Source organism: Ursus maritimus, unplaced genomic scaffold (assembly GCF_017311325.1).
Source record: "Ursus maritimus isolate PB19 unplaced genomic scaffold, ASM1731132v1 scaffold_6, whole genome shotgun sequence".
NCBI classification, from domain to species: domain Eukaryota; kingdom Metazoa; phylum Chordata; class Mammalia; order Carnivora; family Ursidae; genus Ursus; species Ursus maritimus.
In genome coordinates, this window is record NW_024426774.1 from 55,727,149 (window position 1) to 55,871,327 (window position 144,179).

Below are 144,179 nucleotides of genomic sequence, written 5' to 3' on the forward strand. Positions count from 1 at the left end.
CCTTGAGACAAGAAGGGCCTTGTTCAGCGCTCAGCAGCAAAGAACACGTTCTCTTCCTCTGTGTGTCGGTGACCATAGTAACAGTGGGGGCCGACCCTCGCGCGCTCGCTCTCTCTCCATCTCTCTCTCTCTCTCTCTCTCTCTCTCTCTCTCTCTCTCTCTCTCCCCACCCCCCCGAGCATGCGCAGTGCAGAGAGAGCTGTGCAGCATCCTCATCGACGATGTTTCCCTTTTTTCTTCAGTCGGAAAACTACAACTCCCAAGAGACCACTCGGCGTCGCGTCACCGCCCTTCGTGGTGGCCCTGCCCGGTCCCCTCCCTCCTGCCCGCCCTCCTGCTAGTCCCCTCCCCTCCCTCCGAGTGTGTGTCAGTGACCCAGAGGCGGTGTGAGGCGGAGGGACCGTCGGGGGGCGCCGCCGCGGCCGCCGCCTCCACCAGCAGCACCAGCCGCGCCGCGCGTTCGGATTTGCCTCGAGCCCACCGGGAGCGCACCACAAAGCGGGCCCTGCGCCTTTCCCTCCGCCCGAGGCTCCTCAGCACTCGGCTCCGCGGCCAACTTCCCTTGCGGGGCTTGGTCGGCTGGCGAGGAAGGCGGCGGCAGAACGCTGGGCTGTCTTTTCGCGCTCCTCGCGTACGCACACTTCACCCCCTCGCTCCGGATCTCGGGGCCGTGCTAGGATTGCGGCCACCAGCAATTGTCCGGTGAGTGTGGCCGCGGCCCGCCGCGGGAGGGATGGTGACGGGGCCGGCGAGGGGTGCGGGCAAGGCGTGAGCGCAACTTCCTCGGCGTCTGCCCGGGGCGACCGGCCGGCTCTCCCCGCCCTCCTGCGCGCCCCCGCGCTGGAGGCGGCCGGGAGCTGAGTTTGCGGCGCCGGCATCCCGCGCCCTCGCAGGAGGAAGCGCCTTTGTCAGGAGCCGGCCCGACGCGCCCTCCCCCTCCGCCCGGGAGTCCGGCGCGCGGCGGCCAAGTCCGAGCCCCGCGCCCCGCGTCCCGCGCCGGGCCGCATGCTGCGGGAGGGGAGCTCCGCGGGGGCGGGGAGGAAGAGAGAAATGAAAGAGAAACAAAGGGGGTGGTGGGCTTTTCTTTTGTTTGTGCGAATCTGCTAACTTCTTTCTCCTTCCTTACATAACGCAGACTTCCAAGTTAGTCATTCTTTTTATTGTTGTGATTATTGTCATCTTCTCTGCGTGTCTCTCGCATTTCCTTTCATCCCTGGATGTCAGAGCGTTTAAAAACACTTAATTAATTACACCTCTGGGGTCCCTACGAAACAAGTTAATACGCCCGTTTTCGTAAGTGGGTAAACTGAGGTCCGGAAAAGCTCTCTAATTGATGGATACTCTTGATCTTCCGCCGCGCCTAGTGTCTGAGGACCTGAAAGCATTTATGAGTAAGAACTCGTTCTCCAATGCCCCGTGGAAAAGTTAAAGATGCTCATTTTAGTTACAGGTTAAGTGAAGTCTGAAAGAAGTCTGGGTAATAGGTAGTTCAAACAATAATTCTTCTTGAATAGTATTTGAATCTTAAAACCTCAAAGGACTCTTGAAAAATGCTTCGAGTTTGGAAAATGCTGTAAATCATAAACTCATCTCACCATCTACTTTTATTTTTGTACACTCAGGTCTCCTATGAGGCAAGAGAGCAATGATGGGGGGCGGGAGGGCAGAGAATTTTTTTTTTAATGTAGATTTGACAGATATTAATCACTACACACAAATGTGTGGAAATATGTCTTGGTTTTAACAGCATCAACAGCCTTCCCATCGTGTAGTCATCAGACAGTATGTTAACAAATAATTGAGTGAGCATTTTATCCATAGATGCTGGTTGTGCCAAGGACTGAAGCTTTAAGTGTTTGAAAAGGTCATCTGTTTGTTTTGGTTCAAAGGCTGTGTACTTTTCCTCCTCTGCAAAATGTTATTTTGTTTTCCTAGCAGCTGATCTTTTGTTTCAGAACTGGCTTTGTCTTTTTCTACATTGAATATGTATTATAATTGAGGAGAGATGTAAGGTGCTTTTTTTTTTTAATTTGCATTGTAGTGTGAATTCAAATTTTTGAATTGTGGAGAAGGTTCAGTTTCTTCAGTTACTCTGTTTCAGTTTATGATGTTTCCTTTAAAACAGGAAATGTTTTCTCAGAGTGATCAGATTTACATGTCTCAAAACATTGTCCTTATTGTACAAATACATCATATGAATTCCCTTTGTTTTTTTTTATTCACACCAACAACCTCTTCTGGAGGAAAATGCTTAACTCTGAGGACAAGCTTATTTATTTTGGTAGTTGAACCAAACTGGAGGATACCAAAAATTTAAATCAGGCATCATTTTTATTAGTTATTTCCTGAGATGAATAATGATCAGAACTGTAATTACAGTGAATACTTTCACTTATCCTAATTACTCTTGAATTTAACTTTGTGTAATATACTTGCCCCCAGATTTTAGATTCTGGTGGTTCCATCAGAAAAGGAAAGTGAGACATTTGCTATTTTCATATTTCTCTCCAATCCTCTAACCTGTCTCCTTCCTGTAGTATGTTTAAAGAGGTCTTGAGTTTAAAACAAACAATTGGAAATAGAACAGTTAAGTGCATGGAAAGTTGCATATGGTGAAGTGGTTTTAATGCCTCATCTAATAAATGTACACCTTTTAAAGAGAAAACTGTCACCTAGGTTTTCATTAATGTGCTAGAGGTGCTGTAATGCAATAACGGTAGTATTTATTGACTTACAAAAAAGCTGGAAATTGTGTCTTAGTGACAGATTTGGGGTGAAGGGGGAGAATCTGTGCTCTCCTTAAAGTTGTCATTTCAGTGACCTTGCAGTTAGTTGATTATGTTGAACTCTTTCTGTAGCTTTTACAAACTAGATTTGCTAGAGGCATTTGTACTTTAAGGAAGCTACTGACACAACATCTTTGCTCAATCACGGGAGTCCGAAGGCAGAAGTTAGTGTTGACTGGCAAAGCCTGGCACTGCAGGTTTCCTGGTATCATTGGGAACCCTTCAAGAAATGACTGAAAAGCACAGGTCAGGGAAGTGAGTGGGGTACTGCTGAATGCTAGTCAGGCATGTTGAAAGGCGAAGTCTCCATAGGTTGCTATTTGACTTTGTTTCAGCTTTTTGGGTTGTCATAATGTCCCTTGTAGATTCAGAATCTTGTGATTCAGAGTATGCCTTATTGTAGTTGTCCAGTGGGTCAGATGATAAAGACTATACTATAGTAATCCTGCTTTGTGAACAACTGTTTGCAGACAAACTTCTGGGGCTGATAAAGATTTTAAGCCCAGACTTAGAATTGAAAACTATCTTTCTAATATTCTCAAACACCTACATCTTACCACTGTACATCAATATAGACCTATTATTTATAAACCTAATATTTATTAAATTGGAAAGATTTATATGGATTATTTCATTACATATATTTTAACTATACGGTATATAATATATTAAAATTTCAAAATGACAGGTATATGATGGCACTAAGATGGTTTCCAGGAGTTTCTTTGGAAAAATTGTGTTACTCCAAAAGTTACATTTATGTCATTTAATTAAAAAGAATGAAACAAATTTAGGAGCCAGTGGAAAGAAGGAAGAGGAAAATCAATGAAAGAAGGAAACCTGATGAAGATGTTTTTAAAGAGTACAATATAAAAGATTCCTGGCAACATTATATAAGGGACAAAATTCTAGCTAAAATCTATAAACAGTGAATTCCACTTAGCACTTTCCGTTTATAGATTTCTAGCCATCTTTTCCATATTCCCTCTAAATATATTACACAGGAAAAGTAAACAAATCATTCTTTCAAGGGATTTGGGTTGCTGGAGGTTTTTCTTTACACATGTGGTGGTGGGGGAGGGGGGGAGTATTGTTGTTTTTCTTTAAGTTTGACCTCTGCCAGAGAAGATTTTCCCCCACGCTAATGTGTGGGAATCTCAAAACAAGAAATATTGGTCACTGAAACAACTAGATATAATTTCAAGGTATGCCACTAGCTTTTTCTTACCTTATCTTGAAAGACCACTTCTAATTTTCCTTTCAAAGGTTGAAAATAATTGCCTAACATATTACACTTAGTAGGCCCTACATAATTTCTGTTGTTGTTGGTGAATTAATTTGCAAGTAATAAGCAATGATTTCTTGAGGGAATATCAAGGAATTTATGATTTTTTTTCCTTTTAAAATAGAAATGAATAATCGAAACATATGAATATCTGATTGGAGCCTTTCAATTAGCATAGCTTCCTTCAGAAATAAACTTAGAGGCAAAGAGCCTCGTCGGGTAATTTAAGAGAAATGAATTGTAAATGAGTCTAAGAAGATGTGATTATTTTTTCAGAATGTGTAGACAATGTTTTAGATTTTTTCTTTGCTGCAGTAAACTGTTTCAAAAAACTAGAATTCTACATAGTACTCCTTGTATTATCCCTGTAAGACTTTTTTATACACCACAAAATACCATTTACAGAAAAATAGAATATGTTGCTGTTGCCTATAAATGCGAAAATTTGGACATTTGTCATTCCCCAGTTAATCTTGACCATTCATGTAGTTAAAAAAAAAGTTCTAAATTCAATACACATGTAATTTACTTCCTTTTCAAAGTATTTATTACTAATTTTTCTTTTATAATGAACCGTTGGGGTGTTGCTAATTCTAAAAATATGTAGTACCCTAGTTTCCCACCATCTTCTGCAGTTTCTTTTCCTATCATTTTTTTGGCTACAACTTTCTTTCTCCCCTAAATTGTCTAAAATAAGCTAAGAAATGTTTACACATACTTGACAAGAAATACAGTCATTTATTATGCTGAACTTCAGGTAAATTTCATCATACAGGGTGCATTGAATTTGTTTTGGAGATAGAAGTACACTTATTTTGAAAGAGGGGAGGTAAAGCAGGGATAGCAAATAGATTTCACCTTGGGTACCAAATCTAGTTACTTGGTGATGGCTCCCTGCACTATATTTAGAAAACCGGGAGTCCCAGTTCAGACTCAGCGGGACAGAGTGCTGTGATTAGGAGTTTCTGCTTTGGGGTGGGCAATGGACTTTTGACATGAACCCCAAATATTCATTCAGTAAGTATTTATTGATGTCTTTTATGTGACAGGCACTGGTCTAGATGCTGATACCACTCACACAGACTAAAAGTAAAAGCTCTGCCTTACTGTGTTTACATTCTAAACCAAGACACAGGCAATAAAATAAATAAGTAAAATATTTCATGTTTTAAGGATAAATGACCTCATTTCTCTTTTTTTTTTGAAAGATTTTATTTATGTACTTATTTATTTGAGAAAGCGAGCATGAGAGTATGAGAGTATGAGGGGGGAGGGGGTGGTGAAGGGAGAGGGAGAAGCAGACTCCCTGCTGAGCAGGGAGACCTGACACAGGGCTCGATCCCAGGACCTTGGGATCGTGACCTGAGCCGGAGGCAGACACTTAACGGGCTGAGCCACGCAGGCTCCCCAAATGACCTCATTTCTTCAAGAAGTAAATAAAAGAAACAAGAAAGGGAGAGGAAGCTCTAAGTTTAAAAGAGACTTCAGAGGCATATCTACCAAATGCAGTATATTGACCTTAGTTAGATCCTGCTTTGAGCAAACTAATGTAAAAAGATGTTAATGAAAAATTGGGGAAATTTGAATATTAGATATTTGATTAAAAGGAATTGTTAGTTTTTGTAGGCATGACAATGTATTATGGGTTTTAAACAAGAGTCCTTTTAGAGATCTTATGTATTTATGAATTAAAATATCATGTCTGGATTATTGCTCCAAAATAATTTGGAGGGAGGAGGAGCGTAGATGAAACAAGATTGGCCCTATATTGAAAGTTGTTGAAAGTAGATGATGGATACCTGAGATTTCTCATACTCTCTCTACTTTTGTGTATGTTTGAAAATTTCTGTAATGAACAGTTTTATACACACATCCACACATACAGGAGAAAATAAAGCAGACAAGGGGAAGAAGGAACAGGGGGGATGTGATAGGAGGAGGATGCAGAACAGACCTCATTGAGAAGGTGATAGGTATTTGAGTAAAGACCTGAGGAGGTGAGGGAATAAACCTTGCAGATAATCCTGGGGAAGGACACAGGCAAAGAGAACAGCAAGAAGGCCCTGAGGTACAGAATCTTGACTAGAATGCAAGAAACTACAAGACCAGTGTGACTGGGTTAGAGTGATAGAGTAGCAGGAGATTGGTTAGAAAAGTAAAGGGAGGGGTGCCTGGGTGGCGCAGCGGTTAAGCGTTTGCCTTCGGCTCAGGGTGTGATCCCGGCGTTATGGGATCGAGCCCCACATCAGGCTCTTCCACTATGAGCCTGCTCCTTCCTCTCCCACTCCCCCTGCTTGTGTTCCCTCTCTCGCTGGCTGTCTCTCTCTCTGCCGAATAAATAAATAAAATCTTTAAAAAAAAAAAAAAAAAAGTAAAGGGAGGGGCCAGGAGACCAGATTGTATAGGGCCTGGTTGGTTATCCATACTTGCTTTAAAGTAAGGACATTTATTTTATACACTTAACTAAAATAAGTCTACTTTAGTCACCCTGAAAGCTCTACACTTATTTCAAGAATACTAGCATTACTCAAAATATTTTTGGAACTACCTTTCTTTGGTAATTGCCTTCTAAGCCAGTTTAAGAGCCACAAATGAAAATAGCTCCGTACTTTATATTTGCTCCTTGTTTTTAAGGAAAAAGGGGGTCTTAGCCACATGATACCTCATTTCATTTATCAGATATGACTCAGAAAGGATTTTGGACAGAAAATAGGAAATAACTTCAGGCTGTTTCTAAAATTCACATTCACTCTGAGAAAGCAATTACTATTTCTAAAAATCAGATCTACCTATAGACTGAAAAGGAGTTTTAGTAATGTGGACAACTGTAGCATCATTTAGAGTAAGGATCTAACCTCTAAGAGTGACTAATATGCAAGAGACTGTTACACTCACTGAGATACTTAAGTTTTGTCTGATGTGTTAAAAGGCATACACATATACATGCAAGACCATGCGCACTTCTTAATAATTAAGTACTCAAAACAATCGTTGCAGATAAATTTCCATGTTATGTATTCAAGACTGAAGAGATGGCATTTATAATGTAATGAAGTTGTATAACTTCCTTGTTGCCATGGCATACACTTGGGAAATTGAAATACTAGCACACATTTAGTGTTACGAGATTAATCTGGCTCTTAAATCTTAAATTCATGCTTCAGTTCTCAGATTAGTAGTTGCTTCCGGAACATGATTATTTGCCATAATAAAGAACTGTGTTTAAATCTTTTATTATTGTAGAAAAATTGATATCATCCCCCAATTGTTTGAAAGGCTCTCTCAAAAAAAACCCTCCATAGATACGGAGTTTTAAAATCTTAGATTCATAGGACAATATACATGTGGAGATTACTAGTTTTGAATGATTTTACACTAAATGATTAAAATGATAAATGATTTTCATTTTTGTAGGGATGATTTTCCAACCTGAGAAACTAAACTTATTTCAGTGATTTTACTTTGTTGATAATGCTGAATTTAAAAAACCATTTTTTTCTAGTTAATGATGTATAATAGGAGGGCACAATGTTTTCTTTTGTATTTTTAATCAATAATACATAGGATTTAATGGGATTAAGTAGAATTTGTAACTTTTAATATATAATAAATTGCAGAGATCCCTGGCTGGCTCAGTCAGTAGAACATGCACTCTTGATCTCGGGGTTGTGAATTTGAGCCCCATGGTGCGTGTAGAGATTACTTTAAAAAAAATAAAATCTTAAAAAAATAAAAACAAAATAAGTTGCATAAAGTGGCCACTAAGAATATAAATATGTAACAATATAAGGACTACTTTAACAAAAACTCCCTATTTTAAACATTTTTCAGAAAATTCTTTAATTTCTTTAATTCAATCAGAGGTTTTGGTCCTTTTGGTGTGTATATATGTGTAGTGTACATATAGATAGAACCTTTCTTCATATACTGCATATACTATCAGGATTTAGATGCTAGGCTGGATTATTTAATGTATTTTAAACACTAGCCTATTGGCATAGAACACAGAGCCTATGTTTAATTCCTGGGCTTTCCATTAACTCTGAAGGTCTTTTCAAGCTAACTTTGATTCATCTGTAAAATACAATAAAAAGAATAATAGTTTTTCATGAAGGACTTTGAAATTCTATGATGGGACCATTGTGATGTGTGGCTCATTTTAGAAATTGCTTTCAGTCTGTTGATTTGGTGGTAGGGTTATGAATCTGTTTTTCATTTCCATTTTTGTGGAATAAATAAATAACTTATGGTGGAGGAGGAAGAGAAAGTGGGGGAGGGGAAGAGAAGGAAGGAAAGAAAAAATTGGCTCTCACAAAATAGTAAACATGTCCGTGGATAACTTGGATCTACTTAAGTGTCCATGATTTAATGAGCTAAGACTCAAATTTATAAATTAAGTAGAGAATAGTAATAACAATACAGCTTTCATTTCAAAGAAAAAAGTTGCTTTGCAAAAGGGGCATCTTAAATTTCATGTTGGCTTACACTTTGTGACCATGATAAAGCCTGTATTTATTTTGGGAAATAATAACAATAACGAATTGATAATAATGTTAATAATGATGGTGATAATAATTAACAGTAATGAATTATTTGAAAATTAACTCTGTTGGGGCACCTGGGTGGCTCAGTAGGTTAAGCATCTGACTCTTGATTTCATCTCAGGTCATGATTTCAGGGTCGTGAGATCAAGCCCCTAGTTGAATCAGGGGCTCCATGCTCAGCGGGGAGTCTGCTTCTCTTTTGAGTCTCTTTCTCTTTCTCCCCCCCCTTCCTTCTTTTCCCTCCCTCTCTCTGACCCTATCCACCTGTTCACATGTGCACGTGCACTTGCACGCTCTCTCTCTCAAATAAATAAATAAACCTTTTTCAAAAAAAGAAAATTCACTCTATTACTTAAGCTCTGTAGATATTTGCAGCATCAGGTTCCAGGATGTTCTTCTCAACTTGTGCTTTGCAAGGTATTAGTAGTCCACATCTTTGCAGCTCTCACTTCATCTCTCTCTTACTTTCATCTCTTCTTCACTTTGTTACTGGTTCTGTTTACCTTCCTTTGCTTGCTTTAGTGCCCATTGCTCTTCCACCATGTTTTCTACATGTCTGCCATTTTTGTACTTGCAAAGTGGGCTTGGAATGAATGAAGGGTCTTAAAGAAGTAACAGGTAGATGACAGATACAACACCTGTCCTATTTGTGTGCTTCTTATCTTTTCTTACCCCCCTCTTTTTTGCTGTGTGTTCTAGTGGAGAGAGAGTATATCCCCATTAGCTAGGCACTAAGAGATAACTGTGTGACCCAGAGGATACAGTACTTTTTGAACTGAATAATGTAGGAAATAGTAAACTCATTGAATTGAAAGCCTCATGAGTTAATTTCACATCCATCCAGAACCTATACCTAAACTAGCAAAGTTTGATAGAATTAATAGCCTAGTAGAATTTCAAAGACCATTTTCAGCTCTTGGTGTATGTTGTCTTTCCAAAAACATCAATCAGGGACTTCATCATCACTGTAATAGTAAATGGCCTTGGGAAAAAAAACTGTGTCTGGGCTTCTGATAAGGTGCTTTTTGACAATTAAGAGGAAAGGATAGAAAGATCAGTAATGTGGTAAAGAAGTTTATAACTTCTCCATCCTTTCATGGAATAAATTATAAGGTGATTGGCCTTGGTTTTTGCCAGTTAGATGCTCACTGTATTCAACATTATCAGTTGACTTAATCTTTAGAAAGCATCATAAAGTTTAATTTTATTTTTTAACAATAAGTGAAAACAATTGGAGGTGCTTCGTTGGTTCCTCAAAACCTTAGTGTTAGATTCCTGGTTCTTGGCAGATAATATCCACAGTACCTCATGTTCCTCGGGTCTATGCCAGATTTGATGAACTGCATGTACTGGAAGCACTAAAAGCTGATTTTCTTTAATTTAGACTACAGATAACATAATAGATTTTTCTTTGAATTGTTTCTCACTACTGTTCTTTGAATTTAACAAAGGACCAAAACATCCAAATTACAAAATGTTAAATGTGTGTTTGTTTCATAAAGCGGTGGTTGCTTCTAATTAGAAACCACAGTCACATAGACAAACTTCATGTATCTAAAAGCTTTTTAAATCTACTTACAGCTTTACTGTAATTTTCATTTAAAATGGGATGATTCAGCCTCTGAACTAAGTCCTATAGGTTCTCCAAAGGAGCAATGAATTTTGAGTTAGGTCCTTAAACTGTTCAACCTAGATCATGTCTGTGACTTCAGTGACACCAGACCTTTTTTTTAAATTCATCACTGATACTTAGTTAACAAAAAGAAAGTCACATTTTGTTTAAACTTTTTGGTTGTGTCTCTTTTAGAAATGGTAAACCAATGTATTTGTATATAGTTCAGCTCTTAAAGACCAGTCTTTAAAGGCTTTAGCCAGAATTTGCCTCCTGAAGCTGTCTGTAAAATGGCTTCCAAAAAGGATTTGCTAGATTTCAGAACCGAGTAGGTTGTTAATGATTCAATATGCCCCCTCATTCTCCTCCTACTTCTTAAATTGAAAGCTCCTTCATAGCATCTAGGTACCCTGAGTCATCATGGCTAAACTCTTAAGAATTATCACATGGAAAAACTCACCATGAAGTAAAATTGTCAGAAAACAATCTGAGTCAGAGATCATTCACTGATCACAGTGATACAACCTAGAGACTGTGGGGTTCATTAAAATCTTTGAATGTACTTACATGTAAGTCTTTGTTATAGGACTCATAAATTATAAGGACTTGTTTATTCTCAGTTAAATTTTAATTGGCTTGATTTTTGCTATTACATGAAAAGGATTTTCTATTTTTTATTGAATAAATGTATCAGAGAGGAAAAGCAGGAGGATTCTGGATAAAAACCAGTATACCAGAAGGCAAGAGACCTAGAGTTCTGATCCATTTATTTGGTGTGTGAGTCATATATTTCATTTAACTTCCCTAGGCCTTAGTTTCCTTACCTTTATAAGGTTAGCAACTCTGTGGTAGCCCTCTTTGGAACCAACTGGTGGCAGATATACCTAATAGCTGACCCCAACTCAGTCATACTCCCGTTTTGGTACTGCACTGTCAGCAGCTAGATAGTTGGCATTCTAGATGAAATCTGTCACCTCAACCTTATAAGGTCTCTTCTAACTTCATAATTCCATGATTTTAAATGACTTGCTAATACAAAGTCTTTTTTTTAGTCTTTACTGTTTTTTCACGTTGAACAATCAGAGTTGAAACTTATTCTGTGAATTAAGAATTCTTTGTAGTCAGAGATAGCATGTTTGTGTTTCATGTAGTACTGTAGACTGAATGTATCTCCCCAAAATTCATGTGTTGAAACCTAATCCCTAATACGATGGTATTTGGAGTTAGGACATTGGGACAGGATTAGGTCATGAGGGCAGAGCCTTCATGAATGAGATTAATGGTGTTATAAAAGAACTCAGATATCCCTCACTCCTTCTGTCAATGTGAGGACACAGTGAAAAGATGACCGTCTATGAACCAGGAAGTGGGCCTTCCCTAGACACCTAATCTGCCAGTTTTGATCTTGGACTTCCCAGTCTCTGGTACTGTGAGGATAGAATCTCTGTTGTTAATAAGCCATCTATTCTGTAGTATTCTGTTAGAACAGCCCAAATGGTTTAAGATATATTGTGATGTTAAAAACAAATATTGGAGGGGGCACCTGGGTGGCTCAGTCGGTTAAGGGTCTGACTTTTGGTTTCGGCTCAGGTCATGATCTCAGCGTCCTGAGATCTAGCCCCAAGTCAGCTTTGCAATCAGCAGTGAGTCTGCTTCTTTCCCTTTCCCTCTGCCTCTCCCACTGCTCTAGCTCTTTCTCCCTCCCTGTCCTCAAAAATAAATAAATCTTACCAAAAAAAAAATATTGGAGAAAATTCATGGGAACACTTAAAATTCCAGGTGAAGTGGAAACATTCAAAATGGTTAGTGATGACTTGTTTTAAACTCATTTCAACTCCTACATGTTTCGATGGCAAAACTTCAGGTTAGTGAGGTTCAAAGTGATGGGTCTGTTTGAAGGGCACATAGTGAAACAGAATGAATACTAGCCAGAGAGGCAAAAGGCCTGTCTTCTAACTCTGCAAACTCTTTTTTAACCTGGTTAGTGTCTTCATCTATGTAACGGTATCAGACCGTTGCTTCTCAGACATTAATGTATTACACAAATTATCTGGGGGTCATATTAAGATGCGTTTTCTGATTCCATTTGTCTGGATGAGCCTTGAGAGTCTGCATTTTTAACAAGCTCCCAAATGCGTTGCTGCTGTATACCATGGAACATATTTTATAGAAGTATTATGATGGTTTGATGTTCTTCTGGCTGGGTCTTTAAATCTTAACTCTACTTCTTTTTCTCTGACTCCCTCACATGAAATTTTATTAAACTTGTTTTTGAAGTCTCATTTCTCTAGGTTCATTGCCTATTTTCTCAGTCCGATAGCTCCTTTAGTTTGCTGTTTTTCCCTTCCCAGAACCAACTTCATAGGTGGTTATTCAAGTTAGAAGTAAGGTAGTATACAAAAAGAGGCTTTGATATAAAGAAAACTGGATTTAAATCCATCCACCACTGATTAACACTTCTGCTCCCTTCAGCAGTTGACTTAGTCTACTTAACCTCTCAAAGCTTTGATACCTTCTTAGTAGGGTTGTTGAAAGGAATAGAAATAATATATAAAGTGCTCAGAACAATGTCAAGCATAATGTAGGTGATCAAAAATTGGAAGCTGTTTTTGTTCCTCCTGGCATCTTGATTTGTAGAGGTGGAGGAAGAGAGGAAAAGATCTGTTCCCCAACCCAGGACCTCTCTCCTGTGTGGCACATTTAAAATTTCAACTGCCTACTAGACTTATTAATTCAGATTCTTCAAACTTACCATTGTCGAGAAGATCTCTTCATTCTTCTTTCAGTATCTGTTCTGCCTCCTTCAATCCTGATGGAAGTTAAGGTTTCATTGTATACGTGCCTCAGCCAGGAACTTATTAGTTCCACCTTGGTTTCTCAAGTACTGCTTTTTCTCTGTCCTCGTTTCCACATTCCCCTTTGCCTGGGCTCTTTATCCTTTCACCTGGGCTCTTTTTATCTGATCTTGTTGGTTCTAGTCTCTTCATGTTTTTCACATCCTCCTCCTCACACATCCTCCATGGTGCTTTCAAAATGATTTTTCTAAAAAAAATTTTTTTTTCTTCTTACAACCAGTATTTCTTAAACGCTTACTATGTAGAAGGCACCGTGCAGGCATTGAATATATGGTGAGAATAATAGAATGAGACAGTTCCTAATGAAAATCACAGACTAGGAAGGGCAGTAGATATTAAAAACAAGTAAATATATAGTAAATACAGGACACGGTACTGAGAGAGAATAGCAGGAGGGGACCTGTGTTATATTATATATTGGATGGTTAGGGAACACTTTCTAATTAATATTTCAGCTGCTGTCTCAAAAATGAGGAGCCAGCTAGGCAAGGAGCAGGGAATATTGCTCCAGGCTGAGGGTACAGCATGAGCAAAGATGCTGAGTATGTTTTAAAGGTGAAATGGTAGGACATGATGGTAGACAGAATATAGAAAATGAGGGAGAAGGAGTTACTAAGGACTTCCAGATTTCTGGTGTGAGCAATACTGGGTTAATAGTGGTACCATTTACTGAAATAGATTAGGGATAGGATAGGTTAGAATCATGACTCTAGTTTGTCAGGTTTGAGAGTCTGAAAAAAATAAATATAGTTATGTCAGTCCATTCTGGTTCTCCAGTTAAGCATTTGACTCTTGGTTTCGGCTCAGGTCGTGATCTCAGGATGGTGAGATCAAGCCCCATGCTGGGGTGGAGTCTGTTTAAGACTCTCTCTCCCCTTCTCTGTCTACCTGGCCCCTGCCTCCGCCCCCAGTTTGTGTATGCGCATGCACGCACTCCCTCTCTCTCTCAAATAAATAAATAAATCTTAAAAAAAAAAAAAAATCCCCAAATTCTGTCTTGGCTTATAAAGTCCTTAAATTGTTGACCGTCATCTACCTCTAGCTTCTTTCTCACTTCCCTTCATTACTGTGCATAAGTCATAACGAAATTCTCATTGTTCTCAAAACAGTTTTGAATGTCTGCATATGTTATTGTGTAGAATAAACATCTCTGGCTGAGGCCTTTTCATCCTTCAAAACCCATCTTGAATTTTACTCTTCTATAGAATTTTCTCCCAACTTCTCCATGTTTAGGTTAGGGTCTAAGGCTTTTTTACTTTTTATTGTCATTTGGTTAACATTTGGTTAATACCTCTGTTATACCACTGATCACATTGTATTAGAATTTCTCTTTTGACCAATCAGGACACATTTCACTAAATGAGCTATGTGGATCCAGAGATCTAAGCTTACTGTTTTTGTCTACCTGGGATCTAGTGCGTAGGAGTTGCTCAAAATGAATGCATGGATATGCTTCTTATACAAAGCAGTCTGACCTTAATCCCTGAACTGGGATGAGTATTCTTTGCTTCCATGGGGCCCAGACACTACTTTTACCATATTACATTGACATTGAATTGTTTTACATATATTCTTAAGGACCAAGAACTGAGTCTTGGTTTTCCTTGTTTACCTAGTGCCCAGTATTGTGCTTAATGTGCAGTCAGGAAAATTGCAGTAGACTATAGTTTCATTGCAGAATATCTCACCAATATAGCCTTCCTTGGATTGGCATTATGGGAGTTGAAAGTAGGAAGAAGGGAGAACCAATCTAATTATCAACATATCTCAAATGTTTGCTTGCTGTTCTTGATAAAAAGATATATAAATGTGTTTAAAATAAAATGAAATCCTATTATTCCTTTGAAATGGCTATGGAGATCACTTACTATCTCCATATTGCTAAATTCAGTGATACTTTTTTCCGTATTTATCTTACTTGACCTCTCAGCAACTTTTGACAGTGCTGACTACTTCCTACTTCTTGAAGCATTCTTCTTCCCTTCCAAGATGCTATACACCATAGACCAGAACGTTGATGCTGTTGCTTTTTTAAATCTCTTTTAGGAGGTACTACTGTTCTTTCAGATTCCTAAATTTTTGAAGTAATCAAGTCTTAATCTTAGGCTTTCTTCTCATACTGTGTACTCATTCCCTAGGTAATTTCATTTGTACATTGAAGATTTCCAGGCTTATATTTCTAGCCCAAGTTCCAGATCTGTATATATAATTGCTTCTAATGCTCCATGGATATCTCAAAGGTACCTCAAATTCCCATGCTCAAAGTCAAACTTATGGGAGCCTCAGAAGTCCCTGGCTACAAAAGTTGAGGAGTGATTTATTACCCTTCATAAAAATTAATTTCCAGGATTGTCCTTCTCCCCCACCAAATTCTCTTTAGCAAGAAATAGTTTCTATACTAAAGTAATTACTTAATTGACAGTGTAAATATTCTAGTAAATAGAAATTGGCTTTCAAAAGAACTATAACAATAAATCTTTATTGAACTACTACTATGTGCTAAGCCCTCGGTCTAATTCTCAAAACAACCCTTTGAGGTGGATAATATTATATTGTTGAAAGGTAATAGATTGTAGTGTTTATAAGTATTGACTCTTAACCAAGACTTCTCAGGTTCCATCCCAAATGCCAGCCCTACCAATTATTCGTTGTATGACCTCTGGTAATTTACTGATCTGGACCTCAGTTTCCTCATCTGTAGAACAGAGAAGATATTATTTATCCTCCAAGAACATAATTAGGAGTTAAAGAACTAATATGTAAAGCTCTTTCAAAAATACCTGGCACCTATTACAATAAGGACTGCATACATGTTAATATTATTACTATTATCTTGGACTTACAGGTGAGGAGATTGAGTCTCAGTAGGGTTGGTCAAAGACTTATGGCTATTAAATGACAGTGCCAGGAGTCAACATAGACAGTCTGACTCCAGAACTTGCTTTTAACCACTCTATTTTATTTCATTTCAACTAATAATAATGTATCTCCTCCTCTTGCACACAAGACTCCATATTAATGATCTCATTGTGACACGAGTATTGTAATTCATTCTAGTACTCACAGCTGGTGTTTAAAATGTAAAAGATCTAAAATATGCAGTTTAAAAGCTCACTTGAATATGATATGAGAAACACAAGGATATACACCTTAATTCCATTTTATTCTACCTCCATTTTTCTCTTTTTCTTATTAGCAGTTAAGTCACCAAAATCCCTAGAAAGTAGGAGTACTAATTTTATATATTACTCTAAAGTGTCTTTAGTTGTTGTGAATTACTTACTCTTTTAAATCTTCTTTTGCTAAATATTTTCGGAATGACTTGGAAGCGCAGTAGCATGTCATATTCACACAGTATGCTTAAAATCAGTAATTTTTGTGGTTATGATTAACTATTATCTCTTTTGAACTCATGTAGTAATTTGCCTATTTTTAAAGTCATAGACATTTCAATTTCCCAAGGAAAAGTTTTCCTTTTAATTTTTTCAGCTGCTTTTTGAATAGGAACTTTGATTTTAGTATTTTGAGGTCTTTGTATTAGATTCTGTATGTAATTGAATCTGCTTAATTGTATAAGTTTTAGTCCCTGACTCTCATTTAGGCCATTAGTAAGAAAAGTACATCTGGTTATTATTTACAGTTTCTATAGATGATTTACTCCCCCACTTCCCCGTTGCTTATTATTTCTTTTTTCCATTGTTGGTTTTTTATTCTTATTTCTTTGTGGCAAAAAAGAAATTCCTTTGTGCTAAGACAATATAAAGGCAGAAGATAAAAAGTCTTCTATAGCCTTTGAACTTAGCAAGGAGGGGATCTTGAGAAGGAGAGTGGACTATGAAAAAAATAAGAATCATTTATGAAGAAGAATCTGTTTTACCATGTTTTTGGAACTGAATTCTGTGGCCTAGTGTATTTACTCTTGGGGAAACAAACACACTTAAAATAGTCATTATATCAGTTAAGGCTCTATTGTGACAGAAACCTCCACTCAAACTGGCTAAAGAGGGGGAAAAGGGTTACTGGTTTGTGTAAACTGGACCAGGATAGGTGTGGCTTCAGGAGTGGCTCCACCCAAGGCTTTAATAATGTTAGGACTCAATTTCTATGCTTTTCCTGGCACAACTTCCTCCCTGTTGGCTTTATTCTCCAGCCCTACCTGAATAGAAGATAACTTTAATCCCTTCAGCCCCTAAATCCCTGCAGGGTCATCTGTATCTGAAAAGATTGACCCTCTTTTTCCTAGAAGCTCCAGCAAAAGTCTCACTGCATCATATTGGCTCAGACTGGCCCACTCTCTTTGTGGCCACAGGAATGTGAAGCTTGGATCGTCTGGGAGTGAGCCATATGCCCAGCCATCGAGTTTGAGGGCATAGTCAACTCCACCAGATATACATAAACTGTAATTTCCAAAAAAGAAATGAGGATACCATTACATTACAGGAAGGGTGAATGTATGCTGGGCAACAAAAAATAGATGTCCTTAACTCTTATTGTATCTTTTCCATTTTAAGAGTTAGGGCTCAACTAAGGAAGACCAGTTTGATTGTTTTTTTAAAATTTCGTATTCAGTGCTAATTTGCAATTTGTATGACTTCACTTCCAAATTTCTGTTTTAAAGCAATATATAAACAGAAATTGCTAGGACTTTTCAACTTTGAAGAGCTTTGAGAATATCAGAATTTTAAAATTTGGTGCTACTTTAACAACAAATTCCATACTATTAGTTTTCCTGTTAGCTATAGTAATCACATTTGCTGATAACTAGTTCTTGTGATATATAACAGTGTCTTTATGGATTCACATGTTTTTCTAGGTTAATACTTCTTTATTGCCTTAAGCAGACTGGGCTTTTAGACCAAGAAGTTCATAAAGAAGCATGAAATCTAAGGTTCTATCCTCGAACGTTGGGGAGAGAAGAAGTAAGGGGTGTTGGGGGACACTAACAAAGGCTTTATGTATTCATTACTGTAACTGATTTTAGTCTAAAAATGGAAACTCAGTTATTACTGAAAAGGCAAATAAAGTACCTATTGTACTTTACTCTTTTTAACATCAAAAGTATGAAATGAAGTGGAAAATTATATTTACATTTCAGTCTCTAATATAATTATTTAGATCACTCCTTCCGTTTCTTTTTTTTTTTTTTTTTTTTTTAAGATTTTATTTATTTTGTCAGAGAGAGAGCGAACAAGCAGGGGAGCAGCAGGCAGAGGGAGAAGCAGGCTCCCGCTGAGCAGGGAGCCTGATGTGGGACTTGATCCCATGACCCTGGGATCATGACCTGAGCTGAAGGAAGATGCTTAACCAACTGAGCCACCCAGGTGTCTTGCTCCATTTCTTATGTTACATTAATATATATGTGAATGAGTACAAATATCCCAATAAGGCTGGTATTTAGGAAATTTTAGGTTTTTATTTAAAAAAAATTTTTTTTAAGATTTTGTTTATTTTAGAGAGAGGTAGCGTGCAGGGGGAGGGGCAGAGAAAATCCCAAGCAGACTGCACACTGAACACAGAGCCTGACTCGGGGTGATCCCAGGACCCTGAGATCATGACCTGAGACAAAATAAAGAGTTGGACGCTCAAACGACTGAGCCACACAGATGCTCCAAAATTTCTTGACACCATAGAAATATTAATGCTTTACTCACCAAATTACAATGAAGACTTCAGAGGCACTTGGGTGGCTCAGTCGGTTAAGCGTCTGCCTTTGGCTTGGGTCATGATCCCAGGGTCATGGGATTTAGCCCCACATGGGGCTCCCTGCTCAGCTGGGAGCCTGCTTCTCTCCTCCCTCTGACCTTCCCCCCCCCCCCCCTCTCCCCCACTNNNACTTTCTGTCTCAAATAAATAAAATCTTTAAAAATAATAATAAAATAAAATGACTTCATAAGATCTAACTTAAACATATATTTAACATTTTATTTTCCTTTATTATTAAGTTCTGCAAAAGGAGCAAATCAGTTTTTCCCTTAGAGGAGTTTTCAGCTTTAATAGGAGATAGCACAAGGTCCATACCTGCTGTAATGCAAAGCTGGATATAAGGGTAAGTGTTTAGGGGATAAGGAAAGATTTCCTCATTGGAAAAGGAATATCAAATGGGTCTTGAAACATTATCAGAATTTTTTACAAGTAAATAGTGATAATATTAAAACAACTATTGTTTACTGAGTATTTATTATATTCAGCTTCATTTTTTGTAAAAAAAATATGTGATGTATCATTTTTAAATCTGGGAGAAAGTTGGAAGAATTTGAATTATGGTGGATCCTAAAGACACATGGTTTAAAACTTAAAAACCAAAAGTAATGGAGCTTATTGGGACATGTCATATGGGAAGCTTTCTATTTCAGCCACCTTCTGATTTCAGTAACTCTTTGTAGTATAAATAAAAGTTGAAAATCATTTCTAAGAAGAATTACATTGTTTCTCAAGAGGTAACCAATGATTTGAATAAAAAATAGTACATACATTGCTTTAGAAGGTTCTAGATTAATCTTCTAACATTACTCACTAAAGAAATTCCTGTGTATATGGATCAGCAATATTAACAACTATAGTCTGTACTGTACATCTTCTAGAATCAACAATGTATTAATTTGCTTGGTTTTTATATATGTATTAATGTATTTTACAAATATAAGATCATTCATTTAAAGTGGACTTTCCAAAATACAGCGTGACTTTAAATGAGTGGTCTTGGAAAATTTGTAAATACTCTAAATGCTTTCTGAAGAACATTTTCATAATCACAAAGAAGAGAATAATAAATTTCATAGGTTATTAAGAAGTTAAGTCTTTTTTTGAAGTACTAAGGAGTAGACAAAACCTATTCAAATATGATTTTAATTGCATTTTATTGAGTTTCATGAAAAAGAGCCCAAATTAGTTTAAACAAATAAGATTTGAATTTATGGTATTCTGAACCTAGTATTTTTTTCATTGAATGTCAAGGGTATGTTAAAGTTCCTACATTATGTTTCTCTACAAAAGATTGTTCTGACAGTAAGTTTAAGTCATTTTCACAATTTATTGCTGTCTAAAAATTTCCCTTGACTTCACATTTTGTTCTGAATGTCTTGGTTTCTTTCCTCCACCTACACAATGTAGAAGGCAAGTGAAGCAGGAGTTGCAAAGTAACACAGTAAATTTAAGAACCCTGGCTTTTTTCCAAAACAAAATAAACCTTTATTATAAGAATGCTTTTTATTGATACCAAAGGAGGGGGGGAGGTTTTGGCAAGTGTTCAGTAAATGTGTGAATAACCTAATTGATTTAGCTGGAATGAATAGGAAGCTTTGCCATTTGTCCTTGTAGATATTTGTCTCAGTAAACATAGTGATAGACCAAACACTTTATGGTCAAAGATTAAGAAAAAAACAGTCCACCAAAGTTATTGATCCAAATATCAGCAATTTTATGTTTGTGTCAGGTCCTTCAAAGAGAAAGAACAATATGTTAATTAAAATATTTTTTATTTCTATTATGAAAAATAATTGTTAACTTACGTAAAACCCAATTTTTTGCAAATGTTAATATGTGAAAATATTAGTAGGATCCTTGCTGATAATTGTAAGCTATATGGAATTTAAAGATGTGTGTAGAAATTTAAACATATGACCTGCACCCCTGAAACAAATAATACATTATGTTAATAATTTAAAATTTTTTTTAAAAATAAAAAAATAGTTATCAAGTGCCAATCTAAAAAAAGAAGAAGAAATTTAAACATACTGTCATATACTCTGCAAAAAAACTCCAGTAAAAGCAGGAATCATTAGGACAAATAATTAAAGATGATGATAGAAGCAAATTAAGAATTTTTTAAAAATTCATTATAGATGTCACATTGGTTTAGCTCAGTCTGTAACTCTGTTTAAAAATGTAAAATTTTAGGAGATTTTTGAGGTCCTGTAAAAAATTTTTTTTCCTTAGAGGAAGAGAAGAAAGAAATGTTGATGGCAATTAAAATGCATATAGTACTTTTATTTTTATTTACGTATGTATGTGAGAGAGAAAGAGAGAGAGTGCACACAAGCTGGGGGTTGGGGGATGAAGGGGCAGAGGGAGAGAGGGAATCCCAAGCAGATTCCACACTCCGTGTGGAGCAAACACCAAGCTCAATCTCACAACCCTGAAATCATGACCTGAGCCAAAATCAAGAGTCAGATGCCCAATTGACTAAGCCATCCCATGGCCCCTATAATACTTTTGAAAAGTACATTTGTGAGTCTGATCTTTCAGTTTTAAAAAGCATAGAAATATATCATGTATAACTTTATTTGCTTATAAGACTATTATATGATTTAAAAAGGGTATCTCAGAAAAATTCTAGTGGCAAAAAAAAGGTGTTTTTCCTAATTTTAATAGTTCCTTTTGGAGAGAAATATTTCTCATTTAATCTTTGACTCTGCAACTCCTAGCACAGTAGCTGACCCATAGTAGGCACCCTGTAAATATTTACTGAACTAACCTCAATTTTAGAAATTTCAGAATAGGACAGTGTTATCTTTCTGGGCTTTAAAACTACTCCCCTCCCCACATACCCACTTTTGTATCTCAATTTTGGTACAAATAGGTTCTCAGTTTTGAGTGTGAAGAAAACTGGTTGATATTTTCATCTCCCCAATCTTAGCTTGAGCTGCAGTTACTTAAAAGGGAACTAGATTTAACAGCATACCATCTTTTCAGGTATCTAGAGTATAGAATATAGTTTCTTTCTTTTTTTTTTTTTTAAGATTTTATTTATTTATTTGACAGAGAGAGACAGCCAGTGAGAGAGGGAATACAAGCAGGGGGAGTGGGAGAGGAAGAAGCAGGGTCCTAGCAGAGGAGCCTGATGTGGGGCTCGATTCCAGAACGCCGGGATCACGCCCTGAGCTGAAGGCAGACTCTTAACGACTGCGCCACCCAGGCGCCCCTAGAATATAGTTTCTTTCTTTTTTTTTTTTTTAAGATTTATTTATTTATTTGACAGAGAGAGACAGCCAGTGAGAGAGGGAATACAAGCAGGGGGAGTGGGAGAGGAAGAAGCAGGGTCCTAGCAGAGGAGCCTGATGTGGGGCTCGATTCCAGAACGCCGGGATCACGCCCTGAGCTGAAGGCAGACTCTTAACGACTGCGCCACCCAGGCGCCCCTAGAATATAGTTTCTAAATGATATGAATGGGAAGAGTCTGTTTTCATCTGAGATGACTAATGGGAAAAAGTCAATCAACTAATGTAGAGAACCTTTCTGAAAAAAGGATCTACTCCTATCTAGCGGTCAGTCCTAACAAATGTAGTTAGAGGGAAGCTGAATTCTGACTTTCCAATGTTAACTGAGGCAAAAGCCTAGGTTTTCCAGATTAGTTCCAATTTCAGGTACAGTAATCCTCTGACAACAAGGAATAGAACTAATATTAGCAAAGTTGCAGTTGTTTCAGTCAAGGGCTCATTGGAAATAGAGGTGGAGAAAAACAGTTAAAATAGCATTAAATGAATATATTTTTAGCACAACAAAGTTCCAGAAGACATCCACTACCAAGTGAAGCCAATGTTAAAAACCTGACTCACTTAACACTGTGTAGGAAACATTGCTATGGTGTTGTAATCCTCTAAAGCATAGTCTCCCAACAAGTGTATATGGAATCATGGCTCTGAAAAGTTTTCAAATCAACTCTCCCTGTTGAGCAGGGAGCTGGACTAAGGGGCCCCATCCCAGGACCCTGAGATAATGACCTGAGCCAAAGGCAGAGGCCTAATCGACTAAGCCACCCAGGTGCCCCTCAAATCATCTCTTAGTGGCCTGGATTTTGATGGGTTTTATGCTTTTATTCTGCCTTGTTTTGTTTTTGTTTAATAAGCATCAGCAAAAGGGTTGCTAACAACCTGGGCTTTTGCAAATTAATATGTTTTAAGGGATGTTTTTTCTAGTTTTGGTAGTCTGTCTGTTGTTGAAAAAATATGAGGTAAAAAGATTTTCCCTATTGTGAGGCTATAAAGGGGAATCAATAATTGCTGTCATGCTTTTTGTTTGCACTGAACTGAATTTTTTAAAATGAAGTGTTGTTTTTTGGTGTATAATACTAAAAGTCATATTTGGTGATTTCTTTGGTTTTCTTCCAACCTACCACACCCAGCTTCTCATTCCTGTAAGTAAATTCAGACTTAGTCAAATTTGTTGTTGTTCTCTGTACCTAAAAGTGTAAAGACCATGTCCAACATCGAACAGGGATTTCTTTTGATCAGTTTTGACCTGGCTGGTTTCAATAGTTTTATAAGCATCTTCCAGCTGCATATACAGTCTCTTATTCCTTTTACATATTTGCATTGCAGAAGCATCTGTGTAACTCATCTCACTTGAGGAGCCACATTACTGGCCTGTTCTTGATCCATTCACCCTGAGAAAAAAATAAAGATACAAACCCATCCCTCTCTGGTAACCTTCCTTAGGAGAAGAGCCCTCCCTCTGGGAGAAGTTCAGCAATACACAGCAGTACACAAATGCTGAGGGATCCCACACCAGCCCCATGTTCATCAATATAGATTTTCGTAAATAGTAAAAAATTGACAAGGCATGTGAGGAGAATCAGTAACTAGAAAAAAGGGGCCATGCTGCCTGTGCCTTTGGGCTTTCCGTAGCTTACTTCATCCATTTTGTTCTTAATGCATATGGCAGATATTTCCCTCTCTGTACTCAGATTAACTTCTCATGTTGGTTTACTCTATTTTGAAAGATAACTCTTTCTTTGAGATGACTTCCCAAGAATCCCTAAAGTGAATTTTATGTGTGCTCCTGCAGCCTAAATTTTGGGTCACACTATCTCAAAATTCCACCCAAATTTGGCAAAAACCCATTTTTCCATAATGTGGTAATAATCCAGACTAAAAATATGAATTTGACATAATACGTTATTTTTATCATAGACATTTTTGGCAGACAACTTCCAGCCCTGGTTTGATTGATTGACCTTTGCTGTGTAGAATGATGGAAAGGACAGGGGCTTAAATTCAGACCATAACTTTTGCCACTCAGTTTCAAAATGACCTTATGCAAATTATTAACCTACTTTCCTCATCTGTTATAAGACAGTTGTAAAGTTTGAGTTTAATGTATATGAAGTTCTTAATACCTGCTACCCAGTAGATAACACATGTTTGTTTTCTTCCCCTCTCTGAAACCTTGTTTAAAGACTTTTGATCAACTCCAGAATAAGTTTAGTCTCTTTACCCTGACCCTTAAGACCCTACATTGGGCACTTCTTTGCCTTTCAGCTGTATCTCACTCAATTATTAGACATTTATTCAGTGCTTGCTGATAGTGATTGAGCTTACAGAGACGTGCTCCTTGATTTCCACAGACTTACTGTTTATTGGCCTTCTAACCAATCCCTTTACTCCAGGGAACCTACTTATTTATCCTTTCTTGAGCACATACTATAGTTTTTACTCCTTGCCTTTTTTGTCTTGATGCATGTGTTTCCTCCACCTGAACGTCCATTTTTCTGCTTATCAAAATCTAGCCTGTCTCACAAGGCACAACTCAAATACCCCTCCTATGAAGATTTCCCTGGATCCTCTTCCACCGAAGTGGTAACACTTTTCGTTGAGGTCTTACAGTACCTGTGGTCTTTTGCTTTAATATAGTATCTATCCTGTACTGATTTGAGTTGGGCTGATTGAATTATACCCTTTTTCACTAACAATAAGGAAATAAGTGGTGGTTTAGGAAATTACACCTTTTACATTCATCTGAATACTCCCGTAGCTTCTGGTATTATAGTGAATGTTCACTGATAATTTGTTGGATCAGTAATTGCATTATTAGTTATTCTAGATGCACAAAATTTAAAGTAAGGAGAGGGGCACCTGGGTGGCTCAGTAGTTAAGTGTCCAACTCTTGATCTCCGCTCAGGTTTTAATCTCAGGGTTGTGAGTTCAAGCCCTGCATTGGGTTCCACAGTGGACGTGGAGCCTACTTAAAAAAAAAAAAAAAAAGGAGACCACAGCTCTCAATTTGAAAACTACTCAAACATCTAAGTTAATTAAACTGCAAGGGAAGCCTACAATTGCTGTTGTTAGTAGAAAAAAATCACTAATCAGCATTTAATGGAAAATACCAATCTAGAATATTGGAAGAGGGATGTCTCTTTATAATCTTGTTATGTGGAGATATTATCATATGGTAACCTAGAAATAATAGTTTTCAAACTATTTTTAGTCATTTAACCAAATAAGACTGTAAGCTAATATTTGTAGCTAATATTTCCTTATATAATAAGGTGGTAAATGTAAATGAAGTGTATTCCTGAGTTGTGTGAGTCATATTAGTAAATTATGGAACATGTGGAGTGGGGCACAGAAACCCCCGATTTATAGCCTGTTAGTCAGAAGTAGAGATAGCCTGGGATTTACAACTGGCATTGGAAGTGGGATGGTCTTTTGGAACTGAGTTCTTTAACTTGTGGAATCTGAGTTAACTCCAGGTAGGTAACATCAATTGCATTGAGTTGTTGGACACCCACTTGGTGTCAGAAAATTGATGACTCGGGGCGCCTGGGTGGCGCGCAGCCTTTAAGGGTCTCCCTTCAGCTCAGGGCGTGATCCCAGAGTTCTGGGATCAAGCCCCACATCAGGCTCCCCCGCTAGGAGCCTGCTTCTTCCTCTCCCACTCCCCCTGCTTGTGTTCCCTCTCTCTCGCTGGCTGTCTCTCTCTGTCAAATGAATAAATAAAAAATCTTAAAAAAAAAAAAGAAAGAAAATTGATGACTCAATTGGTGTTAGAGGAAACACCATGCTCTGTTGCATTCATTGAAGGTGATGTAAGATGTCAGCAAAACATAAACCAAAAAACTCATGTCTGCAGTTAAAGCTAGATTGAAACAATATGAGGTTAGAAATTCCAGGCCTGATTGTGAATTTTACGATTTCTGGTACAAAAAGCATTTGGCTTGGGAAAGTCTTAAGCTCTGTTTGTGAAAACTTGTAGAATGTTCAAATGATTACTTTCCTCCATTTCTCTGGTTCAACAAGTAATAGGAGTTAAAATACTTGGAATTTTTAAACTTTTGCAAGTTCTAAAGTTGCATGAGTTCTTCTGATCTTTTATTCTTCAAAAGATCAGTAATTGAATTCCAGATGTACGCCAGCATTCAGTAATCTCAAGTTTATGACTGGGTTGGTTTTTTTTTTTATTATGTGGTAATATTTTGTTGATTCGTTATTTATTACAACAGCTTTATTAAGATATAATTTATATACCATACAGTTTACTCACTTTTAAGTGTATACTTCACTGGATTTTCGTATAGTCACAGAATTGTGCAACCATCATCACGATCAATTTTAGAACATTTTTGTCAGCTAAAAAAACACCCCATAGCCTTTGACCATCACTCCTCAAACCCCACTTACCTGCCCTCACCCTAGTCAACCGCCTACCTTACTTTCTGTCTCTGGATTTGCCTGTTTTGGACATTTCATATACATGGAATCATATAATATGTAGTCCTTTGTGAGTGGCTTCTTTCATTTAACATGGTGTTTCCAAAGTTCATCCATGTTGTAGCATATATCAGTAACTGTCAAAAGTTCTTTAAAAAAAAACAGAAGTAAAATCAATCACTGAAGTAGAAATTAGTAAAAGTTTATTGAGCACACACATCAAAAAGATAGTTTGCAAACCAGGAGCACTCAAACCAAAACATGGAATGAGGCTCAGAGGTATATTGTTCTAAAGCAGCTTATATAGTGTGAAGGCAGGAATGTTTATTCTTTACGGTAATTACTTGCAACCTTGGAATTTTCTTAAGGGAAAGAGAATTGGTTACTGCTCACCCCTTATCAATTTGGGGGAACTATATTGCTTATGATTTTTAAAAGTCAAGTTAACTTCACTTATCTTGCTTAATAAGCTAAATTAAACTTTGCTTGTATGACTGATCAGGGAGTTTTCAAGTCTGGTCACCATTTGTGTTTGATTCTAACAGGTCTTTATTCCTTTTTATTGCCAAATATTCTATCGTATGGACAGACCACATTTTGTTTATTCATTCATCAGTTAGTTGATGGACATTTGGGTTATTGCACTCTGACTATATGAATAATGCTGCCATGAACATTTGTCCACAAGTCTCTGTGTGGACATATGTTATCATTTCTCTTGGATATATACCTAGGAGTAGAATTCCTGGGTTGTATGATAACTTTATGTTTAATCTTTTAAGGAACTGCCAGACTGTTTTCCAAAATGACTGCACCATTTTGTTTTCCTACCAGCAGTGATTGAGGATTCCAACTTTTCCACATCCTTGCCAATACTTATTATTATCTGTCTTTTACTATGGTCATCCTAGTGGCTGTGAAGTGATATTTCTTTGTGTTTTTGATTTACATTTTCCTAATGGCTAGTGAGCATTTTTTCATGTACTTATTGTTCACTATATCTTTTTTTAAAGAAATGTCTGTTCAGATCCTTTACTAATTTTAAATTAGGTTTATATTTTATCATTTAATTCCAAGTTTTTTATATATCTGTATTTAAACATAGATATATCTATATCACAGAAGTGATTTGCAAATATTTTTTCCCATTCTGTGGGTTATCTGTGGCAGTACTTTTGACATCTCGGTTTCTTTGGTTTGTTTAAGGAGACTTCCAGGTTAGCAAAAGCCCACAAAGTGGGAGAGTGAACAGACAGTTCAGGGAGGCATAGCCCCTCTGATGAGCAAAAAGAAACAAATCTCCATGGTATGCCTGTCATCAAACTTTCATTTATCTAATTTTCAGCTTTCTCTTTATTATATAAATTATTATAACAACCAACAGAGCAAATAATAGAGCTTAAAGGTGAGTACTTGGCTATCTCATATGATAATACTTGCACAGTACAAGGTAGGAGTTACTTGTTGGCTGACTGTTCTGTTCTTTCGTGCTTGTGGTCTTGCCTCCAAAACTAATGAAACAGACTGACAGAAGTCAAAAGATCTGGGGGGGAAAAAGGAAGTCAAAAGATCTGTTAGCTAGCTCCACTACTTAGGCCTTATTTTTTTTTCTTTTTAAGATTTATTTATTTATTTATTTGACAGAGAGAGACAGCCAGCAAGAGAGGGAATACAAGCAGGGGAGTGGGAGAGGAAGAAGCAGGCTCCCAGCAGAGGAGCCCGATGTGGGGCTCAATCCCAGGACTATGGGATCACGCCCTGAGCTGAAGGCAGACGCTTAACGACTGAGCCACCTGGGCGCCCCTACTTAGCCCTTATAACTTCATCAAATAACCTACCCTTTCTGGGTATAGATTTTTCTCATCTATACAATGAGGGAATTGAAGGGAAAATTGTGAGAATTGAATAGGAAAGATATTCTTTAAGGTTCTTTCCAGCACTTGAATGTGATTATATGGTATAGTAATATACAGAAAGTATACAGTAAAAACTTTCTTCTTCTCCTTCTCCTCCTTCTTCTTATTCCTTCTTCCTTTTTCCTACCCCCTCCCCTTGCTGAAAAATCTTAGGCCCCAATATACCTTTTTCTCAAAAGGATTGGAGGTAGATGGATTTGGCAAGTAAAAAACCAGGTACATGTAGATACTCAGGAAAGACATTCTAGAATAGCCAATGCCATCTGTATGATTTTGCTTATGTATTAGAAGAACATGACCTACGCATCACCAGTGAGGCAGAACTAAAGGATGAAATAATTTACACACCTGCTGTGGGTGTGGCTAGAGGTAAAGGGACTATGAGGAATAAGTCCTTGATTGCTTCCGTGGAAGTTTTCAGAGATCATTAGAGCAGAAGCACGCTCTCAGAGGTTAGTTGTGTCCCAGGGTGAAATCAAAACCTAGACTACAACTAATAAGAAGAAAAACAAGACCATAAGAAAAAAAAAACCATCTGAAAAGGCCTAGAAATTGTGAGGTAAGTGTACTTCATTTTGTTAAGCCTTTTTCCAGAATGATTTTTAAAAGTTTTTAGGGTACTAAAAGTTTATCATTGATCCCAAAACTTAACCGAGATAACTTGACAGAAGTTCAGACACTGTAGATAGAGACCAGGAAGTTTAAGACACCTATAAACCAAGCTAGATATGGAAGAAGAGTAGGGGGGAAGGTCACTGAAATTCAGGTCCATTTGCCAACATGTGGGAACTTTGATTCCCACCAACCAAGAAAAGTGCTTAAAGTTTTTGTTTTTGTATTTGACTGGCCTACATATTATTAATTAGACATTATTGTAAATAAAGCACAGGTGAAAAGCAAAAAAATAGGGGCACCTGGCTGGCTCAGTAGGTAGAGCATCTGACCCTTGATCCTCGCAGTCATGAGTTCGAGCCACACATTGGGTGTAGAGATCACTTAAATAAATAAAACTTTAAAAAAAGGAAAAGAAAAGAAAAAAGTAGAATTCAGAATGGGAAAGAAGAGCTTGGAGATTTAATTCCTGCCCTCTCTCCCTTATAAATATGGGTCTTTGTCTCATTATAAAAATAACTTACCATACTCACTTAGAAAATATGGAGGTTTTGTCTTTAATGTTTTCTTAGAGTTCTTTAAGAAAACTATATTCCCTCAGGAGACTATTTGGTATAAACACAGAGCTTGAAATACATGAGGAACTTTTATACTCTTAATGCCCTAATTTTAATCATTAAGGTAGTTCATGATGATAGCATATGAGCTACTGATATCTCATTTACCTTAGTTGTTGAGCAAGAAACACTCCCAAATTAAGAGAGTTGATATGTTGTTCTAAAGACTGGCAGATGCTTAGGTTTTGTTATAGACTCAAGTTGAAGGCATAGTCACAACTACATTCTACTTAGTATGAGCATTGGACCTGTCATGTCCGGCTTCTTGAGCAGTTTCATCAGCCCGGAATCACATTACAAGGCAGGATCACCAAATAGCAAAATCTTAGAATATGCCCAGGTCATTTTTACAAATATATTTCATGAACTGGACACGAGTCTACACTGGTTAGGCAAAAGCAGACTACTGGAGCAGGTTTACTTCACAGTAACCAAAGTGGGCCTGCTGCCAGCAGAATGGGCGAAAGAAACTATGCAGATTTACTGAAGAAAAGCTTCAGGCAATATGACACAGATACGGAATGCTGGGAAGCGACAGAAGTAAACTTGCAGCTATAACGTTGCAGGGGGAGAAGGAGGGGTTATTTTGTGCCAAGGTGTTAGGTGACAAGGTGTTATTAGACTTAAGCCAACCAAAAGCATTTTTATATAAGGGAATATCAGCCCCTAGACTGGAGTTGGGCAAGAGTTTAATGCGTGGAGAGTATAGATGGTTTGCCTATGCAGCTCAATGAACAGGTATGAATCAGCCTTTACTCTTGTGACTTAATTAGCATGCTTTAAGGAAGGAATCTTAAATGTAATTAAGCACAAAGCAGGTTCACCTTTGTGTAGAGGAATAGGTGAGTTCCATGCACAACCTTCATCTTAAGAAAACATTTCCTAAGAAGAGGAATGGGGTAATTTGGAGTAGCAGGGAATTAGCTCTTCAAATGAAGTTTACAAGAGCAGCTGACGTCAGTAAGTAGGGTGCCCTCAGTAGCTATTTGATGAACTTTATTTAAATAACCCCAGCTCACCTCTGGGTATTGCTGTCGATTCTCCATGTTCATGAGCACCAAATGAATCTAATTTATTTTAAAATACAAATCTAGAAATAAAAAAGCGTGGTCAATTGAAAATGTAATTCAGTGTTCACCTGTTCTTATGTCTGCAATAATGTAGTGTTTAGTAACAAGACCAAAAAAGTCTGATTCATTAGATAATGTTAAGTGGACACTATTCCTTTTGTGTGAATTGCACTGAGTTGTCTGGGTTTTTTTAAATGCAATGTTTCTTAACAGATTATTATACTAAATCTGTTAAAAATAAATGATTACACTATCATGAGAAGGTAGTTCAGTATCTTAGTTATCCTTCTGACATTTCTAGAGCATTTATATAGTTAATTCAGTCAGCCTTTTAAGAAATAGAATACTGCCTTTTCAGGTACTTTATTCCATAACTTGAAATTAAGCCTGTGTTAAAAACTGTTCTGTGCTTCCCTCTTACTTCCGTTTCTTCCGTTTTGGGCTACAGGCTTCCTTAGGGAGGACATGAGGGAGAACTGAGTTCTCACTTCAGCCAATAGAATTTAGAATTATATAGTGTTTACCTATTTTGCGTAACACAGGCCCACCCACACACATTATGAGGTGCTTAAGTGAAAGAACACTGAGCAGACAGCTATTCAGTGTGTGATTCCAAGTGTAATTGGGAGATGCTTTAATACTGTCTGGATTTTATCTACTGGTGAGAAGATTGTTTATCTCGCTTAGGCTGATAGCAATGGAATAAAGAGGTAGGTATTCTGTAGCTTAATTTTAAGTGTCACATCGTCAAGTTAAAGGTAAGGTTGTAAGAGGAACGATTTGAATCATAATCAGATTGCTTATGTTTAAATTTTTCACATTCAGCTTTAGAAGTATGTTATGTATGAATTACATTTCCTTCTGTCTTAGGGAAAGGGTTGAATAAATCTCTAGCTCTGAGGCTTTTGTGTTTTTAGGGAGGCTTTACACTGTTAATCTTACCTCCATCGGTCCTAAGAAAAATATCTACAGGTGTTTATTGCCTCTGACTATTGATCAACAGAAACCTGGAAACCCTTCATGTGTAATATTTTCCCAATCCAAGCTAGTGTTTATGTAGTTCTTTTTTTACATGCTTTAGAACTTAATGTTGTCCATTGTTTCCTTTTGAATTATTAAATTTGTGAATTACGTTGGTCTCTGAAGAAAATTGTTTGGAAGCCAGAATGATGGTGCTGGCATTGTACTTTGGTTAGCTATTGACAGCTTATTCAGAATCTTGTTTTTTGACTGTAAATCTCCTCTTGAGGTCCTCTCAAAGAGATCTAGGCCTTTGAGATAACTACAATTTACTATTCAGACATTTTCACAAGATAGGGAAAATTATAAAGATTTTTTTTAAAAATATTGAGAGTCTTGCTTTGTAAGGATTTTAAGTAATGGTCCTACCCTGAATGTTTTGTTGTTCTTCCTCTGATACGATGGGAAGAGATTTAATAATTTAGATTTGATGTTTGATGAGAGGGGACTCTTCCTGCTATAAAATGAACAATCATAAGTTCCCAATATTCTTTTCGAAAGCATTGTGTTTTCATTAAAAGAAAGGGTTAAAATTGAGATTTATTTTTCTTGTTATAGGAAATTTATTAAAAACTGAATCTTTTTGCTAGCATACTGACATGCCGCCCAGTAATGTGTGTTCATTTTTTGTCATATTTTCTAATCTGCTTGTGAGGGGGAAGTATTCACTCTCTTGTACATACATAAAATGGAATTAACAAGAGAAAAGTTGCAAATTAGGAGGAAAAATTAATCATAGTAATTTTGCATAATTGGGGTATTTGTGATATGATAATATAACAATAATCAGTACAGAGAGGAAATTTGTAGAAATACCTCAGCTGTATGTATCGTTTTCCTAATGAAAAGAGTTAAGTAGGAATACCACACTGAGTGATTTAAAATATTCACTCTGCTAAAAAATAGATGTTCTTAGCCTCCCACACACAATATCTCAAATTACTGCTATAAAAATTTATGGGGAAAACATTACGATTTGGTCAAAGAAAGATCAGCTGCCACTTTTGAAAACTTTTCATGAACCAAAGAGAAAACTAAAATTCTCATAAAATGTAACTTTTTTGTTAGATTAATAATAGTTGTCATCTTTTAATAATGATCTCTTTCTATAGGTAGCTGACCTTACTGTTAGAAACAATATTGGAGATTCATTTATAATTTGAATTTTCAACTACATTTTTTCCCTTCCTTTTTAGTAGACTTTATAATGGAATTATAAAACTATAAAAGAGTTAAAGTTAACTTCCCCATAAGAGCAGGAAATACATACACTAACTCTGACTTAGGTATACTGATTTTCCCCTATTGAAAATCAAACATTTATACAACATTCAACCTTGACACTAATTGCAATGATTTTTGAGGCCTTTGATTATATTTCAGGGCCTGTTACATATTACAAGTAGTAGAAAACTAGAACTTGCTTGGTGTCAAAGTTATCTACAAATAATAGATTATAAACATTTGTTTAGATACTAAGAAATAAAGATGAATCTCTGAGAAAATAAATCTGAAATGATGGAGCAGTATTATTAAGTATTCGAAAGACCTACTTTGTATGCCTAACTAAATACATAGTGGGTATTTAACAAGTACTTTTAAAAAAAAAATTTACATTACATTAGGTCCTGAAAAATCCCTAGTTTAATCCTCACAGTTTGAATAATTTTAAGAGACCCAAAAGTCTATGACATATGTATATAGTGAGTGAACCAAGCAGACGGGCCCAACATCCAAATCTCAAAGCAGCTTTGTTGTTCTCATTCAGCCTTGGTGACAAATTCTATGAAGTGTGGAAACTATTGGCACCATTTTGTAAGTAGAGAAAATCATGTGCTAGAGAATAGGTTTTGTAGATTCGAGAATTCATCAAGGACCCTGGATATAGCCCTCATGACTGTCAAGGGCCAGAATTGTCAGGGTTGGTCCTACACAGTCACAGCTTGGACTTTCACAGTATCTCCTCTAGTCTGAATAAAACACTATCGTCATGAAGTAATTTAGTGAATAATTCAGGAAAGTTCTTGACTTTTATCTTTTCAGTATTTTGTTTTAATGAAATGTATCAGAATTATAGTTTGATACTGCTTTTTCCTAACTCTTCTTCCTCCCAGCTCCCCTTCTATTCCTTTTCATAAGCTATTTAAGACAAGGATTCATATGTGTGGGTGGACAGAACTCAAATTCAAACACTGTTAAAGACTTCAGTTACATGTAAATATACATATATTAACTGAATTTACATGTATTAGCTGACTTAATCCTCAGAACAACCTAATGAGGTAGGCACTATTATAACCCTGCCTTTATAGATAAGAAAAATAAATGTAAATACATTAATTCAGAAGCTGTGGTATTATTGCATATACAGAGTGTTTTCTAATAAAGCCACATACAGTATTAATAGTAAAGTTGCCCTTGTGTGTCATAACTTTTTTTTTCTTTTTTTAAAGAAAAATCCATGAAACGTGGTTCTGCAAAATTCTGGTCAGTGTAGGAAATGGATCACTATGGTTCTGGTATCACTCAGTCTGTTGAGTGGCCATACTTGTAGTAACAACCTTCTTGACCAAGGGGCTGTGGATGGGCAATTTCACGTCAGAGAAAGAACGTGAGGCCTGGGAGGCACTGTGACTTGATAGAACCAGCACAACGTGGAAATATTGTACCTTTAAGTTGTGAGAAGGCTGAAAGGAGGCCAACTTTGAGTCTTGGATTCATTTTTTAATGCCTTTTATTAATTTAAGGGGCTATTTTGTGTATTTTCTGTTTTCATTGTCTCTTTTTTACTTTTGATTTTGAAGTAAGTTTAGCTTATAGAAAAATTGGAAAAGTAATTCAGCTAGTTTGCATATACCCTTTACTCAGCTTCCCTTAATGTAAACAATCTATTAATCAGATTATATTTATCAAAACCAGGAAATTAACGTCGGTACAATACGATTAACCAAACCATAGACCATATTCAAATTTAACCAGTTTTCCGCTAATGTCCTTTTTCTGTTCCAGGATCCAGTTCATGACTCCATACCCCAGACAGTTATTGCATCTCCTAATCTCTTCCAACCTGGGAGCTTCTCGGTCTTTGTTTTTTATGACTTTGGCACTTGGAAGGAGTACTGATAGTTATTTTGGAGAATGTCTGTCAGTTTGCATTGGTCTGACGTTTTCTGGTAATTAGATTGAGGTTACGCATTTTTTGGCAACATACCTTGGAAGCGATGTGTCCTTTGGTGCATCCTAATCAGAGGATACAGGATATCAAAGCATCTTATTACAGATAATGTTATCCTTGATCAGTTGGTTAAAATGGTGTCTGCCAGGTTTTTCACACTGTGAAGTTTCTGTTTTCTCCTGTATAATTAATAAATGTCTTGGGGGAGATACTTTGAGACTATTATTGTTGCCTTTTTTTAAATTAATTTATTTGAGAGAGAGAGCACACGCACACAAGTGGTGGTGGTAGGGGGGAAGCAGAGGCAGAAGGACAAGTTGACTCCCCACTGAGTGCAGAGCCCGACTTGGGGCTCCAGCGCGTCCCACAAGACCCAGAGATAATGACCTGAGCCAAAATCAAAAGACTGTTGCTCAGCCGACTCAGCCACCGAGGCACCCGTGTTGTTGCCTTTTTAAAAATGCATGTAACTTGGTCAGTGTTTCAGTAAAAATAAGGACTAGAGAAAACCCAGGTTATTCTCTTTCTGGGAGTAATTTAACTGTCCAAAATAATTATTACATCGTACTCTTTTTGGAGGGGCCCATAACCTACATAAGATTAGTATGGTTTACTGCTGGAATATAAAGAGATGACCATGGACTCAGTTCCATATTTTAATTTCATAGGTTAGTATACATTTAAAGTGGTTGGGAAAGAAACCATTTTATTCATTTTTTACATGTTTAAATTTTATCCAAGGGACTTTTAAATTCAGCTTTAAACAATTAATTGAATTACTGAGAAAATTAAAATGGCTAGTCAGTATTAGTTTATTCCCATGTTAGGACAAGAGCATGTAACATGTAGCCTATAAACTCTCTTTCATATTTTATAGTAGGAATAGTTCGGGGATCTTCTTGTTTGTTGTTAATTTGTTTACCATTGTAGTTCTCTCCTCTGTACCCACCCCCTGCCATGTACTTTTAAACTCAGTTATTTTAGCAGTTCCAGAGAGCTGGCTAAAGTTTGAGTTGTAACCTTATTTTTCTTATCTACAAAGTAAGGGTTGTAATAGTTCCTATCTCATTAAGGTTGTTCTGGGCATTAAATCAGTTAATACATATAAAGTGCTTAGAACAGTGCTGGGCACAGGGACAGAACCCAGTAAGTGTCAGCCACTATGAAAAAAAAAAAAGGTAGCATAAGCATGAGTTGGCTGCCAGTGTTGGGTGCTGACTTTAGGAAATGATAGAATTTTCCATGAATATACTCTTATCCAATGTTTTTGTTCCAAATAGCTGTCAAATCCCACTGAATTTGCTGCTTTCTGCAGACTTTTGTTTGGGATTTTAGTGGTTAAACCTAAGGGAATTTCTAGTCTTGCTTTCTGAGAAGCATACCCTCATTTTAGGAACTTTGGTAATCTGAAAGGGTTGCATACAGGCCAAGTATGGGCAGAGACAATAAAATTGTTTGAAGCCTTATTTGTGTCTTTTAAAATACATTTCTAGGTGTAGGGAATTAAGTGATCATTTGAGGTCAGCCAATCAGAAATGCTAACCTGCAGTTTTTTTCTTGGTTGTTACTTTTTAGGGAGTACATGAAGGCTTCTGTCCATAAGCTGTCTTGACTCACTTCTAATACATGTTTTTCTTTCCGGCAGTACCAGGAATTTGCCTTAGTGTAATACCCTGCTTTTCATCTTAGGTTCCTTTCTCCCTTTCCATTTTTTAAACAACCATGCAAAGTCTGCTTCATTTACTGAAGTTTTTATTGTTGGTCACTACCAGGAAATAGGATTGACAAATACAGTGAGCAGTGAGGAAGTGACAGTTTCAAACAATCTCAAAAAACACTAGTCATAGTTGCATAGTTGTTACGAGTCCATACTAGAGTGTAACTTGTTTAGTTTATTTTACACAGGTATACTTTCTAGTCTCTCTCCTAAATGATCCCATAGTAGGGCCTCCTATTCTTATTTAGGAATTAGCCCCACCCAGTCTTGTATGAGATTTGATTTGCTGTATCTGAAAACCCAGACTACTTAACTTCTAGGAGCCACAGTTTCTCCATTTATAAAATGGGGATAAATGATTATACTTGATATAGTTGTGATAGAAATTAAATGAGTTAATGTATGTTGAATTAATACATGGGTTTCAGTTCTAGCTTTGCCAGATATTACCTGTTTGGCCTTGAACCCAGTCAGTGGCCTTTCTGACTGACACACTTAGTTCCCTTATCTGGAAAATGGAGTTAATAAGACTTTCCTATCTAATTCACAGGGCTGTTGTGAGGGTCAAATAAAATAATCTTATGTGAAAGCACTTTGCTAATTAATATTCTGTGCAAGTGCAAGATAGACTTTAATCCAGGGTTGATTCAAGTTGACACCCCTTTTGACTTAAAAAGATTTCCCTATGCTTTCCAAACCTTGCTTTTAATTTCTCTAGATATGGGCCCCCTAGGTCAAGAAGATATTTGCTTATCTTGCCTTCATGGATTAGCCTTTCTCTAAATGTCAGACTACCCAGCACTGGCCTATAAGACTACTTCTGTGGCCACCCCAGCTCCAGTCCCTTTCCTTCAACCACTTAAGAGAGGTTGCTACAATATTAAAATGTTTTAAAAGCAAAGAAACATTAATAATTAATCACCATCAAGGTAAGATGATAGTTCTTCAATTTTCACTTCCAGCACTCTTATTGATTCTAATAAAATACTGAAACTGCAGCTACCTTCTAAGCCATTTTCTTAGTTAATGACCATTTAAAACATCAGTATGATGAAGTAAGAAAACAAACATTTATTAAATATCTTACTATATGCCAAGCACTATGCCAAAAATAGGGGAAATTTCCCTCCTGAAAATAAGCTGTCATCCTCAATTTGAAGATTAGAACAGTGGTTCTCATTAAAGTGAAGGCTGGGAAGGTGGGACATTTTTGATCATCACAACTAGGGTTGCTCCTGGCACCTAAGGGGGTGTAGGGGCCAGGAGTGCTACTGAACCTCCTGCAGTGAACAGGCCAGCCACCCCACAGTGTCAAAATATCAGTAGTGCCAAGGTTGAGAAGCTCTAGTTTAGTGGAGCAAATACTGTCCGTGTGAAAGATGTTAACTGCTTTCCCGTCAGGAGGAAAATATGTTGTCCCTAAAAGTGGTAGACTATCAGCATGTCATTTGGCTATCCTAATGAGGAAGACTAGGTGTTCACACAGGGGGTGCCCTGTATTTTGGGAAGGGGAGCATGGACTTCACTTCGTCCGTTGCTTTATTAAAAAGCTTAAGGTCACTGACGGGCGGTAGTAACCTCATATTCCTGCTCGCTCTATTGTTTCTTCTATCCTTTCTTTCCTTTTATGGAAGAATGCTGCTTATTAATCCTGCTGATTGTGAAAGAAGGAAGAAGGTGATTAGATTTTCACTCTTATCAGGAAACTGCTATAAATTCACCTCCCTTCAATCATAGCTTAATTGGCTTCATAAAATGGCTCCACCACAAACATACCAAAACAGTTCTGTTTGAGTCATCCTTTTGAAATCACCAAAGGGGAACTCTAGTATAGATGGGAATCTGTGTCATTAGAGATAATATATGCAATCCACACCATTTTTCACCATAAAGAAGCATTTCATGTTTTAAAACATTTTCCTTTTTTTTCCCCTCAGCATCCCTTTGTGCCTACTCACTTCCCCACCAAAATAGAAGTGTTCAAAAGATTATGTAAACATCTGCGGAAGATCAGTTTTGTTCTTTGTTTCGTATTTGTTTTGCTTCTTTTTATTTTTCAGGGCAGGAATTTTGTACTTGTATTTAGTAGGTAGTAAGCAAAAGGCTATGTGCAATATAAATAATAAAAGAAAAACTGTTTGTTGAGGGAGCAATTTGAACAAAGATTGATTTCCCAGTTTTCCTTCTTTAAGTGAAACTGACAATTATATGTTATAGAAAGTCATTCCTTCAGGAAGAGTTGGTATGAAAACAGTTGTACTTCACTGGCCTTTAAACAACAAATGATTAGAATATTTTATCAGTTAAATTAATGAGACTATTTCTAAGAAATATATATTTTACGGCTCATTTTTTTATGTTTTCCCAGCCTACACAGGAAATAACACTGTTCTAGAATGTGTTTCTTTAAAACAATCTGTTTAACATGGGAGGGTCCAGACCGATGAGAACATGCTTACTTTCTAAGGATCAAGCAGAGTTTTAAAATAAAAGGTATTCTAAAACAGCCTTATTATTAGAAGGATTTTTTTCTATCATTTTTTTCCAGTCTCAGGTAGAATTAATGGTGCTATTTAATGTTCTTTTTGTTAGATCGTCACATTGGGATAGAATTGGATATATGAGGTCAGACCAACTAACTTAATTGAGTATCAACAAGTAGGGCCAGTAATTGAAGCATTAGAATATACTTTATATAGATACCCATTTCACGTTCTCAAGTGAATTTAGGAATGGTTTTAGGAATTAATTTTGAAGGATTCTGTATTTTATTCAGATTTTAAATATAGGGAATATACAAGGAGGGTGGGTCCAAGAGCACTATCTAGCAACTTGGCTTTGTTAAAGATTCTAAACCACTGCGAAAATCATGACTCTTCAGAACATGTAAAGATTCTAACAATTCTTTCTGACAAACACCTGTCAACATGTATTAGAATTGCAATGCAAGGTTCCAGGAAAAGTAGCTGTCATAGCATATGTTACTCATAGTTTAAGAATGCCAGTTATATATCATTGGTTATATGCCATTTTTGAATTTAAGAAAACTGTTTGTCTTGGGTCATTTAAGTGTATAAACAGTACTACTAAAGTGTTTTATTATAGGTTTCAGATTATTAGATACAGAAATAAAAGCCAACTTTGAGTGTGTTCCTGTGATTGAAACTTTTATATCACTGATAAAATATCCCGAAATCAGGCCTTCTAAGGGACCTAAGCAGAGTAAGAATAATTGGAAATCTGTTGTTTTTCTTGGCTAATTTAGCCAAGGTCTCTAGAAAGTATAGAGTGGTGGATATATGCTAGCCCTACTCCAGTTACTTGTCAAAGCTAAAAATTGTTTCTTTTGCTATAGAGGCGATGAGACTAAATCTATAGCCCTATATGTACATTACTTATAAATTCTTATGTTAGAACCAGATGGTCTTGTTTTTTTACAGCTCCAAAATTCTCTTCATTCTACTTTAGTCACATCATTTTTAGAGATGAAGGAACACTGCTTTGTTCAAAGAGAGCTAGAACTAGAACATAGGCTAATATTTGCTAGCCATGCTGTGCACTAGTGCTGGCCAAATATGGGCAGTCACAAATATCACTCTCAGATTTTGGCCATATCTGTGTACTTATTGATACTATTTAATACTATTAAATTGACTTACTTTAACTGAGTGTTTTTAAAAGGAACATTTTACTACTATAAATGGAAAATTATCACTTCCTAAAAATAGTAACTCTAAATAAGAGTTCAAATCAAGACAAAGCCACATTAAAATTTAATTTAAACTTTAAGTTTAATTCTTGTTATTAAATTTTTAATTCTTGATGTTCTTGGTCAGAAATGTATCAAAGCAATGTTTTTGTGTTTGATGTCAGTACTTGAATTGTCTAACAAGAAAAGCACAGTTAAAGCTTCTAATTAAACTTTGCTTAGCTTTTTGTAATGGGATGCTCCTTTGGTGGCGGGGGAGGGGGGAGGCAGATAAGAGCGTATGAATTCTTGTTTGTATATTAAAGTCTGATTTAATATAGGTCAGAAGGTCTTGTTATATGGAACCAAAATTGTTCTTTGGTTATTTGAATTAATTTGTTTTAAAACTCTTAAATTTTTACATTGAAGATTTTAGGTAGCTTCATATTACTTCTTTTTCTCAGTGGAGGATATGATCATTATAGTTTATTTTACTGAAAGAAAACATTTCTCTGGGGAGATGAAAGGACTTTATAGAGTATTTGAATGGAGGAAATGTGGGTTTTTTTAGTAGTTCTTAAGCATGTTTATTTAAAATAATGTGTTTTTTAAATTTACTAACAATAAAAATTAGTGTGTTTGTCTGAATTGCTGGTCTAAATGTGTGTGTCAGTTACAAGGGAAAAAAGAGGGTCAAAATGGCTAAGCCTTCTCCTTTTACTTGTTCTTACTCATTGGGCTACAAATAGTCTGTGTTGCCTTTTCTCCAAAAGTGCTGCTATAGAGGCTGTATTTCGCTGTACTATAGAAAAAGACCTATAGGCATTTTTCATTCATTAGTTTCCTATGGAACTTGTTGGTGGAAGTATAAAATCAGAAGACTGTCATGGGTTAGCTAGTAAGAGTTTTGTTGTGAAAAACCTTTGTAACAGGTCTAACAGGAAGACCATGGAGAGAATGGATGTAGGAAATAACTGGTCCCATTAAGCTGCTGATGAAATGGACTTGATAGTATTATGGGAATTGTTTATTGTAACATTTTTTCTGGCTTATCAGAAATATTAGTCTCATTTTTCATATGTGTATCAAATTTATATTTCTTAATTAAACTTTTTAATTTGAGATCATTGTAGATTCATATGTGGTTGTAAGAAATAATACAGAGAGATTCTGTGTACCCTTCACTCAGTTTCCCCCAATGGTAATATATTGCAAAACTATACTAAAATATCACAACTAGAATATTTACATTGGTAAAAATACAGAACATTTCCATCACCACAGGCGTCCTTTCTGTTGTCTTTCTGTAGCCACACCCACTTCCCTTTTACTCCCACCCCCTCCTTAACTCCTAGCAAGCGTTTGTCTGTTTCCCATTTCTATAATTCTGTCATTTCAAGAGTGTTACATAAATAAAATAATTTATGTAACCTTTTTTTAATTCAGCATCATTCTCCAGAGATTCACCCATGTTATTTCATATATACCAGTAGTTTATTCCTTTTTATTGCTGAGTACTGTTCCACAGCATGGATGTGCCACAGTTTAATCATTCACTCAGTAAAGAACATCTGGATTGTTTCCAGTTTTTGGCTATTATAAATAAGGCTGCTATAAACATTCTTGTGCAGGTTTTGTAACATAAGTCTTCATTTAATTTCTCTAGGATAAATGTCTAGGTGTGCCATATATAAGTGTCTTAAATATTCCTTTACATACATTTGAAACCACATCAGACAGTGTTAATAATTTTTGCTTTAACTTTCAGACATACTGTAGAAATTCAAGAAAAGGAAAGCTTATTGTATTTACCCATCTTTTTACTTACCGTGTTCTTTCTTCTTTTCTGATGTTCCAGGGTTCTTTTCTTTTATCATTTTTCTTCTTAGAGCATTTCTGCTAGCCATTCTAATAGAGTAGATCTGCTGGTGACAAATTCTCTTTAATTGTCCCTCACCTGAGACTGTCTTGATTTCCCCTCCATTTTTGCCAAATATAGGATTCTAGATTGACAGTTCTTTTCTTTCAGCACCTGAAAAGAATATGCTACTTTCTTCAGGTTTATGCTCTGTGCAGTTTGTTCAGCTTCTTGAATCTGTGGTTGTGTGGTTTCTCTTTAACATTTGGTAAGTTTTCAGCCATTATTTGAATACTTTTCAGCTCCACTCTCTTTCCTCTTTCTGGGTTCCAGTGATACAAATGTTAGCTCTTTTGCTGTGGTACCACAGGTCCATGAGGCTCTGCTTTTTCTTCATTTCCTTCCTTCCTTCCTTCCTTCCTTCCTTCCTTCCTTCCTTCCTTCCTTCATCTATTTTCCCTCCGTTGTTCAGAGGAAGTAATTTCTTTCTTCTGGTTCACTGATTCTTTATTATGTCCCTTTTATTCTGCTGGTAAGCCAATCCTAAAAAGTGAGCTTTTAAATTTTTGTTTCTTTGTCCATACTTTTTTTTGTTTGTCCCAAATATGTTTGCAGTTGCTTATTAAAACATTTTACATTTTTATCATGATCGGTTTAACCGTCGTCTCAGCTTTGGTATTTACTGATTATCTTTTTGCATTGTCTTAAATCTTTCTAGTTCTTAATACAATGAATTGTTTTCTATTAAAACCTGGACATTTTGGTGTTACGTTCTGAGACTCTGAATGTTATCTAAACCTACTGTTTTTACTGCGTTTTTCTGTCACTGCTTTGGCTGGAGAATAGTGAGTGGCTGCCTCCTTATTACTGCCAGATAGACATAGAAGTCCAGGTTCCCTACTCAGCCTTCACTGACACCCAAGGGAAGGGACTCCTTGCTACTGCCAAGTGAGGGTGGAAGTCCAGGCTCCTCTGACACTGCTAGAGTAGACGTGGGGGCATGTTACCAACCAGGAGGGTGGAAGTCTTGGCTCCCTACTTGGCTGCCCTGACAATACCCTGGTTGGAGGAGGGCGTTGGCTTCTTCATTATGGCCTCATGAGGTGGAAGTCTAGGCTCCCCACTTGGCTTTTTGCTTGTGTGGTAGGGCCAGTGTTTTTTGTGGTGTTTGGCTACAGTAGAGTGGTTGTTGTCAAAAGTTCTCTCTCTTGCTAAGGCTGCCCCTATCTTGTTCCTTTAACTAGCGAGAGCAAGCTCTTGGGTTATATTAAGCATAAAGAAAACCCAGAGAAACAGCGCTGTGTCATTCATTCCTTGTGCCCCAAGGTACCTAGCTGGTCTACCTTCTCTCTACTTTTCAGAGTCTTCTTATGTTTTATATATAATGTTCAGAGTTTGTAGTTGTAGTTAGTAGAAATAATAGGGAAAAATACTCCTACTCTGTCTTCCTAGAAGTGGAAGTTACCAAATTTGCATTTTTAAACTATTTAAACAGTTGGACCAAATATATAACCACTATAGGGGAAATGTCATACACTTTGTATATTATGTGATAACTTTGCATAATACTATGCTCACAAGGACTGCTAGAAAGTAACCTCTTTATTTAAATTGAAATTCATTGTTCACATTCTTAATGAAAACTTTTTCCCTCTAGGAGATAATGCAAAAGGTGTCCCAAGGCTCCTGACCAGTAAACAAAGATTTGAGAAAGATAGCCAAGCTCATGTTTTCTCCTGATCAAGAAAATCATCCATCCAAAGCACCAGTAAAATATGGTGAACTCATTGTCTTAGGGTAAGTTTTCTCCATCTGATGACACATAAAATTGAATAATATATAGTAAGTTTGACATCCAGGTTAAAATTACTTTTTAGATTGTATATCCTATCTATTTCCAAAAATGATATAAAGCTACAGGATAATATTACCTCAAAATAATATTGATAATGTTAAATCAAGAAACTCTCTTAATCCTCTTTTTTATGCCATCTCTTATAAGTGCTCACATATGCATTAACTTTGCCTTGCCCTTACCCCCAGAAAGAACACAGCTTCTTAAAGATGAAAAATGTAAAGTCTAAATGTCTAAAGTCATATGATTGTTCCATTTGTGTTCCCTATCCCATCTTTTAGAAAAGTTTGCTTCAGATGACTTTACCAAAATCCCTTCCCCATTTAGGTCATTTCATGTAGGTTAGTATTTATTTGCTCCTTTGTCCTTCTGAGGTAATTGTTGCTTTGTGCTTATGGTCCTGTTCTTCTTGTGATAGAGTTGTACAGGCTAAAGATACGATGACTCTGAAGCCCAGAATCTCACTACTTGTTTGCTTCCTAAGTATTCTCATCCATGCACCTTACACAAGACACAATCTAAAGAATGAGGAACAGATGATTCCATATTTCAGTTTATTCAGTCTAAACTTGCATTAACTGTCAAAACAGAGACACAATATTAGTCCATTAGCTAGAGATTTCAGAAACTAGAAATTGCAAATTTTACTTTCCCCCTGATATTTCTTTTCTTCTGTCTAGGAAACAGCTCTAGGACTAATTATATGACTTTAGACATATAAAACAACATGTTTTAGAGTCAGGTTGGTAAAAGTTCTTGTTTAAGTGAGAATGTGTCCCTGGCTTCAGAGGAGAGAGTAAGAAAAAGTCAGAAGATAACATGGAGTTAATGAGCTTGACTAGAAGTCAGGAATGCTAGATTCCAGTACCTATTCCAGCATTACAAGTTATATGACCTTGGGCAAGTCACTTCAGCATTTTGGGTCTTGGTTTCCTCTTTAGTAAAATGACAGACAAGATCATCTAAGGCCTTTTGAGACCTAAAAATCTTTTTTCTCAAAAACAACTTAAAAGATTAGAAACTTATATAGTAACTACAATGTTAGAACTTCACATCACATAGATCTTATTGTATTAATGACAAACAGCTCTTAACTACAAAAGTTGTTCAAAGTTAAATTCTTCTACCAGGAAATCTGATTCATTTGAAGACTGGAGTTTAAAATTTAGTATATGGTTTAAACTGCCTTTCTTAGCCTGGCATTTCTCAGTTAGTCCTTGGCAATAGTGGTGTCTCTGTATCTGGCACTTGGTGTCTTAAAATACAAATAATACTTCTTTCCAGCCATCTAGGAGAAATAAAGTTGGATAAGGTTGTCAGTTTGGTGTTGTCACTACTTTAGAATAGAGTTTTGAGCTACAGAAACACAATGTTTGGGTATAGAGAGTATATCTCCAGAAGAGAAACAAGTCATGTAACTAGGCAGATGGAAGAGTCAGGACCCACAGTGGGACTGGTGGCCACACACAGCCTTAAATTAATACTATATTATCGAAGGGGCGTGACTCTGAACTCTTAGCAAGGCTAGCAAGATTAGCAAGGGCTTTCTCCAACAGAAGTCAGTGTGTTTTATTTTTTATAAAGAATCAGTATAATTTCTGTATATGGCAGTGTGAGTAAAGTCCCTTCTCTTCCTTGTCAGCCACTAATGTAGGCCATTTTCCAATCACTTTCATCCAACCTCAAAACTGTCCCTGGTCCCTGCCTCATTTTCCCTCAGATTGACCAACTATGTATGAGAGACCAGGAAACAAACCAAAGATTTTGTCAGGGGGCAGGGGACAGTGAATGAGGAGAGATTATTATTAAGCCACGGCTCATGCCAAAATGAAGCAATAAAGAATTTTAAAAAGCATGACACAAAACGCCTGGATTCAAATTAGTTTTTCCATTGTCACTTGTGTGGCCTTCAGAAAATGACTTAATTTCTCTGAACCTCTAAGGAATTTTACTCCCCTGAGGAATAACTTAAATTCCTAACCTGTAAAAGTTGGGTGATGCCAATCTCAAGAGTTTGTATGAGGATGGATTAAATGAGGTGCTATATGGTAAAGAACACAGTAGTGCCTAATACATGGTAAACACCCAAATGTTTTGTTGTGAACTTCTTTCCTATCCAGTCCTCACTTATTTGCTTATTTTCAGGACATGTATATGGTATCACGGAGAAATGGTTATAAGATCTGAATGACAAAAATATGTTTAATCACTATTCAGCAGGCATCTCAGTTGGATAGGTTTTGCCAACATAATGTGAATGTGTATGTGCACATTCAAGTCCTAAAACTTATCAGGCTTATCAAACGAGTCTAAAAATTCCTTATTTCAAAAGTTAAGCTATTTAAAATATTTACTGGACAATTAAAGGAGATTCTGTTTTCGACAATTCATACTATACTTTCAAAGGTTGTATTAGCACATGCAAACATTCACCTTTAAAAAAACACAGAATGAGTCATAAGGAATCAGATATGCCATTAATCAGCTCTTGATTATCTTCAATAAAAGAGGGAAGAAAAATACAGATAATTTAAGGCTATTTATAATCCAAAAAGTACTTCTTTGTGACTTGGAATGTAACCAGAATCTCATTTTATTTCATATTCAGACAGCTGGTCTAGGGATCAGCAATTACTGAAGGAAATTTGAGATAACTTACAGTGTGCTAATAGATGATTAATTGGAGATTGGTCCATATTGTAAGGCATAGTAAAGCATTTGTTACAGAATTGTGTGGTTCTTATAAGAGATCACGTAAACTTTTTTTCCCCCATCAGGTATAATGGATCTCTCCCAAACGGCGATAGAGGAAGAAGGAAAAGTAGGTTTGCTTTGTTTAAAAGACCTAAGGCAAATGGGGTGAAGCCCAGCACTGTGCATATTGCTTGTACTCCTCAGGCTGCAAAGGTAAAAAGCAAACAACAAACCAACCCAAATTAAGCTAACTAAGTTAACTTGAGAAATTGAAAGACTCATACATGTTGTCTATATTCTCTAGCATTCCCTTCACATTCTGTACCAGGAGTTTCCTTTTGTTTCGATGGGAGCAGACACTTTGGAGACAATATTTGAAGGGCTTCCATATGGAAGGGCCTCAGACTTTTTTTTTTTTTTTTTTTAATGACAAACCAGGATCAGTGAGTGGAAATTAGAAGGAAACATCCCTTTTCTTATTAAAAAAAAAAAAAAAAGGTAGATTGGGACCAGGGCTTTATCTAGTATTTAGAATTATACAGCTGTCCACCCTGAGAAGTAGGGAGTTTCCACTGTTACTAGACAGGCCTTGCCTGGCCTGAGCTAGGAATGTAGTATATAAGAGAACTCAGGTACTAGAAGCATCGTTTGGATGAGGTTGACATCCTCATTGTTGGATGATGATCTTTTTAAACTAAGTGTTTAATTGTGTGGTTCTTACAAGAGATCTTTATCAGAGATTCTGTGTATGCTCTTATTTTTTGTTTGCTTGCTTTACGACCCTCAAAGCTTTTAACATAGTGCCTTGAACAAAGTGGACCTCAGTTAACTATTAAATTGAATCAAAACTATAAGAGCAAATACCCTGCTGTATCTACAGTATAACTTCCAGTCTCCTGGTATATTTAATGCTTTTAGCTCGTTTTTCTTTCCCCACCAAAATCTCCAGAATCTGAGCCATCATTTCCAGACACTTCGGCTTTTCCTGGAGTGATAGACAATTAGGGGGGATTTTAAATCCTTACATTTCTGTGAATTCCTCTACTTCCAGTTTTGTAACACAGAATTTGTCTTTGATATTTGTTGAGTGAATAAAAATTACAAAGAGTCTCTCAGCTTCTGGAAGTAATTGTATCTTTAGGCAGCCGCTGGGTGTGCATTAATATTTTACCATCTGAGGTATATCTTTGTAAGTTAAATAAACGAGAGATGAAGAAATTGGCATATGGTTAACTTGTTTTAGGTCGTAGCTCCAGTCCCTGAAGTTAATTGAATTTGTTTTGTATCCAGCATGGTGACTAGAACCGTCCTCATGTCTTGATGAGGCCTCCTCTATTACTGTTTGAGACCCAGTGACTGTAGAAAAGGGACAGTTTCTTTTTAAGTGTTTCTTTTTGCTCCTTTGCAGAGAAGGGTTGTGCTAAGCAGGTGGTGAGAGTGAGTGAAAGCTAATGATCCAACCTGAGAAGCTCTGTGCCAGATCTGCCCCTGCAGCGTGTTCTTGCATTGGGGGTACACCACTTCTTTGTGTAGGGTTGTCTCCCCTGTTGTCCCCAACCGCTAATGCCATGTAAGCCTGCAAATCACAGCCAGAAAATGCACCTATATATTTCCAAGTGCCCCTTTCACAGTTAATACTACCTCTGATGGAGAACCACTAGCAGAGGGAAAATAGTTATAATCCCTATTTCTAAAATGCCTTATTCTGGCAGTCATCTGGGATAAGGTTAAACCCTGCCTTTCAGTCCAGTGAGAACTTAACTAGACATAGTTCTTATTCTTAATCTAAGACTAGGTTTAATAGCTAAAAAAAAGCCAGAGATTACAATCTCAAAGTACACAAAAACCTGTGTTTTTAAGTCTCTTTAGCCATTAAGAATTCATAACTTCCAAGATTCTGGGGAGTTATTTGATTGAGAAATCATTGCTTTATGCTAAGTTAAAGTAATTGGAGGTTTTAAAGTCTATAAAACAATTATATAATGTTTATTTTAAAAACATCAACAGCGTGCATGGGAATGATGTACAAGAGATCTACAACCTCTGTCTACATAGAGGTTGGATACCTCTATGAAGAGAGGGGAGTGAGAGAAACGTGTAAGCAGCCTTGAGGCTGTCTGTTGAATTTAATTTAAGAAACCAGAAGCAAAAATGGCATTGCTGTGCTTTGATAAAGCTGGGTAGTTGGTACCCAGGTGTTTTATATATTCTCTTTAAATATGTGAAAATTTCACAGCCTTAATTAATTTTAAAGCTATTATTTTAAGGCTTTATCTATTATAGATTACCTACAAATTGAAACCAAGTAAGGTTTTATAATGCCAATGTTCTAATTAAGAGACTTTTTTTTAATTTAGCTTCTTTGCTTTGTATAATCATTCTTTTGTGTCTTTGTATCTGTTTTCCTTTTATGCAGCCTGTTTCCACTTCCTTTGTGCAGGTTTTCCCCGTTTCTGATGTTATCTTCAACTTTTATACATAGAAAACGCCCGAAAACAAAACCGAAAAGTTCTTTTTAGCAATGTTTTTAGTTTTAGTTTGGGATAAGTCAGAAGTATAGTCGTAAGCATTATGTCCATTTCCTTTGGTAATGTTTAATCATTCTATGAATTTTTCCATATTTGCCCCGCATATGGCAAATATTTGTCACCTTAGAGAGTCACAGAATGATTAAGAAAACCATTTAACTCTGCTTATTGTTGGTAACTTGTTTATAACTCTTTGAGTTACTTTAAAAATAAGAATCTTATCTTGCAAAATTTTGTATTTTCTCCTTATTAGAGATCAAGTACTGTTTTCAGTTTCTACATGGGGTTTGATTTTGATTCTTTTATAATTTAAAAATATTTATAAGGGAGCCCGAGATTTTACAGTGTTTTTATACAATGAAATTATGTTCTTACTCTGTAACGTCTTCAAAGTGTTCGTGTACACCCCACTCAACCTGAGTAACTGCTGTCATGACCAGCGGAGGTTACAGAAGAGTTATTAATTTCTTCCTTAAATTTTGTCAAACGTGATAGATTACTTTTCTTTTTTGAATTTGATTTGATTGGCCTACCAGCTAATTTTTGCTATTGATCTTTTCTTTCTTAGGCAATAAGCAACAAGGACCAGCACAGCATATCATATACCTTATCTCGGGCCCAGACAGTGGTGGTTGAATATACTCATGACAGTAACACTGATATGTTTCAGGTAATATAACATCTGAATTTTTTTTTTCCTTAAAAAACAAAAAAGTTGAAAACCTGTTGTCAGTGATTTTTGCTGTGGTAAGCTTAATGATTATCATATTTTAGTCATGTATTACATTAAAATATATATTGATTTCTAAATCTCATATATGGAAGTTGGCATAGCATGGTTAAGAAATGGGCTCTCGTAAACATTACTTAACCACTCTATGCCTCAGTTTCCTCCTATGAAGTCCAGATAATAGAGCTTCCCTCATATGACATTTAGGAGGCTTAAATGTGTCAGTACATGTAAAGTGCTCAAAGTTGGGCCAGGGAGCTAGTAAACACTTAGCTATTAATAATAGTGGTTATAATAATAGCTCAGTTAGCTATTATCCAAAAAAAAGAACCAAGGAATATTCTGCACATATTTATGATGGTTTTTGCCACTATTTCCCACCTTCCTCTCTAGGTAGTAAATGTGCATGCAGTCTCTAATTGTCCATACCATGTTTGTGATCAGCTTGTTTTTCAGCACATATTTGCTCCAAGCTACTAACGCAGTAAAAGGGGTTTTTTTTTTTGTTTTTTTTTCCTCTCATTTTTGTACCAATCCAGTGGTGATGTTTTTATAGACTTGATAGATGATAGAACAGTCAAACACAAAGATGTAAACAGAAGCCATGATGTCTTCTCCCTTGTTTGGTTTTGTAAAGCCCTGGAATTTTTGGAAACAGATAGGACATAATGTACCTGATAATGTTGCTCTTACAATTACTGTCCCAGTGACTTTTCAATTTTTATTTTACAAGATTGAACATGAAAAGGCCTGAAGATGTCTTTAATTATAACCAATAGCAAGATATTTCTCATTGAAGTCACTTGTTCCCCTCCAGCCCTTCTAGTAGAATATTGAATTTTTTAGAATAGTGTCTCTATAGTTAATATCAGAATATGGATGTATGTTTATCTGTCTTGCTTTTGCCAAAAAGCTTTGAAATAAATAAGATCTTTAATGAAGATGAAGGTTGGGGTCTTAGTGAGAACTTAACACAAGCTTGAGGATGATTTTCCACATTTTATTTCACTGACAACCAGTTAAAATAAATATGCTTAATTAGCTTTTTTAAAAAATTTTTTTTTATTTTAATGTTTTTTTTATTATATTATGTTAGTCACCATACAGTACATCCCTGGTTTCTGATGTAAAGTTCGATGATTCATTAGTTGCGTATAACACCCAGTGCACCATGCAATACGTGCCCTCCTTAATACCAATCACCAGTCTATCCCATTCCCCCACCCCCCCTCCCCTCTGAAGCCCAGTTTGTTTCTCATAGTCCATAGTCTCTCATGCTTCATTTCCCTTTCTGATTACCCCCCCTTTCTTTATCCCTTTCTTCCCCTACCGATCTTCCTAGTTCTTATGTTCCATAGATGAGAGAAATCATATGATAATTGTCTTTCTCTGCTTGACTTATTTCACTAAGCATTATCTCCTCCAGTGCCGTCCATGTTGCAGCAAATGTTGAGAACTCGTTCTTTCTGATAGCTGAGTAATATTCCATTGTATATATGGACCACAACTTGTTAATCCAGTCATCTGTTGAAGGGCATCTCGGTTCCTTCCACGATTTAGCTATTGTGGACAATGCTGCTATGAACACTGGGGTGCATATAGCCCTTCTCTTCACTACGTCTGTGTCTTTGGGGTAAATACCCAGTAGTGCAATGGCTGGGTCATAGGGTAGCTCTATTTTTAACTTTTTAAGGGACCTCCACACTGTTTTCCAGAGTGGCTGTACTAACTTACATTCCCACCAACAATGTAGGAGGGATCCCCTTTCTCCACATCCTCTCCAGCAATTGTTGTTTCTTGCCTTGTCGATTTTTGCCATTCTAACTGGCGTAAGGTGGTAGCTTAGTGTGGTTTTGATTTGAATTTCCCTGATGGCTAATGATTTTGAACATTTTTTCATGTGTCTGTTAGCCATTTGTATGTCTTTATTGGAAAAGTGTCTGTTCATATCTTCTGCCCATTTTATGATTTGTTTATTTGTTTCTCGCGTATTGAGTTTGAGAAGTTCTCTGTAGATCTTGGATACAAGTCTTTTATCTGTAGCATCATTTGCAAATATATTCTCCCATTCCGTGGGCTGCCTCTTATTTTTGACTGTTTCCTTGGCTGTGCAGAAACTTTTAATCTTGATGAAGTCCCACAAGTTCATTTTATCTTTTGTTTCTCTTGCCTTTGGAGATGTGTCATGAAAAAGGTTGGCTGATATCATAGAGGTTGCTCCCTATGTTCTCCTCTAGGATTTTGATGGATTCCTGTCTCACATCGAGGTCTTTCATCTATTTGGAGTTTATCTTTGTGTATGGTGTGAGAAAGTGGTCAAGTTTCATTCTTTTGAAATTAGCTTTTTTAAAAATAAAGATGCTACCTAGGTGTTTGACCTCAGACTAGAATTTTAGTTTCAGAAAATACCTTGAGGGGCGCCTGGGTAGCGCAGTCGTTGAGCGTCTGCCTTCGGCTCAGGGCGTGATCCCGGCATTCCGGGATCGAGTCCCACATCGGGCTCCTCCGCTGTGAGCCTGCTTCTTCCTCTCCCACTCCCCCTGCTTGTGTTTCCTCTCTCGCTGGCTGTCTCTATCTCTGTCAAATGAATAAATAAAATCTTTTAAAAAAAATTAAAAAAAGAAAAAAAAAAGAAAATACCTTGAATTCCTTTGTTTACTCCTTATTTTTTGTCAATAAAGTTACTTAAATCTTGTGAATTAAAGGTTACAAGGTTAGTTGGGTAGAATTGGGATTAAACCAGGCATTCTGAATTATAGAACGGTGTGTTTACGATCTTATGAAGGTCCTTAAATAAGTTGCAGTATTTTTGTTTTTTTCCTTTTCATAAAGGAATAGAGAGTTTTTCCTAAATAGTAGTCATGATGCTCCTTCTACAAAGCATTATGCCAATGGAAAATCCAAACATTTCTACATTAAAAAACCGGAGATATGGGGCGCCTGGGTGGCTCAGTCATTAAACGTCTGCCTTCGGCCCAGAACGTGATCCCAGGGTGCTGGGATCGAGCCCCGCATCAGGCTCCCTACTCCATTGGGAGCCTGCTTCTTCCTCTCCCACTCCCCCTGCTCGTGTTCCCTCTCTCGCTGGCTGTCTCTCTCTGTCAAATAAATAAATAAAATCTTAAAAACAAACAAACAAAACAAAACGGAGATATATCTGAAACTACCCTGATAAATGAGCCGGTTTTTGAGGAACTGGTTTTATAATCATCCTAGGATTGCCTGCCTTCCAAACTGAACAAGAACATTTATTGTTCAATTCATCAGCTATTCAGACTCCAACTCTCTGCATTGGTTAACACTATGAAGTAAACAAAGGAGACAGGACAGGTTGATTGTATTCATAGGTGCTACACTGGCCGTCTAAATGTGAAGTACAGGCTTCTGACTGGGTTGAAGAAGGGCGAGGGAAAGACTTCATCGTAGTGCCTTTTTATCCAGACGTTCGTTTGTTTGTTTGTTTTTCATCAAGTTGAGTAGGATTTTGTCGGTCCAGCCAGTAGAAAGGCATTCTGACAAAAGAGATGGCCAAGTACAGTGTGGTAGAAGATTGACAAGTGAGCTGCTTGTAGCTAGAATATACTTTTCATGTGAATAACAATGATAGGAAATTAAGCTGGATTGGTGGGAAGCAAATTGTGAAGTCAGTTTCTAATTATTATAGAAATAAGAAACTAAGAAGTTTGGATAGTCTGTAAGGAACCATTAGGGTTTTTAATGAGAGTGGGAGGGAATGACATGATTAGTAGCAGTTAGAAAGAGGAGGAATTACTAAAATTTAGCTTAACACAGTTGTATTTTGGCATCTGATCATGATCACGTAGGTTTTTTTGTCTTTATAGATACTTAAGATTTCTTCCTTCTTCCCTGTCTTGACCAATATTGCTTTGATGTCTTAAATCTCCTCTAAGTCCCAGATCAAATATCAGCTCTTCTGGAACAATCTCTCCCAAAAAAGTGCCACTTCTGAATATCTTGATACTAAATATCAACCCTCAATCCATTCCTGGGCCTACATCTTTTGGATCTAAAAGAGCCTTTTATTCTTAGAAATATTTTCAGTTTCTAAGGTCTGAGACCATTTTCTTTGGATATCATTATATTTAAAAGCAGGAAAAGGGACATCCAGTCTTAAGTTTGTTAACCAGCCAGTTTTCTTCTAAAACTATCCAAACTAAAGAAAGACTTATACTTGATGATAGGACAAAAATGCTAAAAGGATTTTATCCAAAAGTGTGTGGTTATGAGGAATTCTTGAGGCTCAACTATGCAAAGAATGACTTTGAAGTGTCATCATCATTGTTGAGGGTCAGTGTTTTTTCTCAGTATCCACTTTTTTCAATCTTATGATATTACTTTATAACAAATACATGAGTGAACTCATCATTTTTAAATGTTTACTTTAAAACCGTGTGACACTTGTCAGGTCTGTCATCTATTCCACAGATTTCCTTTTTTCTTTTCATTTTTATATGTTTACTTTAAAACCCTGTGACACTTAATCAGTTCTGTCTTCTATTTCCTTTTTTCTTCTCACCTTTCATCTCTCAAAATGAAAATTTATGTATTTATTACCTAGTACCTCTGAAGATGTTTTAATTTGCCAACCCACCCACGAGAACTCTTATCTGGGAACCTTGTCTCTAAAATATGGCCAAGAACCAGGAAGAAAATAAAAGGGACATCGAGGCATATTAAAAAAAGGCCACATAGGCCATGCACTAAAATTCCTTTGCTCCCTGGTGAATCCTTTAGGAACTTACCAAGAACCTTTTGAAATACTTTTCTTTAAAGTTTAGTTTTTTTTGATTGCTCAACCCACAGCAGAATAATAGTGGCTGGTTAGAGGAGGGGTATGCTTCTAGAGTCAAGTATGCCCAACAGCAAGAACGGATAGCTAACAACCTGACAGAACACACGAGAATATCTATAAAGTATACATAAGACCTCAAAACAAAGCTATGTAAGCCTGTAACATAAGAATCAGCCTTCTTGTACACCTTTATAGCACCTTAAGACATCACTGCATTCAGTGTTATATAAATGGTATTTAGAGTTTAATGTCCTGGTGGAGTCATCATAAAAGATTTACTTGTATGTTCACTATGTTCTGTTAAAGAAGGTAGAGTAATACATGGTATGCATATTTCCATCCAAAGGGGTTAAAATTAAAATCTGAAGCCATCTAGAAATCTCACCCATCCTAAACTCTGCATTCCCTGAGAGTTTCATATATTCTGGATGGTAAGTTCCCACTTACTCCTGTGCTCTAAATAATTATTATGTCAGAACAAGTTTGACAGATTAGTTTTCTAAGGTGTAGATGCTCTCAGAGTTAAGTATAAGTTTGAGTTTTAGAAATTTCAGAGGCTTAATCATTTCATCTTCTTGTACCTTTCTTGAATGGATTTTCTTCTGTGTTCCTTTCAATGGGTTTATAGATATTTCTTTTTCCCTTAGATTGGTCGGTCGACTGAAAGTCCTATTGATTTTGTAGTCACTGACACAGTTCCTGGAAGCCAAAGTAATTCTGATACACAGTCAGTGCAAAGCACTATATCAAGATTTGCCTGTAGAATCATATGTGAACGGAATCCCCCCTTTACAGCACGGATTTATGCTGCAGGATTTGACTCATCAAAAAACATCTTTCTTGGGGTAAAAAGCTTTTTTCCTAAATGATGCATTATTTTTAAGCGCTCTGTTTCCAAATTACAAAGAACTGGAAGCTCACTATTCTTATTGCTACTAGGAGAAGGCTGCCAAATGGAAGACATCAGATGGGCAGATGGATGGTTTGACCACTAATGGCGTTCTTGTTATGCATCCTCGAAATGGGTTCACAGAAGACTCCAAGCCTGGAATATGGAGAGAAATATCAGTGTGTGGAAATGTATTCAGCCTGCGGGAAACCAGATCAGCTCAGCAGAGAGGAAAAATGGTAAGTATTGAGATGTAGCTTCTTATTTAGCTCCAGTAAACACATTGGGTGAGTTGGACTGAATACATTATATAATTCCAAAGACTCTCAGATCTCTTGCTGACACAGAGTACTTAAGTCTGACTACCAAAAACATGGACCACTAAATATACTAGAGGGTACTATCTTAATGCTTCAATCAGGACACTTTAAAAATTTGTTCTTTAATATTATGTTAATATATTTTAAAACCTAAGCTTTCCTAAATTAAATAGCACTGTGTACTTCCTATTTATATCTCTTTGACTATGATATATATGGGAAATATTAGACTTACTGAGTAGCCAGATGTTTTAGTCATAAATTGTCTTCAGTATAAGGCTGAAAAGAAATACGTTCCTACTCAATATTTTATCCTTGATTTTTAAACTTGTATTTTTCATGACTGCCATTAGACTTTCTTATATTTAGTAACAATCATAGGAAATCTCTGTTCTTGAGTAAGGAGCATGTAAGACCAAAACTCTCATGTAAAAATTGAAAACACAGTGGTGAATGTGTTTTTTTATTCTTGTTTCTTCTAGGTGGAAATTGAAACCAATCAGTTACAAGATGGCTCATTAATTGACCTCTGCGGGGCAACGTTGCTGTGGCGTACTGCAGAAGGCCTTTCCCACACTCCTACGGTGAAGCATTTAGAAGCTTTAAGACAGGAAATCAATGCAGCACGACCTCAGTGCCCTGTAGGGTTCAACACACTAGCATTTCCTAGTATGAAGAGGAAAGATGTTGTCGATGAAAAACAACCATGGGTGTATCTAAACTGCGGCCATGTGCATGGCTATCATAACTGGGGAAACAAAGAAGAACGTGATGGAAAAGATCGTGAATGTCCCATGTGTAGGTCTGTTGGGCCCTATGTCCCTCTGTGGCTTGGATGTGAAGCTGGATTTTATGTGGACGCCGGCCCTCCAACCCATGCGTTCAGCCCCTGTGGGCATGTGTGTTCAGAAAAGACAACTGCCTATTGGTCCCAGATCCCGCTTCCTCATGGTACTCATACTTTTCATGCAGCCTGCCCCTTTTGTGCACATCAGTTGGCTGGTGAACAAGGCTACATCAGACTTATTTTCCAAGGACCTCTAGACTAACAGTTGTCCTCCAGGACTACATTATAAATTTATAAGCTAAGTGAGTTGGGTTTTCCAACCTGTTGTCCATGTCACAGTTTCTCTGCTCTGGTCATTTGCATTAAGATGAAGAATTTTTTTAAACATTTATAATAAATAGTAACAATTTCTGATCAAAAAATCTGGGAAATTCATGAAAAATAATTTCTGGAAGAACCAGACTTCTGAATTCTGAGTTTTGAAAATATATTTTGAGGATAAAAAGACACAGTCTAATTTGTTGCCTTCCTTTTAGTGTTTTTGAATCACCCATCCTCAGTGTTGAAAAATTGTTTTATATAACTGAGGGTACTGTTGGTTCAAACTATGTTAGTTTACAGTTTGTTGCAAACATTGTAAAATACAGCAACATGTATATTAACTTTTTTCTATTTATCTTTATTATAGAAAATATCTTAGAATGTTCTTGATAGAGTAGCGTGGTAACGATGGTGTCACACTCTCGGTGTGAATGGTAGTTTAGCGAGCATAGCTCAAGGATTTGCAAGCTTAGAAAGGACAAGAGAGCCTCTCTCCCCACCCCCTTCTAAATATGGAATTTGGTAAATTAAAATACTTTGTAAAACCAAATTCATATTAATTATTATTGTGTAAGAGCTGTTTGTTTTTAACCACATTGAATATAATCAGGAAAGTTTTTTTCTTAATGTTTCTCTCAAGTGTAGTATATAACAAAAACTTAATGCTAAGAAACATTTTATATGCTCCTTTGAATATGCAATTTAATCTAGATTATCTATTTTTCTCCCATGATAACTAATCTGTTTTTAGTACCAGCAACATTTGGCAAGTTTATTTTTTAGATATAAACTGTGGTTCATCTGTTCACTGTTTCTAGAAAAAATCATTTTCATGAGGAAAAGCATAAATTAACAAGGAGGAGAGTGACTTGGTTTGCTTTTAGAAGAAGAATTATTTAATTGATTAGTCTGTGTGTGGTCTTATCCAGGCATTATAAATGTAGAGAGATGCAAAGGGTTCAATGACAATAGTGCCCCCTTTTTTTTTAACCTAGCAGACCAGCCTTAAATTGTGGGCTTTGAATCCTAAGGAGAGTTGCCACCGTGTGACTCAAGGAAATGTTTGGTTGCAGAGGAGCACCAGTGACAGCGAGTAGAGGAACATACTTGCATGGTATGTTTATTCTCTAATTCCAATAAGTTCTTTGCTTAAAGAAGCAAGAAAATGTTTCTTCACTCCCTCCTGTCCCCTTTTTTTTAATGCTCCACAAGGGAAGTATAGACAGTTACACTACATCAAACCCTTTGTGACACTTGTAGAAATCAGTACACTTTTAGATTAGACAGAATCTTTTTTTTTTTAATCTTTTGATTTGTTTTCCTTTAGTTCGAAAGTTGTGTAATAATTGACTCTAGCAAATTTTCATATGTGGTAGTATAGCTTTAATTTATAACTATTACTATGCTGTTCTGCATTTTCTTTTGGCTTAAAAAAAAAACAGAAACAAAACCTGTTGCTTAGAAGCCATGAACTATTTACTTTAATTCAACTTGTCAAAATTTCCTTGTTTTTAAAAATGATCATTTGGGTTCACTCAGGAAATGCATGTCAGGAAACTTGTATTATAAGTTTACTAGTTGTGATGTATCAGTAACTGCTGTTACCCCCTTTTCAAAGAAATATAATTGATTTTGAAGTTTTCTAGATAGTCACATGCTTTGTGACTAATGCAAGGAAATCAAGTCCTGTGTTGTATTTGTTCTAGTCATTTCTATTCAGGCTATATATTGTAGTTAATTTTTATTTGCAATTAATTTATTCAAACTAAGTAAATACTTTTCAAAATAGATACTTGAATTTGTCTCTGTGAGTTCGTTTTTGCATAACTGAGAATGGGAAACCAGAAATGAACACTTGTGCACAAATCTACCCCCACTTCAAAAATGTTCACTTGAAATAGATGAAGAATTTGTGTTTAATGTAACACTATAAATCTCTGGTTCTCTTGGGAAAGCATCTCTTACTTATTAATAATGGAACTTTGTTTAGTGGTTGAATAATTAAAGCTTTAGTTAAGTCCAGCTAGGGAGTTGGCTCTCTGCAAGATTGGGATAGTAGAACGCTGAAGCAGTGCTTCAGTGACCGTGAAGGGTTCATGGTCTTCCCAGAGTGCCTCATTTCCCCCCTGCTCCCACCCATGAAAAGTCGGGTTCATTTTCTGTCAAATTCAAGTTTTGAAAACTCAGGTAATTTAAATCATTAGGTGTTTTTCTGTTCAAGCATTTTGAATATTGGTTCTGTCATTTTGCAGATGCCTAATGAAACACTTTTAATCACTCAGTTGTATTAAGGGAATATCAATATTCTGGCCAAGGAGAAAAAGTTGTCATTAGTTCTCCCAAATATACTCGAAAGAAAGATCATCTTTACAGCTTAACTCTTTTATCAGTATGATCTTACCATCTAAATGTTCCTTAATTTGTATAGGGAATTTCCCTTCATCTAACACGTTAGGGTCATGAAGTGAGACCGGGTAAATATCCAAGAGGAGGAGTCTTACCAGGCTATCTTCTTGAAGCTGTAATTGCTTACTTCTACCATTTTAAAAATATTCTGGTACATATAAAATAGGAAAGGAATATTTAATAATGTAAATAAATATATAATTACATCTAACATGAGTACCCCTACTCTACTCTTCCCTCAGGATACCTCGAGAACCATGGGTGATGCATGATCTTCTGACACATAGACTGAGTGAGTGAGGGCACCAGTGGAAATCCATCCATTTGTTAGAATTATATTTATCATATAAATTTAAACACTGGGGCCCCTTATCCTGATGGGTCTTCTTATGCTATCCCACTTTAGAGGACCACTGGCTAAGAGATCTATGATCCATTCTTTCATATATATGTTCCAAGCATTAACCCTGTAGCAAATCAGATCACCAAAATACTGCTTAGTGAACTATATTATTCTGTCTCCCACTCCCACTTTCAGAAATAAGTATACTTTAAGACCATGCCCTCAAATTTTATCTACACAGTCTTGCAACAGGTATTTGAATATCTGCTATACAGCAAGCCACACTGGGTGATTTAATGGGAAAAAAATCCCTGCTTTCATGGGGCTTATATTTTAGTGGGGAAGATAGAAGTAAGAAAAGTAAAAGGTACAGCATGATGGGTAGATAGTGAACAGTGCTGCAGGTTCAAATAAAGCAGGAAAGGGAGATACAAAGTGTCACGGGTGATGCGTGTGGAATGTTTGCAATGTTAAAGAGGAGGGCGAGGGAAAGCCACACTTAGGAGAAGAGCATTTAGGCAGAGAGAATAGCAGTCGCAAGAGTCTTGAAGTAAAAGTGTGGTTGGAATATTTCGGTAATGGCAAAACGGCAGTGTGGCTGTGTAGTATGAAAGGGAGGAGTACTAGGTAAGGCCAAAGAGGAAAAAGGACGAAACATATCACGGAGTGCCTCCTGAGCCTTGGCTTTTATCCTGAGTGAGATGGGGGCTCTAGGAGGATTTTGAGCAGGGAAGTGACATGATCCGACTTATGTTTTTATGGATGCCAATAGACTGGAGTGATAATGGGGAGACCAGTTAGACCATTGCATTACCCTGGAAGGAAATGATGACGGCATGGATCAAAGTGGTGGCGGTGGAGCTGGTTTGAAAAGTGACCAGAATCTGGATATGTTTGAAGGAGAGCTGACAATAGTTGCTGGCAGATGAGATAATAGGGCGTAAAAGGAGAGGAGTCAAGAATGACTTGGCTCAATTAGCCTGAGCAACTGGAAGAATAGAATTGCTATTTAAAGTGGAGATCATGAGAAGAAAAGATGGGGAGGAGGGCGCACTGCTTGTGGAATCAGGGACGTAGCCTTGGACATCAGATTGAGACTCCCCTATTACGAGGTACTTGCCAAAGGTAAGCTGTCTCCGCTTGTTTTTTAAGCTGCTGGCAAAGTTCTTAACCATCATGAATAAAGTTCTCCATACACACTCTGTTAGCTTAGAAACAAGAAGTGTTTCTCCTGATTAATGGCAAACTTCCTGTCATTAAATAGAGAGTTCAGACACCTCTCATGTTTCTCTCTTTGCTTTGGCTGCTCTCTGAGGAAATGAAGTTCTCTGTTTTCAACTACAGTAACTTCCTTTAACCAGTGCATTCTGATAGTTTTTCTCCCTTCTTTTCATGTACATCTTTTTCTGTAGCTCTTGCCTTAAAAAAAAAAAAAAAAAAAAAGTCCTTTGAATCAATATTTTGCAGCTTCAAATTCTGGCAGTGACAAAGCACAAGTTGCGTTTTATTTTTAAAAATCTTTTGAATATTCAAATGTTTACGGAAAACAAAGAAATCTTGAACCTGTAAGTCCAGATTTCAATACCCAGCTTCACTTAAAGAAATATGCCTGTATTTGATAATACTGTCAGCAGAAAATGGAGTAAATAAGATCAGAGTTTTCCTAGTAATTGTTGTAAAGTATCATGCCCAAACATTCTGTTACATGATATGATGGGAATGCTGGTCTGTTTAGGTTGACATTAGATTGTATACTCAGCGATGTATATTAAAGTTAAACCGTAGCATAAAATAAATCCCTCACAGCTAACATATGACTATTTGTTATGTACGCACAATTTTAAGTATATTATTTAAAGCTGAAAACAGCTCCGTGAGGTAAGAATTCTTGTCTCCATTTCACGACAAAAACCAGGTACGGCTTCCCCAGCTGGCCCAAGGTTCACGTGGCTCACGCTACAGGAGGTGGAATTTGAACCTTGGAAGTCTTGCCCCAGGCCTGTGTACGCAGCCACCGTGTTTGCTCCTTCCCCCTTTTTTATTGAGTGGGATTCGAAGTCTATTTCATAACTTTAAAAAAAGATTTAAGGCAGCCAACCAAAATTATAATAAGATTAAAACATAAAAAAGTTTGGTATTATAACAAAGCAAGATAGAAGCAGAAGTGGGGTGGGTACATGAATGGATTTAATGAAGACCTATAAACGTGCTAAATTTAAGTCACAAATCAGTTTAGCACAAAGGTGTTTAGCAGGTTATTCAGTAAGGGGAGCACGATCCGTTACAAGATCCCAGCAGCTACTTAGAAGGTAGCAGCAAATTCACCCATGCGGAAGCTCATGCTCGTTTCTAGTCCTGCAACCAGAGAAACTCACATCCAGGAAATAGTGCCATTCTTTCGTATAGGTAGATTCATGCAGGTTTGTCTTTCTGTGACTGGCTTATTTCACTTAACATCATGTCCTTAAGGTTCATATTGCAAAATTTCCTTTTTTAAGGCTAACTTGTATTCCAGAGAATGTATATACCATATTTTCTTTATTCACCTGTTGGACTTGTAGGTGGTTTCCACATCTTGGCTCTTGTGAATAGTGCTGCAGTGAACTGAGAGTGCTAATATCTCTTCAAGACCCTGATTTCAATTCTCTTGGGTAAATACCCAGAAATGGGATTGCTGGATCAAATGGTAGTTATATTTTTAATTTCTTGAGGAACTTCCTTTTAAATTTCGTATGTTCCATAGTGGCTGCACCATTTTGCATTCCCACCAGCCGTGTGCAAGGGCTCCAATTTCTCTACACCTTTGCCGGCGCTTTGTTGTCTTTTGTTTTTTGAAACTAGCCAACCTGACTGGAGCACCTGGGTGGCTCAGTCGATTAAACATCTGCCTTGGGCTCGGGTCATGATCTCGGGGTCCTGGGATGGAGCCCTGCATTGGGCTCCCTGCTCAGCTGGGAGTCTGCCTCTCCCTCTCCCTCTGCCCCTCCCCCCTGCTGTGCTCTTGCTCCTGTATCTCTCTCAAGTGAATAAAACATCTTGGGGGGAAAAAAAAGCCAACCTGACAGATGTGAAATGACATCTCCCTGCGGGTTTGATTTGCATTTCCCTGATGATTAGTGACATTGAGCATTTTTCATATACTTGTTGGCCATTTGTATATCTTCTTAAGAGAAATAGCTATTCATTTTTAAACAACTTATTAGTTGTTTTTTGTGTTTTTTTTACTATTGAATCATATGAGTTTCTTATGTATGTTGGAAATTAAGCCCTTATCAGATATGGTTTGCAAATGAATTCTCCCATTCCACAGGTTGCCTTTTCATTCTGTTAATTTTTTGCTTTGCTGTGCAAAAGCATTTTTGTTTGATATAGTACCACTTGTTTATTTTTGCTTTTGTTGCCTGAGATTTTGGTGTCCCGTCTGCTCCTTCCCCACTTTAATGATAGAACACACTGAAGGAATTTCCCACGTTGATGAGCTATCATGATGCCTGGCACATAGTAGATGCTCAAAGACTATTTCTTAGATCATTATAGGAAACTGTTAGAGCTCTGAACCATTAAGCCACCAAAACAGTGTCCAAGGAGGAGCACTAACAAAAACAGTCCGAAAATGAAGGTTACAGAAGCTGTTTGATCAGAAAATGGCTTTTATTGGCTGAAAAGATAAAAACGGAAAACGTGGAGACATCACAAAAAGTGACAATAAGTAGGTGACTGGGCAACAAGCAGAAACCCAGAGATGATGCCAGAAAAAAACAAAAAGGATTGTCCTGGAGAAGAGAGAAAGAATATCGATTACAGCCCAAAAGTATGTCATCCAGACTTGAGTGCCTGTCATTGGTAGGAAAGACACAAAAAGCAATCCAAGATTAAAAGGCAAAATTAAGCTCTGTCCACCTTAGAATTTCCTGAAGTTCCACAATATCATATTACTGTGTAACTATTACTAAAAATACAGACTATGAAACTAGAAGGGATCCTGGCAATCAAGTTACAGTTGAGAAACCAAAGCCTAGTCAGGCAAAGTGGCTACTGACTGATAAATCTAGTACTAGAACCTCTGTTTCTTATGTCCACTTAATTCAGGGACTTAGGTCACCAAGATTCAGTTAAATTCCCAAGTTTTGTTTGTTGAAGCCAAGATAGCTATGTTGCACTTTAATAGTTTCTATTTTTAAATTATAAGTGCCAAGAGTCAAAACATCAACTGTCGTGTTATAAACGATAACTTCCAATTGTAGGGGATGATCTGCTTCAGAATTCTTTCATCCAAAAGGCTGCCTAGTTTGGAAAGGAAAGAGAAGAGGAGGAAGTGAGAATCAAAGCTTCGTGCAGTAGTTTCACTAATAGCCCTTTGGTACTCTGCATGAAATCATTCAGCTAACGGGAGTGCTCACTCAATGACAAGGCTCTTCTGTCACTTTTTCTGTTTATTGTGAAGTTAGCACAATTGTTTTGGACACCACACCTCTGAGGGAATGCAGCTTGTTCAGCGACTCCTCACTTTCAATTGGCTTCTTTGTCAAATGACCTTTGGAAGATGAGTTATTTGAAATGGTGATTGTAGTGTCTCATCAAAACGTTAAAATTACTATATTGCCAAGCAACACAAAACCTTCTTTAATCCACGATATAATTGAATAATAATAGTAGCCTAGGGCGCCTGGGTAGCTCAGTCAGTTAAGCCTCCACTTTCCACTCAGGTCATGATCTCAGGGTCCTGGGATCAAGTTCCACATTGGGCTCTCCGCTCCGCGGCGAGTCTGCTTCTCCCTCTCCCTCTGTTCTCACTTTCACCCTTTCTCAAATAAATAAATAAGATTTTTAAAAAAATAGAAGAGAGAAAGAAAAAAAATTTAGGAAGACCAAAAGACGGACTTTAAACAAAAAAACAGTAACCTAAACCCTAAGTGCCCATAAAGTTGTCCAAAGCTTGAATCATGAGGGAGAGATCCCTAGGTAGAGAGACAGTAGCTGACAGTAGCACCTCGCTGTACAAGGACAAAAGAAGGGATTTCCCACAAAATGGCTATCAAAGAGCTACAGCAGGTAAGAGCCCCCAAAGCAGGGATGGGCTCAGGTGCAGGTTATAACGGGTAAGGGGAGGAATTCTTAGTAACCTGTTAGGATCTTAGTAACATGATAACAGGGGGTCTTAGTAACATGTTAGTATCCCTAAAGTAATTACTTCCAGAGTTGAGTGTAAACAGGGGCTGGGGATGGGGTGGGGTATTTGAGAATTTATTGTGCATCCCCCATGAGAAACCATAGTAATTACCCACATGTCCAGGTGTGGAAATTAAAGGAAGGAACCATAACATCAAGAGATTGGCAGTTTCTTGGAGCTCTCTGTCCCTCTGTCTCTGTCTCACACACACACCCACCAAGCAGCTGCTTCCAAGTTTGGAATAAGTATAGCTTCTCAAGATGACTTTTTGAAAGAAACAGTGTTCACTTGAGTGTGTAAATTCTAACAAGTTTGTTAGTGTAATTTCTATATTAGTCACACTGCATGAATGCAAATGTTAGTTATATTTTTGATTGATTTTATTCAAAGAACTCAGCTATGGCAGGAATTCGTGAAAGAGGTGTACTATGCAAAGTTGGTGTCTTGTTGCAGAGATAACAAATATAACTATGAAGTGATACCTGTGATGTGATGAAACGAAAGTCAAAGATAGTCCTCTTGAGACATGGCCTTTCGCAGGCAAGCACTAAAAGAATGTTCACCGCTTTGTCATGTGCTGTAGGAATTTAAAAGGTTGAGAGGCTACAATCAAGAGTTTGTTTGAAAGTGCTTTTATGGTTTCATTATTACTACTGACTTCAAATATGGCCATATTTATTTACCAAAGTGTTTTAATTCCTCTTTAAATACAAAAGGACCATTGAAAATGCCTGGGTGGAATTTCACAAACACGAGAAATTCTTCAGACAAGGCATGAGTCCAAGCCTTAATCCAGTCTGGCCCCAGATACCGGTCCTTAGATGTTCTTTTATCAGAGTAGGTAACAATGAGCAGTTATTCGCTGTAAATAAACTAGAGACTGAGTGAGGGGAGTTTGAAAATACTGAGATAAGCGGTCCCCCTTTAGAGAGGATCCGGTTATATTGAAGCCAGAGTTTCCTGTAATTTTGCAACACACTTTTATGTTTAGCTCCTTGGCTCCACTGTGGTTAAGAATCTCATTACCTGCTAACCTATGGGAACAAGATAGTCCAGCTCGCTGGCATCAACGAGTTAATACTCAGTCTACTTCATGTTAGTCCCTTAAGACTTTGGTGCTGGTCCTTTGTGCGGAATTAGACTTGTCAGAACAGATGGTCCCAGACTAATAAAACTTCAGTTGAAGTGGCCTCTTTGAAATATAACAGAACCAGAGAATCTTCAAGAAATTCTGAAATTATCTTCAGTTTAAGTATTTTTTAAGTCATTCAATGGCTAACGAAAAGGATATTCCAAATTATTCATAGCTGAAACACTTCTGAAAGGGTCTATCTAGTTTGAGGGGACAGAGTTCAGTGCAGTGAGGCAACATTTGAAATCCCCGAACAGATTCCAAGGAATTGTCCCTGTTAGCCTGTATTGCAATTTAGTTATATGCTGATCTGTGACACTGGTTTGAATATCTTTTTGATCTGCAAAAATGTTTGGTTGTGATGGGAATTTGAATAGGCAGTTGATCTTAACCTTTTTATGTATTTCTTCATTATGATGAATTAAGCCTGCTCACCCATGAAATATACTACAAAATGGGAGAGACATGAATGAAAGAATGGGCAGGACATGTAGTAGTTTAAATTTTTACTGAGAATATTACATTAATTTGATTTATGCCCATAATGGCTGACACTTTGAGCTACCAGTCAACCTTCTGGATTCTGAAATACCCTTGGTCTGATTTGTAAGTACACCTGTAACCACAGGACCCAGCATTCACTAGAGAAGATTTACACACAAACGAGCAAGAACATGTCCAGAAAATCTATTTTGTGACTTTGCTTTTCCACAGTTTCTCTTTATGTGGAAAGGTGATAGAAGCCTTTATTTGGAGAACTAGGTATAATTAAACAAAATGGAATCTTATGCAGTGACATCATCTTCCTGGCTGGCAAACACTCCATGACTTTTAAGGTCCTCTTTCATTTGCTTGTTTGTACTCTTTATTTCCAGCTAACACAGCATTTCTGAAATGCCAGCATTTGCTTTCTGTTTTCTGATGCTGTGTCTAAGCAAACTCAACTTATATGGGTGCCAACAAAGTAATGCCATGTTTTTGGAGAATTCCGGGAGATCAGTTCTCTAAGTGAAGTTGGAGAGTGTGGAATTGGTTTTTAATAACTCTAAAATTTCTGATCCTTTCTGAACCAAGTATCTTCTCATGGAGAAAACTATTTTATGACCAGCAAACATGTATCAGCGGCTAATATATACAGATCTTCCTCAATTTATGATGGGGTTGCATTCCAATAAACCCATCATAAATTGAAAATGTCTTAAGTTGAAAATGCATTGACTACTACTGAACATCACAGCTTAGCCTAGCCTACCTTAAATGTGCTCAGAACGCTTACGTGAGCCTACAGTTCAGTACAGTAAAACAAAGCCTATTTTATAATCAAGTCTTGAATATCTCATGTAATTTATTGAAAACTGTACTGAAAGTGAAAAAGCGAATGGTTGTATGGGTACAGAACGGTTGTAAGTATATTGGTTGTTTACTCTCCTGATTGTGTGGCTGCCTGGGATGCCGCCGCCCAGCGTCACAAGAGATCAAAGTATCCATCGATAGCCTGGAATAAGATCCAAACTTAAAATTCGAAGTACAGTTTCTGTTGAATGCATATCACTTTTGAACTAGCATGGAGTCAAAAAATTGTTAAGGGAAACCGTTGTAAGTTAGGGACCATCTGGAGTGACTGGATCAGAGCATGTAAGTAGAGCAATACGTCGTGATCAGTATGATTAGAAAAGCAGCTCAGAGCAAAATTCTTTTTGGTGTCTTAAGTCTGCAATGTGATTTAGACTGTGACTGAAACTATTTCTCTGATTTCATTCTGCTTCTTGAAGGCCAGAGGGCCTTTGATAATAGAGTCAGTACCCCCCTCTTGAAGGGAGGTCTGCGAGAGAATAAAATACTTGCAGGAGACAGAAGTTTGATCCTTCATAAAACCTGAGATTGTGATAAATAAGAGGGTGTCTTGCATATAATCAGCATTCAGTTAAATATTCATTGAATATTTGAGCAGAAGTGGACCCTTCATCCTTCATGAATGATGAAGAGCTATTTTTAATTTTCTAGCAACTTGAGATCACAAGATAGGAGAGAGGAACTCCACTCCTGAGTGGAGTAGAAAAGTAATAAGGGTCTTTGCTGACAGTTAAGATGCACCTTTTCTCTCTCCTTATTCTGTGGGACTCCTGGGGAAACCTCAAAGAAGGAAGCCTGTTGACAGCTTAATTGGAAAGCAAGAGCTGATTTTAATTTGATCTTTTTCTCTGAATGAGCATTACAATTTAACTTAAACTTAGTAATTTCAAAAAAAACATTAAATAAAAATGTCTAAAGAGAGGGATACTTTCTTTTCACTCACCATGAGAGTTGTTTCACTGAATATCTCTTAATTGCCTAATGAGTCGGATGAGTTTAGCCACTGAGAAAGGGACACATGTACTGAATACCGGATACCTACTTTGGGTTCATGATATTCACTACAAATATATAGAGCAGCTAGTAAGCAAGAAACACTGGGGATATAAAGATAAGTAAAATAGATATGGTCCCAACCCTCACAATGCCGAAAATCTAGTAAAAGGAAATGGATACATAAACAATTACAAAGTGTAAGTGCTAGGACAGAAATAAGATCTCAGTCTTTGTGGTTTGCAGAGAGCACCTAAGAGGGGTACTGATCGAAACCTGGGAGGTCAGAGAAGGTGCTAGATGGAAGTGATAACAGTCAGGAACCTGAAAGAAGGGGGAGGTAGCCAAGGATGATGGAAGGTGGCAGGTGAGGGCAGTGAGAATAGGATTCCCAGCAGAAGGAACAGAGGCTGTTCAGAGGCTCAGCACCAATAGAGAGTAGCACGTATTTGAGGAACTGAAGTTGAATGTGGCCAAGTGGAGAACAAAAGGAGGGAAATGGTAAGAGAAGAGGCCAAAGACACAGGCTGGAGACATATCAGACAGCTTTTGTAAGAAAGCCGTGATATTAAGCTTTATCATAATGGCCATAGGGAATCAGGGAATGGCAAGGGCAGATCTGCACTTTTGAAAAATCACTCGGCTGTACTGTAGAGAATGCGTGTACAAGACTGGAAACAGAGCTAAGGTTTTAGAATAGCCCAAGAGAGAGATGATGGGGAACGGCATGAGGGAAGTAACAGTGAGAATGGAGAGAAGTGGATGGATCTGAAACATATTTAACACATTTAAGAGTAAACTTGGCAAGACTTTATGATTGATTGAAGAGGACCCATGACTGTCTTGGGCAGTTAGACAGATGGTTGTTCATTTACCAAATTGGAATAACAGAAGAGCAGGTCTGGGGGGGGGGGGAGGCGAAGGTAATTTGAGATCACTATAAGATAGCCATGATGCTGCTCTGTTGCTTGTTGAATGTATGACTCTGATGCCCCAAAATGAGATCCAACTTAGAGATAGTAATGAAGATTTGGGGATCACCAGCCTGAGGTCCTACAAGTGAATGAAACTTCCCAGGAAGCCGTGACCTAGACAGACAGGAAGATTAACATTTACGGGGTAGAGGAAAAAAAAAAAAACCCATAATGAAGACTGAGAAAGAGATGTCATTAGAAAAAGAGACAAAACCAGAAGAGATGAATGATGTGGAAGCCAAGGGAAGGGAATGCATTAAGGAGGGGTAGTCTACAGAGTCACATTACTAAGGAGCAAAACAAGTCGGGGACTGAGAAATATCCATTGATTTGGCTACAAGGAAGGTGTTGGTGACCTTGACAACAGCATTTTCATAGAGTGGTGGGGAGCAAAAACCATGTTCTGGAGGTTTGAGAAGATCCTGAGGGATGAAGAGGTAGAGACCTGGGAAAGTCAAGTAGTTTGGCTGTGGAGGGGAGGAGATGGAAAGGGAGAGGGAGAGAAATGAAGGAAGGGAGTTAGAGAGGGAAGAGGGAGGAAAGGGAAGCAGGGAAGAAGAGAAAACTGGACAGGGATGTAAGGCTGAAGGAAAGTTTTTGTGTGTTCATTTTGCAGATGAGAACTACTTGAGGATGCTTGAAACTGAAAGGAAGGAGCCAGTGGAATAAGGGAGGAAGATAATGGACAGTAGGAGGGTAGTCCCTGAGTAGGATGGAAGAGACTCCCTTAGCACAGGGAGGAGTTAGCCTTCAGAAGCTAGTCTCACTGTAACTGGAAGAAAGGAAAAAATAATGGGTGTGGATATGAGTAATCTTGGAGGTGGGTGATTGAGGGGGGAAGTTCCTATCTAATGGGTTTTTGTATTTTCCCTCTGAAATAAGGAGAGGTCAACTGCTGAGAGGGAAACAGGAGAAGGAAGAGAGAAAAGTTTGAAGAGCACAAAGGAGATTTGAAGTGGCTACTGGAGAGAATTAGACACACTGCTAAGCAGCACTGAGGGCCCAGGTGAGGTTAGAGAAGGTACTAGGTATTGGCCATGATCTGCTTAGTCATGTAATTTGATCACCAGCATTTAGAGCCCCCAGGATTGGTATGGGGAAGAAGTTAGAATGATCCAACTTTGTCATATTCGTTAGATTAGGTTGCAAGTGATAGAAAAGCCCAAATAAGAGTGAACATGAAAGAGGTTGATTACTCTTTTATATAAAAATCCAGGTAGATTAATAAGGCTAGAATAGCACACCAAGGTGTCAAGAACCAAGGTTCTTTCTAGCTCCTAGTTTTACTATTCTCAGGATCTGACTTCCACATCCTGGTCCAGCAGTTTCTTCAATTCCATCCTTTTTGTTTGCGTTCCAGTCAGCAGGAAGAAGGAAGGATCAGGAGAAGCCCATATGCTACTGATACTTAAATCTGTTGGCCATAGAACATGGAACATCTAGTTGCAAAGGACACTGACAAAGAGACTTTATTATAGGTGGCCCTGTGCCCAGTTACATTTTAAATTAAAGGCTTGAGCCCAGACCATGGGAGATACTAATAGGGTTTATCGAAGTAGGTGCAACAGAATGGGAGTAGGAAGAAGAGGTATGCAGAGTCTGGTCAGATGCAGGATCTTTCAAAAATTCATCTCCGTTCTCTTGGACTGGGGGTTGGGAGTAATCAGAATGGTTCTGGCATTGTGTTAGGATAGCCCAATGAGGTTTGTATTAACTCTACTGTGTGGAAGAAGAAACTCAAGACTCACCCAAGAAACTGAGGCTGGCAGGGCTCAGTCCTGGTGAGTATGACTCCAGTGCCCAAATTCTTTCTACTACTTCCACACTGCTATTTGATGCCAAAGGGATAGAAATGTCTAGCATGAGGACAAATACCCTTCATCAATCCTTTCCATGCCTCGATCCAGGATGGCAGGCAAGACAGGGTAAGTAGGACTGTCTTCCCCTTTAGAAGTGATGGCTTGCCTCCTGGGTGTATGGTGTGTGTTTGGAGTACAAAGCACGGATGGCATAGGCAAGCTAGAGAGGCTAGATGGACAGCTTACAAGACCAGCATCAGTGCAAATGAAAGGAATAACCACAAGGGGCACGGAGAAGATTCCTGGCAAGACAAAAAATACTTCGTATGTCAATTGTCAAGCATTCACTATCAGATTCTGTGCATCTGCATTTTTTTTATTTATTCTTTTTTTTTAGTAATGTCTACACCCAACGTGGGGCTCAAACTCACAACTCTGAGATCAAGAGTCGCATGCTCTACCAACTAAGCCAGCCAGATGCCCATGCATTTTTATTTTTCATTTCAGAAACTTTTCTTTTTCCCATTTTATTTTTTGAAAGTTAATGCTTATGCTTGGTACAAATGCAAAAGGCACAAAAAATATACAGTAAAAAAAAATATATGTCCTCCTCCCTCCTCTGTCCCCCAGTTACCTTCCCTGGAGGCAACCAATGCTGGCAGTCAACCCTTACCCTCTCCTTTCCTTTCTCTCCCTCTCCCCATTACGGGCTGAGGTACATCAAGCTGAACTCTCCTCATTCTGTAAAAAGATACAGACCTTCCTAACGTAGCAATCTTGAAATGTATGCCCTAAAAATCAGATATACCAACAAAACACAACACTTTATTGTCTCTAATGACTTCTTGCTAAAAAGCCCCCATTCCTGGTGTAGGTGGAAAGCACTTAATGTTGCTGATTAAGGATAGCTCAGTCCCTTTAGGTCTAAAACAGTTCCCCTTGGCAAACGACTCAGTCCTTCCTCAGGGTTTGTCCTTCATCCCAGGCTTCTGTCTCCCCTTCCCACGTAGAAGGGAAGCTATAGGAAAGGTGCAGGGAAGGTCTGTCTGCCAACATCCAGGCCTTCCCAGCTTCCGTTGATGAGGATTGTTCTCTCCAGGCTTTGGGCCTGCATTGATTCCAGCTACGGACAGCCACAGTCCCTGCCTCAGCCCTTGGGCGTAAAGACCCTCGAACCTTCTTGGCCCAAAGCCAGGCCTCCTCCAGCCCATTCATGCTGTTAGCCTTCGCCATTCTCTCCTAGGGAAAACACAACAGGCCCCTAGGAACTGGAAGCATGATCACAAGGCCTCTTGTTGCCTAACCAGAGCATTTCCACTTCTATGTAGTTGGCCTGGTTCCAAATGGAAAGCGGGGCACACACGTCTTCGGCTTTAGGACACCCCAACCACTCACCTGGGGCAACCCTGTGCTTATACCCTCTAATCTTCCAACTTCCTGCCTGCTGCTTAAACTTTATCTTTCTTTCCTCTCGTAGGAAAATGACTCTAACGTCATATCCTGTGTTCTTCCTGGCACTATCTACAAACTGCTCAGGGGCAGTTCTCCAAGCTCTGCCTCATTGGTATATATAATTACATTTTTTTTCTTTCGATACAGTCAGGCTTTTGTTAGTCAAAAGCACTTGATTTCAAACTATTGTCTTGCCATGAATTTTTTAAAATCCTACTTTGAAACTCAAAGCTAAATGATGACTTACCCATTCTTAGCTGTTTTGTTTTTTTCTCTCTCTCTGTGACTCAATGCATGCCATTGACTCAATGGGTGGGGGAGCCATGGGGACAAGGGTTTACTGGGAAGGCAACATAAGTTGGTTGGATATCTCACAAATGCTATTTCCATGACATCAGCATAAGGTTTCCGGTGCTGGTGGAAGTGGTAACTTCCCTCCATAGCCAAACTACTTGACTTTGTCAGTGTGATAAATGCCACTAAGTGTGCGTGTTGGGAAACGGGTACCCCCACTTCATGGTGTTCTAAGCGAACGTGAACAAAGCCGAACTAGTGATTCCACCACCGTCCACCCCAATTATGCAGGTGCAAACCTGAGTCATTCATCTGGCTTCCTCTCTCCTCCACACCCCACGTTTAATCCACCTGGTATTTCGGGCCACTAAAGGGAAGGGGAGACTTTCTCATTTTCACAGAAGCACTGTATGGGCCAGTATGTCCTCTTTGCTGAAATCCTAGGCCAAGCCACCAGTGCCTGCAGTTGTCTCCTCCCGGCCATTGTCTCCCCACTTCTATGTTTAACCTCCTTCGATCCATTCTCCACAAAGCAGCAGATTTATCTTTTTAAAATATCAGTTAGGTTATATCACTTCCCAGCTTTCCTGCTTTAAATCCTCCATAAGTTTCCCATCAGTCTTCGACCTGGCTGGGCCTCCCTCTTCGGCCGCATCTCCTCATCCCCTTCCAAGCTGTCCCTCTTACTCTGCTCCAGCCCCACTGCCCATCTTTCTTCCCTCAAATACACCAGGTTCATGTCTTTTTTTTTTTTTTTTTAAGATCTTATATATTCAGGGGCGCCTGGGTGGCACAGTGGTTGAGCGTCTGCCTTTGGCTCAGGGCGTGATCCCGGTGTTATGGGATCGAGCCCCACATCAGGCTCTTCCGCTATGAGCCTGCTTCTTCCTCTCCCACTCCCCCTGCTTGTGTTCCCTCTCTCGCTGGCTGTCTCTATCTCTGTCAAATAAATAAAATCTTTAAAAAAAAAAAAAAAGAAGATCTTATATATTCATTTGAGAGAGAGAGAGAGACAAAGAGAGCCTGAGTGGAGGTGGAGGGGCAAAGGGAGAGGGAGAAGCAGACTCCCTACTGAGCAGGGAGCCCAACGTGCGGCTCGATCCCAGAACCCTGAGATCATGACCTGAGTTGAAGGCAGACGCTCAACCGACTGAGCCACCCAGGCATCCCACACCAGGTTCATTTCTACCCCAGATCTTTGCACTTACTATTTCTTTGCTAGCAGAGCTCCTTCCGCCAAGGTCACACTGCTGCCCCCTTTGGGGCTTCCTGTCTCAACTCGGGTATCACCAACTCGGATATCACCAAGTAACCACATCATACCTGAGGTTCCCTCTGCCATAAACCGTATATAGTCTTCTTCATAGCACTTAGTTCCTGAAATTGTATCTATTTGTTTATTTACATGTTTATTACCTATCTCCCTCTCACTTGGAATGCAACCACCATGGACAGGGACTTGGTTTGCCTTCTTTGGTACTGTTATTTTTTGCAGTAAACAGTGTCTGGCACATGGTAAACACTCAGTAAATATTTATGGACTGAAACCAGCTAATTTTAATCAGAGGGGAAAAGAAGGAAGACAATATTTTTTTAACTTCACAAGTACTAGTAGATACCTTTCTATTTTACCATTTACAAGAAATCATTCTACTAGTTTCTTTGTAAGGGAATCATAAGATTAATGTGGCTGCAAGACAGAACTGGCATCTATATTTATGGCACAGAAAAGCAGTTTTTTCAAATAATCAAGTCACATCAAAGTATAAATTGTTAGCCTTATTTGCCAGGTACGAAATTTGAATGATTGCATGTGTGTTGCTGTGAGCTTAACCTGCTGCCGGCTGCCTGCTATTTCAGGGTCCCTGATTGCTGAACGTTGTTGACTTGATTTCTTTCATTTTAAGTATGGCTGAAGAGGCAGGGCTGAGCAGAGGCAAGATGTAAAAAAAGAGGCAACATGAATGATTTTTCAGGCACACTATGAAACAATTACCAACAATCTTTAGGTATTTCTTATACTTTCAGTACTGAAAACGAGGCTCTCCTTGATATAGGCTATGAATTTTGAAAAACGGATATACCAAAAAGTCTTGGAACAGCTGCATAGAATCTGAAGCAGGGACTTTAAATTTCGGCTCCAGGTGACACATGTTAGAACAAAGATAGAAGAAAACTAGGCCTCCTCTTGGTCAGAATAGATGAGGTCAAAATCCTTTTCCTACCCTGGTGTCAAAGTCTGAAATGTCTACCTTTAGAGCTTCTATTTTTATCCTGGATTTCTCTTTTAAAATGCATGTATTCCTGGAAATACAGTAGACTGATTTCATGAAGATATTGGAACTAATTCGATCCATGTTCCTTCCACTGGGCGAGATTACCAGTAAGAGAGCCTGAAAGGGAAGGGCAGAGATGCACTGGAGGAGACCAGAAGCACCAACCCTGTCTTTTCTGAACATAGCATGGACCCGGTACAGTACAGTAGTTGTTGAACTACTTTGGATGATAATATTGTGGGGCAAATGATTTGAGAGTGAGTTTTGTGATGTGAGTTCGTCTGCGAAAATGGATTTTTTAGACTTTAAGTGTTGCTATGCAATATGAATTTTGATAGATTTTTTTCTAGTTAGGGTCCCAACAGGAAGCAGATGGCACAGTTAAATTAGGATAATTTGAGGAGAGTTTCTTTTCAAAGAGACTATTTACAAAGGGCAGCTGGGGTGTAGTGGAAACCCATGGGTCCCACAGTCTAGGAAGTAGGAGTGAGAAGCTGCAGAGTGGTTGACACCCTTTGGCCCTAAAGGAGTGATTTCCAGAGCTTGGAAAGGGAGAGCTAGTCAGAGCAGACCACGGTCAGAGGAGCAATGACCTTGACGCAGCCAGCCAGAGGCAAGCCCATTGGGAAAATGCCTTCAGATGAACACCTTGACCTCCTTCTCCCTTCCTCTGGTCTTCCACCAGGGCTCCTCGTTGGCCAAAGCCAACTGGAAGCTAAAGGCAAAGGGAACACATTCCTACAGCACCAGCCTCCCTGGGCAGAGGGGAAGGTGGGCCATGGTAGAGAGAGGATCTCAGGAGCAAGTAGAAGACATCCAGCATAATGATGCTTCCATTCACTTGACAAGAAGTTCTGAGAAAGAGCCATCCAACATCCTTCCCCTTCCCCACTGCAAGCTTTCAGAGTGTAGCTGCTATGGGCTGGAGAAGAGGATGTGTCCTTAATATCAGATTTGGGGTTTTGATTAATATCTCAGACTTATCTAATTTCTGCATGGACACTGTATTTATAACTGAAATTGATAGTCCATGACATCAGAGTGGGAAGAAAATTTAAGGGCCTACCAGAATTTTCATCCCAGAGCGGAGAAAGATGACCTTGCTCTCCCCCCCCCGCCCCGACCAATTTTATATATGTATATGTAAAGTCACAGTGGGGACAAAAATAAATAAGGTTGCATTTCGGTTAGGTCAGAAATCCGTGCTTATTCAACATACCACTCACATAATCTTTACCAACTTTTTCACTTTATAGGTAATGAAACCTCATTCCAGAGAGCTTGAGTCCCATGCCCCATTTCACAAGCCATTTCACAGCCAAATCCCAATTAGAAGTATGACTTCAGACATCTATAGGATATGCAGCTACAGGCTTACGTAGGCAGCTAGCAGGGGGGCAAACTTCAAACAAGGTCAAAGACATTGATTAGCTATCTTTGCTGTCTTTTGGCTGCAGACATTACCCTCAGGTGGAGCAGTATATGGTGAGTAGGGAAGTCTCACTGGCTCGGGCAGGCTTCCTTGTTACAACGATTTGTACCTCTGTTTTGAGGTTTAGACCTTAGTTTTGCAATTCAGAAACTCAAGTCATCGGTTCACCTAAGAATAATCAGGTCCTGATGAATTGATGCATTTGCCAATCTCTCTACAGGTTTAAATCAAAATGCCCATTGAATTACCCTGAGAAATGTTATTGTCAAAAAGACAAGACTGGTGTCAGCGGGTCAACATTCCATGGCTGAATGGCTTATAGAAAGGACATAGATCAGACATTCATTTTCATTCTCAAGAAAATAACTCAAATTATAAATACCATTGATTGTGGGTCAAAGACATAAGTTCACATGTAAATGACAACATATACTATTAATAAATTGCTTTACTGATGATATGCCCTGCATTTTTACAAATTCCTGGGTGTTTTTTATGTGTATATAAGATAACATAGTAAAACCCTGGCATCATAAAACTTTGACTAGCCAGAACTTAATTAGAACCCTTAATTAAAAGAATTTCTCTTGGGGGGGCGCCTGGGTGGCACAGTGGTTAAGCGTCTGCCTTCGGCTCAGGGCGTGATCCCGGCGTTCTGGGATCGAGCCCCACATCAGGCTCCTCCGCTATGAGCCTGCTTCTTCCTCTCCCACTCCCCCTGCTTGTGTTTCCTCTCTCGCTGGCTGTCTCTATCTCTGTCAAATAAATAAATAAAATCTTAAAAAAAAAAAAAAGAATTTCTCTTGGGAACACCTGGCGGGCTCAGTCGGTCAAACATGCCATGCTTGATCTTGGGGGTGTGAGTTTGAGCCCCGCGTTGGAGGTAGGGATTACTTAATAAAGTTTTTTTAAAAAAAGAATTTCTTTTGATACATGTTCTAGTTAAATTTCTTCTCAGTTCCAAATCCACCCTTCACTGCCCTGCTTTGTTATGCTACAGCTGAAAGTGTAAACATTTCTCCTTTGTAGCTGGCATGATGGTTTGTCAGTGAAGAGCACTGGAGGGCCACTGCAGGGGAAAAGTCAGGGGCGCCAGAATTCCAGCTGAGCTCAGCCCTCCAGCAAGTCTCACAGGCACCCCAGATTTCTTGCTTCCCCACCTGAGTTCCAGCATCTCACTACACAATCTCCAATGAGGTCAGTATTTCAGGCTTAGGGGAGAAAGGGCTCTTCTAAATGTGTTCCTTCCTTGGGCCTGCAGCCCTAGCCCTAGAGAGCAGGCATCCTCCAGGGCCAGGTCGGGGGAGTGAAAAGTGCTTCTACGGGGTGGGGTTTGGTGCGAAATAATCTCAGGTATTACAATGGTGTGTGTGGCCCTCCAAAGGACCACAGAACTTAAACAGATATAGTGTATCTGCAGTATTAAAATTTAATGGAAGGGAGGCACAAAGGAAAAAAAAAGTCTAGAAAATCTCCTTAGGGGGGCAATAATGAAAAAAAAGAGTTAGGTAACATGCCCTAAAAGCAGCAGCAGTTCCTCATAACCACTATCCCCGTATTCTTTAGAAACCTCTTGACTCCGTAGTAGTTAATCCCGTTTTTTAGTTAATATAATTTATATTAAACTTTCCCTGTTCCAATTATCATATGGTTTCTGTCATCCAACTGGGCTTTGATACAGTGCATTTGACTTCTATGAAAAAAGGCAAATCGGAGGCTGAATTTAAAAAATTTCAAGACATTTTCTAGAACCTGCAGAGATAAATCTCCAGGTACTCATATTTTATACAGTAGGGGTATGTGTTCAGGATGATGATCTTGGGACCATAATAGGTACTGAATGACCAAAGATAGGCTGTTAGTCTGAACTTGGTGAAGCAAAAAGATTGGTAAAAACGTTGGTTGAAGCAACACAGGTGTTCTGGATAGCATTTCACTGGTACAACACATACTCTCTCTGCTGAATACGTTTCTCACTTATGACTATTTTCTTAAGTGCCAAACTCTGTAATAATGATGATGAGGGTAGTAATAGTAATGAAAGCCACCATCCACTGGGTACTTACTAAGCTCCGTCACTGTGACAAGAAGGCTGAGAACGGATAGAAAAAGCCCAGTGTACAAGCAAGGAGACCAGTTAGGAAGCAGCTGTAGAGGCCCGGGGATGAGGTGGTGGTGGCCAAGACAAGGGAGCTAGAGGGCATGCAGCTGACTCCCCGGTGCCTAGAGCTGAAAGGGCTTTCTAGCCAGTTCAGCCACCCAACAGTCTGCACCCGAGCAATCCTGCGGTTAACCACCAGAGAAGCAGGACTTGAAATGGAGATAGGATCTTTTCTTTCTTTGGTAAGCTCCTCCCAGGGGGCCAGGACTAGGTTACGCAAAGTTAGGGGTACTCTAATACTAACCACACGTTCTTTAGTACCTTGTGACCCCTTAGAAACTATAAAATGTTAACGCTAATAGAAGGATACTTTGGGATTAGGAAGAACTCCGTAAATCAGACCCAAAAAGCACAAGCCAGAACACAAAATTTTGGCAGATTTGACCACACCAAAATTAAGGATTTCTGTTCAGTGAAGGCTGCTGTAGACAAACTTATGCAGACAGAGGACGGAAAGAAAATATTTAGAAGATATTTCAAACCAACAGAGAATTAAAACCTAGCACATATAGGATTTCACCCATATGTGAAATTTAAGAAACAAATGAGCAAAGGGGAAGAAAGAGAGAGGCAAACAAAGCAGCAGACTCTGAACTCCAGAGAACAAACTGTTGGTGACCACAGGGAAGGTGGGTTGGGAGGTGGGTTAAATAGGTGATGGGTTATGGAGGGCACTTGGGGTGAGCGCCATGTGTTGTACGGAAGAGTTGAATCACTATGCTATGCACCCGAAACTGATACTACACGGTTAGCCAACTGGAATTTAAATAAAAACTTTTAACAAACCTAGCATATATAGGGAGCTCCAGCAAATCAAATAAAGTACACAACAGAAACTGTTAAAGAAGAAAAGTACTCAGTGACACTTGTTTAAAAAGGTAAGGCAGTCTTTATACAAGCCCACCGAGGTGGGGTTTTACAGTAGGGGGAATGGGGCTCGACTCAGAATGCAACATGGCCAAGTGGGAATTTGTAGCCAAGGAGGAGGGTGGGGTCAGTGGATGGAATATTACTAAGAGGAAACATCAGGGGTAAGGGGGTATCTGGCTAAGCCCAGGTCACAAGATTCTTGCTGAAGGCAGGCCAGGGAGACAGACATCACCTGGGGGCAGGGGAGCATGAGGAACCTGATCAGAGATCCAGAATGATCAGTTATCAGGTGTGTGGGGGGGTTCTTGCTAAAACTGGCTTTAACAGGGAAGTGCACATATGGGCCTAGGGGAGGTTTCAGGAGACTGAGTAGTTAGGTCAAGCAAAGAATTTTGTCAAAACATCAACAGAGCCCGTGAATAGCTAGTTCTCAGAAGTGAAAAGCCAGGTGACCAGGAAGAGTTGAAGAGACGTTCAATGTTACAAGTAAACAGAGAACTGCATATTAAGACTAATTACTCTCACACCTAATAGATTTGTAAAAATTAGAAAGTTGGGCAATGACTTGGCAGTCTTGGCAAAGATGTGGCGAAACAGGACTCCTCATGTGCTGCTGGCATGACTGTAATTAGATACGAGCCTTCTGTGTTTGCATGTGCTCACATACATGTGCACATGCAATGGGTAACCCAGGAACCCCTCTGCACACGGGTTCATAAGGAGTCATGTGTGCAAGTGTTTAGCACAGGGTTGTTTGTGTTGGGAGTTGGAGGCAGTCTGGGTATCTATCACTAGACATGAGGATATGGTAAAAGTATTGGACACTTAATATGGAACCTTACACGGCAGTTTGAAGAAGTTAGCTACATGTGCCTAAAGGAGCATGGAAAGAACTTAGAAACAGCATTGTGTTAAAAAGCAGTTAACAGGGACACCTGGGTGGCTCAGTTGGTTAAGCGTCCAACTCTTGATTTTGGGTCAGGTCATGATCGTAGAGCAGTGAGGTCGAGCCCCACGTTGGGCTCCCCACTGGGCATGGAGCCTGCTTAAGACTTTCTCTCTCCCTCTCTTTCTGCCCCCCCACTGAAAAAAAGCAGAACAAGAGTCATTGAACAATACAGATTGAAAACACATACATTCATAAAACAACATTATAAAATCCAACTCGGGGATACATGCATTTCTAAGCACATACTGAATACATTAGAACGGCTGCTGGAGACGAAGTAGGGAAATGAAAAAAATAAAATAAAACGAGAAAATAACAAAGTAAAATAAAACAAGACAAGGCCTCGCATGGAGGTCTGTGTACCATGAGCTCCGGAGGGTGATTAAGTCAAGTCTTTGCAAAGTCCAAAGGAAAAAAAAAAGACTCTAAATCCTATATTTCTTGAAGTTTTTTCATTCCACAAATGAGATGTGATGTTTGCTTTTTTAGGTAAGCCATGTAAACAGCTGTGTGAGTGGCTCATTCGTCTAGCCAGGCTTTCCAGGTCTCGGGGCACATTTGAGCAAAGCAGACATCCATGAAAAGCCAGTGGGTGAGAACAATGTGGAGGATACACCTGTAAACTGAATTCTAGAAACCAAAGCCTAAATGCAGCCTTATTTATGAAACTAGAAATGCAGTGCAAAACCCATAACGAACATATTGTAGTAGCAGATCAGTGACCCGGCTTGGTTATTTCCATCCAGCAAAGAGAAAAATTGAGATATTATTTAACTATGAAAAACAGAATGGAGGAGACAAACAGGTAGCCCCCTGAAAGACAATTCGGTCGGCAAAGGGGGATTAGGTGGCATCAGCAGGCACGATAAAAATGCGTATACCTATATGTTTGTGTGTCTATAAAATGTTTTAAAGTGAATTGACCTCAGGATTCTCTTTGCTTCAAAATGCCTTCAGTCAAACAGGAAGCACAGAAGAGCCTGGTTTGATTCTAGGGCTCTTCCTTTTTTTTTTTTTTTTTACCTTATGAAATAAGTTTATTCAACCTCAAGATTTATATTTTTTTAATGTTTTTTTATTATATTATGTTAGTCACCATACAGTACATCCCTGGTTTCCAATGTAAGGCTCGATGATTCATTAGTTGCGTATAACACCCAGTGCACCATGCAATACGTGCCCTCCTTAATACCCATCACCGGTCTATCCCATTCCCCTACCCCCCTCCCCTCTGAAGCCCTCAGTTTGTTTCTCATAGTCCATAGTCTCTCATGCTTCATTCCCCCTTCTGATTACCCCCCCTTCTTTATCCCTTTCTTCTCCTACCGATCTTCCTAGTTCTTATGTTTCATAGATGAGAGAAATCATATGATAATTGTCTTTTTTTTTTTTTAAGATTTTATTTTATTTATTTTACAGAGAGAGACAGCCAGTGAGAGAGGGAACACAAGGCAGGGGGAGTGGGAGAGGAAGAAGCAGGCTCCCAGCGGAGGAGCCCGGGCTCTTCCTTTTTAAACCCGCCAGGTCTGTCGTCGAAGGGGAGAGCCAATGACCCGGAGTATTTCTCTGTTTCTGAGAAGGACCGCGGACACCACCTGCAGAGTCAATCAGTTTGCCCTTTTTGAGTTCATTCTCGTTTTCAACTACCTGCCTAGACAGTGGATTGCTGAGAATTCACATGTCTTTTGTTTGGGTTTTTTGGTTTTTGGTTTTTGGGTTAGCTTTAACACTGTAGCCACCTACCTTAAATGACACTGTAAAGTTAGCAGGATCTGCTTTCGGGTGAAAGCCAGAGGGGCGGGGAAGTGAGGGAAATGAGTGAATGCTTGATCCTTAAGTGCTACACTGTCACTTGCTCCTGCCTCTGAGTCATCCTTTGTACTTAAAAGCCCCTTTCTTTGCCATTAGAAGGAATAATTCTACAAAACGTTTTCCGTAAGGATACTTAGTTATTTGAAAACATTTTTTTTTGCCTACCATTGTATTTGGCTATCCTTACACAGTGGACTCACCTGCAGCTTCCCTGAAAGTACATCAAGCTAGCCTCCAGCAGCAAGCCAAGTTTAATTAAAGAAAACTTGAAATTGTACGTACATGCGAATGAATGTAACTTCTTAAAACTATATATCGATACACTACTAAAGTAAAACTATCACAAAGTCTTAGAGCTTTATAGAAGAAAAGAACCTTAGCAATTAATGACCTCAGCTGCTTTCTTTTCTGCCTCCCCTTGCAGCTCAGTAACAACGTTTCGACGTAAGGAGTCCCCCCTGAGAAGGACAAACATCTATACCATAGCTCGGAAAGATCCCCTTTTGCATTTTATCTTCACACCAAGCTTATTCATTTTTAGAGACTTTTTGGAGCCAATGAATGAGAAAAGTGATTTATAAACTTTTCTCGTTTTGTTGACGAGACTGTTGCTTCGTCTCGAACTGGAGGACATAAGGCAGCCATCTACGGGGCCCTGGAAAACAAACCGAGTCCCCGCCTGCAGAGCAGCTGTGAGTAACTGTACATTGTTTCCTGCCCGTTTTAACCTTACAGGTGAAAGCCACGCTGCCTCTGCTATTGATGTAACGATTTAGCATTCCAAGGTTTCTATTGTCTATTAGTATTAAAGTATTTGCTATCTGATCGAAAGCCTAATGGGGTGCCTGGCTGGTTCAATCGGTGGAGCGTGGGACTCTTGATCTTGGGGTTGTAAGTTCAAGCCCCAGGTTGGGTGTAGAGAGTACTTAAGAATAAACAAATAGCCTAAAATATTGTTAATCAAGTAACGATTTTTACGATACAGCATCTGACTGATTTTTCAAAAGCCAGTATCTGGCTTTTGGATTTTTAAAAATTTTATCACACATATTCATGTAGAAAAGTTGCAAAATACAGCTGAACAAAAGGAGACAATTTTTCATAATCTCACCACCTACAGAAAATAGCATTTCCCATCTATACTGCTAGTATTCATTTTTGTCTTAAACAAGAATATTTTACTTCAAAATTTTCACCCAAACACACTTGCTTCTACAAAGGTGAGCTTCTGAGAGCCCAACTTCCTTTGTGCAGACAGCAGACTCTGCTCTGGAGGGAAGGAAGTGGCTCATATCCTGGCTAACAGGGGATCATTGTTCCTCTGTCAGAACTGGCACAGCGCCTTCTTCAGCCAGAAAGACAATTATGTGACAGAATCCAAGAGTCGGGCCTGCCTTCGGAGAAAGTGGCTTAAAGCAAATTTTACATGTGGAGTGTACGAGGCACTTTCCACGCCGTCTCTCTAATTATTACAACCTAGATAAACATGAGTTTGAATCCCAGCTATTCCTTACAAGCCAGGTAACAGTGGGTAAGTTATGAAGGCCCTTTGCCACAGTTTCGTCATCTGTTCAATAAGGACAATAAGAATACCAACCTCACCGGGTCCTTGTAAAGACCAATGAGCTTACCACAGAGTCCTTCGTGCCTGGCCTCCTGCAAGATGTCAACAAATGTCGGTAGCGTTATTGTTGTGGTCGTGGATTGCCATGGGGATTATATGAAATACTCTATTGGAAACTCCTGCCACACTTTGGAATTATTATTACAATACTTAGTATCACAGGGAGGGTTTGTTTTTCACCACCCACATTTTCCTCTGGCAGCACTCCTCGGTTTTTGACTCTAGTCCCGTGCTATTTGGTAGAACTTTCTGTGATCACAGAAATGGTCCATAATCTGTGCTGGCCAGTATGGAAGCCGTCCGCCAAGTGCAGCTATTGAACGCTTGAAGTGTGGCTAGTGCAACTGAGGGGTTGAATTTTTAGTTTTAATTTTATTTAATTTTAATTAATTTAAATAGTCACAGCTAGTTCCGTGATTTCTATCTGTTCCTACTCCTGTCTGATCGCTTCAGTTGCCTTTAGGCATATGCAAATCAACCTGTAGGGACTCTAGGGAATGTCTCCTCATTCACATTGTTTTGAATAACGTCATTTTCTACATGGTTCATTCTTGATAAATGATAAATTACAGTCCCACCATTAATAAAGTAAAAACAAACTGGATATATTTCCAATGTCAAGCTTCTCCACCAAGTCTGCTTTCCATAAGCACTTTGGGTTGTTTTTTTTTTTTTTTTTAAGAGTTATTTATTTATTTTAGAGCAAGAGCGTGGGCAGGGGGAGGGGCAGAGGGAGAGGAATAGAAGCAGACTCCCCGCCAAGCTTGGAGCCTGAGGCAGGCCAATCCCACCACCCCCAAGACCGTAACCCAGGCTGAAGTCAAGAGTCCAACGCCCAACAAACTGAGCCACCCAGTCGCCCCTCCATAAGCATTTTGTAAACTTGCATGAGAAGAACTTAATAACCTTTTTAAAAAACATTTGGCAGTTTAGTTTAAAAGGCTGTTTTATCGGGGCCCCTGGGTGGCTCAGTCAGTTAAGGATCTGCCTTTGGCTCAGGTCTTGGGATCTTGGGCTCCCTGCTCAGTGGGGAGCCTGCTTCTCCCTCTACCTGCCCCTCCCCCTGCTTGTGCCCTCCCTGTCTCTGTCAAATAAATAAATAAAATCTCAAAAAAAAAAAGCTGTTTTATCACACCCCATGTTGAGAATAGAGCCTACTTTTAAATGAATGAATGAATGAATGAATGAATGAATGAACGAATAGCTGCTTTACAGATCTGGGATGAAAGGGGGTATCTCTGCTGTCAACTACTCTCCCACACAGTACACAGCAGAGTAATTCTTGATCTGCTGGTTCTGTGTCGTTGGGTCAGTCCTATGCTTCCCTGGGGACTCTTGCTCACAGCCCCCTTCTGAGCCTCAGGCTGACACCCTTCACCCATCCATCACTGGTGTTGAGTCAGAACTTGAGTAGGCTCCCTGAGGGCAGCCCTGAGTAACTCCGAGCTCACAACGCCTTTTCCAGGTTCCAGGGTCCCTGCTTCTCTTCTCTGTTGGAAAGCCAATCTGAACTTCAGGTTCTAGATAAATCACACAACCCTCATATCAAAGAAAAGCTATAAAACCAAAACCCATTTTCATTAGGTAAGCCTAGCTCTTTCCTCTCCTGGGGAAAGGCTGCCACCTACTGTAATACATCAGCATTGGGCTTTTCCAAGGTCACTGAACAACCACTTCCTCTAGACGAACGAAAGTATGCACAACCCCACCTGCCTTCCCCTCGATGGGTCAGGAGTGCAGAGCGGAAAAGCAGTAGACGTTCCAGAACTGGAGGGCAACAAAGCAAACTCATCCATATGAATGGTGCCCTGAAGGAATTGGCATCTCCCTCTGATTAGAAGAGGATTTATTCTTCACCACTCAGCAGCACCATTTTTTTCAAGTTAGCTCATAGTAACCTACATACAATCTCTGTTGTTAAGAGGCTGATTATTTCCTTGATCCTTCCAGTTCTATGTATCTTTATTCTTCACAGTCCTGGAAAGTCTTTGGGAGGAGAAAGGATGAGAAGAGGACAAAAACTGATGGTTTACAGGGTAGCATCCTGGAGCCTTGCACTTTGACTTTCTTCAAAAATCCTAAAACTCAAGGAAATACTTGGTAGTGATGAGCGCACACGGCTGCTATTCGAGACATGGTTCAATCTTAGAAGCATGATGTTGAGTGAAGAGAGCCAGACACCACACAATGAGCCATTTACAGATATAAAGTTTGTAATGTTATTCTATATCTATAAAGTCAAAAACAGGCGAAGCACAATGAAGCCGATAGTGGTTAACTGTGGAGCTGGGGTAGTGGTGGGGTTTAGGACACACTATCCCAAAAGGTGGCATCTTGGCATATTGAATATTTTAAGCTGAAAGAGTTTGAGAAAAGACAGAGCAGGAAGGTCACACTGACCGTCCCCTCATCATTCCCCCTTCTCCCCTGAAAACAGGTCATAAAACTCGTGTGAGAAGTGCCCTCCCTATTCCAAGAGGAAAGAAGACTCCTTATCTTGGAAGACAAAGAGACGCCAAGAAGAATCCTAACAAACGGGCCTTGCTAAGTTCCCGCAGTTTACTGTAATTAGCTCATACTCTTTAACCTATCATACTGCTCCTTCACTGTCCACTTGTCATCAAACCTGGCACAAAATACACAGTTCTGGTGGGGTTTTTTTTGGGGGGGGTCTTCGTTTCCTGATGAAGGTTCTTATGTAAAAATTATATTAAATAAATGTGTATGCTTTTCTCCTGTTAATCTCTTTGTAAGTTTAATTTTCAGACCCAGCCAAGGACTCTAAGAGGGTCGAGGAAAACCTTTTCTTCACGTACAGCAGTAATCTGGAAAGGACAAAAAGGGCCTTCTGGAGTATTGGTAATGTTCTATTTCTTGACATGAGATGATGTAGTTATGTGTTTCCATTTTGCGAAAACCAGTTGAGCCATAAATTTTAAGGTATACATGATATACCATCCATAAAAAATCATTGTTTGAGAAACCAAGTAGTCATGAGTAAAATAATATGACACCTGCGCTGTTGTTTTGTTTTGTTTTTTTTTAGAAAACTTCAGAAAAATAATTAGGTATGGATAGATGAAACAAAAATAATAATGTTAAGCTGTAGGATAGATACATGAAAGTCCATTATTCTATTCTCCCTGCTTTTGTGTATTTGAATGCTTTTATAATAAAAAGTTTTTAAAAATCATGGGTGAAATGTTAATCTTAGTGAAGAGAACCACATAAAATCCAAAAGTCATAAATGAAAAAAAACATGAGGCTTCCACATCCGTTCCAGCTCCTTCCTTCCATCAGAAAGGCTATAAAGTAAAATGCTGGCTTTGTTAGTCCCCTGGCTCTGAGCCTGTATGTGACCTAATGCTAGTAATGAAGGTATAGGCAGAAACCAACATTATAGCCACATACATAAATAATATAAATCAAAATAACAGTGGGGTATCATCTATTTTTCACCTATTGGATTGATAAAGATCAAAGAGTTTGCTAATACTCTACGTTGACAGTTTGAGGACACAGTTGTTCTTCTCCACTATTGGTGGAAACTGAAGTTTATAGAAAATGTTTTGGAAGAGTAATTTGGAAATAGCTATCAAAATTCTCCTGAAAGCAAAAGCAACATTTAAGTGGTAAGAGTGGGCATGGACTTACCATGATGAGCACTGGGTGACGTATGGAAGTATTGAATCACTCTATTATACACCTGAAACTGATACAACACTGTATGTTAGCTAACTGGAATTAAAATAAAAATTTAAAATAAAAAAGACATTTAAAAAAAAGAGTGGGCATGGAAAGAAAGCAACAGGTAGAAGAGTCTATGTAGAGTCAAAGTTGATTAATTATATGACTGACTAAATATGGAGAAAAGGCTCCGAATTACTAGGGACGTTAACGGAAATAGGGAGTCGCGGGAAGGCACGTGTTTGGGCAAGCAGATAAATAATTCAGTTTGGGATATGTTATGTTTTCTGATACTTTCACAACAAAGGTAGTTTTTGTAGTCCCTCTGGATCTAGAGTCTAGATGTTAAGATAGATGCTCATATGGAACATTAACGATATCATTAAGTAATAATCCAGGAACTCACCAGAAGGCAAACTGAGAGAATGCCACTTAGCCTCAATTGTAAGTAGGACCCACTTAAAGAAAATGTACTTCTTTTTTTTTTTTATGATTTCTTCTTATATTATGTTAGTCACCATACAGTACATCCCCGGTTTCCGATGTAAAGTTCGATGATTCATTAGTTGCGTATAACACCCAGTGCACCATGCAATACGTGCTCTCCTTACTACCCATCATCAGTCTATCCCATTCCCCCACCCCCCTCCCCTCTGAAGCCCTCAGTTTGTTTCTCAGAGTCCACAGTCTCTCATGAAGAAAATGTACTTCAAACAACAGCTAGACTTTCTTTTTCTCCTACCCAACTGGCAAAGATTTTTTAAAATAACGGTTTGGCAAAGATGTAGAGAAATGGATACTTGTCGCATAGGCTGGTGTGCATATGCTTCTGGAAGACAACTTTATGGTATATACCAAACCTAAAAAGCATTAGGCCTTCTGAGCCATCAATTCCAATTCTACCTGAAGAATGTACATAAGTATTTTGTATTTAATTGTTTTTCATCAAAGTCATATATGTACATGGTACTAAAAAAAGTTATTCTAAAAGACATGTAAGGATACAGTGAGACCTCTCCTCCATCTCCTGCCCAAACTGCTCTAAAGAGGCCACCACTTTCAACATCCAGCTGTTTTACCTATTGTCTCCATCTTTGTGTTTAAATGATTAGTTCATTCAGCTATTTCTTCCCTTCCTTTTTTTTTTTTTTTTTTTTTTGAGTATAGTTGACACACAATGTTGCATTAGCTTCAGGTGCATAAGTAATGATGCAACAAGTTTATACGTTATGCTATGCTCACATCAAGTCTAGCTACCATCTGTCACCATACAAGCTATTCCAATAGCATTGACTATATTCCTTATGCTGTGCCTGTTATTTCCCTGGTTTGTTCATTCCACAACCAGAAGCCTATATCACCCACTCCCCTTCATCCATTTTGCCCAACCCCCTCCACCCCTCCCCTCGGTAACCATCAGTTTGTATTTATGGGTCTGATTCTGCTTTTGTTTATTCATTTGCTTGGTTCTTTTAGATTCCATTTATGAGTGAAAGCACATGCTATTTGTCTTTGTCAGTATGACCTATTTCACTCAGCGTAAGACCCTCTAGGGCCCTTCCGTGTTGTCCCAAAAGGCACAATCTCATCCTTTTCTAAGGAGACATAATGTTCCATTGTGTGTATGTATAGATATATATTCCACATCTTCCTTATCTATTCGTTATTCGGTGGACACTTAGGTTGCTTTCATATCTTGGCTACCGTAAATACTGTTCTAATAAATATAGGGTGCATATATGTTTTCAAATTAGTGTTTTTATTTCCCTTGGTTAAATACCAAAGGAATGGTATTATTGGATCATATGGTATTTCTATTTTTAATTTTTTGAGGAATTCTATACTCTTTTCCACAGTGGCTGCACCAATTTACATTCCCACCCATAGTCCCTGAGGGTTCCTTTTTCTCCACTTGCTCGCCAACACTTGCTGTTTCTTGTGTTTTTTATTTTAGCCACTCTAACAGGTGTAAGGCGATATCCCATTATGGTTTTGATTTGCATTTCTCTAATGACTAGTGATGTCGAACATCTTTTCGTGTTTGTTGGCCATCTGGATGTCTTCTTTGGAAAAATCTTCAGATCCTCTGCCCGCTTTTTAATTGGACTGCTTGTTTTTTTGGTGTTGAGATATATAAGTTCTTTATATATTTTGGATATTAACCCCTTATCAGATATATCACTTACAAATATCTTCTCCCATTCAGAAGGTGGCCTTTTTGTTTTGTTATTGGTTTCCTTTGTTGTGCAAAAGCATCTTATTTTTTTCAAAGATTTTATTTATTTGAGAGAGAGAGAGTGAGTGAGAGAGAGAGCATGAGAAGGAAGAGAGTCAGAGGGAGAAACAGACTCCTCACTGACTGAGCAGGGAGCCCGATGCGGGCCTCGATCCCAGGACTCCGGGATCTTGACCTAAGCTGAAGTCAGTCATTTAACCAACTGAGCCACCCAGTCATCCTAAAAGCATTTTATTTTGATGTAGTCTCACTAGTTTATTTTTGCTTTTGTTTCCCTCACCTTAGGAGACATATCTAGAAAAATGTCTCTATGGCCAGTGTCAGAGAAATTACTGCCTATGTTCTCTCCTAGGATGTTTATGGTTTCAGATGTCTCATTTATATCTTTGTCAGTCAGCTATTTTTTGATTTATCAACTGAAAACATAGTCTATTGACATCCTTTTATGGTAATGGAGGATTCAGCTTTTCATTCAACTACCACCTCCACTTCCCCACCTCCTCCCCATATAGTTTTATCATAATCTTTAAAGGTCACGTAGCATGACTTTTTGGCAAAACATCATAAGGCAAAAATGTTTTGATTAATTCAGTAGTCAATATTTACATAATTATGAATATAAATATTTTCAAATGTCAAATGGCTGGCAATATATTTTTTCAAACCTACAAACACAAAACCATGAAACAATTCATCAGTTCTGGTTTTTTTCTCAAAAAAATCCATCCTTTTTTTTTTCATATTGAAGTATAGTTGATACATGGTGTTATGTCAGGTATACAGCAGAGGGATTTGACAAGCCTATACATTATACTCACTCACCGCAAGTGTAACCACCATCTGTCCCTCTGTCCCCTTGGTCTAATCAGGACTGGCTGCACCTGAGGCTTAGAGGCATGGTTGTCACTCTAGGACTTCCTCTCATCCTCTAGCTTAGTCCCATTTCCTGGACTCTTTGTCTTCTTTCTTGGTTGACTCTCGTATCTCTGAAATAGTAATTTCCTCGGAAAGGGTACCTAAGATGTAAATTTTTGAGAACTTAAACCTCTGAAAATGCCTTTATTCTGCCCTCACACTGTGTTGATGGTTGGATATAAAATTCATGGTGAAACACAATTTCACTTCAGAATGTTGAAGGTAATATTCCATTGCATTCTAGAATTGAGTGATACTGTTAAGAAGCCTGAAGTTATTGTTTACCCCCCTCTTTTTTTTCAATGGTTTGTTTGTTTCCCCTTCATTTTGATGCAGTTTTCTCCTCTTTGGAAGATTTTATGATCTTTATTCTCAGTGCTCTGTTTCATAATCATGTCCTTGTTATAGGCTTTTTTCATTCATTGGTCTGGATATTTCAACCTGGAGATTCATGTTCTTCAGGTCAGATAAATGTCCTTGGACTTTGTCTATAATTTTTTCTCCTTCATTTTTGTTCTATAGGCTCTGGAACTCTAGCTGATATAGATTTCTCTTTGATGTTTGCTAAGTTTCCTACCTTTCCCCCTTATTTTCCATCTCTTTGTCTTCTTGTTTGATGTTCTGGGAGATCTCTTCAATGCTTTCCTGATCTTTTTTTTGGATTTTTTGTTTTGGTGATTATATTTTTAATTTTCTTTCTCTTCTCTTCTCTTCTTTTCTTTCATCTCTACGCCCAATGTTGATCTTGAACTCACGGCCCTGAGATCATGAGTCACATACTCTGCCAACTGAGCCAGCCAGGTCTCCTGTATTTTTAATTTTCTTTTTTTTTTTTTTTTTAAGATTTTATTTATTTATTTGAGAGAGAGCAAGTGAGAACGAGAGAGCAGGAGCAGGGGGAAGGGCAGAGGGAGAAGCAAGACTCCCCATTGAGCAGGGAGATGTGAGGCTTAATCCCAGGACTCCCGGGATCTTGATGTTGGCAGAAAGCAGATGCTTAACTGACTGAACTACCCAGGTACCTCTACTTGTAATTTTCGAATGCTTTTTTAGAAAAGGTTTTGTTTTTCTTTTCTGCATCCTGCATCATGTTTGTTTCCTCTGAGTTCCTTTTTTGTTTGTTTATTTGTTACCTTTGATATTGTGGGGTTTTCTTGATTGTCTGGTCTCTGTTCTTTTTGTGAGAAAAATCAACTAAGAAAACAAATTGAAAGCCCTTGCTGGGGTGAGGAGAACAGGTCAAAGAGTGGGATTCTCCTAAGGTGATTATTTGGTACACTGGCCTTTTTATTGGCTGATTATAAAATGCCAGTGTAGAAAATATTTTTTTCTAAGGGTATTTAGTTTCTCCATTGAAGAATTCTCCATTCCCCTTTCTTAAATGTTTTGTGATCAAAGTGTAGAAAAGGATGTGAGTAACGTTTGAGTTATTACTGTGTACCGACCTTGTTTGTATATTTAGGCTGTTGCAACCAAGGAAATTCAGTTACATGTCTGTACCAGGTATACCCCCATGAAAAAATAGTCTGGAAATACACATAGCAAAATTTAAAAATCATTATCTGTTAGTGTGGATTCATGGGTGATTTAAATTTTCTTTTTTTTCTATAAAATTAATATGCAATTTTTGAGATTATTTAGTAAAAGTAAACCATAAGAAACAAACAAGCCAATTGTTTTAATGGACAAAAAAATTTCAACAGATATTTCATTAAAGATGTTATACAGATAGCAAGTACCTGCAAAGATGCATATCTTTGGTCATTAGGGAAATACGAACTAAAACCACAATGAAATGCCACTACACACTCACTAGAATGGCTTTTAAAAACAAAGCTAACAGGGGTGCCCGGCTGACTCAGTAGAGTATGCGATTCTTGGTATGGGGGTCCTGAGGTTGAGCCCCATGTTGGGTGTCGAGTTTACTTTAAAAATAAATAAATAAAAATAAAAACAAAGCTACAATAACTAGTGCTGGTTAGGATGCAGAGCAGTTCTCATACATTGTAAACGGGGATGCAAATGAAGCAACTTGGGAAAACAGTTTGGCAGTTTTTACCAAGTTATGCACTTACCATATGACCAAGTAATCCCACTCCCAGATATTTATCCAAGAGAAATGAAAGTATATGTTCACACAAAACCTGTATGTGAGTATTTATAACAGATTTATTCATCATAGCCCAAACCTGGAAACAACTCAAATACCCTTCCACTGTAATAGCCCTAGAGCACGGACTACAAGTCGGCAATTGAAAGAAATGAACTATTGATACATCAACAATATGGATGAATCTCAAATGCATTATCCTAAGTGAAAGATGCCAGATTCAAAAAGCTATGTATTATCTGATTCCATTTATATGACATTCTGGAAAAGGCAAAAAACTATAGGAACAGAGAACAGATTGGTGGTTGCCAAGGATTTGGGGTGAGGGGATGGGCTAACAAAGGGACCGCATGAGAGAATTTTCTGAATGATGGTACTGTTCTGTCTCTTGATTATGTGATTGTGCATTTGTCAAAATGTATAATGCTGTGCACCAAAAGAGTGACTTTAATTGTGTGTAAATATTTTAAAAATATTAAACTATCCCTTTGTTTTAAAATCATAACAAAATACTTAAATTAGGAGGAGCTAAGTATCTCAAAATGATCCTGTACGTGGTTCCTCCAGATAGCAAGACTCCTATGGCATTAAAATATAATTAAATTTAGAAAATCAATTCATGTGAAGATTTTGGAATATATCTATTGTAGGCTGTCTGAACACTGGCAGTTCTTAGCCCATGAAGTCAAAAGAATCGCATCTTTTGCCTTTGAAAAGATGAGACATTGGTCAAGGCAATCTAGATAAGACAAGTTACATCAATGCAATTTCATCCCTACTATCTTGTTCCTGAAACACATGTTTATAATTATTTACAAATATTTGTTGGTTGCTTACTATATATAAGGAAGCAATGATAATGTAGAAAATACAGAGATAAATCATGAATCTTATGCTTCAGGTCTAGTAGGGGAAACAAACCACATTATATATACCTATATTACGAAGCAAAAATGACAGTGTGGCCTGAGGTGTGGAAGAGGGACGTTTGGTAAAGGCTGGCTTTTACTTAGTAGGGAGATCGGAGATCACTTCTGGAATTTGGTTATGTAGAGTTGGGGGTAGGGAGGGTTAGAAAGGGCCCAGGGAAGGTAGACCAAGGAACAGAGAAAAACAAAACAAAACAAAACAAAACTCAGAGCTTTCTTTCTCCCCTACAAATATGGGAAATAGCTGTGAACACAACCAGCTATCATCATCGTCATCATCATCTGAACAGATTTGTCATATTGACTGCTTTGCTCACCACGCTACTTTGCTGCCAAACTTACTTATTAGAATAGCTATTATTCTGTTCTTCCAGCAGGATCTCCGGTGTTTGCCTGCAAGTTCTTGTGTTCTAATCACTGGAAACTTGATTTTGTTGAGTTTGTCATTCAGCGCTAATATGTGTGATTACTCAGTTTAAAAAAATACATCTTATTCCAGTCTTTTTCTCCATGCCCCCCCCATTTGCCATTGTGACTAGGACCTCTTTGAAATTGCCACATGTAATCATTTATTTCTCTGGTATTCCCATTAATATTAACTTCATTTTAAATTCTCTCATTCCTGTATCGTTCAGCCAGGTAAAAAGGATGAACAGATCAATTTTCATGTGCCCTCTGTAATTGCAATTTTCAGTACTTCAATCATGTCCCTTTATATTCTTTTCATTTTTACAGGCTAAATAATCATGTTGAGTCAGTTGCTACAGTGAAACTTGAAACCTGATCATTGGAGAAGCTTGCAATTTAGCAGAAAACCAGGCACACCAGGATCTTTCGCTTCAGCGGCACCTTGAGGATTCTTGTCTCTTTTGGAAAATGCCCTGACATGTCTAGTTAGTATAGTTGTTACAATTCTTTCCTTAAACAAGTTTGTAAAGTTGTTGTATTTTAAGGAATATTATACTTAGGACCCCTAGGTAGCTCACTGTAGTCTTATGATCTAGCATTGCTTAACCATACATAATTTGTGGGAAAGGACATGGGCTGGGTAAATGAATTTTCTTGTGAAACCCTTGTATCTTTCTCATGGCACAATTCAGAATTTTGAGTTGCTTCATTTCTGGAAATGATGCTGCCATTGAGGGGAAGACACATGCTGCTAGTTGCTGTTTTGAATGCTCCTTTGACAACATTTTGTTACTGTCGTCATTTGTCTCTTTCTACTAAGGACAAATCCTCTCTCTCTCTCTTCCTCTGTGGGGTGTGTGTGTGTGTGTGTGTGTGACTGGAAATGGCAGTTAATGCCAGTTAATTGGGTCTGGTTAATTTGAGGTTTTACTGTTAGCAGACCAAATTACCTCAGCTCTAGAAACACCCAAAATAAATTCCCTTATTTATCTTTTCTTAGTCACTAGTCCTTCTAAACTAAATATTGTTCACAAGCTGTATCTTCAATATATTTGTGAAACTGTGTTGTTAACAGCTATCAAAAGCCCCTTCTATACTTCAATTTGCCAACTTAATAGCTGGTAGTTCTGAACGCATAAGACCCCTTTGAGTATCAAGAGAGAACGCAGGCTATGGGAGATGAGAAAGATACGGGATATGAGGGCAGATTTAATAGTGATTTGCACAGCCATAAGCCCTAGACAGCAAGGAAAATGGGTAGCATACCAAAAAGGCACCACTACCAGCATTAAGTCAACAAGCAATTTTTTTTAAGTTTACCATGTGCAAGTCACTGTACTAGGGCCAAGGAGAAGACAAGCCATGGTGTAGTAGTCTACTATGGAAACTGAGAGGTCTACTAATAGCTTGAACAGGAGCTAATGTGTCATAAATGCCACATCCATGGTTCAGGAAATAAATGACAGTTGAGAGGAGGAGGAAGATGTCACTTCTGATTAAATGATAATGGAACATTCAGTAAAAGAGATGATGATATCTGAACTGTTCCTGAAGAAGGGTAAGATTTGAGTAGGTGGAGGAAAACCCAAGTCTGTTTTGGAGTGTACGATCCAATTAGGGAAAACTTTTCCTTTGCTCATTTTTTTTTTTTTTGTTCCTTAAATACCACATATGAGTGAAATAATAATAATATTTCTTTCTCTGACTGACTTATTTCACTCAGCTTTATACTCTCTAGCTCCTTCCGTGTTGTTGCAAATGGCAAGATTTCATTCATTTTTATGGCTGGATAATATTCCATTGTGTGTGAATATATATACACACACATACAATAATATATATATATTCATATCTATCTCACATATACATGCTATATATAATACATATATATCACATATACGTTATACATACATATATATATATAACACATCTCTTTTATTTGTTTATTTGGTATTGTTTTTAAAGTAGGCTCCACACCCAGTGTGGAGCCCACTGTGGGGCTTGAACTCACCACCCTGGGAGCAAGACCTGAGCTGAGATTGAGTCAGATGCTCAACTGACTGCACCACCCAGGCACCCCAACCACATCTTCTTCATCCATGCATCTGGCAATGGACATGTGGGCTGCTTGCATAATTTGGCTTTTGTAAATAATGTTGCTATAAACATAGGGTATTTACCCCCAAAATACAAAAACAGTGATACAAAGGGTACATCTTTTGGGCATCTTTCAAAGCCAGAGAAACAGAGATGTGGTGAGAGAGAGTACCCTATTTCTCAGCTGAAAAAAGGGAAAAAAACAGAGTCCATTTGCAATCACATTAGCAGTGCAAGAAACAAGCCTAATCCCCGAAGCATGTGTGGTAAAACGAAAGACGTTAAAAGCAAGGTGACCTCACACAAAGTAGCAAATCTAGGTTTTCACTTGCAGGAGACCTGTTGGGGACATTTGCTGATTTTCAGTCCACATTTATTTCTTCTTCTGAAATGGGGCCCCAATTTTGTTTTCTTTTTCTGGAGAACCACATCTTTCCTCATCCTTATTTTATATGTTCTAGTGAAATGGACTCCATTTCATTCTGGTTTCAGGGTTGGCTATGATCCAGGTCCATCCAATGAGAGCTTCACTCTGGTCACAGTGATTGAATGGATGCATCTTCACTCCATCTGAGCCAGAGAGAGGCAATCTGGGACTTCTGCTGAGCCGGTAAATATGCCTTGGCTTCTACTGGTCTGAACATAGGACGTTGCAGACTAGGAGCTGCTGGCAGCCATCTTCCTATCACCTCTCACCACTTGAAGCCTGAAATTCAAGGCAGACAGCATGGAGGAGAGCAGGAATCCTCACAGTAGAATATAAAGTCCATGAGGGCAGGAAGCTTGGCTTTGTTTTTTGTTTTTAAAGATTTTATTTATTTATTTGAGAGAGAGACAGACAGACAGCGAGAGAGGGAACACAAGCAGGGGGAATGGGAGAGGAAGAAGCAGGCTCCCAGCGGAGGAGCCCGATGTGGGACTCGATCCCAGATCGCCGGGATCACGCCCTGAGCCGAAGGCAGACACTTAATGACTGAGCCACCCAGGCGCCGTTTGGCTTTGTTTTTAAATCTTTTTCATTGATGCATCACTCACAGACAGGCAGGGGTGGGGAGTGGGAAGGCATAAAACAAATGTTTGAAGAAAAAAATATTACATAGTGAATACACATATTTTCTCCTCCCAATCACCACCCCCTCTCTCTTCTTGACTATTAGTACTGTAGTTTCCAGTTTTTTATTTTTACATAAATGGAATTATATAATATACATTCTTGTGTGTCTGGCTTCTGTCACTCAACATTCTTGTAAATATCTGATGAACATACACATGCATTTCTGTTGGATTTTTATATATTTTAAAGATTTATTCATTTATTTGAGTGAGAGAGAGAGAAAGAGTGCGGGGTGGAGGAGCAGAGGGGGAGTCCTAAGCAGGCTCTGTGCTGAGCGCAGAGTGTGACGCGGGGCTCCATCTCATGACCCTGAGATCACAATCTGAGCTGAAACCAAGAATTGGACGCTTCACCAACAGTACCACCTAGGCACCCCTCTATTGTATATTTCTAAGAGTAGAATTGCTACATTACACGGGGCACATATGTTTCACTTTAGAAGATACTGCCAAATTATGTTCCAAGATAATTGCTCCAATTTACTCTTCTCCCCTAGTATGTTCCTGTTGCTCCATATCCTAGGCAACGTTTGGTATTTTCAGTCTTTTAAATGGGAATGTGTAGTGTATCGTGTTGCATTTTTCTAACTAATGAGGCTGAATACCTTTTCTTACGGCTATTTGGGTATCTTTTTCTGTAAACTGTCTATTCAAGTGTCTGTCCATCTTTCTGTTGACTTAACAGTCTTTTTTAATTTGTAGGAGATTTAATTTTTTTAAAATTTAGTCACTACAATGCCATACCATATTATACTGTAGTCTCATAATAGAACTTAGTAACTGAGAGAATATGTGCTCCTACCATGTACTTTTAAGACTGTTTTGCTATTTTTGGCCTTTTGCATTTCCATATACATTTCAGAATCAGGTTACTATTTTCTGTGAATACACCTATTGGGATTTTCTTTGGGATTGCATTGAATCTCTAAATTGATTTGGTGAGAATGGCGTATTTACAACATTGAAACGTCTAATCCATGAACAATGTACATACTTCCATTTATTTATGTTATCTTCAATTTTTCTCAGTAAAGTTCTCTAGTTTTCTATGCAGGGATGGGTCTTGCATTCTTTCATCAGATTTATTCCTAGGTATTTGATATTTTTGTGCAATTGTAAGTGGTAATATTTCTTTTTAAATTTTGTTTGTTACTCATATATAGAAAAACGATTGAATTTTTGTATAATGACCTTATGTATTGTTTTCAATTACTGCATAAGAAAGTATCATAAACTTTAAAACATCTTAGAAAACAAGTTCATTATCTTACAGTTTCTATGAGGCAGTAGTCTAGATACTAGCTGGCTAGATCTTCTGCTCGGAGTCTCTTTAGGCTAAAATCAAGGTGCCTTCAGGGCCTACGATCTCATTTCAGGTGGAGGGTTCACTTGCAAGCTCACGGATTATTTTTGTAATTCAGTTCCTTGTAGTTGTAGGACTGAGGTTCCTCTTTCATACTGGCTGCCTATCCTTTACCCACCACTCTCAGCTCCAAGAGGCCACTGCAATTTCCTGTCACGTAGCTCTCTCGGAAATATGGCATTTTGTTTCTTTAAAGCAGGAGACCATTTCTTTTGTTTCAAATATCTTCGACTTATGACATCTTTCACCTCTAAACCCTCTTTTAGAAGAACTTAACTGATTATGTAGGGCCAGCAGAATGATCTCCCTTTTCATTAACTCAGGTTCAACTGATCTTAATTATATCTGCAAAATCCCTTCCCCTTTGCCATACACCATAATCTAATCACGCAAGAGAAATCTCATCATATTCACAAGTCCACCTACACTTAAAGGGAGGGGATTACATAGGGCATGTACACCGGGGGGCTGGAATCTTGGGGGACAACTTAAAATTCTGCCTACCACATTTTGTATTCAGCAGCCTTAATGTTTAATTAATTCTACTAATAGATCTATACATTCATTGAGATTTCCTTGATACACAGTTATATTATCTAAATATAATAAGTTTTATTTCTTCCCAATTTTTATAGTGTTAAAATTTACTCTTCTTAAACTTATTGCACTGGCTAGAATGTTGGGTACAGGACTAAAAGAAGTAGTGAAGGTGGGCTTGCTCGTCTTTTGTATCATTGTATTTCCAGTGCTTAAAATAGAGTATGAGACATAAGCTTTTTAATAAATATTTTTAAATGAATAAATGGATGACAGCAAAACTGGTGGCTGGGGGTGGGGGGTTGGGGATTGGTTCATGCTTGATCATTTGAGCCTCTAAATCTCACCATGTCTTAAGTCATCCTTAACCATGGACTTTTCAATGACATGATGGCAATAAATGGCAACAAATTATTCCCTCCTTTTTTTCCCCCCAAACTAGATTCTTTTTGTCAATTTCAACCAAAATTTTAAATTATATTAGATCTCCTGATCCAATAAGCAAATAAATGTTTGGGAGAAAAACAATTATCATGCTCCAAGGAATTAATTTTTTTTAGGAGAGCACTTATGGAAATTCAAACATGTTCATGTATCTACCATATTAAGACAATCCTCCCTCACATCCAGTGCTACCTACCACTTCATCTATCCCCTCTTTTTTAAATTTTTTCTTTTCTTTTTTTTTTTTTTAAACAACTAAGCTTCTAGCATCTTTTGTTTTTCTCCATATTAACAATCCTCAACGCATCGTAATCTGCTTCCAGTTCTACCATCTACCAAACTTATCTTGCTGGGATCAGTAGCGACCTTCATGCTGTCAAATCTAATGGACAGCACACATTTTATTTGATATAACTGACCACTCCTAGCTTAAAAAAAAAAATTACTTCCTTTGTTTCTGTGACCTGTAGTCTCCTAGCTTTCTTGTTATTTCTCTGGCTCCTTTTTCTAGTCTCCCTTCATTGCTTTCCTCCTCTCAGAGCCTCTCAGAATCATGACCAGCTGGAATCGAAGCAGCACTCACTGACACACATCAGTGAGCTAGTTTAATCATAAAGACAAAGCTATTTACACAAATGGGTTTTTTGCTCATTGATTTGATATATGCTGATATATGCTTGTTGTATGAATCTGTGGGCCAGTTGCAAGCCCCTTTTCCTTTCCTTCTCTTTCCTTCCTTTCCTTTCTCGTTTCTTCTCCTCTCTATACTCTCAGAGATCTCATATACATCCATCCTTTCAGTTATTAACCACATGTTGACGACCTTTGAATTTATATCTTCCGGCCTCCCTTCTGAGTTCCAGACTCATCCATGTGTGTTTTTGATATTTCCAGGTAGCTATTACATAGACATCCCTAGTTGGACACGTCAATTACTGAACTTATGGTGCCAAATCTTTTCATCCTCCAATGTTTCCTACTTCAATAAATGGTTCCACCATCCCCCCATTTGCTCATGTCAGGAACCTAAGAATCATCTCTGACATCTACCTATTTCTTATCCCTTATGTCCAACCAATCACCAAGTACTTTAAATTATGTTTCCTAGGATACCTCTCAAACTGTCTACTGTTTTTTATCTTTAACACTACCACCCTAGCCTGACACCTGGACCACTTGGACACTATTTTAGTCAGCTCAGACTGCTGTAACACAGTCCACAGACTGGGTAGCTCAAAAAACAGAAATTTATTTCTTGCAGTTATGGAATTTGGGAAGTCCAAGATCAAGCTGCCAGCAGATTCAGTTCCTAGTGAGAGCCCTCTTCCTGGCCTCCAGACTGCCTCATTCTTACTGTGTCCTTACATGGTAGAGAGAGAGAGAGTGACCTCTCTCTTCTTCTTATAAGAACACTAATACCATCATGTGGGCTTCATCCTCATGATCTCATCCAAATATAATTTTTGCCTAAAAGTCCTACCTCCAAATACCATCACATTGGGGGTTAAGTCTTCAACATATGAATTGGGAGCAGAGGGACACAAATATTCAGTCCATTAGAGATACCTTCCAGCTTCTCATGCCACCTGGAACTTGGTTACCTCCAGAAACTCAGAGTGGTCAAACTGATATTTTGAAACCATGCTGTGTCATCTTCTTACTCAAAGCCCTGTCATAGCTTGCAATAAAACTTAAACTCCAACACGACCTATGACTCCCTCTATGATCTGGCTTTGTTCTACTTTTGTCTCATTGCATGCCAACCATATTGGCCTTTTCTCTGTTACCTAGCTCTTCGTGCCTTCTTTCTGCTGGCCGTTTCCACTATCTGGGACTCTACACGACCACTGTTCCCCTTCTCCTATTCAATAGGAGTTCCCCAACTCCTATTCATTTTTCACTTTAAATCCTGCTTCCTTGGGTAAGAATATTCTTAACATTAAATTACATTTTATAGACTCTCATAGCTTCTTTTACCTTTCCTTGATACATACTCCAACTTTTGTTGAACAATTCATATAATTATTTGCTTAATGTCTCTCTTGTGTACTCCCTTTCCACCCTAACCCAGAATGTCAGTGCTATGAGAGCATGAACTGAATCATTCTTGCTTAAGGCTAGCACCTAGGACCCAGAAACATCCTTGATAAATATTCATTGAATGTGAATGAATGTCTGGATGTCTACTTGAGAATGAGGGTGAGTGCAGGGGGTTAAGGAATATTGGTATAGAAACATTTTTCCTACCTCTTCATTATACCACTTTTTAATTTAATTTTTTAAAGATTTTATTTATGTAAGAGAGAGAGAGAGAAGAAGAAGAATGAGCAGGGGAAAGGGACAGAGGGAGAGGGAGAAGCAGACTCCCTGCTGAGCAGGGAGCCCAAAGTAGGGCTCGATTCCAAGACCCAGAGATCATGACCTGAGCCAAAGGCAGACACTTAACAGACTGAGCCACCCATGCGCCCACCTGTTCATTATAGTAAGAGTTTCAGAATCAGAATATTGGGTCCACCATTAAAAGAAACTATGATTTTGACAAAAATTAACCTCATTCTGGGGGCAAGTAATGAGTAACTGAGGTAGCCTCTAACATAGAGACAAAATGCAGGCAGCCCAGGCCGGCAGTAAAGAATCAACCAGAGAGGAGAACAATTTCCCTCTGGATGCCATTAACCAGACAGATATGCTGACCTCCTGGAATCAAAGCAGCGCTCACTGGCCGCATCAGTAAGCCAGTGTGATCATAAAGACGAAGACATTTGTACAAGCTTTTTGTTTGCTCACTGATTTGATGTATGCCTGTTGTAGGGGTCTGCGGGGGGAAAAACTGTCAGTAATCTGCCTTTCAATTTGTAATAGACACAAAAATACTCAGGTTTTGTAAATGTATTCTTTATGCTCACTTTACCACTTCTTTTGCTGTGTATACTGAACTGCAAAGTAAAGTTAGGATAAACTTAGAAGAATGGAAATAGGCCTTTGCATATTTATGAAGGGGGAATACACAAAAATAAACTATACATTGTCTAAAATACTGCATTCTTTCAACCAAATATGGGAACTGTCTCTTGAATTTGGGAACTAGTAATGAGTTCTTAAAATAATTAATCAATCTACATTGATTATTTCCTAAGTTATTAAATACTTATTACCAAGCAAAATCTTTTGTACAAGATGTTTTGGTTTTGTTTTGTTTTGTTTTATAAGTAATGAGAACCTCCATATTTCATACTTCAGAGAAAGCCTTCACTTTTCTTTGGAAGAGAGCGGGAATATGATATGTTTTGGATTCAAATAATAAACAATTCCAGTTAACATAATTTTTCACTTTAATGGTAATTTGTTGCTGTAGCATTCCCACAGAATAGTGTGGGACAAAGAACCTGGGACTGGAAGTCCTTAAAACCTGACTTCTGATTTGAAATCAGTTGCCATCACTAAACCATTACCTGTTTCAGAACTTTCGACCTCTGTTACCTTGTCTGTCAAATGAGAGGCCTCTTCTATTCCTAAAGTCTTTTATTTCAACTATATTTCTTTCTTTGAGTTTTTTTGTTTTGTTTTGTTTTATATAGAACTTTAAATACATGCAAGGGAAAAATACTTTCTGAATTAAAGTTAGATTTTTGGAAATAAGACTTCTAGAATGAAATCAGATTCTGATTGAGAACTTTTTATTAATAATTCATAGATGAAAATAAGGTGAGAAAACACATATATTTTACTTCCTGGTGGAATGGGAACCAAAAAGACCAGACAGTGGCATGAGAATTAAATGGCCATTCTAATGTATTGATATTTTACTATGGATTATATTGTGAAATTGTCCTGGTTTCAGGATACCCAGTTTTTTTCCCTCTCTCTGTTTATTTTGCTTGTAAAATGTTTGATTTGTCTCCCTCATTTAAAAATATTACATAGTAGAGGTACCTGGGTGGCTCAGTCAGTTAAGTGCCCAGCTCTTGGTTTTAGCTCAGGTCGTGATCTCATGGTCATGGGATTGAGCCTCACATCCAGCTCTGTGCTGAGCTTGGAGCCTGTTTGTGATTCTCTCTCTCTCTCTCTGCTGCACCCCTCCCACCCCCCTCATTGTGCATGTGCATGCTCATGGGTTCTCTCTAATTAATTAATTAATTAATTACATAGTGGTGTAAGAATTTGTATTCCTGCTGTTTAAGAAGTTCTTTCTGTGATGGCTGGTGAGACACAAACCCACTCAACATAGAAGGTGGCTCTTAAGAGGCCAACTATGGCTTCTATTTCTCTGAAAATATATATGGCTTTTAAATTGCCCATAATTTTCCCAGAAAATTTTTTAACGAAATTTCTCCTTTTCCTAGAGCAGTTTTAAATGAATGTTTTTTCCCCTAATAAATGTTTAGCTATCTGGTCCTTATAGTATTACTTCATCATAGAGTTGCATATTCTAAAAATAATTTCATATAGTTATTACTTAAAATACTCCAATTTCAAAATAAGCTAAGACTATCATCTTTATCATAAATCTAACAAATTAATGTGGCTTACAAAAATCTTGAGTCCTATAACAAACATATCAGTGGGAAGTTGTTTTAAGACATTAGGCTAATTGGTTATTGATTCTGCTTAGTGTATAGAAAAAGTGGTTTATGTTTATAAGCACTAGTCTATATCTGTCATTCATTATGTCCACAAGTATTTACTGAGCTCTCAACTTGCACCACTCTCAACAGTGCACCAGGCACTGTTCCAGGTGTTGGGGGGTAAGGTGGTCAACAAAACAGACAAAACTGTCTGCCCTCATGAAGCTTACATTCCTGTGGAGGGAAGACAGACAACAAATAAATAAAGTGTAGGGAGGGGGTTAGATGATAATAAAGACTAAGTAGAAAATTAAGGCAGAAAAGCATATTGGGCATGGTGTTGCAATGAGAAATATGGGCGTGATGGAATGTCTCCTTGAGAAGGTAAAATTTGAATGAAGACCTGAAGGAGGTGAGAGAGTTAGCTATTTGGACATCTGGGGAAAAAGCATTCTAGGCAGAAGGAAGAGCAATTGTCTATGCTCTGAGGCAGGAGCATGCCCGGCATGTCCCAGGAGGAGCCCAATGGGACTAGAGGAGAGGAAGAAATGGGGAGAGCAGGAGGAGATAAAGTCAGAGAGGAAAGATTGGGATGACATCATCTAGGACCTTGTAAGGATTTTGTCCTTTACTATGAATGAGCCAGAACCACTGGAGAGTTTTAAGCAGAAGAATGACATAATCTGACCCATGTTTTAAAGGATCAAGCTATTATGTTGAGAATAGGCTGGTGGGGGACAAAGGCTAGGAGACTTTTGCCTTAATACAGGCTGGTAGGATCATTGTACTAAACACTACAGAACTCCAAGAAGTATCATTCACCCCACAGTCTCTGAATGGTGCTTTCCGTAATGAGCATGCAGAGTGTCATTAGGGGCCCTGTGGACAAGATTGCTTGGACCAGGGTAGATGCAATGTGAATGCGAAGAAATGTTTAGTCGAGATATATTTTGAAGGTAGAACTAATAGGATTTGCTGACATAGTAGATATGGGATATGAGTCAAGTATGATTTTAAGGTCATCCATTAATTTCACCAATTCAGGTTCATTATACCAAATACAATTTGCTAAGGAGAAGTAACTCACATTCATTTTTTAATTCAACAAACATTTGCTGAAAGTCTATTATGAAGTATATGTCCCAGATTCTGCAGGGGAAGGTTTTTGTTTTTGTGTTTTTGAGGGGGGTGGGGCATACAGAGAGGGAAAGAGAGAGAATCTTAAGCAGGCTCCATGCCCAGAGCAGAGCCCCAGGTGGGGCTTGATCTCCCAACCCTGAGGTCATGATCTGAGATGAAATCAAGAGTCAGACACTTAACCAACTAAGCCACCCAGGCGCCCCTTACAGTAGTAGTTTTTATTTTATTTTATTTATTTTTAAAAAGATTTTATTTATTTATTTGCCAGAGAGAGAGAGCACAAGCAGGGGGAGTAGGAGGCAGAGGAGCTGCGCTCAGCAAGGAGCCCGATGTTGGACTTGATCCCAGGACCCTGGGATCATGACCTGAGCCAAAAGCAGATGCTTAACTGACTGAGCCACCCAGGTGCCCCATTGCAGGAATAGTTTTTAAAGTACAAAAGCAGCAACAACAGAAAGTTCTGTTCTGAAAATATTTATAACTTAATTTGTTAGACAAGGCCTCTATAGATAAAAGAACCAAATGAAACAATAGAAGAACCAAATACCATATAAAGCAACATAAGAAAAAATAGGACAATGGGACTAATAAAATGGGATCCATATACAATTCTCCTCTAGGGAAATGGTCCATTTTGAAAATAATTTTACATTTGTCAGGATATGCCCACATTTCTGATTGCTATACTCCTCTAATCTATTCAACAACTTTTTTTTTTAAAGATTTTATTTATTTATTTGACCGAGAGAGAGAGAGAGACAGCCAGCGAGAGAGGGAACACAAGCAGGGGGAGTGGGAGAGGAAGAAGCAGGCTCCCAGCAGAGCAGGGAGCCTGATGTGGGGCTTGATCCCAGGACCCTGGAATCACACCCTGAGCCGAAGGCAGACACTTAAGGACTGAGCCACCCAGGCAGCCCTATTCAACATCTTTTTCACTAGTTTCCAATAGTAACATGACTCATGTGTTTCCTATTCAAAATGCTGGACTAGATATGCTGGTTTTGACTCCTGTTCCAGGTGGAAGTATAAAAAAGTCTTCATGTGTGAGGTAGGAATTAGCTGTTTCATGTGCTCTCCTCTTGCTGATGTCTTAGGGTGTATTACTTGCAGTTTGATTGAGAATTCACAATCTTACCTTGGCCCCTAGTTCCTATTTCCCAATTTCTGACTTGCAAATTTGCATACCTTGTCACCACTTATCTTATTTGTATATGTATATGTGTATATATATATAGTTATGAGGATTTTTGAGGTCTTGTGGTTTCTCATGCCACACCCCCCCATTCAAAGCCATGTCCTGCTGCTTCCTATTCTGTGATTTTCATTAACACAGCTTTCCTAAAAATAATGAGACAATGAAGAGTATAATAATGAGTATGATAGTTAACATTTTTGAGTATTGACTATGAGTTAGGCACTAGCTATACTATTTAAGTGTACTTTAAATGTAATCCTTACAACACATCTATAAAATGGGTACTATCATTATCCCCATAAGGAACTGAGCTTTAGAATGCTTAACATGCCTGAGGTGACTCAGATGGAAAGTGGCAGAGTAAGGATTCCAACCCAGAGCTCGTGTGTACTACTATGCCACAAGTGTCCTTTTGTACCTTATGCATATTAAACATTCAGAGGGAGAAAAAAGCCAATCCCAACAAAGTTCTCTAAACTCTCAAGACTCTATGCCTAATAATTATCTTTGTAATGTCCTGGATTTATCTTTAAAAATTTTGCCCAGTTCAAGTTGGAGATAACACTTGGCAATACAGTCCTATTGATACTAGAGTTGGTTTTGCATGGCCCTAGATACAGGTACACACACACACACACACACACACACACACACACACACGACACAAGCTAAAGAAGTAGCAGCTGAAAGTAGAAATGCCAACGGGACTTCTATTAGACCAAGATCAAACAAAAAAAGAGAGGAGAGAAAAGGAAAAAAAGTAACAGTACTTATTGAGCTTTTCATGTTATCAGTTAATGTATTAAAATGCTTATTTAATCCTTACAAGAACTCTATTATTATCCTCACTTTACATGGGAGAAAAATAAAATGTGAAGAGGTTTTTACTCTTACTGGGCAGATGAAGAAATAAAGGAGTAGAAACTGAGATCAAAATCACAGAGCTAAAGTGTCGAAGCTGAGCTGAAAAGCCTGGGGAATTAATCACTGCAGGTGGTAGACAGATTCTAGGGTAACCACCATGATTTCTACCTCCTGGTACTTAGATCTTTGTGTAATCCCCTCTCCTTGAGTGTGGTCAAACCTTGTGACTTGCTTCTAAACCATAGAACGTGGCAAAGGTGATCGGATATCACTCTTTCTTGCAAGCTAACTCACTTAAAGAGTTTAGAGAACCTCTTCTCTGGTTTGATGAAGTAAACAGGCATACTGAGAAAATCTACATGATAATGAACGCCAGGTGGCCTCGAGGAGCTGAAGGTAGCCTCAGGCTAGCAAGAAGCTGGGGCTCTCAGTCCTACAACTGCAAGAGAAGGAATTTTGCTAACAACCTGAATGACCTTGGAAGCAGATTGTTCCCCAGTCAAGCTTCCAGATGAAAACAAGTCTGACTCACGCTTTAATTGAAGACTTACAAGACCCTGAGTAGAAGACCAAGCTACGCTGTGTGTGGACTCCTGCCTGACTCAGAGAAAATGTAACATGATAAATGTGTTATTTTAAACTGCTAAGTTTTGCTATTTTTTACACAGCAATAGAAAAGTAATACACCATGCTACCTTGGTTTTCCCTATGCTTGGAGCCCAGTAAATTCTTAGTAAATGGTAGTTGCTATTATTATGATAATCAAAATGGAAATTTGGAGTCAAAGAGTCAAAGAGAAATGTACCAGAGAAGTTTAACAAAGTTAAATAATTTTTTCCAATGTAATCAGGCAACTGATTTAAGAGATACAGATGATAGTATGTCAAAAACTTTTATATCACTCCCAACAGTTGTTGAGTGTATTATTATCACATGAAATATAAAATTTCCAGTGGTGCTTATATCCACATATAGTTTTAAAGTCTTACACCATATTCAAAGTAAATTAGAAAGTTTCCTACGTTAAGATAGCCCTACATAGATATGAAGACATAGTAAAACATAGTTTCGGGTTCTGATAATATTGTTATAAACTGTGATTTTTAAACATTGTACCATTTTTAAATAGCTTAAATACGATGGATAAAATAATTCAGGGCATTGGATCAAAAAAGGAAACTGTGATGAAACTACTATCAGCATAATACTTTCAGTTCATGAATGCATGTGTATTCTGCTTATCAAGGATAATTTATACTAAACACATGATATAATTACATATATTTAACTATAGAGTAGGTTAGAGTACTTGAGTGGGTTTCTATTTGATAGATTTAAGGCTTGCTATTGTGGGAAAAAAGACAGGCTAGTGTTTATGTCTAACTAAATTGCAAAATGATTTTTCTGATTGTTCCTTCTACCAGTACCCTTTCCCTTCTGTATTTATATTGGCATGTGAATGTACAGTTTCTGTCAAACAAGTCATTAAAGTTGGTGTTCATTGATTGAATAGACACATTAACCTCACTACTGCTACACACACAAATATGCACTGAATGTATAGTAGATATAAGCATAGATCTTCTATAGGTGTTACAGCACCCGAAAATTTGCCCATTCTCTCTCTAACGAGAATATGTGACCCTAATGACCATAACCATTCACAATTCTTTTTTTTTATTTAATTTTTTATTTATTTATTTGACAGAGATAGAGACAGCCAGCGAGAGAGAGAGAGAGAGAGAGAGAGAGAGAGGGAACACAAGCAGGGGGAGTGGGAGAGGAAGAAGCAGGCTCATAGCAGAGGAGCCTGATGTGGGGCTCGATCCCATAACGCCAGGATCACGCCCTCAGCCGAAGGCAGACGCTTAACCGCTGTGCCACCCAGGCGCCCCAACCATTCACAATTCTTATAGGTTTAATAAATACTATGCCAAATATAGTGTTAGGAATATGGTAGCTAACTATCTTCATATTTGCTTCTTTTGAGGGCAATCATGATTTCCATCAGTTTTTCTTAATTTTCTGTCATCTGTGTTTTCTGGAGATGAACACTAATAATGGATCTATGCACATTCATTTGTGGTTTGGCTTTTCTAATAATTGGCTCAATGAAATCAATCATTTCTAATGAAGTGATTCAAGAGATAACAAATGAACATACTAATTAATTTGAAATTTATCTAACTTTAAATTAAATTCCTTGTCCAGTTAACAGGGTTTTGTTTTGTTTTGGTTTTGGCAAACTTTATCATCAGCATTTACTTTTCTGTTAAATTCATGATTATGAATGTTCTGTGGCAAAGTAAAAGTAAACACCTTGTTCTATCCCTGAAAGAACTAAGCATTTCTTCCTATGGCATGTTATCTACAGATGGATAATGAGGAAAGCAAACCAGTCCGTCTTGTTTAGGAGATACCTCACGGTTATTATTTAATTCAAGTGCCAACTAGAGCAACCTGAAATCTTTTTTGGAACAAGGTGCAGAATAAACACATATTTTTAAAAAGGCTAAACTGTCAGTTTTAAGACAGCTTTTGAACTATTGTTGACTTCCTGATACAGGTTCAAAATATGGGAAATTGCTAAACACATTTCTTATATAATCCATACATCGATTCTAGACTTAAATTGAAAGTATTTTCCTCTCTGGCCTTGGATGAAATTTGGTGAGGCTTTCCTTAATATTTTCATAATAAAAACTCATCTGGTTTTATATGAGTTCAGGGATTTAGAAGGATTTCTTTGTTACTTTGTAGGTAAATTTATTTCATATTGGGGGTTGATATTCTTCCTCTCCTTACAAAATTATAGAGAATGGATTGAATTTAGAAAAACATAAGTTGAGAATTTCCTCTCAACTATTTTTGTTGCATCCTTCTCTTTTGTCCTCCTTTCTCCCAACTTTAGCTCTTTAGTAGGTAAAATATTTCACAAAGTTGTGTTTGCAGTTTTCGAAGTGACTTCTTGGAAATGAAACTTGCATCAACTTTTTTAATCCCCAACTGTAAGAGCTACATTTTCACTTTTGATTTGTTAAAACAGACTGGCTTATAAATGCCTGAAACTTTGGTAGATATTTTTAGGCAAGGAATAGTTTCAAAATTGAAAGAAATCCTCCTAAAACTAAGACATAAACACAAGTGATTGAGAGTCCTTTTTTCTCTTTTTAATAATATTCTAAGACATTTCCTTTTCTGTAGAATGCTCTTTTATTGGATTAAAATTGCAAGGCCTCCGACACCAGGCTGAATTGTACTACTGTTAACAATCACAGTGAGAAGGTAATACACAAGCATTTCAAGGATCTCAGTCCAAGAGCAGAAATAACCGGTTTACGTGCCAGAATAGTGTGATAGACGCTTGGTAGGAAGGCCTGGAACTCGAGGGAAAACTTAAAAGAACGACTCGGTGGCGGACGCCATCGACACAGAGACAATGCACTGTTTTCAGCGTCCAGTGGGTTGTTGGGGAGAGGATGACCTTTAACCTTTCAAAGGGACATTTATTTGGGAAACTCTGAACAGCATTCACTTTGAGGGGGCGACAGGAGAGGTGGAATGTGGTGGAAGTATCTACTTTAACAGGTCCTGGGTGGGTTTAGGGACATGGGGAGTCGGTTGGTCTGGAGGGTGGGCGAGGGCTACGCTGAGGAATCGCGGGCCAGTCCCAGGGCAGGCGGAAGGCGGCCTCTGGGCGCTCCTGAGAACAACTCGGGTGGGGGAAGGGTGGTGGGGAAAAGTAGAGTTCAGCGTGGGTTTCTGCCTTTGCGTGTAGGTCTATCAGAGGAGGCGCAGAGGAGCCGCGCGGGGTATTTCCCGCTCCAGGGGAACGCCGGCTGCACCCGCGGCGCCCGCGCCGTGGCCCCTCTCCCGAGGCGGCGAGCGCTCCCCCCCGGCCCGGGCCGCGGCCCTCCCGCCCCGGCGGAGGCGCGCGGTGGATTGTGGGCTGGGGGCTGCGGCGGCCTCGCGGCGGCCTCCGGCGCTGTTTCCCGGACCTAGCCGGGCCGAGCCGGGCCGGCGGGGTGAGGGGAAGCCGTGGAGCAGGGAGCAGAAGCGCTAAGGGTAGTGGTCGCGGCGCGGCGCGGCGGCGGCGGCGGCTCCTCTGGAGGCCGGGGATGTGGGAGAGGCGGTGGCAGCAGCGGCGGAGGCGGCGCTGCGGACCCGGGGGAAACTGCTGGCTGACAGGACACCCGGGAGAGACGTGAGGGAGCCGCCGCTGCCGCCTCTCACCCGCGAGCGGAGCTGGGCTCGGGAAGGCGGCCCTGTGCTCCCCCGGCCGACGGGCCAGCCGGCGCGGGGCGGGGGCGGGGGCGGGAAGCCGGGCTCGGGCCCGGCGGGGCTCCGGGCGGCGGCGGCCGCGGAGCAGCCTCGGCGCGACGTGGAGGGCTGGAGGCGGCGGCGATGCACTAGGCCTCGCTCTGGGGCGGCTGCCCGGGACCCGCAGGTAGGTGGCGGGCCGGCCCCACCCGGCCCCCAGCGCTTCGCGGCCCACCCTCACCCCGACCTCCTGTGGAGAGAGGGCCCGAGACCCCACCCCCTGTGTCTCCTCCCCGGCCCGAAGCGGACAGAGTTTTCGGTCACAACTGACGGGCGCTGAAGCTTCCATTCTCCTGTCGGCCGCCTCCTCCTCTTCCTTTTCGGTCCCGCTCTGGAATCAGGGCCGGCAGCTGTTCTCCCCACCTCCAGTCGGCGGCCGAAAACGCCGCCGTCCCCCCTCTCGCCCCTTTCTGGGATCCGGGCTTTGAAACTTACACCAACCTCCTTAGATGCCGCCCCCAAACTTTCCCTTTCTCTTCCAGCCGGGCCCTTAACCCCCTTTTGAGCCTACTGGAATAATTTAAATGTAGGAAAAATAATCGTTTTTCTTCCTAAGGAAGGAAAGACGAACCGCCCCCCGCCCCCCCGCCAAATAACTCGGTGTTTTGCAGTTTGACGATTTAGCTCGCAATAATTTGTTCAGTAATTAATTTTCTTCACTTCTACTTCTTTCCATCCGTGCATTGATAGAAAAGCAGGCCTCCCCTGCCCTCTTGTCGTTGACAAGGGAACTTTTGGCTACCCATTATAACTAACCACTTGGTCTGTCCATGTGTAGAGTTGAGGATGGTATTTTTAGAATTTTGACTCGACCCGGGGTTGCAAGTTTTGTTTTAATTCACTTTTAACCAGCTTCAATTTTTGGCTTTTATTGAATGAGGCTCCCCTTACTTTCGAAGAATTAAATTGTTTGGACTGTTTTGTTTTTTGTTTTTAATTGGCTCTATTTCTGATTTGCCAATCCCCAGGGCAATCTTAATAGTAAATGCTTACAAGACAAATGATATCATGATATAGTATGCTGAGAAATGCGTTATTGTGGTAACTTAAACTGCAGATTTTGATGGACATTCAGGTTGACTTTTATAAATCTGGAGAGTTCTAATTGGAAAAGTACTTTGAGAGCCTTGATTTCTAAGCAGTTTTGGTGGAACAGATGGAATGATGGGATTTGTCTATATTTGTGTTGTAGTCAGTCTGATTTCCTAGAAATAGGTATTACTTGATGGTTCATAGTGGTCATCATTGCTCATGATAGGTTTTGGTAAAAATGATCAATATATGCAAATTTTGGGTGATTGATAGTTGTGGTTTGGGGGATTAGATGTTTGCAGTTTTATTGTGATTTGGCTATTTTTAAATTGTGCTCTGTTAACTTCAGAATTATTACACTACCCAGGACAGACATTACCGTCAGAGGATCATTTTTAAAAGAAATGAAAAATGTTGTAATGGTTTTCTTTGTCAAGAATGCATCACAGAATTATAAAGACTTTCCATGTTTTGTTGATTATACTGATATATTTTGTTCTTGTATAGGTATTGCTACTGTAGCATTTGGCTTTCTGAAATGTTTTTAAATTATTCAGAGTTTGCTAGGGAAAGATGATTAAATTTTTGTATGTTTTCTGGAACAGTTAAAATTTATTTCTGGATGGGTATTAAGTTTTTATGTCAGAATTAAAATCAAATCTTCTATAACTCATGAAATGGCAAACTTTGCAAAATTTTTTCACATATTCCTTTTCCTATCAATGAAAGTTGATTAAAATTCTTTTTTTCTGCTTTTAGTTTTTACAAACAACTTTGAGTAAAGCACACTCATTTAAAGTGTAAAATTAAATGATTTATAGTATATTTACAGAGTTGTGAAACCATCATCATAATCTAATTTTGGAACATTTTCATTACCCCAAAAAGAAACCTGCTCATTAACAGTACTCCCCCGTTTTCCCCACCCCACCCCTGACCTAGGCACCCACTAATCAATCTACTTTCCATCTTAATATTTTCCTATTGTGATTCATGCGTGTGAATGGTATCAACTCATAGCTTTTTGAAGTGTTTCTTTTAAAATCAACTTAACATGTTTAAAATATTTTGAGTCAGAATAAGCAGCTGATCACTGGTGTTAATAATCCATGTTCTCAACACGGATGTTCTATTTGGTTATCAGCATAAACTGTGGAGAAAGAAAAAAGTTGGCATGAATGATTTCAGTGATCCCAAGAGGTGATGTGGTTCGCTGGGAGTCAAGTAAAAGTTGGAGTATCTTTGCCATCGAATAGTAGATATCAGGGTTAGAAAAAACCTTAAAGGTCATCAGCTTACTTCCTGCTTGTTTCACAAATAGATGGCAGGAACCATATGAACAATTCTGGAGTGGAAGTTTGAATCTCTAGGATTGTGGCTCAAGAACCACAGTGTGGCCATGTAAGGCAAGAAATGGGGATTTGCAAATTAGAATTGTTAGGTTCTCTTATGTGTGCATGTGTTTGACATTTTACTAGCAGAGTTGAAAAAGAACTGGACATTTCCCCATTTAGGGATGGAGGGTTATGGGGAGACTAATGTATCCACATAGATGAAATCCATCTTACAAAATTCTGTAAAAATGCTTTAATCTAAAGGAGGATGGCATATACTGTATATTATTTAGGTACCTTCTTGTACTGTTACCGTCTTATTTTTAAAAATTCAAATTTTGAAAACAAAATTAATTTTAAAGAATTACGATTAACAAGACTGGTTGTAGGACTCCTTTTTCAAAGACCCAAGGCCCTAACATCTAAACTAATGGTTCTTATAGGGGTGCATTTGCCCTCCAAGAGACGTTTGGCAGTGTCTAGAAATGTTTTTTTGTTGTCACAACTGAAGTTGGGGTGCCATTGGCATCTAACCAGGAATGTTGCTGAACTTAAAATGCACAGGATACATCCTGTGTCATCTCACCCTCCCCATACAGCAAAGAATTATCCACCCAGATGTCAGTGGTATTGTTTTAAAGCTGTGGTTTGCATTATTCCAGTAAGTGTCTGACCTAGTGTTCTCAACTCCCACCAGGTGGGAAAATAACTCTCACTGGTACTGTTTAGTATGTTAGATTAACCCTTTAGGTCCTCCAGGAGCTCTCTCTTTGCAGTGGGAGGCGGTTAAGGGAAAAGTGGAAGGCAATCTAATTATGACACAATGCAGATATCCTTTAGTCTGTTTAGGTATCTCCAAATATGAAGAAAAAAAATTTTTTTTCCTGAAAATACAAAAACCCTGTTTTACTGCACATTTGAACTATTACTATGTTTTGAATTGTTAGTTACCGGTGCATAGTTTTTTTAAATTGAAATAGATATAATAGTATTTTCTTTATGTAGAAGTGACTTTTTTTTTCCTGGTAGCCTCTGCTGCCAAAAAGAGAGAGAACTAAGCTAACTGTTTTAATTAATTACTAATGTATATTGTGAATGTTTAAAAAGATTCAGAGGTCATATAAGAATCACTCTTTTTTTTTCTCATTCTTGTAGGCCCCACTTTTGACTCATTTCATTTGTTTTTATTACTTATTTACTTTCATTTAATTTGTTTTTAACAAGCTTAACATGGGGATGGAAGAAGAAAAGATTGACAGTTGGGATCACTTTTGCTGTTTACCTGCCTTATTAGATAAATTACTCCATCTTTCTGAGCCTTAGATTTTCTCATCTGTGAAATAGGAATAGTGATAATTCACATAAGGTGATTGTAGAGAATTAAATGAGGTAATGTATGTTTAAATGCTATGTCAACTATAAAACAGTGTAAGAATTAGTTACTACACCTGAAACTGATATAATGTTATATGTCATTTATACCTCAATCAGAAGAATCAAATTAGAATACAGGATATAGAGGGTTCCAAAGTCAGGAATATAGACAGCAAGGCAGAGAACAGTGACTGCCGAAAGTATCTCTAGGAGAAGAGAGAAATTCTAAAAATATACTGATAACAAACTAGTAAAAGAACTAGTATTATCACCAAAAATTTCAGATTCTTTACTGTAGTAGCAAATTGACTTCCTTCAGTAGCACCTGAAAGTATTCCAGTATAATAACTGATTATAAGGGTGAAATTAAGTTATCAAGAAAGAGTTACCCGTTTTCAAAATATGCTATTTGAAAAGTTATGAAAATATATAATTAATTTCAGAATTAAATTTTTCAGAAGTGACTTATTTGTACAAAAAGTTTTAGCCTTTTCAAGAGTAAGCTGCAGTTATCTGGATTAATTCCCTTGATGGGAATAATTCCTTCTGTCTTCATTTACTGTTCATGTCTTATTTTATAATTACAGGGTATTCTACCGCTAGTAATTGCTCTTCAAATGTGAGGATTTAACTGAATAGAGTTTTAAAGCCTACTCACTATTTGTGAAATCTTAATCTCTTTCTAGATTTCTTTTTCTATTTTTCAACATCTGTTTGCAAAAAAAGAGATGCTTTGATTTTTCTACATTGTCCAGTAGTCCGTCGTTGTGCTCTAGTGTTGAAAAATGTAATCTCTTACAATTTTGTTAACTGGGCAACTTCACAATCGTACAAAATTAAGACTTGAGGTAAGAGAACTCGAGCTATTCATTGAGATTCTTCTAGGGTAATGTGAGGTTAGAATAGTTGGAGACAGTATTAAGAATAAGTTATGTAGTGATATTGGTAGGTTTTTTTTTTTTTTTTTAATATGGTGAACTTAAAATTGGGTTTTAGAGGGGGGAATTTTTGTGACAAAATGTTAGTGATTTGGAGAATTTTGTATTCAAATAGTTGGCTTTTTGACTTGAAGTTGTATATTTGTGTATGAATATTGTGGTATGCATCATATGACATTTTGTGGAATGAATAAAGTAAAATTTTGAAATCATGTAATTATGTCAAGAAAGCTGATGTTCTGTTGGTGGCAGTAGTGTTGTTTCAGTTTGGCTAAACTGAGGGGTAGATTGGGCCCAGGTTGTGGAGTTTTTGGATTTGATAGACTTGATATATACAGCACTATCAAAGAACACTTAAGGAGAGGAACCTAATCAGATCTGAATTTTAAAAGGATAATTCTAAAGTTGAGTGAGGTTAGGACCAAACAAGGACTGTTGGGAGATTCTCACAGCAGTTTAATCTGCAAATAAAATCCCAAACTAGATTACTGGCTATTAGAATGGGGTGCAAGGGATGGATGTGTGATGAATTTTGGAGGTAGAATCTATAGGACGGTCCATGTTAGTATAGAAATTAAAGAATGTAGAGAGGTCAGGGAGTCAAGTTGGCTCTAGGGTTTCTAATTTAGGAAACTGATAGATTATGTTGCCATTAACTAACCCAGGGAAGTAATAAACTTTTGGTAGGTGGAGTCAATTAAAGATGGTAAATAATGAATTTAAGTTTTGGATATACTAAATTTTAAGTATCTATGAGACTTGTAGGTGAAGATGCCCAGTAGGCAGTTATAAATATGGTTGTGGGACCCTGAAAAGAGGTTAGAACTGGAGAAAGATCTGTAATCTATCCAGTTTTCTCTAGCTACTGTCATCTCTTAGTGAGATTATTGCAAGTTTCCTATCTGGGCTCTTCTAGTCTTAGTCTTCTCCATTCCATTCTCTGTGCTATAATTAGTGATTTTTCTAAAGGGCAAATCTAATTATATCATTTCTCATCGTAAGTTATTTCTGTGACTTTATGATGAAATCCATATTCCTTATTCTTTTAATTGATTTCTGCATTCGTGTAAATTCTTTTCCCAACTTACCTCTCTAGCCTTGTGACTCTCCCCAACTCCCTCCTCTCCCCAAATATATAATTTTCTCATATTTTTATAAAAGGTTTTATTTATGTGAGAGAAAGAGAGAGAGAGAGAGAGAGAGAATAAGCACATTCATGAGCCGGGGGGGAGGGGGCAGAGGGAGTGGGAGAGAGAATCTCAAGCGGACTCTACCCTGAGCAAGGAGCCTGATGTGGGGCTCAGTCTCAGGATCCTGAGATCATGACCTGAATCGAAATCAAGAGTCAGACGCTAACTGCCTGAGCCACTCAGCTGCTGCTAATTTTTTCAGACATACTGAATTACTTCTGGTTTCTGGCGAAGGCTCTTTTTCCCCTCCAAGCCTTTGCACATATATTCCCTATTACTGGAGTATTCTTGTCTCACACTTCCTCCCCTCCATTTGGTTGGCTCGTTTCTACTTACCTTCAGTTTTGGATAAGCCTTCATTGATTCATTATTATTTTTACTGATAAAATTTTAACCTGCAGAAAAATCAAAAGAATAGTGGTGTGAACACCTACACACACATACATAAACCTACCCCCTCCACCACCACATTTCCCTTTGCCAAATCTGAAAGCGGGCTGTGGATTTCATGACTCTTCACCCCTAAATACTTAAACGTGCATCTCCCAATTACAGTGATTTCTCTTACACAATCACAATACTATTATGACATCTAAAAATATCAACAATTACTCAAGAACATTATTCAACATGTAGTCCATACTTAAGTTTCCCCATTTGTCCCAGCATTATTTATACCTTTTTTTCCTCGCCACTAATGGAAGATTCAATCAAGGTTCATGCATTGCATTTGGCTGGTATGCCTCTTTAGTCTCCCCAGATCTGTACTAGGGCCCAGTGCTTCCTCTTTTTTGGTTTACCCTTTGAAAAGTTAGAGGCATTTGTGCTTGAGTATATTCCATATTCTGAATTAGTCTGTTTCTTCATGATTAGATTCTGGTTAGATATTTCTGGCAAAAATATCACACAGATGATATGTATTTGTACCACTTTATCACATCAGGAGGCACATAATGGCAGGCTGTCCCCCTGTTGGTGATTCCAGCTTTAATCACTTGGTAAGGGTGGGAACTGACAGATCTTGCTACTATTTAATAAATAATTGATAGGGTGATAATTCATGATATTTCCCAACAACCTTTTCAATCAGTGGTTTTACCATCCATTAATGACCCTTTCTTGAATCAGTCACTGCTTTTGAGGATTACAAGTGGTGATTTTTCTGTTTTATGCTGTCTACATTTATTACTTTTATTGGTTTTTGAGGGCAGCAAGGTCCAATTAGATAAAGACTGAATGTAGGCAATTGAATTTGAAAATCAGGTCATTCCTCACCTTTTCCAGAGCCAACCAAGTGGTGAAGAGTGAAGATAGATTACTAAGGAGATAGATCAAAGAGCAAATAGAGGTTTGCCAGTGAAGGGGAGGCAGGAAGTAGCCTGAGGAGATAGAGTTGAGGGAAAGAACTTGAATTTAGCGCTTGAACCTTTTTTTTTTTTTTTTTTTTTGGTGGGCTGATGAGATTGAAGATAAGAGAGTCAGGGAATAATTAATAGAACGGGGTCTCAGGTGAAGTGGGAAGAGGTGGGATCAAGAACAGCTGGTTGGGGGATTAACTCTGGACAAGGGTAGACACCTATATTATACCCCAGAAGTTAGGAGTTGTGAGGACTAGGCACGTTTGGATATGGAGGGAAGAAGTCCTATCTGAGGACTTTTTTTGTTTTGATATGAAGTAAAAAGATAGTTACTTTTTGAGCATGGGATTGATGAAGGTAAACTTAGGGGACATGAGGAGACTGATGAAGGTTTGTTACAAAATCTATGGGGATTGGGAAGGAGCAGTGCTTCAGGATATCAGTGAAATCAGTGAAAAGATGGCTGAATAGGCCCTTATCTGAGATTAGAATTTATACATTTATAATGTGATGTTCTATATAAATTTTCTGTGGTGTACTCCAGCCAGGAACAAAGCAAAGATAGAAGTTGGATGAGGAAGGAGAGAATTGAACATGCAAGGGAGACTGTTGAAGTAATTGACAGGGAATAAATGCAGCTGTCACTTTTGTTCTTAGGAATATATTAATATATAATTTCTTCTAGTACATATTTTTAAATAGGATAAGTTATACAGAGTTAATTTTAAATTTACCCTTTTTGTGTAGGCATTTTAATATGTCTAATGGTTTATGGATTTAAGATATATATAATACCAGTAACTTTGAATGAATGATTATAGGATTTATTTGCTAATCTTTGGCTGAGACACCAAGAACAGAATACTAACATTCTAATCTGATTCACTTTGACAAAAATTTCACTAGTAATACAGTCATATCAATGGCCTGAAAAGGAGTAAAATAAAGCATCTAAGTTATATTTGGTTCCTGTTGAAATTTTTTTTTTAATCACAGTATGGTTTTATCATTCAATTCTAGGCCTGTGATCCTTAGTTAATTTCAGTAGCTGCCATATTATGTTTTTTTGGTGTATTAAGTCTCTGAAAAGTGCTGGGGAAAAAAGACATTGTTTTTATTTTGAATAACATCTAGACTTAAAATATATATTGTTTTTTGAGGATATTTATGATTTTTATTCCAGATAAGGATGTTATACATGAAATATCATTTACTTTCTAGCCATTTAAAATTATTTAAATTTAATATTACAAATAGTTACACTTTTTATCTTTCTAGCCAAGATTCTCTCTTATTGTTCCTTCTTGTCACTAGATCGAAAGTAAATGAGCAATGTCAGGAAGCACATATATTCAGTTTCCTACAAGACACCGGGCCTTATAATGTCAAATGGGAATGTAAGGAAAAAGCAGACTGGTATGACTTTGTTCTTATGTTCTGGATTTGACTTTTTTCTTATTTTCTGGATTCATGTTAGCTTCTTCCATGCTCCTTTAATACCCAAAATGAGTAGACATGTACTAACTTATGTGGCAGCCTGAATTTGTTAGTATTTCTTGAAAGCCCAGATATTTATGTTTAAATTTTAGCTTTATTATTGAGATCTCTGTGATAATTAAAAAAAATTTAAGTACTTTAAAAAGTTATGATTAAACTGTATTTTGTCAGGTGATGAATCTTAAATAGTGTAGAAGTATATTGTTATTTGTGTCTAGGTTGTATCAAAGAAACCTATCTATAACATTTACCAGAAATTGGCTCTTAAAATTCCAAAAATGTTGTGGAAAGTACTTTTTAGAATGTGAGGTATTTGAGATTTAAAAAATAGTCTGTACTGATTTCTGTCAAATTGATCTTTGGTAAGATATTACAGTACAGTTTTGTTTTTTTTTTGCATGTATCAATAAATCAAGTTTGCCATTTTTTGTTGCTTTTTAAAAAAGCATTGAGTATTGATTTTTTTCTTTTTTACTAAACTCAAATCCAAAATTGTATCACAAACTGCTACCTCTGTCCGGCTCCAGTGTAAAAAAATTTTCCCACTTTATATCTTCTCAAATTACAAACATATATGTTATAAAAGTTCATTAATTACTTTGGGGTGTCTGGGTGGCTCAGTTAAGCGTCTGACTTCAGCTCAGGTCATGATCTCTGGGTCCTGGGTCCAGCCCCATGTTGGTGCCCCCCCCCCATCACATGGGCCCTCTGTGGGCCCCATGCTCAGTAGGGAGTCTGCTTCTCCCTCTCCCTCTCCCTCTACCCCTCCCCCTGCTCCTGTGTGTGCTCTCTTTCATATAAATAAATAAAATCTTTAAAAAAATAAGTTCATCAATTTCTTAGAATTCAGAACACATTTCCTTTTGAAAGTGTTAAAATAATGGCCCATAGTAGCTTATTTATTCTAAGTTGCAGCTCAAGAATTACTCCTTTGCTAAGAAAAATATAGTAAATTATACTGATGAAAATGTATATGTTTCCTTAAGGAGTAGTTTTCTAGCAGTCCCAAGTTCTATAAAATTCTTTGAACCTAAAACTGCCCTAAAAAATCAAGTCTTACTTGTCAAGGGTTGTGAATTCGAGCCTCACATTGGGTGTAGAGATTATTTAAATAAATTCAAAAAACTTAAAGTCAAGTCATAAAAAAAAAATCTTATCACAGATGATTATTATTGCTATTACTTATTTTTAATATAAGATGACATAAATATTTGTTAGTGTAAATAATTGTTATTGAATCAGTAAGGAGTAAAAGAAGAGAAGAAAGCACTGGGTGCCAAAAATGGATGAGAGGCAGTATAGTGAAATGTTGTTCATGTCTTCTGCCCATTTCTTAACTGTATTCTTTATTTTTAGGGTGTTCAGTTTGATATGTTCTTTATAGATTTTGGATAGTAGCCCTTTAATAAGACATTTACAAATATCTTCTTCAATTCAGTAGGTTGACTTTTAGTTTTGTTGACTGTTTCCTTTGCTGTTCCTCTCCTTTCCTTTTATCTTGATGAAGTCCCAGTAGTTCATTTTTGCTTTTGTTTGCCTGGCCATTAAAGATGTGTCTAGCAAGAAGTTGCTGTGGCTCAGGTCACAGAGGTTGCTGCCTGTGTTCTCCTCTAGGATTTTGATGGATTCCTATCTCACGTTTAGGTCTTTCATTTTGAATTTATTTTTGTGTGTGGTGCAAGAAAGTGGTCCAGTTTCATACTTCTGCATGTTGCTGTCCACTTTTTCCAACACCATTTATTAAAGAGACTGCCTTTTTTCCATCGAATATTCTTTCTTGCTTTCTCAAAGATTAGTTGACCATATAGTTGTGGGTTCCACTCCAGTTTTTGGAGTCTGGCATCCACCCCCCACTGTTGGACTTAACATTGTTTCTGATGTGACTGGTCACTGTCTAATTGCCAAATGATGGGTTGTTGTTTTTTTTTCCCCTTTTGTGAATTCTGAATTGGTATTTCTCTCACCTTCTTGGATGTTCCTTCTTTATCGCAAGCTTTTTTTTATATCTTTCTTTCTTTCTTTCTTTCTTTCTTTTTTTTTTTTTAAAGATTGTATTAATTTATTTTTAGAGAGAGCAAAAGAGTATGAGCAGGAGGAGGGGCAGAGGCAAAGGGAGAGAGAGAATCCTAAGCTGACTCTGTGCACGAGCATGGAGCCCAACATGGGTCTTGATCCCACAACCCTGAGACCACAACCCCACCCAAAATCAACAGATACCTAACTGACTGAGCCACCCAGGTGCCCCGCCCCTCCTTTTTAAGGATTTATTTATTTATTTATTTATTTGAGAGAGCGAAAACGTGCATGCTCGTGCGTGGGGTGGTGGTGGTGGTGGTGGGGCAGAGGGAGAAGGAGAGAAGCAAAGCCTGACCCCGAGATCATGACCTAAGCCAAAATCAAGGGTCAGATGCTTAACTGACTGAGCCACCCAGGTAACCCTTTATCTTTTTTTTCATTTCTTTCTTCGGAAACGTTCAGGTCCTCTTAGGTTCTGTACTTGACCCTCTGTACTGATAATCTCTAAGAGTGATGGAGTAAAGTCTATAATGATTCACCAGTCTTGTGGATCAAGGCCAAAGTCCTTTGTAAGATTTCACCCAGCTTAAAGATTACTCTTTTATTTTATCTAAGGAAAAAAAGAGATGAACCTTTATTAATACTTATTTTAAGAATTGTTACTAGCACCTTCAATCAGTCCATATGTTCATTTATCAGATGATCATCTTTATTTTAACTTGGTGGTTCTCACCTGGGCTGATTTTGTCCTCTCCCCTCTTTTCCCCCACCCCAGCATGTTTGGCTTTGTCTGGACACATTTTTTGTTGTCATAACTATGTGGGGGGCAGGAGGGGAGGGTGCTATTGGCATCAAGTGGATAGAGGCCAGGGATACATCTAAAGATCCTACAATGTGTAGGGGGAGAACACCCAATAACAAAGAATTATTCAGCTCAAAATGTCAGTGGTGCCATGGTGGAAAAACCCTGCTTTAATTGGATTTTATCCTTTCCTTTAATTATGAATGTAGGTAATCCTTCACTGGGGTATACTACCTGTGACTTTGTCACCAGTAGAAATTTCAAATATTTTCATGTCACATTTTGTTGCAGGTACCTTGAAATATTTATGCTCATTTATTGCTTAGAAATTAAGATAGATTTGCATTAATTGAGAAGCAAAAAATTACTATATTGCATTTTAAAAAGTTTATCTCAGTATAGTTGTCCATTGTAACCTCTAATGTATTTTATACATTATAAACATTATTCTGGGAAGGGGTCCGTAGACTTCACCAGATTGCCAAAGAATCCACAGGATAGAAAAGCTTAACCCCAGTCTAGAGGCTTAATTAGAAGGGTTGAGTTAAGCTTGGGTTAGAATGCTTGGGTTAAGCATCTTTGGTGAGAATGCTTCATAGGTGATGACATTTATTTTATATCATCATTGATATAGAATAAATTGAAATAGTAGCATACTGTTGTTGGAATCAATATTTAGTTTATCTGACATCAAGCAATGGGCATTCAACATAAATAGATTTTCCACGTATTTGTAGCCTCCCTCTTTAAAATGTCAAAATGGAGCCATGGGGCGCCTGGGTGGCTCAGTCGTTAAGCATCTGCCTTCGGCCCAGGGCGTGATCCTGGCGTTCCGGGATCGAGCCCCATGTCAGGCTCCTCCACTGGGAGCCTGCTTCTTCCTCTCCCACTCCCCCTGCTTGTGTTCCCTCTCTCGCTGGCTGTCTCTCTCTGTCGAATGAATAAATAAAATCTTTAAAAATAAATAAATAAACAAAAAAATAAAATGTCAAAATGTTTTAGTTTAGCCCTTTTATTTGATGAAACTAATAAAAAAGTTTAATAGATTTAGTGTTAAATTTAGAATTGTCCTTACTAAACATTTAATATGCAGGATTATGTATTATACAATATTTCCTATCCTTTAGATATTTTTTCTCTTTCAAATATATGATGCTTTTATACAGAGACAACCATACATTTAACAGGAATGGATGTAAATGCAACAGGCCAGTGATGCCTTGCAAACCAAAGCCTTGACTAATTCGTCTGGCCATACTCTGTGTGTGTGTGTGTGTGTGTGTGTGTGTGTGTGTGTGTGTATGTAAATAAAATATGATTTGTCAGTACTTCCCAATGCAAACATTTTATTCTAGCCATGTTGGTTTCCACATCTTCTTACGATTATTCCATGTCCCTAAACCTTTTTGTATGCTATTGTTTGCTTTCTGTTTAGGGACCTTGAGGAAGTTATTTATCTTTGTGCATTTTCTTAGTCTCAGTGAGTGGTGTAATTGGATGTGTTTCCTTTGCGTTAGGAAGACTGTGAAAGATACTCAAAGAAGTCTGGGAAATGTAAGTTTCAGCTTTCTGCTAAACTAGAGGGGTGTTAGAGTGGATGAACTTTTTGTCACCATTCTTACCGTTATGGCTCTGCTCTTTATTTCTTACTCTTATTATATTCACCAGATTCCCTTACTAGGCTTGTTTTTTGTTTTTGTTTTTTTTTAAATTTGTTAAAACACATGTAAGCCACCTAGTCTTTCAGGGCCTTGCACTTAGACTAAGTTCCCTTTCAGTTACGAACTTCTGTTTATTTATTTATTCCTTTGTTGAAAAATGTTTATTGAATACCTGCTATTTGGTAGATATACTCTGCAGTATAATATTATCTACCCTCCAATAATAAAATAATACATGTTCTTCAGTATCCAGGTTATGTACTCCTTCATTTGTAAAGTTTTGCCTGACAGCGTAGCCTGTATTATGTTGTTTTGCCCCACAAATTCTTTTAGGATTTACTAAAAAATGTAGACATAGGTTAACTTGTGTTTTCCTTAGTGTTTTGATTGTTTTGATTACTTAATATAATTGTAGGCACCTTGAAGAATCATACTTCTTTTATAATCATTTAATATAGTGACAGTCCACATAGTAATAATAATCATAATGATAATTATGAATTTATGAACACTAACTTTGAGATGAGCATTGTTTTAAATGCTTTACATATATTCATTCCTTTTAATCTTACAAAATGTTTATGAAATGGGATCTCTTCATTTTTACAGATGAGGTAAGGCACACAAAGGTTAAGTAAATTTCCTTAAGATTATACTGCTGGTAAGTAAGTGAAGAACCCAGTCAGTCAGACTTCAAAAACCCATTCACTTATCCATTTTGCTATAATGCATAATTACTGTATACTTGTTGAATGAATGGATATTTTCATCTTTAATATATATTGGTTACAGCTTTGGTATCTATTTTCCACTTTGGATAAAAGACTAAGGATATTTCACTTCGGGGAGAATACTTTTCAAAGGAGGACACATAACTTTATTAGTAAACTTTTGTGAGTAACTCTTAACAGTTAATAGTGAGTATTCAAATTGTGTACTTACACCTTGAGGGATTTTGGATTAGGTGTCTTTTTCAAAGAAAGTTTGAGGTATTCATAATATTTATAGATGAATTTTGATTTGTGTTAAGTGTCTTATTACCTGTTACTTGTTTTCAGTTGAGTGGTGATTTTATGCAATGGCTTCAAGCCACAGTTCTTCACCAGTGCCTCAAGGAAGCAGCAGTGATGTTTTCTTTAAAAAAGAGGTAGATCCAACAAAACACATTCGACCTGTGCAGTCACTGCCAGATGTATGTCCTAAGGAACCCACAGGTAATGCCTTTGTTGTTGTTGTTGTTAAGGATTTTTACTGAGTATTTGTATTATCTTTAAATGAGTAGTCAGATTCCATATACATTTGACCCTTGAACACCATGGATTTGAACTGCATGGGTCCACTTACATGCAGCCTTTTTTTTTGGCGGGGGGGATAAATACAGTACTGTAAATGTATTTTCTCTTCCTTGTGGTTTTCTTAGTAACATTTTTCCCCCTCTATCTTACTTTCTTGTAAGAATGCAGTATATAATATATATAACATACAGAATATGTGTTAATTGGAAGGGCTTGTTAACTGTTGATGTTATTGGACAGGCTTCTAGTCAACAATAGGCTATCTCCCCGTAACGTTTGGGGATAGTTGAAGTTATATGTGGATTTTTGACTTCACAGGGAGGGGATGGTCTGTGTCCCTAACCCTTCCATTGTTCAAGGGTGTGTCTAAAAGAGTACATTTTATAGTGTTAAACTAAAGAGGTAATTTGGAAGTAAGTTGATTGGAAAATTGGAATATAGTTCTTTTCATGCATTTCCATAGAAGAAGTTACTTGCTAAACTGAAAATAAAAGTTTTGAAAATGAAGCTACAGATTTAAAGCTTTTTAGTTAGACACAGTATAGTGAAGCCTCATTATTTGTGAATTCCATGTTTGCAAATTTGCCTACTCCCTAAAACTTGTAACTCCATAATCAATACTTATGGTACTTTTGTGGTCATTTGTAGCTATATGCAGAGGAATGAAAAACTTAAATTGCCTGATGCACATGTCCCTAGCGAAGGCTGAACAAGACAACACTCTTCCTTCTTGTTTTAGGTCTCATGCTCTAAACTAGTGTCCTTTCTGTGGTCTATTTAGCGTCACATTTTTTGCATTTTTGAGATTTTTGTTGGTGATTTTGCTGTTTAAAATGTCTCCCAAATGTAGTGCTGAAGGGCTTTCTAGTGTTTCTAAGTACCAAAAGACTGCAATGTATGTGCCTTATGAAGAAAATTCACTCATGTATGAGTTATGAGTTATAGTGGTGTGAACCATGAGTTCAATGTTAATGAATGAACGATATATATTAAATAAGGTGTTTTCAAGTAGAAACACACACAAACTAAGATTATGTATTGGTTGGTTGATGAAAATGTTGTAACCAGGGGCTTGAAGGTACCTAACCCTGTATTCCCCCTAGGAGCAAAGGTTCAGTATTTGCTAATTGTTACGGTGACTTTATAGAACAAAATTACGATGAATAACAAGAATTGACTATATGTTTTTATTTCCTCTATGGTTAGTGCCACAGCAGCATTTTAGTCATCTATTTATAAGCCAAACAAAGGGTATTAGAACACGCCAGGTTCTAATACAATAGAAAAAAGGTGTATCTGTGAAAAATCTGGAGTATTAAAGGATAGAACATATATAAGAGAAAGGAAGAAGAATTTGGTGTTGAAAAAGGAAAGAGAAATTGTACATTAAGGAAAGGAATTAATGAAAGACTTTCTTTACCATCCACCCCAGCCTGCAACTTATAACTTTCAAATTTTGCATATTCTTTATTTTATATGTTTTTTTCCCTTAGCAATTGATGCTGAAAGCTGAAGGTTATTAATCAGATTGATTTTCATTAAAACGTTTGTTACAGAAGAGTTTCTACTCTTTGTATAGAGTAGAAACTAAGCATTTTTATTTTTCTAGGATGTACTTTGAAATATAGAACTTAGTTTACAGAGTTCTCTTGTTTACTTTTTGCAGGTGATTCAAATAGTTTATGTGTTGCCCCATCTCTAGTTACAGATCAACATAGATGGACTATATATCATTCCAAAGTAAACCTTCCAGCAGCATTAAATGATCCTAGATTAGCAAAAAGAGAATCTGACTTCTTCACAAAAACATGGGGATTGGACTTTGTGGACACTGAAGTCATACCTTCATTCTACCTCCCACAGATCAGCAAGGAACATTTTACAGTTTATCAACAGGAAATCTCTCAGGTAATACCTAGTCAAAAGGAATAGAAAGATCTTTAGTTTGATTTATTGTAGATTTTTGACCAATAATCTTTGATGAGTCTGTAGTATTCTTTTCTGTCTATATATATTCTACTGTCCTGGTTTGTATTTAATTCGTTGCTTAGATATATGTAAATATATTTCTCTTTCTGTAGTGATTTTTCAGAATTATACTTTACTAATAGTGCTAAGATTCATCGTGAAATCCACCCTACCTACCAAGGAGAAAATTCTTCAGTTAGGCCAATAAACCCCAGATGATTTGTGAGGTTTAAGGAATGAGTAGAGTAGAACTCTTTCTGTGTCTTTCATTTATCACAGAAAATTTAATAGAGCATGCTAGCTCTAGCAGATGGTCTTAATATCTTTAGACATAATATGTTATTCTAAACTCAGTTCTGAGCAAGAACTGAATGTATTGCTTAGTTTAAGAAGGCTTGTTATTCATTTTTAGTGAGTATTAATGTAATTTTGGTTACCATTTTAGTCTTTAAAAAACTCATTTTTAAAGGGGTTATTAAAGTTTTTTTCTTTACTGACGTATAATTGACATACAACGTAATAATTTCAGGTGTACAACATAATGATTTGATAGTTACATATATTGCAAAATGATCGCCATAATAAGGCTAGTTAACATCCGTCACCATACATACTTAAAAAAATTTTTTTCTTCCTCTGATGAGGATTTTTAAAATCTCTTCTTGCAACTTTCAAATATTCAATACAGTATTATTAATTACAGTGACCATGCTTTATATTACATCTGGAAGTTTGTATAGGGGATAATTATTTGTGTTTTTATAATCTCCCTTTTTATACTTTTTTCATTAGCAAACCTGATTTGCATTTAGTTAACTTTGTTTCACTTGATTACTTTGTTATTTTCATGATTTGGAAATAGTCTAAATATGGTTATATTATTGACATTGATACTATGCAGTATTTGGTTCATTTTTAGTACTACCTAATATTTTTATACAGAACCTATAGATATTATTTTTATATAATTGTGTGCTGTCTAGAGTTTTTGTGTTCTGTTTTCAGTAATCATATCTAACTTTCTGGATGTTGTTAAGTAGATGAGCTTTAATATGCTTTCTTTTTGTTAGTTTCTAATCTCATGCTTCATAAACTACAATTTGGCTTTTTCATTTGTCCATTTATTGATCAAATATTTATTGAACACGAGGAACTGTTCTAAACACTAGGAATAGAGCATATACCAATTCCCTCCATTACAAAGCTTATATTTCTAGCAAGGTTGCTTTAAACCCTAAAGCAACCACTAAAATAACAAAGAATTATAGCTAAAAAGCCAATAGAAGAGATAACATGAAGTAAAAAAAAAAAATCTCAATCTAAACAAAGGTAGAAAAAGGGTAAAAAAGGATCAAAGGATAGATGAGACCGGAAAAATAAACATTTGGATGATAGACTTAAACCAAACCTATCAGTACATTAAATGTAAATGTTTAAGCACCCCCAATTACAAGGCAGAGATTGTGAGAATTGGATGAGAAAGCAAGACCCAGCTGTATGCTACCTATAAGAAATACACTTTAAATACAGAGACACAAAACACTTAAAAGTAAAAGGGTAGAAAAAGATATACCAGGCTAACACCAGTAAAGAAAGCTGGAATGACTATAATAATATCAACCAAAGTAGATTTCAGAGCAAAAACTGTTACTAAAGAAGGTTATTTTATAATGATAAAAGTGTTAAGTGAATCAAGATATAGTGTTTCTAAACATTTATGTCTGTAAAAACAGTGCTTCATAATGCATGGAGCAAAAACTGGGAACTTTATGGGGGAAATAGATGAATTCACAATTGTGGTTGGAGATTTCAATACTTGTCTCTCAATAAACAATAGAACAAGCAAATAGAACACCAGTGAGTATATGGTAGACACAGCACTGTCAATTAACCTGACTTAACTTGAAAGAACACATTGAAAGAACATTCCACCCAACATAGAAGAATACATTTTTTTCCTGAAGTGTTTGTGGAACATTTATCAAGATAAACCACATTCTGGGCAATAAAACAAATGTTAATACATTTAAAAGGCTTCAAGTCATACAAAGCATATTTTCTGACCACAATAGAATTAAATTAGAAATTATTAACAGAAAAGTATGTGGGAAATTCACAAATATTTGGAAACCAAAAATTGCACTTCTAATTAAATGTGGGTCAAAGAGGAAAAGGAGAGGCATCTGGATGGCTCAGTTGGTTAAGTGTCTGACTCTTAATCTCAGCTCAGGTCTTGATCTCAGGGTCATGAGTTCAAGCCCCGAATTGGGCTCTATGCTGGGCACGGAGCCTACTTAAAAAAAAAAAAAAAAAAAAGAGAGAGAAGAAAAGGAAATTAGAAACGTTGACCCTTGAACAACATGGGTTCGAACCACACAGATCTACTTATATACAGATTTTTTTCAATAAATATAGTTACAGTACTGCAAATGTACTTTTTCTTCCTTAATAATATTTTCTTTTCTCTAGCTTACTTTAAGAATATAGTATGTAATATGTATAATATACAAAATATGTGTTAATTGACTGTTTATGTTACTGTTAAGGCTTCCAGACCACAGTGGGCTTTTAGTAGTTAAGTGTTTGGGGAATCAAAAGTTATACTTGAATTTTCGATTGTGGGGTATTGGTGTCCCTACCCCCACGTTTGAACTAAATGGAAATGAAAACACAACATATTGGGATTTGTGGCATGCTGCTCAAGCAGTAGTTAGGGAATAATTTATAGCAATAGATGCATATATTAGAAATGAAGAGTAGTCTCAAGTCAGTGTCCTCAACTTTTACCTTTAAAAAGCTACAAAAAGAACAAACTTAAACCAAAATAAGCAGAAGAAAGAAAGAAACAACAAAGTCAAAATCAGTGAAATAGAAAATAGAGAAACAGAGAAAAATCAGTGAAACCTAAATCTGATTCTTTGAGAAGATCAATAAAATTGACAAGTCTCTAGCAATACTGATTCAGGAAGAAAAAAAAAAAAACATAATCACCAGTAACAAGAATGAGAGTAATGACATCACTACAGATTCTACAGAAATTAAAAGACTAATAGTGAAATATTATGAACAACTTTATGCCAATAAATTCAAGTTAGATGAACTGATGAATTCCTTGAATGACACAAATTACCAAATTTCTTTTAGGAAGAAAGAGATAACTTGAGTAGCCTTATAGTTAAAGAGATTGATGTTAAATAGCTTTCCAAGAAGAAAACTCAGGTCCACGTGGCTTCACTATTGATTTCTACCAAATATTTAAGGAAAAAACAATACCATGTCCACACATACTCTTTCATGTGTTGATAATGATGTGAAGGACAGGGCCACTACCACGATGAGGCCAGTGAGGTGCCTAAGGTGTAAAATGTGAAAGGCGCCAGAGTCTAAGAGTAGGTGCCTCCTTAAATATTGTACCCTAGGCTGCTTGCTTGCCTTACCCTGTTGTCAGCCCTGGTGGAGTAACTAGAACTCGCATAAACTGTTGGTGGGAATTTAAAGCGGTACAGCCCTTTTGGAAAACAGTTTAGCGGTTTCTTAAAAAGTTAAAAATATTTCTGGTTTAGTATGTAGGGAACTTGAAAGCTTCTACTCCTGTTCTCAAAAGAAAAAACTGAACAAACTGTAAATCAACAACTTAGAAGCTTTTTGAAGGTCACAGTGCAGGGGCACAAACTCACTAAAAGACAACAACCTAATCACAGGTCTATGGAATGCTTCCCCTCCTCCCACATTTTACCACCATATCAATAGGGCATCTGTATAATAGTAAGGGAATACAACTGAAAGAACTGCATGTCTCAGACTTTATTTAAGAAGACTGTAAAGACAGCAAGGTAGACAAAAACAAGGACACCAGAGGAAATTTTAGCCTCTAACACCTACAGCTACAGCAAATAGTAAATATAGTCTAATTCCTAACCAGATAAATATAAAACCTACACTAAATACCTGTTTACCTCAGTTCCTTTTATCCAGTACATCATATCTGGCGTGCAACAAGAAAAATTACAGTAAATACTAAAAACGAGAAAAAACCCCCACAGTTTAAAGAGAGTAAGTCCTAGAATGAGACTGGCAACAATTTTGGAATTATCAGACTGGGAATTTAAAATAACTATGGTTAATATGCTAAGGGCTCCAATGGAAAAGGTAGACAACATTTAAGAATAGATGGGTAATGTAAGCAGAGAGATGGAAACTGTAAGAAAGAATCAGAAGGAAATGCTAGAAATAAGCACTAACAAATGAAGAATGTTTTTGATGGATTCATCAATAGACTTGAAATGGCAGAGGAAAGAATCAGTGAGCTTAAGGAAATGTTGATAGAAACTTATGGAATGTGTGGGTTAGTGAAAGTATTGCTTAGAGGGAGGTTTAATAACATTGAATGCATATATTAGGAAAGAATAAAATCTAAAATTAATAATCTAAGCTTTCAGCACAGGAGACCAGAAAAAGATTAAATCCGAAGTAGAAGGTGAATCAATCACTGTGTTGTGTACCTGAAACTAATGTAAAATTGTGTGTCACCTATACAAAACAAAACAAAAAAACAGAAGAAAAGAAGTAATAAAAATTAGACCGGAAATCAGTGAAATTGAGATCTTCAGATCTTGTTTGAGAAGATCAATAAAATTGGTAACTATCTAACAAGGTCAATTAAGGAAGAAAGAAGGCCTAAATTACTAATGTTAGAAATGAAAGAGGGCACATCACTAATGATCTCATGGACATTAAAAAGATAATATTATGAACAACTCTAAGCTCACAAATTCTGTAACCTAGAAGAAAAAAGATCAATTCCTTGGAAGACACAGTCTTCCAAAATTTACACATAGAAAATAGACACTCTGAATAAAGCTATACTTATTAAAGAAATTGAATCAATAATAACTTTTCAAAATAGGAAATACCGGGGCCATATGAGTTCACTGGTGAATTATACCAATCATTTAGGCAAGAAGTTATACCAGTTCTTTATGATCTATTCCAGAAAATAGAAGCAAAGAGGATACTTTCTAACTTATTCTTAGGTAGCATTAACTTAATATTGAAATTAGACAAAGACATTATGAAAAAGGAAAACTACAGACTATCTCTCATGAACATGGATGCAAAAATCCTTAACAAAATATTGGAAAATCAAACCCAATAATGTATGAAAAGAATTCTATACCATAATTAAGTGGGCTTTATTCCAGATATGCAAGGCTGATCCAGTATTGAAAAAGCAATTTGTGTAATCCATGCATTAACAGGCTAAAGAAGAAAAATCATATGTTCATATCAGTACTCATTCATAACTCAGTACCCATTCATGATAAAAACTCTCCACAAACTAGGAATATAGGGCAAGTGCACCTTGATAAAGAACATCTGCAAAAACCCTACAACTGTGAGAAACTAGATGCTTTCCCACTAAGATCAGGAACAAAATAAGGATGTCCCTTCTCACTACTCCTTTTGAACATCACATTGGAAACCCTAACTGTGCAATGAGACAAGAAAAGGAAATAAAAGGTATATACACTGGGAAGGAAGAAATAAAACTGTCTTTATTCACAGATATCATGATTGTCTATGTAGAAAATCCCGAAGAATCAGAGAAGAAACTCCTGGAACTAATGAGCGATTATAGCAAGATTGCAGGACACGAGATGAATATTATGAAAGTGAATTGCTTTCTTCTATGCTAGTGATGTACAATTAGAATTTGAAATTAACACAGCACCGTTTACATTACCACCAAAGAAAATGAAATACTTAGGTATAAAACTAACAAAATATGTGCAAGATCTGTATGAGGATAACTACAAAACTGATGAAAGGAATTGGTGAAGATCTAAATAAACGGAGAGAGAGTCCATTTACATAGGTAGGAAGTCTCAGTATTGTCAACATTTCTGTTCTTTCCAGCTTGGTCTTTAGATTCAATACAATCCCAGTTAAAATTCCAGCAATTTGTTTTGTAGATACCAAGAAACTGATTCCAAAGTTTATATAGAAAAGAAAAAGAGAATAGCCAAAAAAGTATTGAAGAACAAAGTTGCAAGACTGACACTAATTGACTTTAAGACTTACCGTGAAGTTACAGTAATATAGACAGTGTGGTATTGGTGAAAGAATAGATAACATACAGATCAAAGCAACAAAATAGAGAGCTCAGAAATAGACCCACACAAATACAGTGAACTGATTGTTGACAGAGGTACAAAGGTAATTCAGTAGTCTTTTGAGTAAATGGTGCTGAAACAACTAGATATCTACCTGCCAAAAAAGGAAGAAAGAATGGAAAGAAAGAAAGAGGAAAAAAGAATCTAGACACAGACTACCCATACCTTTCACAGAAATTAGCACAAAATGGATTGTAAATCTAAATGTGAAATCCAGAACTGTAAAAATCTAAATGTGAAATCCAGAACTGTAAAACTAGAAGATCGCATAGGAGAAAATATATAACTTTGAGTTTGGTGATGATTTTTTAGATAATGGCATCAAAAGCACAATCCATGAAACAAAAAATTGACAAGTTGGACTTCGTTCAAATTAAAAACTTCTACTCTGTGAAAGACACTACTAAAAGAATGTATACAGGCTAGACACTGGGAGAAAATATTTGCAAAACACATGTATGATAAAGGATTGGTATCCAAAATACACAAATAACTTTTAAAACTCAACAATAAAAACAACGCAACTAAAAAATGGGAAAAGGACTTGAATGAACACTTTCCCAAAGACGTACAAATGACCAATAAGTATATGGAAAGATAGTTAACATCACTAATAGTCTTAAGCGGTAAGTTTTATGTTATCTGTATTTTGCCATAATAAAAAAAATGTGCAAAAGATCTGAACAGGCATCTCATGAAAGAAGACATATAGATGGCAAATAAGCATATGAAAAGATGCTTAACACATGTCATTAGGGAATTGCAAATTAAAACAACAATGAGATGCTGCTGCATATATATCAGAATTGCAAAAATTCAAAACAGCACCAAATGTTGGCAAGAATGTGGACTGATAGGAACTCTTATTCATTGTGGGTATGGCTGCAAATGGTACACCATGTTGGAAGACAGTCCTATAGTTTTTGCCACAATTGCTGTCAGAAGTCTGAACACTACTAGCTCAGTGTTTTTTCCTTTCCATACTCCACTTTCCCATGTGTCCTTTTTATGGTATCTCTGAAAAGATAAAATTGTTGCTAGTGATCATCTAATCTGAAATCAGGGTAGGGTTTTTTTTCTTTTCTTTCTCTCTCTGTCTGTCTCTCCTTCCTTCCTTCCTTTACTCAGTGTCAACTAATAACTTGTCTTTCTAACTTAGGTATATAGGTTGTCACGTTTTCTTGCTTGTTTTAAAAAATTATTTTCAGTTGATTTTTGTTATATAAATAAGAATTTTTTATTTGCCTTCCCACTTCATTCCTTTTTACTATAATTATATAAAATGGGATTAGTATAAGCATATAGGTGTTCATAGAGCTTGTGTTGCATACTTACTTGTGTTTAAGATCAAGAGGGTAGTGATTTCACATTAAAAATTGTAGAACTAACTGGTATATTCTTTTGTGAAACATTTCGATACTCTGAGTATTCGTATTGCTACATAGCATTGATTTTGCTATTTGTCTTTTTATAGAGAGAGAAGATTCATGAGAGATGCAAGAATATTTGTCCTCCTAAAGATACCTTTGACAGGACTCTCTTACATACTCATGGTATGAATATGTGCTATTTGTAGACAATATGTAGCTAAATGCATGATATTTGTAGCATAGCATAAATATTGACAAACAAAATCTTAATTTGGGGACCTTGGTGGCTGTTCTACCTATAATTTTTATTTTTAGTGAAATTTGTATAGCCTGTGATCATAATCTTTTCCAAAAGCTTTTAAGAGAAAACCATGGGTCTCATTGTAGTGTTATCCTTCATTTCAACAAATACTTGTCTTGGTGCTTGGTATTTTGCTTGTTGCTTAAAAATAGTTGAATATTTTGCTTTTTGCTTAAAAATAGTTGAACAATAAAGAGCACTTGTCCTCAAGAAGCTGTTTGGCTCCTGATAGGGTTACATAAATAAACCAACAATTGCAGCACTGTATATCAAGCAGTTAAATTCAGCGTGGTAAGATGGTGTAGCGCTCGTAACTTGTTAAGCCTTAGAAAACTTCCTAGAGTTGATGATTGCCTGTGTTTTAAACTAGCTGCTGAGTAACATTTATGTGGGAAAAGGCCTTCCAGGAAGAAGGAATAGTGTATGCAAAGCAGTAGAATCAAGAAAGAACAGAGCATGTTCAAAGAACTGCAAGAGTTCAATATGTTTTGGCTCTACTGGGAGTAAGTGAGAAGTAGTCGGGGAGTCAGATCGTGAAGAGCCTTGTACGCTATGCTAAGGAATTTTTCTTTTCTAAAAGCAGTACAGAGCCACAGAATATTTTTAACCAGACATCAGATTTATGATTATACATTTCACTGTGAAAACAGTTGTAGAAAACAAATTTAAGGATGTTGATAAGACAAACTGGAGGCAAAGAGGCAGTTGGAGGCTGTTGCAGTAATACAAGTGAGAAATCATGTGGCCCCAATAGCAGTTATAATAAAGATGGAGAGGAATTTAGGCATTTAAGAGATACATTAGAGATCAAAGCACAGGTTTTGGTGGTCAGTCAGTTGTTGGTAGTGGTAATGCTCAGTTTGCACACTGAGAAGTTTCTGTGGATTTCACAATTTAGGATCTCTTATGGAGGGCTTTCAGACTTGAAGTGGTGGTTACAGAAAACACAATACTATATATTAAGGAGTGAGTACAAGAGAAAGAAATGGAGACTACCAGTGTGGATATGACTTGAGAATTTGAGATATAGGGTATTGACTAGAGAGAGCAGGAGGTAAGAGTGTGTTTGCACAGTCCGCACTAGGTGAGGCAAGAGATGCATTTGCATAACCTGAGAGTGAATGCTTCCTTAAATTTTGTACTGGAGGGCTTTCCTTGCCTCAGCCTAGTCCAGGCCCTGGGTTTTATCTTTATCTTTTTTTTTTTTTTTGGTTTGTTTTTAATGGGAGAGAACTGAGCATGTATATATGCAGAGAGAAAGAACTATTAGAAGGGAAGAGGTTGAAGATGTGGAAAGAGGCAGGGTATTTGATGAAGCACCCTCACAGAAAAGGCAGGAGGCCATGGAGTCCAACCCAGGAAGGTTAGTTTTGGAAAGATCTCTGAGATCTAGTTGGTGAGATGAAGGTAAAGTAGGTTCATTTGCAGGTTTGTAGATACAAACTAAGATGTCTAAGAAGAAAATAGGGTATTAATATCTTAATATGATATGAAAATCTTTGATCATAAGAAATTCTGGGTGGGATGGTGAGTATTTTGAACAAAAAAAGCATTATTCCTATATTAGAATGCAATTCTTTTTTTAAAAAATATTTTATTTATTTATTTGACAAAGAGCATAAGCAGGGGAAGCAGCAGGCAGAGGGAGAAGCAGGCTCCCCACTTAGAGCCTGATGCGGGTCTCGATCCCAGAACCCTGGGATCATGACCTGAGCCGAAGGCAGACGCTTAACCAACTGAGCCACTCAGGCTTCCCAGAATTTAATTCATTTTTAAAAACCATATGCCAAACTTAATTTCACCAAACTTAATAAGATAGCATCAGGCTTTCTGTGTCCATTTAAAAAACACTTGAAATGTATTTAGTTTTCTTGCTATCATACAACTGATTAAAATTATTTGAAACAGAATTTTTTCAGTGCTTTGTATATTGCTAGGCATACAGGAGGTGCTTGATGTTTGTTGAGGAAATTTAAGTGGTTATGTAATTGTGACATGGTACCGAATCTGCTCAAAGTGTATTTTATGGAATAGAATGAAAAGAGGTTAAAAAAAATCATATTTTCTCTTTTCCTTTTTTTCATAGATAAATCCAGGACAGATCTGGAGCAAGTACCTAAGGTAACAAAGCTTAATAAATGAGAATACTGCTTTTTAATATCTTTAATTTTTTTAATAATCTTTAATATCTTTAATTTTGCCTTATAAGAAGCTTTCATTTGGCTTTCTTACACTTTAACCACTTTGCCTGTTCTGGGACTTTGTGCATCACTTTTCTTCTTTCTTTTGCCATCATCAGTTTCTTCTTCATTACTGAAATCTACAAATATGTTTAAGTCTCTCCATTCTGAAAAAGAATTTTATTGATGTTCCCTTTCTAATTATTAAGAGATATGTCCTTTGTATGGAAAGTTTTATAGAGATGTGTAATAGATGTTTTCTTTTCCCCCCTGGGGAAAGAGTCCTTTGCATTAATTAGGTTCTCAAAGAGGTCTGTGATAACTGCTCTGTAAGGTGAGAAGACACAGAAAGACAACAGACAGAAATAAAAAGGCAGTCATTTTTGAAGTTGTTTGATTCCTACAAAATAAAATTCAAATGTCATTTAAGGCCCTTGATTATTCATTTCCATCATAGTCATACTCAACTTTTGCTTACTGATCTTTACACATTATTTACTTCAGCCAAACTATTTTGGTGGCTCCGTTCTTTACTTGCACTGATGCTTTAGCCTGGAAGACTTTTCCCTCAACTCCCCCTATCTAATCCTTTCTTTACGTTCTTTTGCTTTAATGGCAATTCTACATGAATACATTTCTTCCCAGCTGAAGATAATTGGCCCCTTTGCTGAACTTCCATAGTATTTTATGTAGACCTGTGCCTTCCTTTTTAAGGCATTTGTCACTCTTCTTATGTTTATGTGTATGTTTTATCACATCCATTGGACTAAAGATCCTTGGGATTAGGACCTATGTAGTAATTTATCTTTGTTTCCCCCTTAGTGCCTAGCATATGGGTTATATCATCAGTAAATATTTATTGAATTAATCAGTAGTTTTAATTACACTAAAGCAGGGACTAGAAAATACACTCATGTCCCTAGTTAGATTTTCCCTATCACTTTATACTAATTTTTGGATATAGGTAAAATGGATCAGTATATATAATAAAATATAACATAGAAATCAAGTAAGGTAAACTATATTTCAGGCTGTATGCTAGGTAATGGGGATACAAAGATTAATTAGCTATAAATCCAGTCTTACAGGAACGTATGATCTCTAGGGGGTGATACATATATTCAATAATTTTTGTGAAGTATGAGATACATATCATATATGTGGCACATGTACTTAAGTTCAGAGATGGGGTAAGTGTTCATACAGAGATAATGTTTGCCCTTTTGATTTGGTTGTATTCTCTAGGAAAATAGGCAGGGAAGGCCTTCTAGGCCAAAAGCAGATACAAAGATAAAGCACAAGAGGGTATGGAAGTTGAGTATTGCTAGAATGTAACTTGTAAATAGTGGGAGTGGCAAAATACAAATTGGTGACGGAGTTCAAAAAAATGAAGGGCCTTTGATGCCATTCTAAGGAGTTTGGTCCTTGGGTCGTGGGAATCCATTGAGAGATTTAAACAGAGAAGTTATTAATTCAGTTATAGGGGATATGAGTAAGTAGGACATGAGTAAATAGTCATTTACTGTAATCCAGAGATAATGAAGAGCTGCACTGACCAAATGCTATAGACATAGAGAAGAGAGCATTCAAGTGTTATTTAGAAAATATAATTTGTTTTGGTTTTAAAATTTAGTATATGTCTAATCTACAAAGCTAATTTTGAAAGCATTTTAAGCAAGAGGAAGTAGAAATATAAAGAATTTGATATTCGGCATTTTATAAAAAACTATCAGTGGGAAATAATATAAAAATTTTGGGATAAGTAGGATATCTCCCTTTGGCATGTGCCTGATGGGACTGCGTTTGTGAATTTGATTACATAGTAATGTAATGGATGTAATGTAATTCCATAGTAATGGAATGATCACCTCCATTGGTAAAGACAAAAAACATATTTCAATCTTTCATGAGTATTTTTAGCTTGATGAAACACTACATTTTTTATACAGATTTTTGTGTAAATCAATTTATCACTTGCTTTTGCTGTTTATGCTTCAGATCCAAGTTAATCATTGTTTAATGGTCTTATGATGTTTGAAGGGATAATGGATGTAAAAAAATGTTTATCTAATTGAGGAAAATACATTTTTTAATAGATTTTTATGAAACCAGATTTTGCCTTGGACGATTCCTTAACTTTTAATTCAGTTTTACCATGGTCTCATTTTAATACTGCTGGTGGAAAAGGAAATCGTGATGCAGCTTCCTCAAAGTTGCTACAAGAAAAGGTAATTTCTTTTTTACTTTGTATAGAAAACTTTATTCTAGTTAAGTAGTACCTTTTGTGTGGGTTCTGATTTGGTTATTTAGTAAGGGCTATTTCTTTTAATTTCATTTTTATTGTTACTACCCTCAAATTTTAACTGATAAAAGCATTTGATTCCATGGAAAACAAGTTGTGCTGGTGAAAAAGGAAAAGTTAATTGTTGGAGTGCTTCTTATCTAAAATAGCAGTTGATGGAATTTCAGTTTAAAGGATGTATTAGATAACACAATTAATTGCTCTCCATTTATCCCAAACAACATATTGGCTAATTTTGTGTTCTTTATAATTCAAGGCATGGAAAATCAACTTTTGCTGAGGTACCATTTTTCCTTATTTCCACATCATAAGGATGATTATTTTGAGGCAAAAATATGATAGTTGAAAGATACAGTATTAAAAATTGTATTAAAACATGATACTGTATTTTTCGCTTTGCAAAGCCTAATCTTTTGCATGTTATAGTCAGCAGTTTTTAAAAAATTTTGCAATATTTTGTAAGTGAGAAGTCAACATCCTGGAAGTCATTTAAAATGTAGTTTTAAACATATCTTAACTCACATATTAAGAATCTTTTAAAACTTGAATAGGAAGTAAAGACCTTTGATTCCTGTTCTTTCTCAGCAGTTTAGAGCTTTTCTAAAACTGGTCCTTAAACTGAGAAGAAAGCATTTTGCTTCAGGCTAGTGACATCTCTTGGCAGTCTGAAAACTTGTCTCAGGAAGACTAGTCAATAAATGAGGTCTATAGTAACTGAAGAAAAAATTAGTTTAGGGAGAAGAGGAGTAGAAATGTAAGGAAAGAATCATGAGTATTCCTTATCTCCCAGTTGAAAATAAAAGTGAAGTCATTTTTCCTTTGGCAACATTTTTACCTATAAAGGTTTTCCTTGAAAGAACAAATTCATAAATCTGATGAAAATTATGGGTTTATGGGCACAGACTCACTCCTGTAATGCTTTTTCACATTCCAATATATGCCCTGTTAAAATAATACCTTAAAAGAGAAAAAACAACAAAAGCCAATAAAAATCTCATACTAAATACTAATATTTTGTAAATACTTTTAGGAAGACTAAAAATTTTTCCCTATATAGAACTTTAATAGGAAATGAATTATGGAAACATTATGCTTTTGAAAAGAATAGATCAATGGAATATTGATAGAGAAATCTTTGAAGTTCAAATGAAACCATTTTCTCATGCTAAATGTTTAATTAAAGGATTGGAATTTTATTTTTTGGTAAGTTGTAGAATCAGGTTTGTTATGTGTGCATTCTGGCTCCTTCTTGTTCTACTCTCTTCTTAGAAAACAAATGGAAGAAATGATTCCAAGAGAACACTTTCAAACTCACTTTATTATTGATAAACAGCTGTTTTTATCTTGTGAGGTTTAAAGAGAGGGGATGCTACAAGAGGATTAGTTAATTTGTGTTCTACTGTAGTGCTACCCAAAGTCCTGGTCTATGATGAAATAAGGAGCTTGCACTAGAATGTAAATCATTGCACTATTTCCTTTATTAAGAAAGTCTTTCTATGGAAAAACAATGCAGTGGGCTTAGTGATGTCGTTGATTTACTTTCCAGCAAATTCCTTATTTTATCATGGACCTGTTAAATAGTTAACAGATTGGCAGCAGCATATAAACCACATTCTCAGTAGTAGTCCTGAAGGAGTTACTCATTCTACATTTGCTTTCTGAAAATTTGAGTCCACTTTAGCTTGCAATGTACCCAAGTACTTTTGTCCCCATATTGCTTTTTAGGTAAGTAAGTGAACAAGCCGTGTTGAAGATGAAAAGAACAACAGCAAAAGGGTATAAACTCAAGAGATTTAAACTATGGAAATTTTTCTTGTTTGTAACCTATTGTATATTATAATAGATTACTGAAGGAGCCTTGTTGAAGATATGTGTGATCCTGCGTCATTTTAAGGAAATAGTCTTGGTGACCAAATAATCTGTTTTAATCTTATGAGTCCTAAATGTTGAAAGTTCATTAACTCTTTACACTGTGCATTCTCCTGAGATGTTGAGAGATAATGCCTGAAGTTTGAGCTATTACTTGAAGAATTTAAAAGTTAAAAAGTGGGAGAGAAATGGAAAGATAATGTAGCCAAAAAAGGCATATGCAGTTAGAAAGGAAGAAAAGGCAACTCAAGTTTTAGGAGTCCATATTGAAATTAGAAAGCATTTTTAATATATGTTTCTCTAGGAATTAATCTTGGTTGTGTTACAAATAAAATATATATGAACTCTTTTAAGGCATTTGTTAACCTTTTCAGAGGAAAATATATTGGAAATAAACTGAGTTTTACAAATTGATAAGAGCATAATTTTTGAAATGTAAAATAAGCAGCCTTGAAAAAAAATCCCAGTGAGTTTTAGTATTTTCTATAATTTGTGACTGGATCATGAATCTGTCTTTCACAGATTCTTTTGAGGCAGAGTGGTATAGTAGAAAGAGCTTCAGTTTTTGAGTCAGACAGACTTAGGTTCAAATTTTAGTTTTGCCACTTACCTCATGACTTTATTCAAATTATGTAATGTCTCTGAGCCTCAGTTTCCTCATCTGTAAAATAAGAATATTAATACCTGTACTTTTAGATGGTTAAAACTAGAAAATTATGTATATAAAATACCAGTGCCTGGTGCATAGAAGGAAGAGGTCAATAAATGGTAACTGTAATAAAGTTTTAGTCAGAGGAGTGATGTGTCATGGTCTGGGGGTTAACGAGATCATTCTCAGATTTTAGAATTTCTGAAACTAGATTATAATCTCAGTTGATTGTGAGGTACTCTTACTTTCTAGAAAGTAGTTGGTGTTTAGAGGACAGTAATTGCAGGAGCAGAGGAAGAAGGTAAATCAGCTTCTTCTACTCTTTTGTCTTAGATGTATTAATCTTTGGGTTGTTACCTTTCATCTCCCTTCCATTTTATTATGCCCAATATCAAGAATCCCATAATCAAATAGTTGATACAATAGGATTTAAAATATATGTAGAAATCTTGTATCATTTTCAGAAAGCATTTGGATAGTCAAAGAAGGTAATCTTACAACACTCCATGACTTTTTTTTCTTCCTTCTTAAGCTGAGCCATTATCTGGATATTGTGGAAGTAAACATTGCTCACCAGATCTCTCTACGTTCCGAAGCATTTTTTCATGCAATGACCTCTCAACACGAATTGCAGGACTACCTCAAGAAAACTTCCCAGGCTGTAAAGATGCTTCGAGATAAAATTGCACAGATTGATAAAGTAATGTGTGAAGGATCACTACACATTTTAAGACTGGCACTTACCAGAAACAATTGTGTTAAAGTGTACAATAAACTCAAGTTAATGGCCA

The 144,179-nt window shown here is 37.6% G+C and overlaps 2 protein-coding genes and 1 long non-coding RNA gene across 10 annotated transcripts in view; all 3 read left to right on the forward strand.

Annotated features, from left to right (window-relative positions):
• The first annotated feature begins 358 nt into the window (after positions 1-358).
• PELI1 (pellino E3 ubiquitin protein ligase 1) lies at positions 359-61,286 on the forward strand. Of its 2 annotated transcripts, XR_005832953.1 has the most exons (8): positions 359-702; positions 43,837-43,976; positions 46,812-46,941; positions 49,825-49,926; positions 55,447-55,644; positions 55,739-55,927; positions 56,491-58,230; positions 59,765-61,286. XR_005832953.1 is itself a non-coding variant. In XM_040623415.1 (7 exons), exons 2-7 carry the CDS (start codon positions 43,906-43,908, stop codon positions 57,055-57,057), a joined length of 1,257 nt encoding a protein of 418 aa, XP_040479349.1. In that variant the 5' UTR covers positions 359-702; positions 43,837-43,905; the 3' UTR covers positions 57,058-58,906. The 2 variants fall into 2 exon arrangements, 1 of the variants encoding a protein (XP_040479349.1); XM_040623415.1 differs by lacking the exon at positions 59,765-61,286 and having other exon boundaries at positions 56,491-58,906.
• Positions 61,287-77,491: 16,205 nt separating this feature from the next.
• On the forward strand, positions 77,492-97,418 carry LOC121101027. The gene is made up of 6 exons (XR_005832954.1): positions 77,492-77,937; positions 82,957-83,224; positions 86,594-86,720; positions 86,923-87,015; positions 94,769-94,926; positions 97,031-97,418. It is a non-coding gene; the product is annotated as an uncharacterized LOC121101027 (long non-coding RNA).
• Positions 97,419-112,120: 14,702 nt separating this feature from the next.
• VPS54 (VPS54 subunit of GARP complex) overlaps positions 112,121-144,179 on the forward strand; it is a 136,079-nt gene continuing 104,020 nt past the window's right edge. For 6 of the 7 annotated variants that reach the window (XR_005832955.1, XR_005832957.1, XM_040623418.1 and 3 more), the window contains exons 1-7: positions 112,121-112,206; positions 126,340-126,495; positions 128,243-128,484; positions 136,192-136,270; positions 138,475-138,509; positions 140,665-140,796; positions 143,921-144,179. The exon at positions 143,921-144,179 is cut by the window's right edge and continues 127 nt beyond it. Coding sequence is in view for 5 of the 7 variants with exons in the window: in XM_040623418.1 (XP_040479352.1) it covers positions 126,360-126,495; positions 128,243-128,484; positions 136,192-136,270; positions 138,475-138,509; positions 140,665-140,796; positions 143,921-144,179 (883 nt within the window). In the remaining 2 variants the exon portion in view is untranslated. The remainder of the gene's footprint in view (positions 112,207-126,339; positions 126,496-128,242; positions 128,485-136,191; positions 136,271-138,474; positions 138,510-140,664; positions 140,797-143,920) is intronic. The other variant, XM_040623417.1, reaches the window with a different exon arrangement.

Excerpts from the sequence above, each read along its gene's own strand:
- PELI1 (XM_040623415.1), top strand. The coding sequence starts at position 43,906 with ATGTTTTCTCCTGATCAAGAAAATCATCCATCCAAAGCACCAGTAAAA. Across the intron at positions 46,942-49,824 it reads GTACTCCTCAGGCTGCAAAG|GCAATAAGCAACAAGGACCA; the intron begins GTAAAAAGCAAA and ends TTTCTTTCTTAG. Across the intron at positions 55,645-55,738 it reads CAAAAAACATCTTTCTTGGG|GAGAAGGCTGCCAAATGGAA; the intron begins GTAAAAAGCTTT and ends TATTGCTACTAG.